Source organism: Sceloporus occidentalis, unplaced genomic scaffold, assembly GCF_023333645.1.
Source record: "Sceloporus occidentalis isolate IW3139 unplaced genomic scaffold, rSceOcc1.0.p SCAF_6, whole genome shotgun sequence".
In the NCBI taxonomy this organism is placed as follows: Eukaryota; Metazoa; Chordata; class Lepidosauria; order Squamata; family Phrynosomatidae; genus Sceloporus; species Sceloporus occidentalis.
In genome coordinates this window covers 67,995,922-68,140,100 of record NW_028316986.1, presented here as the reverse complement: position 1 = coordinate 68,140,100, position 144,179 = coordinate 67,995,922, and the positions used below count along the sequence as shown (strand labels likewise).

General features: G+C 40.9%; 3 protein-coding genes across 8 annotated transcripts; 2 read left to right on the top strand and 1 right to left on the bottom strand.

The window, feature by feature from the left end:
• Window positions 1–59,279: 59,279 nt before the first annotated feature.
• Window positions 59,280–90,785, bottom strand: URB2 (URB2 ribosome biogenesis homolog). Of its 5 annotated transcripts, none has more exons than XR_016281733.1 (11): window positions 90,669–90,785; window positions 90,298–90,434; window positions 88,961–89,137; window positions 83,793–87,177; window positions 82,451–82,605; window positions 79,474–79,584; window positions 77,816–78,049; window positions 76,144–76,234; window positions 74,675–74,814; window positions 61,972–63,124; window positions 59,280–59,615 (listed from the first exon to the last, which is right to left on the bottom strand). XR_016281733.1 is itself a non-coding variant. In XM_089529944.1 (10 exons), the coding sequence occupies exons 2-10, from the start codon at window positions 90,421–90,423 to the stop codon at window positions 62,927–62,929; spliced, it is 4,617 nt and encodes a 1,538-aa protein (XP_089386070.1). In that variant the 5' UTR covers window positions 90,424–90,434; window positions 90,669–90,785; the 3' UTR covers window positions 60,779–62,926. The 5 variants fall into 5 exon arrangements, 2 of the variants coding, with proteins under 2 accessions (XP_089386070.1, XP_089386071.1); XR_016281734.1 differs by lacking the exon at window positions 59,280–59,615 and having other exon boundaries at window positions 60,779–62,048; window positions 62,345–63,124; XM_089529944.1 differs by lacking the exon at window positions 59,280–59,615 and having other exon boundaries at window positions 60,779–63,124.
• Window positions 90,786–93,566: 2,781 nt separating this feature from the next.
• TAF5L (TATA-box binding protein associated factor 5 like) lies at window positions 93,567–110,457 on the top strand. The gene is made up of 5 exons (XM_089529942.1): window positions 93,567–93,725; window positions 99,877–100,021; window positions 102,691–102,795; window positions 104,537–105,261; window positions 109,487–110,457. The coding sequence occupies exons 2-5, from the start codon at window positions 99,880–99,882 to the stop codon at window positions 110,282–110,284; spliced, it is 1,770 nt and encodes a 589-aa protein (XP_089386068.1). The 5' UTR covers window positions 93,567–93,725; window positions 99,877–99,879; the 3' UTR covers window positions 110,285–110,457.
• Window positions 110,458–120,863: 10,406 nt separating this feature from the next.
• LOC149310879 (ATP-binding cassette sub-family B member 10, mitochondrial-like) lies at window positions 120,864–143,164 on the top strand. 2 transcript variants are annotated; one of them, XM_089529940.1, is made up of 13 exons: window positions 120,866–121,308; window positions 125,006–125,206; window positions 125,575–125,777; window positions 127,242–127,376; window positions 128,719–128,865; window positions 130,146–130,281; window positions 132,930–133,025; window positions 136,939–137,148; window positions 137,966–138,045; window positions 138,353–138,533; window positions 138,705–138,748; window positions 139,836–139,870; window positions 141,721–143,164. In XM_089529940.1, the coding sequence occupies exons 1-13, from the start codon at window positions 121,020–121,022 to the stop codon at window positions 141,980–141,982; spliced, it is 2,019 nt and encodes a 672-aa protein (XP_089386066.1). In that variant the 5' UTR covers window positions 120,866–121,019; the 3' UTR covers window positions 141,983–143,164. The 2 variants fall into 2 exon arrangements, with proteins under 2 accessions (XP_089386067.1, XP_089386066.1); XM_089529941.1 differs by lacking the exon at window positions 127,242–127,376 and having other exon boundaries at window positions 120,864–121,308.
• The last annotated feature ends 1,015 nt before the right edge of the window (window positions 143,165–144,179 follow it).

The window sequence follows — 144,179 nt, the reverse complement described above, 5'->3', positions numbered from 1 at the left end:
CTCTCAGCCTCAGGAGAAGGCAATGGCATTGGCAAACCTCACATAAAAACCCCACAACAGTTTCACTTTAAGGTCACCATAAGTCAGAAACTACTGCAATCTGAGACTTGCTGAAAATGAATTCAGCAAATCAACATGTTGTCCCTGTAAAACATGTGCATTCAATTTTTAACATATAATATGAGACTGTGGTGTAATGTTAATGAAAAGCAGCTTTATGGTGCATTGCCTCAGCTACGCTTTTGGGTAAATACACATGCTATAGTTCTCAGATGCACACACACAACACACCACACACATACCTGGGAAGGGTAGGTTGGAAAGAGTTATCCAATTACAAATTCTCTTCTCCCTCCTAAATGGATTTCTTCAATCGAACCATTAAAAGCTAGGTTTGACAACAGTGGTCTGGTTCTTTATCCTGACCCTGCAGTCGGGTACATGAACATGAATGCCTGCCAATACAATTACATGTTTGGAGAGAGATGAATTTGGCATTACATCACAGGGTCCACCATGAAGCACAGACTTCTGAGTGTTCAGAACACCTCGAAGGTGACCATTGCCTAGCACAGTGAGAATGATGCCAGAGCTCAGACGTTCAGAACATGGTTTGTATTGAAATGTTTCTAGTAGCACCTCCAGAGTGGAGGCTTTTCATGTAGCTAACTCACTATTTTTCTGTTATAAACAAAATTGAGAATTCATCACCTGGCACATTTACATGGCAGAAAAGCTTAGAACAGGAGTGGGCATCATTGAGTCCTCAAAGGGTTTTTGTGCCTTCCATAGCCGCCGCCGCCACTGCCACCCCCACCCCCACATCCTGCCAAAATTCAGTTGAAAGCTGCTAAAAAATCTTTAAAATAATTATTTGCTCTACATGTTAATGGTTTTCCCCATTTTACCACTGAAGTTTGGTGACATGAATTTCTAGCCTCCAAATTTAGGAAGGATGGCAGCCCATAATTGGTTCAGAAGGAGCAAAATTGTGCCCCACACCTGCTGCTGAAAACACCCACCTATGGCTTAAATGACCTTTTCCCTTTCAATTGAGACAAAAAGCTGACCCTATTTAAAAACTCTCCCTTGGTTGTGGCACATCGGAAAGCCTGTAGAGAAAGGCATATTTGAACAGTCCACCTTGAGAAAACAAAAGAAAACAAATCATCTGCAAATAGAAATCTTTCATACTAGGGAGAGGGCTAACATCCAGTTTTCTGTATGTATAGTTTTCTTTCATGTGAAGAAACATTTATTTGTTCACACAGTTGTCCGATTTGCAATCTCAGCTGGAGAAATAGACAATGTGGATAGGGGTGGATTTGGTTTTTCCTGGATTTGGTTTCTTTAAAATCTTACGTTCTTTCTCATGTTCAGTTTTCTCAAATTTTAAATTATTTCATCAAATTTATGAACAGCTTCATAAATCTGGGAAGTTCTTTTTTAAACAACAACAACACTAGTTTAACCATGTGTTAAGTTCTGCTGACTGCTGTCCCCTCTAACAAGCTGCCTAACTGTAAAGCAGGAATGAGGAATCTACATCCCTTGAGATGTTGTTGATCTGCTACTTCCATCACCCTTTACCATGGGCCTGACAGAGAGGAGCTGATTAGAACTGGAGCCCAACAACATAAGCAGGGCCACACATTATTCAGCCATCCCCTAGAAAGAGGCTCTGATCTGGTTCCTCTCATCCTCTCATGGTGGTCTTGGCTCTTTCCCTGGAGGTGAAGCAGAAGCATATTTCCTGCTCACTTGTGTGAGGAACACGGCCTGTTGGGACTTTGGTGTATTTCTAGGCATGCCAGGTATCCCTTATTGTAATGAATGTCCCTTATATGAGAATTGGAAAGCTTGTCCCTTATAGGACCAACAGATATTTATTATTATAAGGAACTGATCTATTTGAGGGTTGGGGATCTTTTCCAGGATACCAGAAATAAAATAAAATAAAATAAACCCTATATTTTGGAATAAGACCCTTCATAAGACAGAAATGTGGTCATCATTAAATGTAAACAATATGTTAATTTTAAAGAGAAATACATCACTAAACTGAAATCAACACTTCCATTTGGTATTTAGGCAGAACACAGACTGGTTACTAGCTACTTCCTGACCTTGCGTTTCATGAATTTTGGCTGTCCCATGTGGCTATTTTCAAAACCTGGTAACTCTATGCATTTTTTGTTAGGGATGATGGGAGTTGCAGCTCTTCTCCTGGCTTTCACTCTCACCCCCTGGTCAGCGGAAGAACAATCAGCTTGACCAGTAGCTCTGAGAATTGGCTGAAGATGTCTTCTAATCTTTTCTGGAATCTGCTGGTTCTTGTTCTGCTCTCAAGACACCAGTCAACACAGTAGTCTTCTTTAAAGATCTACTTTTATTCTAATATATACACTATGCACAAAACAATTCACTACTCACAAAACCCACACTACTATACTCCTCAATACCCACAAAAAGTATTGCCATACATTGTTGCTTATATAGACATTTGTCTCTCTATTCATTATACAGTTGCCACCTCCTGGGCGTGTACATACATTATGATTGACATACAATACTTGGCTCAATCTTTACCTCACATTGCATCATACATTACTGTTCACTCAATGACTTTCAGGTGATATCAATTTGCACCTTTTCACTTTGTCCTTGCCACATATGTCCTTGGCTTTTAGGACCTTCTAATTACATTATATGCAACACCTATGTGACATTTCAATTGCTTTTGCTGTGTCATGTTACTTTCAAATACATCCATATACATATTATATTTCTTGTGACTATATATCCCATGTGGCTTTTTCCTGACATTTTTCACCTTGCTCTGTGCTTCTGTGCCAGCCCTAGTTTGCCCTCTTATCTTAACTGCACTTTGATCCCAGAGTGTGAAACATCACTTTTAGAAAATAATTAGTTACAGAATACCTCCAAGTCCAAAAATGGCTAGTTATTGCTATGTAACATTTTAAAATTACTTTTCCATTTCTCAAAATTGCCTTTACTTTTTAAAAAGCATCTGAAGCTGCTTTGCCTATGGCAAAATATGCACTTTCCTTCTCATTACTATCTCAACATCCCCAAGAGAACATGAGGCAGCAGCACAATCCAGCACTCAAAGCATGTCACCCCTCATAGCTATAAAAGTAACTAAAAGTTACAGTTATACTGCAAAAAGGAGCAAATTTATCCCTTTTTAAATTAAAACAGTAATATTAGGTAATTATATTAAGAAACTGGAAGAGAAAGGCCTACAAATAAAATGCCTGTCTTTTTGAAACCAATGTACCTGGCATTTTAGTTTGGGTTTCCTCTTGCATGGCTACCGACCAGTCCTATTTAAGACATCCCCCTTTGCATGCAAGAAGCGGCTGGCCCCTGGAGGTTCCCGTCTATCAATACAAAGGTGACTGAGGAAGAGAGTTTGGCAAAAGGATGACAGCTTCCAGAACCCCCTGGCAGGCATAGCTGCTGGCCACACACATTGGAGGATTTTAGGAAATGTACTCCAAAATGTAACTTTTCCCAGTCCTGCTGTGGGGGTTCATTGACAGACACACACACACACTACCACAATAGTAGATGAAACCATATTTCTAAGGAGTCAGGGTAGAAGGATAAGGGGTGTCAGGAATATGTGGGTGCCACATCAACAAAACAGGAACAAAATAGGAGTGAGAGGGCCTTTCAGATGCTGTGTTGTTTATATTTATTTTTCTTTTAATGTTCATGCTCTTAACTGCTTTTAAAATTATTGATAGTTTAAGAATCCTTTTAAATTGTGTATGATATGGATTTTAAAGTTGTATGTTTTAAATTTTGTAAGCCACGTTGAGTCTCAGACTGGAAAAAGGCGTGCAATATAAATATACCTCATCATCATCATTGTCTATCTACAGTACAGAAGGTAGCAACAAGTGTGCCTGCTCAGTTTGGTGTTCAGATGCTATCGATGAGCAGCTTCACACCTTAATCTCTTGATCTGGATATCCTTTCAATGGAGGACCCTTTCAAAGAGAAGACTGTCCTCTATAAATTAGAACATGGAGCCACCCTATGAGGGAGACAGTAGGCTGCTCTTAGCTTCAAGGCACTGGGGACCTTTTGCATGTCTTGATACACTGTTTTCTCAGCACACTGTGAAAGATATTCTCCCACTTCCCCATGTTATAATGAGGCAGAAATTATAACAGCCTGTAGTGGTCTGAGCACACTTACAGAGCGGATTGGTGGGTTGCAGTTCTTGGTTTCTAAACCCAGATTAAAACTTAAATTGTGAGAACCAATAATTACTTTCCACCAGCTGTGCATGTCTGTGGAAGAAAGAGACATCAAGTTACTTGGCACAATGAGGCAGCAGGTATTTCCCACATACAGGTCCAAATAATGAGATTTGTGAGAAGCAGGGACTCCTCTAAAAGCAATGGCAATGCAATTAGGTTGTGGCCTGTCAGAGCAAAGCTCCTGGCACCTCTGATGATGGCAGCCCAAATGCAATTAAGGTTGGAACAAGATTTAGCTCTTGCAGCAGCTGAGTTCTAACATTGGCAAAAAGCCACTGAGGAAAACAGAAACAGTGCAATCATGGAAGGAGCTAAAAAAACCTCTCTTTGAATCATTTAACACCCTTAGCTAAATTAACAAGCCAAGGAGATAGCAGTCATCAGCTAAATCATTCAGAGGTGATGATGTACAGTGTGGTAGATTTTCTGCAAACGCTGTCTCCGACAAATACTTCAACACCATGAGCTTTCACCTCTCTGCTTAGTTTACAAGCAGGTTATCCTTTGCTTTCAGTATAACTGAGCAGTCCAGAGAGAGAGAGAGAGAGAGAGAGAGAGAGAGATCCACCTACCAGTCAGGCTGAGACACTTGTATCTAGAATACTGCCTGAGATGCCTTTCAGCACATGACTTGTGCTATTGCTTCTGGGATGCCAGGAGGTCTATGTTTTGTCCCATTATAGTGCATCTATTCTCTCATTCTAGGTCTAGCGGTTATAAATGCTACCCTACAATAGTGCTTCTGTTCTGCAAACCATTTTTTCACAACTAAAATGACAACAGCCTGACATGGCAGGAAAATGCAACACAGCCTTTTCAAATTATATGACAAAGTCATGGAAAATAGGCCTATCGATTCCTAATTAGCCCTGGTGTCATGATGGAGTCTACAGATTCAGAAGAAGCAGTTCCTCAGCACAAAAAACATGTGTGTGTGTGACAATGCAGAAAGCCAGGGAGAAAAAAGGCGACTGGATACTCACTTCTATCCATTCCTCAGCCCACAGTATCTTGGCCCATTTGGTAGTGTATATGTGCCTTATGAAGGAGGATATAGAGAGAAAACCTACCAATTTCATAAGCCCTTGTCACACTTGAGAATTGAAATTGACCCCCTCTCACTTTCAGGTCCAGGGAGAACTCCTGGTATGTTGTTTGTTTGTTGACCTCTGAGGATGGGATAAAGGGCTATGGAAAGATTGACTGAAGGGGAAAGGATGGTACAGGCTGGCAAAGCTAATATGTAACAAACATATGAAAGGCTTGCAGTTGAATTTATGTGTTTGAAAGGCAGATTTTTCCAGAGTTTGAACATATGCAGAAAGCTAGATCCCATGAAGAAATGCTTACCTATCATACTTACCTCCAGTAATGCTATGGAGAGAAAGGCTTCCTCTGAATCAGTCTTGGCAAGAAAACTCTAGGAAAGGGTCACTGTAAGTCAGAGTGAACTTGAACTTGAAGCAGTGAATTTGTTCTGGGCTTTATTGCAAACTTTAAATAGCTGTCCATGTTGCTGAACCCTCTCTCCCAAGTAAGGAGCATTTTGTTTTGCTCTTTTAAGGTTTGGGCTAAGACCAGGAGAGAATTCACTATCACACTGACATGGCAGCCACAGCTGCTTTTAAAAATGCACTGTCCATTTGCGATCTTTATCAGAAATGCAAAGTGCTAGTGACAGAGAGAGAGCTTTTCTGATGATGGCATCCCATCTTTGGAATTCCTAATAAGCATCTGCTGCCTATGTTAATAAGCATCTGCTGCCTGTGACATATCACCAAGACCCAGTACAAACTGCCGGTTTGCGGCGGCCTTGGACCAAAATTAGGGTTCGGGAGCACGCAGAGTCTGCACGCTCCCGAACCCTAATCTGTAATGGCGGAGCCATCATGGTGGCCTCCCATCCACACGGGGGGCACCATAATGACACAAGTGTGACACAGCAGCCACACGTTGCGGCGCTGTGCTTGCATCATTGATGCATGCCAGTTCGCCAGTGGTGCACTCATGGTGGCAGCCACACACCACAAAAAGAACCTGCTTTCAGTGGGTTCTTTTTGCTGCAGAAGGAGGCCATACAGTTGGGTTGCTGCAGCCTCCATCAGCAGCAAAAATGGGCAGCTCCAGTCTGCCGTTTTGGGGCGGTCTGTTGAGCCCCCAAGTTAAAAAAAAAGTTATTTTCTCTACTATTTAAATGTTTAAGTTGCTGGTTCATTTTATTCTTAATGACAGAATTTTGTAATATAGTTTAGGATTTCACAATATAGATATAATATAATTTAGCATAACAGATAGTTTTACTTGCTTTTTACCACCCTGGAAGCTACTGGGTGAAGGGTTCTCCACAGTGTTTGTTTGTGACAAAAATATGTATTTATTTATTTTATTAGATTTATACCCCACCTTTCTCCCAGGATGGGATCCAACATACAATACAATGTTATAAAAATCTTGATAGATAGTAATCAAGACCATGTATTTGAACCCTGCTGTGAATCTGTGCAACTCTCATATATCCCACTGAAATTTCTGATCCTCCTTTCCAGAGCCATAAATGGTGCCCCTGTAGGCCACTGAATTAAAATAAAAGATGAATCTGGTATCTAGCCTGAGGCTACAACACAGCTCAGACTTCTGCATGATTTAAGCTAATGGAAATTAGTGAGTTTAAACGGGCCTAACTCTATGTACCATGTTGTGGAATAACTCATTATCTGAAGCCTGTCTTCTCAGTTCCAAATACATATCTTGATGTTTAGATTAATTTTAGATGGAAAAGGAAAGTTATGAGACAATTGCCAGATTTCTCTCTCTATATATAAACAAAGTCATTACAGTTGCATGCTGGATAGCACCACTGTCATGAAGGAATCTGTGGCAAGCTGTTTTTATGTGCTCTGCTTAACCAGCCATAAAAGTATGCCATTTGATAGCAGGCCACTATTAGAATGCACAGCGCATCAGGGAGCCAGCCGAAGGTCTGCCTTTTGGAAAAGTGAATGGCACATTGTTGAATTGGTCTGGCAGGCAGGCGTTGGTATGTCCTAGTGACAGAGCAGTCAGTGTCTCCAAGGATGGGAAATTAAAATAACCAGGATAAGGCAGGGGCTAAAGGATCTCAAGTATCCTTTTTTCAGGCCCTCTTCAAGGTTACTTTGTCAACAGAGTCATACAAGAAGCCTGTTCTTTTGTTCTGAGGCCCCATTCTCACTAGCCCATTTTCCCTGCATAGAACTGGGCAGATCCAGTTGCCCCCATACTGAATCTGCCCGGAAAGAAGTTCGCATTACCCTTTACCTTGATCGATGCAATTTGCCCCTCTGAAGTTCACATTTGCAGTACCGTTTTAAAATGGAGCCTCCTTTGTTAATCAAATTCACTTCTGCTTTTGTCAAAGGTGGCATATCCTATAATCATTGGCCAACAGAATTGGTTCTTTCCACCCTCCTTTTTTTAAAAAAAAAATGGTGGCAGTATGCACATATTCTGTCAACTTGTCAAATTTTAAAACCTCCAGGTGTGTGTGTGTTGTATGTATTTGGGTCATTACAGATTATAGCAACCCTAAAACGACTCCATCCTGGGGTTTTCTTGGCAAGATTGGTTCCGAGGGGATTTGCCATTGCCTTTCCCCTGATGCTGAGAGAGTGTGACTCCCCCAAAGTCATGGGTTTCCACAGCCTTCCCTCTGAATGCCAGCCTCTAGTTTCCCCTTCACTTCTAGCCCAGCATTTCTTCCTCTGTGGAACCCCTTCCCTTCCCTTCCTTTCCAGCCCAATGCCACCTCTGAAGCCCTTGCCTCCCCCCCTCCATGCCATCCTCTTTCCTTCCCTTCCAGCCCAAAGCATGTGCATAATCCATCACAATAATAATAATAATAATAATAATAATAATACCTCATCTTAGAATGCCATCTCTGCATCCTCTTTCTTTGCTTTCCCTCCGATTGCCACCCCAGAATGGCTTACATACATATACACATATGTAGCAAAAGCATTCACACATTGTATCAATTTGCCAAATGTAAAAGGAAACACAAGCATTTCCATATTCTGTCACACACACACAAAAATATTTTTTTAAAAATGCCACTTGCAAAGTAACCTGCCGTGCCGGCAGCAAGCAAACAAAAGGGAAATGTAGCACAAGCAGAGACAGTCTATCAATATGTATCAACCTGTAGAACAAGCATTTGCATAATCTGTCAAAAATAAAATGGGAACTTCCGACTTTTAATCTGGGTTACAATTTGGTACAAAAGGTAGTCTGAATGGCCCCTGAGAAGGTAGATGTCAACAAACATCTTCTTGATTCACCATCTTCTCCTCTGGTGGATTAACCTACTTAAGCGCTCCTAGCAGGAATTAAAGGCAAAGAGACAGACAGTGGAGTGAATAGACTGAGAGTAGCCAAGGGAATTCAGATCTGGAAAATTCATGGCCTCACGACACAACTCAGGCTGTAAATCTATGTGTGCTTACCTGGCATTAGAGACTTGTGAATAAAAATAGGAAGAATCATTCTTCAAGGAAATAATAACAGTAGCAACAGTAGTTAGTTCTGTAATGATGATGGAATTCCCTTCAGTCATGTCTACCAAAATAGAATCTTTCTTGATGCAGTCATGGGAATGTTGGACTGGAGTTTGGAAAAGCTGGGTTCTGATCCCTCAACTTATTGGGTGACATTTTAATCTGAACTATCTCACATGGTTGTTCTGAAGATTAAATTAATATTTTATATTAATTTTCAGAGCTAGTATGGTAAAGTGGTTTGAGTGTTAGACTAGCTTCTGAAGACAAGGGTCTGAATCCTCACTGAGCCATGAGACCCATAGGATGACCCTGGGCAAGCCACACTCTCTCAGAGGATGGCGATGGCAAACCTCTACAGAAGAAACATGCCAAGAAAACCCCATGGTAGGGTTGCCATAGGCAACAACTTGAAGTCACACAACAACAAAGTGGTTTACAGCATCAGCCTACCTAAATCCCAGTGTATCTTCTGTTTTAAAATAAAATATCCCTTTTTATGGCTGGGATACACTACAGAGGAATGTGTATATGGCTTAAAAGTGAAAAATCAGCTACCAAATCAAACCAAATTTGCTGTTGTTGTATGCCTTCAAATTCCAATTTATGGTGACTATAAGACAAACCTACCATGGGGCTTTTTGGGGCAAGATTTGTTTAGAGGGGTTTGCCTTTGCCTTCTTCTGAGTCTGAGAGAGTATGGCTTGCCCAAGGTCATCTGGTGGATTTCCATGGCTGAGCAGGGATTCGAATCCTGATTTCCAAATTACAGTTAAATTCAGGAAGTGGGGAAACTAATTTATCTCTCCAGGACAGAGATAAAAGTGTGGGAGACCTTTGGAAAGACACCGGGTGTGTTTCCCTGAGTTTTAGGGTTGTGGTCTGCTAGAGCTGGTCACAGTGATCATTACAAGAGAGAAATCAAACCCAGAACCAAGGAGGGGGGCTAGAGGTGGGTTTGCAGGACATAATCAACTGCAGTTGCTGTTCAGAATGGCAAAACACTTGCCAAGGGCTATAAAGTTCAATGCCAGCCCTTTCAGTTAGGATTGAAAATGTATTGGCAAATAGAACAGCTAATAAAATAGATACCACACGATCTGATAATCTAGCACATACCAATTCTTGAATGGCCACATTTTGTATCAGTTGAAGTTTGCAAACTATGTTTAAAGGCAACCTCACATAATATGCATTACAGTAATCCAGACTGGGCATCCCCAGGACAGGGATAACAAAGTCTATCCTCTCTAGAATGGACTAAAATCTTGTGGTCAAAAGCACTTGTGGCTTCTGAGGCTCCATGAGCCTCCCAGTTAGCAGTGAATTCACAACTCCCAAATGGCATACTTTACTTGGTCCATCAAAGTGAATGCAATTCCATCTAGGAAAGGTTGCAGGCCACCACCCAGAGTATTCCCTATCTGTAGTACTCTCATGTTGTCTAAATTAATTTTCATCTTAATGACACCTTCACAAATGTGAAATGCTGGCATTAAGGTAACATATAAACCAAAACATTCACCTGCAATTTAAGAAATTCTAAATCTTCATTCCACAGTAGACATGAAATGTAATCACCATTAGTCCACTAAAACTAACACCTCCTGATGAAGTAAGAAAATCTGTACCATCCCCTTGAAAAGGACAACAGTTTTCCAAGTATTAATCACTAATACTTGTTCAGATTAAATCTTTTAAATAATTCCTATTAATCAATCCAAAATCAATAAATCTGTCCATATACAAAAATTAACAATTCCATATGTTTAGTTTTGTGGAGTGTTTTTCCCCATTCTATTTTAAGTCCATATGTTATCTATCTATCTATCTATCTATCTATCTATCTATGAAACAAACGAGGAACTAAAATGATTTAATAGGCTAATTCATTACATAGATAATGGGCTAAGGTTTGGAATCCCTTTACAGAAGCAAGTATTAGCAAGGAAAAGGCATAGTGCAAGAATCTGAGCAATGCAGAAAGAGAGAGAGAGAGAGAGACAGAGAGAGAGAGAATCAAGCACTGGGAAAAATCCAATGTTAAAATATGTATTTCATTGGGAGAATCAAGCATGTGTAGGACTTTCTCTTGAAATTAATGGAGCTTTAAAACATGCTTAACTTTGGGCTAAGTTTTTTTAACGTTAGTTTTAACTGCATTGCAAATAAGCTTTAAGTGATGCAGGTCCCCAGTACAAAGCATATTTAAAAAGAGATAAATGGTTGATATCAATGTGCCTCTATGTATTAAAAAAATCTAATTAAATACAAAATTAGACATACAGATTTGTGAGTGTCCTGGAAAGATTTATGTGCTGTGACTGTACATCGCCAAATTCTACTCAAAATACTTTAATTATTTTAATTGTGTACTACATCATACAACTTGCAGTTAAACTATAGAATTGGTTTCTTTTGGAAAGAATGATGGCTGATCCCAACATGGGCTTAAAATCTAGTTGTTAGTTCCAGTTAATTGACCCACTGAATCAATGGGAACTTGGTAAATCAACTTTCATCACTAGTGGTAGTAAATTCTACTGATTCAGTTGGTCTACTCCAGTTAGGACAAATAATTTGATGTCTTGTGTGGATGTCTTTAAAATAAATAGATTCATGGCAAATAACGTTATAAAATACCTGCATCAGACACATTATGCCTCTGAATAACTGTTGTTAGGCATACTGAGCAAGATGGTGCTCTAATGTTCATGTCCTACTTAGTGGTTCCCAATGGTAATCTGATTGGCCACTGATGCTGGATTAGATAAGGTTTTTCTTATGTTCTTTAGCAATGACGGTTATTATCATTAAAAGAAATTGTCAGTGATGAGGTTATGCCTCTGGGATGTTATCATATGGACAATGTTCACACTTCAAAGATCATTTCCAAAGCAGATGCCAGATTCATCATTGGTCCATTCCATGGTGATGCTGCCACATAAATCTGCTCTAAGAGCAACAAGCTGTATCAGGCAGCAATGCTTAATGGAACATTTTCTCTTCTCCTGATGTAGCTTTATTGTCTCAATGTCCATTGAAGACCAAGATTCAAGTTAAGGAAAACTCCTCAAAATGAGCAGCACACAAATACAGTCCATACATGACTGCCTTGATTCAGTGTTCAAGTGCTAGGATAATGTTATATATTTATCTGAGAACCAAGGTCTGCAAGAGGGGTTCTGTGTCCTACCAGTTGGGGGGCAATGTAAAGTATGAGGACATGGGAGAGGGTCTCCTTGGCTATGACACCTCTATTGTGGAATGTTCTCTTCTTGGAGGTACAGCTGGCACCAATATTAGTTTCTTTCCACACCAAGCTGAAGGCTTGTTAAAGCGTCTGGGGACTGATCTCTTCCAAAGTGTACATGTAGATCATTTTAAACTATTGTAGCTTTTAAAGTGGTTTTATTTGTTGCATTGTTTAATATGGTTTTACCTTGTTGAAATTATTTATGCTCTAGAAGTGTGATATATTGTTTATACTATAGTATGCTCCAAGATCCCACAATAAAAGGTGGGATGGAAATGTTTAAATAAATAAATAAATTTTATTAGCAATACTTAGTAACAACAACTTTATTTGTTGCTTATTTTCATTGACAAAAATAGGGAAGAGCTATTTAAGAAGTATTCATAAATCAAACCATCACCCAAATCCTTGTTTCAATCCCATTGATTTCAGTGGGTCTACTCTAGATATGATTACGGTAAGTCTAGAATCAACCCAGGATTTGCTATAGGGTGGTTTTATAGTCTCCGTTCCTGCTTGCTTTCAGTTAATCTCATTCTCCTTCTGCCCTCTGCAAGCCAGCAGCCAAATGATAATGTATTCCATTCATCACTGTCTTCATTTCAAGTTATTCAATGGCAGACAAGTGTCACTGATCAAAGATGTGGCAGCTGAAGTACCTGGCAATACTCTCCTTTTGAAATGGTTTTTCTTAACTCATTGATGTGATTACTTAGGGATACAGCAGCATCAGCACCAATGATGGGCAGAAAATCTTGTCTCTGTCATCTCCAGGTGCTTCTTTTGCATTTGAATCAGAATGGTATCACAAAGGAGCACCTGATCATAGAAACACATTCATAGACTTGACTAATAGCTGCTGTATGTTTTAATTCTTCTGTCTCATGTTCCTTCAATGTTCAGAAATGAAGGACAATTTTGACAAGTAGGCTCAAAGCTGTTTTCAGTATCCATAGCTCAGTCTCTTGGTTACAGATGATTTATCAATGGCATGCTAAATCAGGAGGAGTCCAAAGGAGTGCTTTGCATCAAGATGAAGCTCAAGGGTGGCTTGAGGCACATCTGATGTACAGATAGGGAGAATAAATTCCTTATTTATAGATGAAATATCATTGAGATTCCTAGGGGCAGTTAGTGCTACCCAAAGATAGCTCTCATCAGGACATGTGGCTCAAGAGGGCATCATTTGCCAGCAGCATGGATGTATGAATGGTTGATCAAAGCCTTCTTTTAGGGTACATTCCCTAAACTTTATTTGTAGTGATTTATCAGTATCATTCTCAAGGCTTGCCTGGTAAATGTGCTTTGCTCCAGGAGAATGATCTGGGCAGGACCCGCTCACAGGGCATCTTATACAGCACAATCTGCTGGTGGCATAAACAGCTCCAGGCTGATTTTGGCATGTGAAGGACAGGTCTTATTTGGACTCATATTAAAGTTACAGAAAAAGCACAACTTGTTTGGTGTTGTGAGCTCAAAATTCTCCCCTCCTGAACTGAGAGCCAGCAAAACGAGATACTGCATGTCTTACATGTTGTATGGTCCTTATTTCAGGAAAAAATGATTTAACCTGTCTGGTGCACGGTCTGTCTTTCTGCTCCAGACACATAGCACCATTTGATAGCTGGTTTTAAAAATACCCAGTATTCAATATCTGCTGCTTATATGGTATTCTCTATATCCCACTTTTACAGGCTCCCAGAAAACAGCACATGTCCAGCTCCCAAACTAAGAAGACAGCCTGCCTCTCTTTTCCAAACATCTGGACTATAAAGTCTGACCACGAGACTCTGAGCAGTACAGCATACTACATTTGAACTGCACAATGCAAGGGTCAAGGTCACAAGGGATTCCCATGACACAAGATGTTTGCTTTTCCAAAAGGAAAAAAAAAGGTTCTCCTTAAGATTAGAAGCAAAGTTTTATATTTGTGTTAGACCTCTGGCCCACAGATTAGTGCATGGCTGTGGAACTGGGGGCCCTCCAGATGTTGTTGCACTCCAATACTAATCATCTCCAACTAGCTTGACCCTTGATGAGGAGTCATGGGATTAGTGGTTCATTAACATCTGGAGAGCCACAGGTGGTCCAACACTACCCTTATATATTATCTGTTCTGAATAGCAGTGTGTTGATAATGTCAGAATTGGAGTTTCACACTGTCATTAGCAGTCTGTTAAATGTAACTATGGGCTGGTACACACCGCCAGGAAGAGACGTCCTGGCAGCGATAGTAGGGCTTGGGAATGTGCACCTACCGCATGCTCCCAAGCCCTATGACGGCACCACCATGAATATGTAGCCCTGCCCACATGGGGTGCAGATCCATGACATGCAGGAACTCGAGCACCCACACACTGTGGTCAGAAGGGCCATCATAGGCGGCTCCTTTTTTGCTGTGCAACATAGCTGCCCCACTGGGTTGCTGTAGCAATGCTGCGCAGCATAGAGGGGCGGCATTTCGCCGCTCATCTGTCCAGGGTCTATATGTGGTAACACTCCATTTTTCCAATTTAGTAGTTTTAAAACAGGAGAGGCAGCATGGCATAGTAGTTTAAATGTTGGACTATGATTCTGGAGACCAGGGTTCAATTCCCAGCTCGGCCATGAATCCCACTGGGTGACCTTGAGTAAGTCACATACTCTCAGGGGAACGCAATGGCAAACCTCCTCTGAACAAATCTTGCCAAGAAACCCCCATAATAGGGTCACCTTAGGGTCACCATAAGCAGGAAACAACTTGAAGGCAAACAACAACAATAACACTGTGTTAGAATCTTGCACCCTAAAAAGAAAAAAAAGTGAGTATGAGTTTAGCATGAGTTTTTTGTGGCAGATGAGCTTTTGTGGATATTAATCCACCTCCTCAGATGCAGTGACAAAATAGTATCCCCAATGAGGCTTAACAAGTTAATTTCATGGTTAGTGGAGCTCAGTCTCAGACCTTGGAAACAATTAGTTAAATTTAACTACTTATATGCAATGTTATTTCTGTATTCCCACATCAAGGGCTTTAACAGCTCTCACTATTCTGGTGATGCAGTAAATAAGAGGCTTCGCCTTGTTATTTATTGCAGGTGGAGCTTCAAGAAGATGAGGGTGGTTGGACAGCACAGGAGTGGTTGGAAATGAGAGGGCAGTCATTGAACTTGAGACCTGCTGGATGCTGCCTGGCAAATAGTTCTTCTTGCATCTTGGTTTCAAGTAAATTGGGAGGCAGAAGATGCAGCAATTCAGTATGTTCTGCATATGCTCAAAGGCACTTTAGAATGTTCTTTCTTTTGGTTCATTGTTTGAATATCATGACCACTTCTTCCTGCATTTCAGTATTCAATAAAAGAATCAGTGTCCTCTTACTGGATTTATCTATCATCCCTTGTTCACTTTTTTCGTTCCAAGCAAATAGTTCACATTGTTTGAAAGATGAGCGAACAGTATATGTTGGTGGGGTGCAGGTGGAAAGAATGATGGAGGCAAAACTAATGGAACTGGTTGCTAGATGCCATATTTCAGAACAGGCTTTGTCAACCTGGCATTTTCCAGATGCATGGCAGTACAGATCACACCATTCCTTGCCAGAAATCTGGAAAGCTTAAGGACAGCAGCATAACAACTACAGGAAAAACATTTGAAGGGAGCAGCAACACAATGTGCAGCTAGGAGGCAATGATAGCAACCCATCATGCCATTCTCTGTAAATCCCATGGGCTCTTTCCCAATCTAATGATTATAGACATTATCACATGAGCCTCAGTATTTCGGCAATCGCATTAATAAATGAAAATGTAAACATACCAGTCTAGGAGCATTCATTATAGCAGGTCTCTGCAGCAACACAAATGTGGTGTTTTTAACAATGATAGTCCCTTGTGCTCTCTGTCACACTCTTCCTTAATGCTAACTCCCTGCCATTTGCTCTATCCAGCACGCCTTTTCTGGGGGGGGGGGGCATATTTCTATTTTTAATGCAATTCCAAAGTTATGCTAATGCAATTTAAAAAAAAAAAAAGAAAGAAAGAAAGAAAAGGAATGGAGGGGACAGCCTGCTTGGAAACAGTGAGAGAGAGGGGGACAGGGGAGAGGGGGAGACACTGACATAATATGACTGCCAATATTGGAGCTGCCACAGCAATGACATTTCGCACGTGCAGAGTAATAGAAAAGCAGTGCAATTGGGAGCTTATTGATGGGTTTTCCCTGTCAGTGAAAAGGGATGCTCGAACAATGCTTCAGAGGCACAGAAGTGACAAGACAGAAACAACATCGTGCAATAACTATTTTCAAAAATGCTATTCTTCAACTTTAAATGTGATTTAAAACCCTTGTATGATAATATCCTAAATAAAGAAGTTAATTAATGATAGCACAACAAATTAATTCCCACACATCCGAACACTGCCACAACCAATTTAGTTCCCCCTTTCTGTGTCTTAATAAATTAATGTTTAAATCTAAAATTCCCAGCATGGGTCCGTACATCACTGGTCAGCACTAGATATGGGCCCTTATCAGATGAGTGTGGAACTGGGGGGTCTTGCGCACTGGGTGGTTCGAATTCGCAAGACCCCCAGTTCCACACTCATCTGATAAGGGCCATAGTTATCTCTGGTTGGAGATCAGAATTGCCTGTTGTTCTCTGAGAAAAGTAGCAATGTTCTTATCTAGCCTCCTGACTGTTGCCTCATGTAAGCCTATATCTATTGCCATTTTTATGTGCCTTCAAGTGAACTCTGACCTATCCTGGGGTTTTCTTTGTAAGATCTGTTCAGAGGCTGTTTGCCATAGACTTGCCTTTAGGCTGACAGAGTGTGACTTGCACAAAGTAACCTAATGAGTTTTCATGGCTGATCAAAAATTCAAACCCTAGTCTCCCAGCTTTCTAGTCCAACACTTGAACCATGCTTGCCCTCAGAAAAAAACCAGAAATTCTGATATCACAATCACATCTTCCACTCCATAGAGGTGGCTAGGATTGAAGCTGGTTATCAAACACCTGCTTCTAATAGTTCCTCCATGGGAAATGAAGTCCTCGTGAAGTTTGCCTTAAATTGTTCATGGAGTTTGGAAAGTATTTGACTCAAAAAGCTCCAATGGCCAAATATCAAAACAGCATCTGAGGTGAATATAGTGTAAGTACAGGAATGCCTGTGTTTCCTTAATTTATTGTGTATCAGTGTTTCCTACAGATCCATGGCTGGAAACAAAAATGTAGTACATTTTATATCTAATCAGTGCTTCCCAATATGGGTCCCCAGAAGAGAAGGAATAAGGATGTTGTCCCACAAAAAAAGAATTCTGCCCACAATGAAATTTTCCTTAATGTCCCACATTTTTAGCATTGCAGTAACTTTATACATCAGTTGAGCATTTAGTATTAAAGTTTAGGCATCAAAAGAAAAGGGAAGACAACATTACCAAGGGAATGAGAACACAGCTGACATAAGAGTTGTAAGCATGAACCACTTGGATTGTGTCAGTCTCTGGTATGCTAGAAACTGGAGACTAAATGTCAGGGGTGTGGAGAATTCGTATTTAGCAATACCATCATTTTGCCCCCCTGTAAATACTACCCTGGTTCACTCCAGATATTTTGGGCTCAGATTTCTAACTTCCCTGACCATCATCTCACTGGATGGAAGTTGTAGTCCAGAACATCTGGAGGGACACCAGTTGTGAATGGCTGTTTTAAATCAGGGACAGTTTGATCCTGGACAATCTGGTATCAATATAGGCCTTAATGAGTGTAAGCCTTCAGCCTCAATTGGGATGAAGTTCTTGAAAGCTGGCTGTGCCCAAGCACCTGATGTAAAAGTAATCAGTGGCACAGTGCAGCAGACCAGATAGGTCAATGGCACATCAGTGGGAACCTGACCAGTGCAGTAGTAATAAAGGAGAAACTGCTTTAGGATGATATACAAAAAACGCTGACTTGTAGCCTGGGAAAGGAAGTATAAACATTTTAAAGATAAATGACTTAGTGTCACAGTGCCCTGGAAAATTCTGAAGAAAAGATAAACCTTATTGAAGCAAATTTTGCAGTATAAGACTTGGCATCTATTCTCTGTGTGTGCGTGTGTGTGTGTGTGTGTGTGTGTGTGTGTGCGTGTGTGTTTCACACACACGCACGCACACACACATGTGAATGCATGAAATTAGATAATACTTAGCACAAAATTCTCCTCTCGCTATGATGCAGTGCCTAGGGCAGGGGTAGGCAACCTGCGGCCCGCGGGCCGAATGCGGCCCAGCAAGGCCTTGGGACCGGCCCCCGCCCAGTCCTGCTGCCGATTGCCGCCGGAGCCTTTGGCCTCTCGCGTGAGGGTGTGGGGCCTTTGGCGTATCAGGAGGAGGCGGGCAAGGGGGGGGCAAGCAGCAGGCAAGGGGGGCAAGCGGCGGGCAAGGGGGGCAATTGTCTATAGAAGCCTCAGAAACATGCATTTATATTAACATTATTTAAAAAAGCAGCCAATTTTTAGCGTGTCCTCCATTTTTTAAAAAATGTCCTCCATTTGAAAATTTTGTCCTACATTTGTCCCGGTTTATTTATTTATTTATTTATTTATTTATTTATTTATTTATTTAAAAAATATTTAATTATTTATTTTTTGGCTTCGGCCCCCCAGTTGTCTGAGGGACAGTGACCCGGCCCCCGGCTCAAAAAGGTTGCCTACCCCTGGCCTAGGGAATCATTATGCTGCAGTCAATGGAATTACACAGGCATAGGCAATAAAGAACTGCAACCTTCTCTATCACATTTTGTTCAAATATTGATCAAGCTATAAGCGGCAGGTATGAACTCCAGATTAGTGCTCAGAGCAATTCACTGGACTTCAGGTTTCTGTAACCACATTTATTTAATACAATTTGCTATGATAAGGAAGATTTTTACATCTCCCTTTTATTACTGGATGACCCAAAGTGATGCAAACTTTTTTGATATTTTTCATTACATTTTTATAACCTGATGTAAGCAAAATATTTGATCAGAAAAAACATTTGTCTTCCAGTTCCCAGGCTAGCACAGCTCCACAACTATATTGTACATTACTATTGAAGGAGGGGTGGAGGAGAGAGGAGAATGTTATTCAGAGTTATTGGGGGTTTTGTTTTGTTTTGTTTTGTTTTTTTGCAGAGCTGTAGAAAGTTATATTTTGTGACTGCAACTCCCAGAATTTCCCAGTCAGCACAGAGGATTATGGAAGATGTAGTCCAAAAAAATATTTTCCCACTGCTCCTTCTCCTCAGCTTTTATGAAATGACTGCAATGGACCTTTGGGTTGTTTTGTTGATTTTTATTTCCTGTCTTTTAATAAATTTTGAATGGTTTTAAGTCTACATATTGTTTAATTGGTTTTTAAAATGTCAGGAGTTTATCAAACGGGAGGAATTTCTCTTAAATTCGCTGGTTTAGCGCAATTATGTGAATATGCATTGCGTTCAAACTGGCTTCCCATTGCCTGAAAATAGCATGCCATTGCTCGAATTTGCGTGTGGCAGTCTATCACGCAATAACGTGAAACCACATGATTGCATTCAGACTGACTTCCCACTGCCCGAATTTCCATGTAGTGGGTTATCACGCAATAACGTTAAACCCCATGATTGCGTTCAGACTGCCATTGGATTATACTTCCAGTTTCCCTTGTCTGATAAACTCCACAGTCAGAATTAACCTGGGTTGTTCCGATCATAACTCACTCTCTGGAGTTGGAACATTCAGACACAGAGGAGCCAGGTTTTCAGGAATATACAGCTCCTAATGATGGTGGCCCCTCCAAGTCCTAGGAGACGGTGGCTGAGGCAGTGGGGAGCTGCCAACCTTTGAATATCGCAAAGAGAATAAGGAGAAACTATGCCGGTCCCAGTGACTGTTAAATAGTAGACACTGGAGTTTATCACATGTGGGGAAAATCAGGGGTTTAAACAGTCATTTTATAGAATCATAGAATCGTAGAGTTGGGAGAGACCACAAGGGCCATCCAGTCCAACCCCTCTGCCATGCAGGAACTCTCAATCCACTTATCCCCGACAAATGGCCATCCAGCCTCTGCTTAAAGACCTCCAAAGAAGGAGATTCCACCACACTCCGAGGAAGGAGTGTGTTCCACTGTCGAACAGCCCTTACTGTCAGGAAGTTCCTCCTAATGTTGAGGTGGAATCTCTTTTCCTGTAGCTTGCATCCATTGTTCCAGGTCCTGTTCTCTGGAACAGCAGAAAACAAGCTTGCTCCCTCCTCAATATGACATCCCTTCAAATATTTAAACAGGGCTATCATATCACCTCTTAACCTTATCTTCTCCGGGCTAAACATCCCCAGCTCCCTAAGTCTTTCTTCATAGGACATGGTTTCCAGACCCTTCACCATTTTAGTCGCCCTCCTTTGAACACACTTCAGTTTCTCAATGTCCTTTTTTAATTGTGGTGAATTTTTGAATTTCCTAGGTATTTTCCTAGGAAAGTTGCATGAGCACGGTGAAGATTTTCAAACACATTGCTTCCCAAGATACAGGGGGAATGACCCCAAATCCAAGATCAAGAAAACATTATCTTATCCCAGGAATAACCAGGGAATAACCAGTAACAAATCATTCACAGGGAAATCCCATGAATGATTTGTTGCTGATTATTCCCTGGTTATTCCCTGTCCTCTTTAATTGCAATGTCGTGTGAAAATCTTCACCTCAATTGCATGACTTTCCTGGGGAAATGACTGTTTTAACCCCCAATTTCCCCCAAGTTTCCCTTTGTGATAAAGTCCATAGACTCAAAGCACCTGGTGTCTTGAGACAGCTGCCTATAAATCTCCCAGCAAATCTGTAGTGTCTTTATTGCTTGTAATCATTCTTGTTTGGTGACTGGCAGCACTTTTGGGGTATTAATGTTTTCTTGACCTTGGATTGGTTACAATTGACTACTCTGTTTTACTTCTTGCTGAATTCATTTATCTGGTCTATTGATTTGTTGTAATGACTTCTGGACTGGTTAACGGCCAGCCTATTGTTTCTCCCTTCATCTTGCTGGATAACCTGTGACTGGCCTGGATTAACTACATGACATCTCTTGCACTCCAACCACCTGATTCCTGGGTCACTTGCTGACTGAAACATTAGACAGTTACGAATGTATAACCATTGAAGGTATATAGCTTCTGGCCCAACCATCCAGTCCCCAATTACTGGGCAGTAGCCACTGCAATCATTTGGGGTCTTTCCCCCTGTCTCTTGGGAAGCAACTGACTGCTGCTGCCAGCCCTTGCTGTGAATGGTCTCCATTGTGACAGGAAGAAGCAGGAGCCCTATCACAATTCTCCCACACACAGGAGATCACTCAAACAAGGAAGATGAAAACATCAGTCTTCTGCTTCCCGATTAATTGTAGTGCCTGCTGCCCAGTAAGTGGGGACTGGGAGACTGTTATAGTCCCTACATAGCCCCTAAATAAGGGAATATGTAAGCATCATGAATATGAAACAGTAATTAATGTCTAACTATAGGTTACACATACTGGCCAAGTAACGCTGACCAATTTTTATTTACATTTTTCTGATATTTTTGTGTGTATTTAATCTGTTCTGCTTTTAATGTTCTGCAAAGCATTTTTGAAACCTAATACTGAGAAAACAATGGGATATAAGTGAATAACTCCTCCTCCTTTTCCTACTACAGAATAATGTAGCCCTTTCACGGTTCTCCCATGCTGCTCTGTGGACAGGTGAGGACCCTAAGCAGGCATTGTGTGGCGGGGGATGCTGCAGGTATCAGCAGAAGGGAGATGCTAGAGGTCTATGGTAGAGCAAAGCTATTACACAGAGAACCTCTCAAGTTCAATGCCTGGTATCTCCAGTTTGCAAAGGCAGTGGGTAGGGGTAGGAGATATGGGGACCATTAGTGAAATGGAATCTGCCTGAGATATTAAAAAGCCACCATTGCCAGGTAGAGGAGATAATACTGAATGTACTAAAAGAATTTGACTCAGCACAAGACAGCTTCCTGCCAACTGGACAGATGGATCCAACTAGTGTGCTTCTGCCAATGGATATTTAGCATATGTTTCTGCACTGCACTCAGGCTGATAGACTGTCCTTCCACCAATGGCAGGCATCTGTCAGCTGAACAAAGAGGGAGGTGATATCTGGCAATCTGTCCTTCCTACAAACCCCACCCCCCCCATTCAGCCCCACCACCTTCTCAGAAACAGGTGGTGGAGATACAAGACAGAGATGTTTCAGTGGCTGCCCCAAGTTCTGGAAACCACATCCCAGGGAGGCAAGAATGGGTCCCTCCTTGCAATCTTTTTGTTAGCAGTGAAGACTTTTGTAGTACAAAACACTTTTGAAAATCTAGGTTTTTTAGAGAGGCTTTTAAGAAGTGCAGCAGCTTTTATTGTTTTAAATGTATGTTTTGAAACTGCATTTTATCATTTTAATTGAGACACCTGGCTGAATGAGACTACATGTGAAAGGGATCTAGGAGTCCTAGTAGACCACAAGTTGAACATGAGCCAACAGTGTGATGCAGCAGCTAAAAGGGCCAATGCGATTCTAGGCTGCATCGATAGAAGTATAGTGTCTAGATCAAGGGAAGTAATAGTGCCACTCTATTCTGCCTTTGTCAGGCCTCACCTAAAATACTGTGTCTAGTTCTGGGCACCACAAATCAAAAAGGATGTTGTCAAATTAGAGCGTGTCCAGAGAAGGGCAACTAAAATGGTGAAGGGTCTGGAAACCATGCCTTATGCGGAAAGACTTAGGGAACTGGGTATGTTTAGCCTGGAGAGGAGACAGTTAAGAGGTGATATGATAGCCCTCTGTAAGTATTTGAAGGGGTGTCACATTGAAGATGGAACAAGCTTGTTTTCTGCTGCTTTAGAGACTAGAACATGGAACAATGGATGCAAGCTCCAGGAACAGAGATTCAGCCTCAACATTTGGAGGAACTTTCTGACAGTAAGAATTGTTTGACAGTGGAACACACTCCCTTGGAATGTGGTAGAGTCTCCTTCCTTGGAGGTCTTTAAACAGAGGCTGGATGGCCATCTGTCAGAGATGCTATGATTGTGATTTCCTGTATGGCAGGAGGTTGGACTGGATGGCCCTTGAAGTCTCTTCCAACTCTACAATTCTATGATTCTATATTTTAAACTGTTTTTAGATGTTGTTGCTAGTTTAATTCCATTTTGATGTTTGTATGTTTTAAATGTATTTTCTTTAAATTTTTAAATGGCCTTAAGTCCCAGTCTTGGAGGAAAAGGTGAGGTATAAATATAATTTTTCATATCTTTGGCTCAATCATTAATCAGACTGGATACTGTGATCAAGGAATCAGAAGAAGACTAGGAATTGGAATGGCAGTTATGAAAGAACTAAACAATATTCTCAAGTGACAAGATACATAATTGAATACTAAAGTTACGATTGTCAATGCCATCATAGTTCTCAATTCTATGTATGGTTTTGAAAGCTGAACAATAAACAAAGGTAGTAGGAGAGGAATTATCTGAGATGCAATGATGGAAAAGAGCTCTATGGATACCACAGACTTCTGAAAAAAGATAAATCAATAAGTTCTAGATAAAATGCTGCCTGAACTGAAACATGATGACTACATTGAGGCTGTTGGACTTTGGCCATATAATGGGAAGACATGACTCACTAGTGGTCCATTCCCACTGGTGGCATGACCCGCATTGGATCCCCGGTCTGCCAAGGGGAAAACCCTGATTCCAAAAGGCCTCCCCATTCAGACTATGAAAAGGGGGCCTGTTTGGAATCGGGGTTTTCCCTTGGCACGCTTGTCGTTCCCATTGGGGAAGACAAGCAGCCATCCCTTTCCTTCTCCCTTCCAACAATCCAGGGTGGCAGAGGCCCCAGAGGGACCCCATGGGTCCCTCTCCACTGCCACCCTTGGATCGCTGCATCCTCCTCCTCCTCCTTCCCTCCCTTTCTTCCCCAGCCTCCCTGCCTACCTGGCTGTTGGTGGCTGGAGCTTGGCAGCGGCGGTGGCAGCAACAGCAGCCCTCTCCTTTGGTCCTCTTCCTTTTCCTCCTCTGCCTCCTCCATGCTGCTGTCTGGCCTCCTTCTGGTTCTCTGCCGCAGCAGGCCTACATAAGAAGGAGGCTGAGGTAGAAGGAGAGAAGCAGCCAGCCTGGAGGATGCAGGATGGATGACGCGAGTACAGAGTCATGCACACACGCGCGTGAGTGCATCCTGTCCTTATCCCGCCTACGTGTGATAATCTCCTAAGAAATAAGAAAAATAAGTGTATCTCTACATTTCAAGACAATGCTCTTGCCCTGAAATTCCTCCTCCTTGCTTTGAGAACTGAAGAAGAGGGGTCAGGACCTGGAAACCCTAATACTGTGTGTTATGCAGAGAAGTATGATAAACACTGTTGTAAATTAATATCTAAACAAGCAGTAGCTTTTTAGTTATGTTTGTTCATTAGATTCCCTCCCTCCACCAACAAACCCAAAATACAGCAGATTAATTTTGCAGGTTGTTGTGCCGTGAAGCCAATTGCATATACAATATGCAATGGATGACTCAGATTTGCATACATTTATAAAACACCCAAAACTTTTGAAGGAAGAGCATGATGCAAAATTAATGCAAGATGCACATACAATATACAAGTTCATCCTTTTGCACAAGGAACAGCAGGCACACTTACTGGCATCTACTTCGCAAAACACATCATGTTTAGTCAGAGTTTGGAGAATTACCTTTTAAACGTTTATTATAGGTTTAGTGATCAAAAGATACTTACATATAGTTGTATTTTTAAAAAGGAATTCTTGGTATGATCTAATGTATTGTATTCATTTGTAAACGGCCTTGTGTGCCAGCCTTGTGATGAGAGGAAGATGGAGTATAAATCTGTTCCCAATCTTGCTCCATCCTCTGGATTTATCTTCCCATGTCTTGAAAGTACCTAAAATGTTTTTTCTTTGGTGGTGATGGGTTTTGAAATCAGAATATAATGAGCTGCTGGCTTGGTAAAAATCCTTCTCTCATCCAACTCATCATTATCTCAATACCCACATTAAAGCATGAGGCCCACAGATGAAGCAGACACATTCTGAGATGTTATAAGGTGCTCAAAAATCCAACACCTTTTCATCTTTTAGAGTGTCCTGATAAAATCCTCAAAATATTTATAAGCCAAAACAACTTGGGCATTTTAACAATTAAACATCACCTTATCACATCTTGGGATGTGTCTTCATTTGTGTGTTCCAATGATACAATCTAAATTTATTTTCTTTCTGTAGCAGCATGAAATGATAGCATAAGCCAGCTGTTGAGCCATGTGATGTTCCTTCTTCATCTTTTAGTGAGTTCACAACACTGTGTTCATAAGAGTAATGGAAAGGAATGAGGTTATCCTTCCTTAAATTATGGTTGTAATCTGATGTATTGATGTAATTGTTATTGAGAAAATTAATCTGTTACAATTTGTAACATCTTACTTCTCCACTCTGCTTTTTCTAACAAGGGTTTCTCCAAATTATGAAATGGCAGTGAACAAGCAAATGGAAACTGTAGTGGAAACAGTATTTCCCTATATGAACCCACCTGCATTTTAAGATTTTTGGGAAAGGGCTTTCTCTTGACCTTACCACCATCACAGGCAGTCTTAGGGGGAGGAAGACATTGATGAAAGTGTTCTCAATAGCAGCTCCCTTTCAGGGAAGGTTCGATTATCTCCTTCTCTGGCCCCATTCCCAGTGGGTTATAAAATGAATAAAGAATGGATTATAGGGACATCGTTCCTATTTGAATTCACATTCGATCCTAGTTAAAGGGAAATTGTTTCCATTTGAATTCGCATCCAATCCTACTTTGATCGATTTCTCTAACAAAAACCCAAATCAGTGGTGGTCGACCCTGGGTTATCCTGACACTACTTTCCAGGCGATTCTTTTTGTAGCTGCCATGTTGGATCTGGGGCAAACTAATGGGAATGACAGGATGTCCGAATAGATATTTTAGGAGGGGAGGAGCAATGTTCAAGGGGCTGTCCCAGGGGTGTCACTCACTTTGTTCTCTTTTCCTGGCATTCCTGGCGCCATTTCCCCCCGTTCATGTAGCTTTTCACCCAGTGGTGTGGGAAACAGGGTAAGGTGATCGCGTGTGTAGATAATTTTTTTTAAAAAAATTAAGCTTTCAATCGCCTAGGCGCTTTGTCGAGTGTCTGAACATAGCAAACTTCTACATTGACCTCCAAACACAGTAAACACATTACGCCCCCCTGAACCCTCCCCTGCTCCACATAGATCAACATGTGAGGAGACCCATTGAACACCATTTTTATTTCCTTTTTTCTTTTTGCTTTTTGCCTGAGCGCCTAAGCACCTGATTGACTGCTTAAAAAAAATACCAGAAAAACAGGGTTGAAAGATGCAAATGGGAACGGGGAACAAAAATAGCCCATGTCAAAATGCATCGAAGAAATTGGTGTCATTGTGACATCTAATCGCCTAAAAAACCGGTTCCAGAAAGACAATGGGAATGGGGAACAAAAAAGTCTCCGTCAAAATCCAGCAGAGAAATATCAATGGGAATGAGAACATGGGTCAAGAAAAAACGAGTCTGTTTGCTCCCTTTTGTAATGGGAATGATGGACGTGATGCAAATACAACTCGGTACCCCTTTTTTTTCTTTACAATGTACGGAAGAAGTCCAGCCCAGATACAGGATGCCCGCTGCCTGGGCACAGAAGTGTAAAATAAGATCCAAATATTTAAGTTTACATCCTGCGTTTAGCATGGGAGTAAAGGCAGTGCAATAAAGTCTCCCCTCTCTCCCTCTCCCTCTCTCCCTCTCTCCCACCTGCCACTCAAGTAGTCAGCCCTTGTTTAACAGCTCTGATCAGCCAAGATGTACCTGTGTCAACTGACAGACAGTGGTTGGCTGTATTTTTGCAAGGAACTTATTCCTGTTATCAGGTTGAACAAAAGAAACTAATCCATGAAAACTGGACAACTGCATGCCAGTTACCTCCTCAGGACCTACCCCCAAGATGAAGTCCATGTAAAACCATCTCCAAGCAATTTTCTCCACAAAATATTCATTGCAGTCAGGTTCTGAGGGCTCCTCCTCATTAATCTGAGGTCCAGATTGTAATTATCCCTTAGTTCTGTAAAGTGGTTGCACTGGGAAAGATTATCCTGATGAAAGAGAGGCAGCAAATAATAATTTCCTCTCTGCTCTCACTGCCTTTGCCCGTTTTCCACTGGATTTGTCATAAGTCTTTGTTCATCATTGCTGCAATCATCCATCTGAGTGCTTCAGAGACCTAAGCTCTTCAGAAAACCAAGGAGCCCATGCTGTGTATCCAGATAAAGAATACTTAAATGTGGTTGTGTCAGTTGTCTGAATTATTTTTCCCATTCCATAGATTAGCCAATCAACAGGATCATTAGTTTGAGCAGCTGGAAAATTCGGCAGACCATTCAGGAATCCTTTTGGATTCATTAGTCCAAGAGAAGATCATTTTAGAAGATTCTCCTTCCTCTGCAAAGACTGGGAGAAATAGACCTCATTCCCACTATGATTTAAAACAAATTGCTAATCGAGTTATAGGTCCATCATTCCCACTTGAAACCAGTTCCGACTCTACTGTGTTCGGTTTCAATCACGATGAAGTGAGACAAATACAAAAGAACAGCTCTTTCTTCATACTAGTTTTTGGGCTGTTCTTTTGAAAAGAGTCTGATCATGTTCAATGAGTGGGAATGACGGGTCTGATTCTCATTGGGGGCTGAGCCGGCTCTTGCTGGCTTCTCTCAGCCAGCCCCGGTGTTCTGGTGCAGTTCTTGGGGGCCACAGGGCACTATCTTAGGTGGCTCCTCTCCCACAGTGCTCCTCCTCAGGCTCAGAGTCACCTCTGGAGGGGATGAGGAGGAGGTGGAGGAGGGTCCGGGAGAGCTCTGGCCAGGCTCCCCAGATGAGGCAACCAAGGGTAGGTTGGGGCCAAGGGCCTAGAGATGCCTGGATCAGTATCTGGGAGTGCTTTCACCTTCATGGAGGGATGGCCAGGCTCCCTGGTTGAAGTAGCCAAGGGTGGGTCAGGGCAAGGAGGAGGAGACAGAGACAAAGTGCTGCCACCACCACTTCCATGGACAGAGAGGTGGGCCCCAGAGGGTTCCGGTGAGCAGGGGTGAGGTGAGAGTTGCACCAGAGGGCAGTCTATCTGGAAGAGCTGGAGGAGGAGTCGCCGAGGTCCAAGCATTCATGCCATGCCACCACTCCTCTTCTATTGTTGTTATTGTGTGCTTTCAAGTCTGTCGTGGGGTTTTCTTGGCAAGGTTTGTTCAGAAGGAGTTTGCCTTTTCTTTCCTCCTCCTCTTCCTCTCTCCATGATAGCCATTCCCCCGGCCCTCAAGTGTGAATGGCATAGGGGTGTAAAAGCAGAGTAAATGACCCCAGAGAGATCCGATCACCAAATAACCCAGTTTCCACACTAGGTTATTTTGTAGTGGGAAGATTCCCCAGCCCTACTCTGATACAGGGGTCCTTTGTATCTGCTGGTGTTTGGATACCACCATGGTTACCAAAATTCATGGATGATCTCATACAATGGTACAGTAAATTGTTGACTCTTATATAAAGTGACAATATCAAGGTTTGCTTTTTGGGATATATATCCCAAAAAGCAAACCCTGATTTTGCCATTTCTTTGCAAAATCTTTGGATAGATATATGTATTAAAGCCATGGGTGGTTGACCCTGTGGATGAAGAATCCATAGATGCAGAGGACCCGCTACTCTCTCTCTCTCTCTCTCTCTTCAAAGACTTTGCAAAGAAACTTTTCATCAGTTTCATCTGTACTTTCATTTTTTTAAAAATAACCCTTCTGGCATCTAAAGGGTAGATGTATAGAGCTTGTCATCATTTACTAAATCAGACAAAACTTGTATTCATACATGGTAGAAACTGGCTCAGAAAAGATAAAACTGTCATATGGGGTTAGTGTTCCAGTTGATCTTAATAGCTGTATACTCTAAACAGATTATGGTGCCTGGATGCTCCTTCAGGGAGAAAAGCAAAGATAGCCCAACTGAGCTGTACAAGAAGAGCAAGCAGCCAGAAAGGACCCAAAACATATTTCTAATGGTGGACAGGTTTTTAACACTGAATGAGCCCAGATAAGACCTTCTTGCCTATTACAATGCCTCCAAGATCAATGAAAGAAGCAAAATGGATTTATGGTATTTATTGTTTCTTTCTGTCATGTGTAAAAGTCCCTGCAGGCTTTTGCTCCTGTTTTGTCCATTGGTTCTGTTTTCACCAGTAGAAAGCTGCTTTCCCCATTTAGGTCCATCAGACTCATGGCACTTGCACTATATCTAAGACTCCGAAATTACACAGAGTGTCTTGTACAACACTGTAGTGAAAGTACACTAAATGAAAAGGATTCTGAACACTTGGAAATTTATTTCTGAGTTCAAAATACAAGAAAACTGGATAACATAGAGTATAATGGTTACTTTTATTAGCAAAATATTTGGGAAAGCGGATATCTGATGAGTGTGTTGCTTTTGTACCTTTTGTTTCCAAAAAGCCAGCTCATATCTATGCAATATTCCCAAATAATGCTGTCTGTGTATATTTGGCTGCAGATTATATCTTTTTAAAGAGTAACTTATTGTCAGTTTCAGGTGAGGGGTGTGCCCATAAACAAGCATATAGATACATTTAGTTGGGTGTTATTTTTCTTATTGAAGAAAACAGTAGCATGCCAATTTTCATTATGTTCAATTTTTGAAATGAAAGTTACTGTTTTGAGCAGGGAAGGACATAATAATGAACTGATCACCTATGTTCTGTGGCATATATGTTTTTATGCTTGTTTGCAGTCATTACTGCTCTGATCTGCTGTTCTGTTGTTGTTGTTGTTGTTGCGTGCCTTCAAAATTTCCAACTTATGGCGACAGCTAAGGTGAATCTATCATGGGGTTTTCTTAGCACGATTTCTTCAGAGGAGGTTTCCCATTTTTTAATACTGTCAATCAAATGACGTACATCTACATCACACTGTTTGGTCAAGCCCTCCCCCTCAGTCGGCCTCAGAGGATGGCAATGGCCTTAGCAATAATCCCTGGGATGGGTTAACTTTGGGGGGAGTCACACTCTCTCAGCCAAGAAACCACAGCAGGTTTAAATGTGGGGTATAAATGCAAGAGCTTTAGTTTGCACCAGCTTGGGAGCAGTGTCTGTTGTGGTTTTATTTCTTTGGGAAAACGACCCCTAACTCACAGTGCCACGGTTAGGGTTTTTTAAAAAAAAAAAAATCAAGCAAATCATGGGCAACTTTGTCATACTGATGGCATGAGTATTTAAAGGTGCTGTGGCCATGTAATAGCAAATATGTACATAAGCTGTCAAATTTTATTTTTAAAAAAACACTACCTAATGATGTTCCCAGGAGAACCCCTTCCCTGGATTTGGTGAGCTGTGGGTTGGGAATCAGACATCGGTGCAGATAAGCGAACTGATGGGCAGAAAAGGGGAAAAAAAGCTGGGTTGTGCTTAAAAGAGACCACTTTCCAAATGCAGTTTGAATCCACTGCATTTCTGCTTTTTTCACTCCCACAACCAAGTGCCAGGAGGGAAAAACAATGGCACTTGGCTGGCAGAGAAAGAGCAAAGGGGTGGGCATGATCTGCCCCCTGCACATTAACCCTTCCCTCCAGGATGTCCTGAATGGAATCAGGACAGGAGCAAGTTTCCATAGGCAGCACCCCCCAAAACCCTGGTGTTTTGGAAAAGAAACAGGGACATTTTCATTCCCGAAAGAACTGGGTTAAGAGGGATTTGCCACCGCCCCCCTTGAATTTAGGGCAGAAAAACCGGTGAAAGTATGAATGACCACCTTTTAAACCAGTTTGCAAACTGGTTTATAACGTAGCGTGAACGGCCACCATTGTCTGCTATTTGTGGTTAGATTGGAGTTTCCCTCATTCCTTGTGATACTTTCTCCATTTCACAAAGAAGTGCCAAAAAGTTACTAAAAAGGAGGTCCCATTTCACAATGCATGTCCCATCCCTCCCCCCTGCCCAATATTTCTCTTTTAATTCAACACTAGAAAAAACATCACCAGAGGATTTTGACAGTTAGAAAGATAAAAGTTGTAAGTGGAACAGGATTACAGGAAAAAATGTTTTGCTGCTGTAGTGGCATAAGAAAATGGCTGGGGAATTGGAACAGCATAATGAGACACAAGGTAGGTAGTAAATGAATAGATGAAGAGGATAAGCAAAACAGAAGGACTTGCTAAGGAGAGGAGCAAAGAGAGGAGGAAGATTGTTTCTATGGCAATGCAAATCTGAGGCTAAGATTACTGCAGAACCACCGGCTGCAAGCTAATGTATCAAAATTGCAAATGAGGTAACTGAAGTGACTGGGCAGGTCACTTGGGAAAACACAATGCCAATGTTGCACCTCTGGTACATACTGCACAACCTCCCCCAGCTCTTGTTATTTGTCAGGCTCAGCTTTACAAGCAACCATGACCTAATTAGGAGAGCAGAGGAGATGGGGCAGAATTTGGAAGAAATTATACCTTGGACTACAAATCCCATAATCCATCAACCGGAGGATTTGTGAGGTTGTAGTCAAAAGGTGTCATCATCATTGTCACCATCATTGCTATAGGCTAGTGCAATCTGGAGCCAAATACTCATTTATGAACTCTCTATCTCTTTTTCAGGAAAAACTCCTTTAGGTCAGCCTCAGTTTCCCCTTTGTAAAATGGCAGCATTCAAGACCTGTCTCATTGGGCTATTGTAAGGATATATGAGATAATTACATTTGTATTTATCTCATTTGTTTACTCTGTATAGCCTAATGAAACCTGGTGCGCACAACCGAACAGATTTTAGATTCTAATTCCCAAACATCCTGATCCCAGTTCCTTTTGGTTGGAGCTGATGGGAAAGGCTGCATAGATGGCTAAGAAAGGTTTCATGAGGAGCTGTGTGTGTGTCTGTGTCCAGGGGGCAGAGAGATGGGCTACACTCTTTCTCTGTAGTACAAAAAATGAGCAGGTCTGAGACATCCATGGAGGAAGAAGGACTTACAGAGCAATTATGCATTCAAGGCAAGCTTTTGTCACCCATTTTCTATCCTCAGCAGAGAGAAAGAGTTGCCAGCTTTAGGCCAGAGGGACTCTGTTGGACTGTGGCAGAAAAGTGTGCAGAGTGGGCACAGCAACAGAGGAAGGGACATTACTCAGATCTTCCAATTTCACAAGTTTTGAGTTTGTTGTGACAGCATAACTCACCAGCTTTAAAGGAAAGGGTTAAAAGAAGTATATAGATAACTCACAGGCACTTATGAGTTGTTATTTCCTGTCTGCAAGGCTAGAAGATTTTTTATCCTACTTTATTCATAAACACTTAATTCATAAAGTTCTGGAATCAGAGCTTCTGTTTCCACCTAATTAAACTATAATTGAATTAACTTTATCTTGTTGGAGGATTTCCTTGATCTCTAAGCAGCCATGCAAGAAAAAAAGCAAATGAGAATATGAAACTTTACATCATACATGTTGACATTTTAAAATATGCTGAATTCCTGTCTCTTAGATGTGTTCAAACACTGGAAAAGTTACATACTCTTTAGACTAAAACTTCCCCAGTCTCCCCACAAACATGGCCAGTGGCAGTATTGGCTGAAGTATTTCTGGAAGATACAGTCTGAAAAAGTAATTTTTCCAGACCTTGTTGTAGTGGAAGGAAGAGAAATGTAGCTCAAACATCACAACTGCAATCCAAAACTTCTAAATTCTGCTGATACAATTGAGTTTTTAATGCTGAGTTTATCTAAAAGCTATTCTGTGACATACACCTGGGGTGGATTTTCACTTAGGAGCAAAAAGTGCCAGGAACACATTCTTAAGTAACTGCATTAGCATCTCTGTGAACACACTGGGTTGGTAAAACTAAATTAGCCCTACCCTTTCATCTGCTTGATGGCAACACACAAGCCACCTCCTCGTGCTGATATTAAAGTAGGAGGAGCAGAATCTGCTCCATCATTTGAATCATTTCTTCACAACACACCTATCTTCTTAAAGAGAGTAAATTTATTTTTGTTTTTGTTAACTAAGACCAAGCACATACATGCAGATATGTAGCAATGCAGATCCATCAATATTACCAGGAAGAAATATAGTGTGGCATAGTAGTTTGAGTGTTGGATTCTGGAGACAAGGGTTTGATTCCCAGCTTGGTCATGAAACCCACTGGGTGACTTTGAGCAAGTCACATGCTCTTGGCCTCAGGAGAAGGTAATGACAAACCTCCTCTGAACAAATCTCATGAAGAAAAATAAATTCGCCTTAGGGGCTGCCATAAGTTGGAAATGACTTGACAGCACACAACACACACACAAATCTGATGAGCCAGCATGATATAGTGGTTTGAGTATTGGACTAGGGCACTGAGAGGCCATAGTTTAAATCCCTGTTCAGTTACCTTGGGCAAGTCACACTCTCTCAGCCTCAGAGAGAAAGGCACACACACACACACTCCAAACAAATCTTGCCAAGAAAACCTCATGATAGGTCTGCTTTAGGTTGTCATAAGCCAAAAACAACTTGAAGGCATGAAACAGTAAAAATAAATCCAATATCTTTGGAACATCTATTGCAGTAGCAACTTCATCCTTGGCCTGACAGAGAGTCAAAGGATGATGGCTGTTTGTTGTTGTGGTGGTGGTGTGCCTTGAAATCATTTTTGACTTATGGCAACCTTAAGGCAAACCTTTCATGGCAAATTTCTTCAGAAGGGGTTTGCCATTGCCATCCTCTGAGGCTGAAAGTGTGTGATTTGCCCAAGGTCACCTAGTGGGTTTCATGGCTGAGCGTGGGGTTCAAACCCTGTTCTGCAGAGTCATAGTCCAACACTCAAACCACTACACCACATAAGCATGTGATTATCTTAACATGTACACTGGGAATGGCAACTGTACATTTTCCCCATTCCAACATGGACATCAGGCACCATTTGAGCTGTTTGACTCAGTCATGTCTCTTCTTATTGTCAGGCTGGCAGCAAGTCTCCATAATTTCAGATAATTTCTCTCCTGCCTTTCCCCTGGCAACTGGTGGCTTCCATGGCAGGGGTGTAAGACAATCCACTCTGGGTGGTGGCCTGAACTTTAAGTAATCTATCCAAAGTGCTGACTCTTGCCTTCCAATATATTCAAGCACCATGGACAGCTCTTTTAAAGCTTGGGCTAAAACAAGAGTGGATTCACTGCCCTTCTAACATGGAAGCCATCAGCTGTCACAGAGTGGCCCAACTCCTATTAGCAGCAGAGTAAATGAAGAGATTTGGACCTCCATCTCTGTGGGTGCACTGCTAATAAAATCATTACTCACCCTGCTGAGTCAGAGGATTCAAACAGAAAGGAGGACGCAGATTGCCAGGAATTTGCAGCTCCTGATAACAAAGGTCATTCTGAATCCATAGAGCCAGAGGTTGAGGCAGAGGGGAACACTGTTCCCCAACATGAGTTTGCAGATGTTGGGGACCCATTGCCATCATTCATGGAGTGACAAAAAGACAAAAAGAGATTACATCATTCCCACAGTTTATTAAGAGGAGACCTAATTAAAGGTAAAGGTAAGGTATTCGCCATTGACAAGGTTGTCAAGCCGTGTTGGACTGTAGGGGGTGGTGCTCATCTCCATTACTAAGCCAAAGAGCCAGCACTGTCAGAGACTACTCTGTGATCATGTGGCCAGCATGATTGCAAAGAACGCTGTTTACCTTCCCACCAGAGTGGTACCTATTTATCTACTTGCATTTGCATGCTTTCGAACTGCTAGGTTGGCAGAAGCTTGGACTAGTGATGGGAGCTCACCCAATCATGCAGCACGCAGGTGTCAAACTACCAACCTGCTGATCTTGCAATCAGCAGAGTCAGCGTCTTAACCACTTGAGCCCCCACATCCTCTTGGAGACCTAATTAAGCACCTGGCTTTTTGAAGACAGCAAGCAGCAAGGAAGCAAGGCCAGTACTGATAAATCTATACCTCTAGTCACTTATAGCTGTCACAGCTGGAAAAGGAGTAGAAGGTTACTTTGTTTATCCTGCAGTTGTGTGCACATTTACCTAACAGTGAATCCCATTATATTCAGAGGAAATTACTTTGCCTCTGAGGTCCTGGTGAGGTCAAAAGGTGATAAACAAATGCCTCATATAAATACTAAATAAATACATTATTTTTCAGCAAGTGTGCATTATTAGAATACTGTCCCTGCCCCCAGTAATTATGTGTGTGTCCCAGTTACTTAATAATTTGTCTGTTTTCCAAACTGTATATTGTTATTATTTCAGTTATAATTGTTTTTCTTTTTGATTATCTCATTGTTATATAGGTTGAGTCTCCCTTATCCTAAATTCTTGGGACCAAAGGTGTTTTAAATTTTGGATTTTTTTTTTAATTTGGATTACCTGTATTTGCATATATGTACATATGTACATCTTGGAAATGGGATCCAAGTCTAAACATAAAATTCACTTATGCTTCATATAGTTTGTGTACATTGAACCATCAAAGGTTCACTATCTCAGCTATTCATAAAAAAAGTTTTGGTTTTTGGAATATTTCAGAAATCCAAATGAGGGAGACTCAACCTGTAGTCGCTCAACTGCAGCTTCCAGCATTCTTCACTATTTGGTATGGTGGCTAGAGTGGCTGGGATTTGCTCTTCATCCACATTTGGAAGCTGCACAGTTTCTACCCCTGTTATAATTCATGAAAAAAATCATAATAAATTATGGGCTTTCCTTCATTTTAAGAACACCGCTCTGCTTTCAAAGCAAATTGTATTCTTCTGACAGTTTTCCAGCCATCTGAACCCCTCCCAGCCTGCCTTTAAAACAGAATTCAAGCATCTCCCCACAGAGTACTTTTTGGCAGCTAAATCTTAAGACCAAACTCTAATCAAAACTGCACATGTGCAGCCATCACCTTCAAAAAACCAGTTAATTTGCACATGTGCTTGTGTTCAATGGGCAATCCAAAATGTTGAGATGGCAACAGTTCTTGTGTGGCTGCTCTGGCCAATCTTTTCCAAACATTTAATAAAATAGTTTATCACAAAGTTGGGGAAGCAATACCCAACTCCAGATTGTTCAGACTACAGTTCTCATCAGCCTCACCCAGCATGTATTCATTCATGCATTCATTTTATTCATTCATTCATTTCTATTTCTCCTTTTCCCTCAAAACAGGATTCAAGGTGGCTTACAAAATATTAGCAACATTGCAGATTAAAGCCTACAATAAGATATATCGTAAGATATAACATCTGTAAGAGATATAAATATTTAATCAAACATATTACATATATATAATTAAATGTTTATTGTATTTTCTGCTTCATTCTCAGCTTGGTTTCATCCTTCGCAACTGAAAAAGGCAGAAACTGATGAGGTTTGCTCATTATTGGTTGATTGATTGATTAATTGATTAATATATTAAAATGTTTAAACTCTGCCCAGTATCACGAAATCTCAGGGTGGTTTACAATAGCATTAAAATACACCAGACAGGCTAAAAACTGTAGGATAGTTTAGATAAGCTTAAAACATATTTATAAGTATGAGTTGAAAACAGGTTTTTCCCCCCTAAATTTAAATTTTAAGCACTATAAATAAGAAGGCCGAAAGACTTTGAATCTGAGCCTGGATGCCCAGATTTCAGCTGTGGCCATGACTGCATCTGCACAGTTAAAACTAGTGCACCAGCTGTACCCATTCCTTGAGAAGTCAGATCTGGCTACAGTGACACATGCCTTAATTACGTCCCATTTGGACTACTTTTATAAACTTTATGTGGGGCTGCCCTTGGAAACTGTTTGGAAACTACAGCAGGTCCAAAATGCTATGACCAGGCAGCTGACTGGGGCTGGCTACAAGGATCTTGTCATTCCCCTGCTGAACCAGCTGCCCTGACTACTGGTCCATTTCCGGGCAGAATTCAAGGTGCTGGTTTTGACCTTTAAAGCCCTAAATGGCTTGAGTCTGGACTATCTGAAGGACCATATCTTCCTATACAAGCCAACCCAAGCACTAAGATTGTCGGGAGGGCTTTCTCTTGGTCCCACCATCTTTGCAGGTGCAGTTGGTAAGGACTCAAGAGAGAGCCTTCTCCATGGCTGCTCCCAGACTGTGGAACTCCCTTCCACGGGAGATCAGGTTTGCCCCCTCCCAGCTCGCTTTCTGTCAGCAGCTGGACATTTTTATTTGAGCAGGCATTTGGTGGATAAATTTTATTTGTGCTGTGTGCTGTAAACATTTTTTTACAGTTTTTACTGCTTTTAACTATGTGTTTTACGTTTTAATATAAATAATGTTTAATTATTTTTAACTTATAATTAACATTTTTACTTCTGCATTTTAAAATTATTGTAACTGGATATAAATCCTTGAAAATAACAACAACAACTTTGCACATGAATGGTAACAGTGTTGGCCCCAGTTGGTCCTCCTGAGGAAGAGCATTCCACACTTGAGATGCCATGGCTTAGAAGGTTCTCTGCACAGGGTATTGACCTCACTGGTGGGATTTGTAGGAGCCAACTCCCCTCCCCCCTCGATCTTAAACCTCAAGTACATATGGGGAGAGGTGCTCCCTCAATTATTGACGTTTCTAGTTGTTTAAGGCTTTAAATGTCATCACAAGCACCTTGAATTATGAATGGAAACATATTGGCAGTCAGTGCAATTTTTCCCTTTAGGACTGGTATAAGATGTTCTCCATATGGTTTTCTGATTAGCAGTTATAGAGCACATTGCAGTAGTCTAATTGGGAGGTTACCAGTGCATAGACTATGTGGCTAGGTTCTCTATCTCTCTAGGAAAGTCAGTAGATGGTGCACCAGTGGAAGCGGGTACCAAGCAGACCCATGCCACAGGGCCTCTAGTGACAGATATGGATCTTGGAGCACTATCAAGCTATTTACCTGCTCCTTCAAGAAGAGTGCAATCCCATCCAAAACAGGCTGTTTACCCACTTCCTGGAACCAAGAACCACCAATTCACAGAGCCTATTTAGTTCAATTGGTAAATTGCTCCAGTAAAAGAAAGAGAGATAGAGATAGAGACAGAGACATAGATATAGTGATTTACTGTATCCATCAGGGTCGGGTCAAAGATAAACTTGGGAGAAGTGCTGTTGGTTGGCTTTTTTATCGTGTGTGTGTGTGTGTGTGTGTGTGTGTGTGTGTGTGTTGTGTATAATAAAATACATACTTTTAAAAAAACAAATATCAAATTAAAACCATTAAAAATTCATTAAAAGGCAGAATATAAAAATGATAAGAGCTTATGGGAATTGTAACCCAAATCATTTGGAAGGCAAAAGATTCCTCACCTTGGTTTATCATGTGTTTAGGAGAGGAGGACACTGTTATATATAATAGGAAGTTAAAAAGAACCACCATTGAATTGCCATCATAAATAAAATGCTCTGCTTGGATATATTGTGATGGAATGATATGCTATGGAAATTCCTGTTTTATTGCCTGTGTCTTCATCTGCTTTATTATTTAGCACATTTTTATTCAAAGGAACATACCTCCCTATTTCATTGTCACATTTTTCTCCCTTTTTTTAACCTTTGGACAAAGAAGAGAAGGAAAATTGCTGATACAATGCTTTTATTCTTTCTGTATTTTAAAAAGATATGAAAACACAAAGAAGATTAAAATATATTCTGGTAGGTTTTCTGTGCCTCAACGAATTTTTATTTTGTTAGCTATGCCTATTACAGATCTCTTTTTCTAAACCTTTGTGACTTGCATGGATTTTACCAGGAAATACAGCCCAAAGACAATTTCATATAAATCTCAAACAAACTGGTATGGGAAGAAGAAACAATTCTGTAGAAAATGTCATGTGATCAAAGTGCTGTTGATACATTATCTTGGTAATCTTACAACAGTGCTGAAAAGTTGGCTAATGTTATGGCCAAATGACATGATGCATTAAACATGTGCCCAAAATGACAGCCACATGTTTGGCTGCCTGCCATAACTCCTGGAAAAATCTGGAGGCAGGTAGCCTTGTTAATCTGTTGCAGTAAAAACAACACCAATGACATCACATCACATGACAATAGGTTCCAGGAGTGAAGAGAACAAGGTACAAATCTCTACTAAGCTGTGAATTGCTTTGTAGGACCTTGGACCTATCAAGACAATCAGACCAATCTAATCTTGCATTGTGTTCACACAGTGGCCATTGCTGCTTGTGGAAAGTTGACCCTTGCAGGACAAGAGAGCAACTTTATCTTTTTTCACAGACAGAGAGTTGGACTGGAAGGCCCTTGTGGTATCTTCCAACTCTTTGATTCTATTCTATGATTCTACTCCTATATATTTCCTTTAGTTAAGTGCACTTTACTAAGTATCTGATACATAATACTGGTCAACATCTAAAAGAGAGTGTCATTCACCTAATGAGTCAAAAATCAACCAGTCAGAAAATATAGTAAGAGAAATTTCAAATACTGTTTATTTTCAATGAGCAAAGTCAAGAGAGGATCATACGTTGTCTTTCTGCTGTTTGTTTTCATAAACTGGAGAGATGGGGAGGAGGGATAACTGAAACTAAGCTTATCCAGTTTTAAGAGGTGGAACTGCAGGAAGAACAGGTCTCATTTGGGGTCATTATGGGAGACTGATCGGTGGCCATGTGACCCACCCATCAGCCACTGTGGAAATGTCAAGCTGAAAAAAAGAAAGAGGTAAAAAGGTTGGCATAGCAGCATGGCCCCAGGCAGAGAGCAAGGAAAAGGAGGAGTGCATTCAGACTGACAAGTTGCAGGGCTTCTGATTTTCATTGCTGGAGACAAAAAAAGCCTGCCAAGTGAGTTGGAGAGTTGAAAACACTAAGGAAAAAACTAATGGGAAAAACAATGTCTAACTCAACATTATTGTTATTATTACTAAGGAGCATACTGAACAATACCCGACACCAGAACCAGCTTCCTATTTAATGTGTAACATTTAGCAGGGTGGCCAGATGTCCTAATGGCAAAGGAAGATAAGGCACCGCAAAATGCAGGACATTCAAGAAAAATGTAAGATAGTAAAAATAAAGGCTAAAAACACTCATATAAATATAAATTTATACTTCTTAGTCATGCTCACAATGGAGGGCATTTTGAAATTCCTCCTGGAAAGAAGGTTGAAATGTAGGGCATGTCTGGGAAACAGGGACCATCTGGTCATCCTGACATTTACTCTTAATTAAGCACATACCTGTAGAACCTGTGGCCCACCCCTAATGATTGTAGGACCACAGGTCCCATTATCGCCGACCATTGGCCATAGTGTGTGAGGTGTGTGAGCTGTTCTGAAACCTCTGGAGAGCCACAGGTTGTCTGCTTCTGAGATGAAACTCAGCCACAGTACCAATATCATTTTACTTTTTGGAAAGGAAATGAGGAGGAAGAGGAGGAAGACAGGAAGAAAGATAGAGAGATAATGGCAAATTTAGTGGAAACTGAACATAATTGTTTGACATACATATTTATACTTGCCTTTAAATTTTAGCAGTACTAGCTTCAGTTTAATTTATGAGCCACTTTCTCCCCTTTTTCTGGTATACCTTTTCTCACCCCCGCCCTTTGCTCTTCCTCTTCTCAATCTCCCCCCCCCCCATGCTGGCTAGGGGATTTTGGGAACTGAAGTCAAAGAATTAACCTCCAAGCTCTGACAGGAAGTGAGAAATAAATGTATGGCCAGCAGAGCTCCCAGATCAACCCTTGACAACCTCTGAGAAAAAAAGTAACTCAGTACAACAGCAGGTTATTATATCAGGAAAAGCTAAGCAGTAAATATTGATTTTTTTTCCAGATTTGACATGTAATTAAGAAGCTTGATAATAAAACCTTGCATTTAATAGCATCTTCCAGCCCACAAGAGCCTAGATGTTACACGGTGTAAACAGCAATCACTTCACCCACCATTAAATGCACAAATGCATTTTACCTTTGTGATCACAGACACCTGACTAACAATAACACTCAAAGCAAAGAACAAATACTACTTCAGGGACTCCTTTCATTCTATGCCAGCAAAAAAACCCTCAAATTCTGCAGACAATACAAACAGCATACACATAGCAGATGATCTGGTTTACATGTTGAATTCTTTGGCAGGTAATTGAAATATTAAAAACAACCTAGTTAAGGGAAAGCAAGAGAAAAGCCACTGGGAAATACAGGAAATGGTGAGATGTGAAGACAACCTAAACTAGAGGACAAGGAGAGAAGAAGATAAAGGTGACATTTTAAATGTAGATATGAAACCTGCACAAGCATGCTAAGGTCTGTCTGTACACAGATGGCAGCTTCCACCCCTGCTGCTTGAATGATTTAACTGATAAATCAGGGATGTAAGAAGAACTTAGAGCACAAAATAATATGAGGTTACATAGGGTTTTGTGCAGAGCTTGGAACAGTTATTTTTGGATTACAGCTCCCAGAATCCCCCAGGCAGCATGGCCAAATGGTCATGTCCAAAAAACATCCTTCCTTAGCTCCTGCTTTGTGCAAATGTACCTTCTTCAAATCTGTGCTGGCCATATGATAAAACAGTTCAATAATCATGGTAAATTAAGTTCCAAGGGAACCTTGGCTTACTTTTACAAGTGGCTGGATCACTTCTACTGTAAATAGAAGTGGCTAAAACAAAACACAGATCTTCTATCCATAGTATATTTTGTGTGATTTCCAAAACCCAATAGATTCCAGAGAAAGAACCCAGGCTCTGTTCTAGGGTTTTTTCTCTGGCTGATTGGAGAAGAAACATAATCATATCGTGTCTGGATGCCGTGCTAGACATATAATGATAAACATGATCCATAGTTTGTTTAGACAATTGGCCAGCATGCAGCCATATACCACCTTGTTCTTAGCATGCCACAATTATGTGGGATTAGAAATTATTGAAATCTTTTTGAAATCAAGCACCATTTAAACTCAAGCACCATCAGAAAAGTGCTACAAGTGCTCTTCCCATTTGTTCACCTGGAAACCTCCACTTTTAATTGTCACAGTGTCTTTTGATTTTTCATGACTGGCCTAAGACCTGGGCAGGATCTGCACTTTAGAAATAATGCAGTTTGACACCACTTTAACTGCCATGGCTCAATACTATGGAATTTTGTGTTTTGTAGTTTTGTAAGATGTTTGGCCTTCTCTGTTAGAGAGGTCTGGTGCCACAGCAAATGATTTATCCCAGGATTCCATATAATTGATGCAACCCTGGACTCGGCTTTCTTTTTGTTGAGGAACCCTTTTTCTGAAATCATGCTGGCTCTCACCTCACCTTGACTTTTTCAGGTCCTCATGATCCCAGACAAAGTGCCTGGTGCCTTTTTCAATAACATGATAGTTTGAGGAAGAGTATCACTATGTGAAAAGAGCCTAGAGGTGACTGCCTCTCTAAGGAGTTAGAGCTGTTATACTGTAAGATTTCGTGAGACTGAGAGGTTCATGAAATTTAGCAATCTTTGGAATTTCTTCCTTGAATACTGCCAGAAGGTGGACTTTTGGATCTGGATTGAATGAGCACCTATAAAATAATAATTACATGGTCGAAAATTATTGTTACTCCCAAGCTAAGCACCACTGAACTTTATTGTGAAATGGCCTTAGATTTTTCAAAGAGAAAGAGATGTCTTTAAAAAAACTTCTACAAAAATCCAAGGTAGAGAATAAACAGAATACACATAATATTAAATTCAGTGTCATCATTCCTGCTGCTATTATTGCAAGAATCATTAATCCATTTCTGTCTAATTGTGTAGGCTGTCACCATAAAAGTGTTAGTTTTTGCAGTTATTTATTTATTAGGTCTAGCAACTTCTATTCGCATTTCAACACAACAGTCTGGAAAAGATTAATTTCATACAAACTACACAAGTAAACATTGTTTTGCTGTGGATTATACATTCAATAAAAAAATGCAGTGACTATACACAATGTTGTTGTTGTTCTTTTTGTGTGCCATTAAGTCATTTCTTATGGCGAACGTCAGGAAAACCTAACATGGGGTTTTCTTGGCAAGATCTATTCAAAAGAGGTTTGCCATTGCCTTCCCCTGAGGCTGAGAGCACGTGATTTGCACAGCATGTCCTCATCTATACGAATTCATGCTTCCCATTGGTGTATGCATATGGGGGTAAACATTTAAAACATCATAAACATGACATATGTAGTTTGTGAAGTGCTCTACATTAATCCATACCCTTAAACTGTACCAATTTGACAAGGACAGTGCCAATTGATCCTCTGTTGTCCATTTTTTTCAGCAGCTTTCAAAATGTCTCTTCCTCCCACTTTCTCCCTTTGTCCTCAGCTTACTTCCATTGCTGCAAACTGATGTCAAAGTGCAAAAGAAGTTCTCACTCAATTCACCTGGGAGGAAAGTAGAGGAGGGGCAGAATCCTGCCCCTCCAAAAGAAACTGCTGCAGCCTCTTCTATCTTGTGTATTCCTCCTCATTTATAACTTTTGCCATTTTGACCACACCACACTCTGATGCTGCCTAGCCTTATGTGTTTTGATTTCGTCTGTGAAATGTTGGAGGAGATGTTAATCAAGTAAATTTCTTTTAAGGAAGGAAGGGAAAAGCCAAGGGAAAAAAAAGGAGAAGTAATGCATATAACACATGTCTGGCCCAAAACACTGTAGTATTTGAAGTGCTCAGCAAATGGCCCACTCAAGTCAAGGGTAGAGCTTATAAAATTTAATTTTTTGGGACTACAGCTAACAGAAGCCTCCACCCACTATCACCACTAATCATGCTGCTTGGAGGATTCTGGAAGTTGTAGTCAACAAAGGTAACTTTTACAACTTCTGCTTCAAATATTACAACACTCCTGTAGAGAAAACCCCACCATGGCACTGTCTTTCAGTGGAAGTGGAGGTGGGAATATGTGTTCCTGAGATGAAAGAGGCTATACTGATGGTATCACTACTGCTGTTAGTGTTTTCCATGCCTGACAGGTTTTTGCTAAGAAGCTAGACTTAGGCCCGAAACAGAAGGGCCAGATAAAGTGTGTGAGTCCCACTCCATCTTCAATAAACCTATCTTCAGGACTGGTAATTATTATCCTCAATGTCTCACCAGCCAACCTTTCACACCTTTCTTTCTGCTAGCCTTGTATGGTTCTAAATTTTCATTAGAGTTGTGTGTTTGCGTGCACCTTTGCACAGGTCCAAATAAAACCATTTTATTCATTGAAATTGTAGTCTCTCTGCAGTTACTACTGCTATACATAGGTGGAAAGTCCCCATAAGTCACCTCCTGTTGAACTATTTCCCCCCAGTTACCAAGGAAATGATGTCACTGTTGGTGAGGACCCTAAGTCCCCACCATCTTTTTGGGTAACAGTACCACACTTGCCAAATGTGGATGCCAAGGTAAACCCTTTAGGATCCTTCCAATCATGAACTTTGCCCATATCTCATCTGCCAGGCTCAAGTTGTGAACCATCAAGGATCAATCTCTAATCCCACTTGAAGGATTTCCAAGCACCCTGACAACATTTCTGTCATATGGTTCATTAACAGTGCGGTCGTATATGTTCCTACACAGAAGTAAGTCCAACTAGGTTCAGTGGGACTTACTCTCAGATAAGAAGGCAGAGAATTTATTCTCCTTATTGGAGAATAAATTCCTTTGCACCCAGCAGGAAATAGATTCAAAGAAACATAGGGAGCAGTTTGGGGGAGTAATTTTTGCTGGAGTGGTTTATATGGATAGGCAAATATACGGATATTGGCATGCATGCTGAGAAGAAGAGAGCGAGAAAACTTGCAGCTACTGTGACCTAAAAGACAGTGAACATGATAAAAACACCCAAGGTGATTTCAAGGTGGGGGAACTGTGGCTTTCAAAACCAATCTGAGTTTGAATTAATATAGGTGTGATGTTATCTGGGTCAAACCAGTTCAGGATATTGTGCACTGGAAGTGGGATATGTGGATTCAGCCTCGGAAGTCTCCCATTTATACAGTTGCCATAAGTTGTAGCTGAATAGAGAGCAAATAACAACAAAAAGGAAAGCACTTCTTTATGAGGAAATACTAGCAGATCATGCCCAGTAAGTGGCAAAACATTGGTGGCCACAGGATAATTTCTATTTTCTACATGAGACTTCAGAGATAACAATAGGCATGTCAGATAATCATTTATCATGCTCTGCATGGGGTCTATACTTCCATATGATTTCCATAAAGAAGTACATCCCCTATAGACATGTAATGTCTGAAGGTGAGCTTGGAAAAATTACCTTTGGACTGCAACTCCCAGAATCCCCCAGCCATCAATGCTGGCGTTGTAGTTTTAAAATAGCTTTCCCAAGTTTTGGTCAAAGGATATAGTATTCAGAGCCACCAAATTATTTTGCCATTGACAGCAGAACATCCTACAAGTGGCAGTCCTTTCCAGTAAAAATGGAATAACAAATGTAAAAGATTTCAGCTTGATGTAAGTGATCTGCCCACCTGATTAACAGAATTGCTTGGGAATGTCATTTTTTGGACTAGCCATGCTGGCTGGAGAAATGTTTCTGGCCATGCAGTTTTCATCCAAAGCTGTAACTTTCCCAAGCTCTGTCTAATATTAAGACTGATTCTGTCAGGGAAAACCCTTTCTGCTTTCTTTTCACTGCTGGGCAAAGACCTATTTTTATTTCATCAGGCCTTTGACATTAAATTGGTTATGCAGATGGATCTATTTAATGGAGTTTGCTGGACTTTGATCTTTATGTTTTTAATGCTTTTAAATTAATTTTAAAATTGCTTTTGAATAGTATTGTCTGTTTTGACAGTTTTTAAACTTTTGTATAAAAAGTTGTTTTAGGATGTGTATATACTGCAGAAATAAAGCACTTTGACACCTCTCTAACTGTGATGGCTTAATGCTATGGATTTCTGGGATTTGTAGTTTTGTGACATGTTTAGCCTTTCCTGTCAGAGAGCCTGGTGCCCCACCAAACTACAAATCCCAAATTCCACTGTATTGAGCCATGGACGGTGTGGTGTCAGACTGCTTTATTTCTGCAATGTGGCAGCAGCCTTAGTTGTCTTTTGCTTTCAACATTTGCAATAAGCTGCCTTGGCTCTCATGGTGGCAGAACGGTGAGACATTACTTAATAAATTAATGGCAGAAGAGTTATGCCTGACTCTAAGCTTGTTTGTTGTTGTTCTTGTGTGCTTTCAAGTTGTTTCCAACATATGGCTGCCCTAAAGCAAACCTTTCATGGGGTTTTCTTAGCAAGTTTCTTTGCCGGGAGGGGGGGAGGGTGCCATTGCTATCCTCCGAGTCTGAGAGAGTGTGACTTGCCCAAGGTCACCCAGTGAGGTTCCATGGCTGAGCGGGGATTTGAACCCTGGCCTCCAGAGTCATACTCCAATGCTCAAACACCACACTGACTCTATCCTTGTTCGCTCAGCAACAAATTGTACTGTATTCAGAGGAGCTGCTGTGTGTGTGTTCAAGGTGGCACACACATAATTCACACACTTATTTAGATGCAACACCCCACTGAGTACAGCTGGACTTGCTCGTCCTTGTAAATGTGCACAGAGTTGGATTATAAGCAGCTTCAACAAAATCAGAAGATGTCAGGCTGAAAAGGGCATCCCAAGTGCCCTCTCTGTCAACTGCTGATCATTCCTAGTCTCTTCTTTTTTCTGTTAGTTCATGCTCCTCATCATATCTCACCTATTAAATTTAGTAAGAAATTTATTCATTTGATTGCCAATCAGATATGCCCACAGGAAGAAAGATGCATTCAGCTTAAAAGGCCTTCTTAGCAGGAAGGAAGGCGAGAACACTTAATTAATGTCATTAGTGTTTGTAAGCACTTTGATGATTAAAAGGGATGCAAGAGCCAAGGGTGAAAAGTTGGCCTTAGAAGCTGATAGAAGTGAGGAGTAGAATTTTCTTTTAATGATGTTCCTGAAGACTCACTTCAGGGTAAGGTGAAGGAATATCTCTTTTTGACTGGTTGCAGCTCCTGCTATAAAGTACGCTATCACTTGGGGCTACTGTTTCTTTCCAGGAAAGCTAATAAACAAGTTTGCTCTGATGCTGGCATCCATGCTAGCTGGGAGATTCTGAGAGTTGTAGTCCAAAGAGGTAGTTTTTTCAAGCTCTATGAATAACCCAAGCACTTCAACAGACCATATTAGGGGGTTGCCAATAAAGCAGCATGGGCTGTGTGATGTGGCTGAATTGACAGCTACTTAGTTTGGTAAACTCATTTGTTCAGCTCATTATGTTCTGTGGCATAGTGAACCAAGCTCTGTTTCCAAGATGTTCTTCTCCAGTTTAGAATGTGAAATGAGATTCTCCAGATGTGCGGTCAGCATTTGGCGGACCAGATACCACAGGCCACCTTAAACTCCATGAAAATGATGTCAATTACAAAGTCAGATGTTTGGCAGACACACATGCAAAAGTTCTTTGATATTAACCTCTTTCTATATGGCGTTCATATTGATTTCTGTTATTTATATGCCCACACCAAGCAGCCTTTTATTTAAAGATATTCTCTATGGGGTCAGTTTCATTGACTGTTTGTTTTATGGTGGGGATGGAGAACAAGTGAGTTTCTGGATGTTGGTGAACTCCAACTCCCATGATCCCTCACCATTAGCTATGCTGGCTAGGATTCATAGGACTTGCAGTTCCTGGGGGTTTAGGTATGTTTCATGTGTTTGCTTACTCACATAATTGAATTTACAGCCAGCCCTTCATATCCACAGGTTCTTTATCCTCAGATTCACACATACATGATTTGAAAATATTTCCAAAAAGTATAAATTCCAAATAGCAAATCTTGATTTTGCCATTATATAGGGGACACCATTTTATTATTCAATTGTTTATAATGAGGCTTGAACATCAACGGATTTTGGTATCCACAGGGAGTTCTTGAACAAACCCCAGTGCATGACAAGGGTCCACTGTATCTTTATGCCATGCCTGGTGGGGTGAGGTGGATGTAGGAAAGCAAAAGGATAATGAATTGTCATTCTGGGGAGGCTGGAATACAACAATGTACCATCATGCCAATGTTATGATCAGGGAAAGAGTTCACAGAAGAGAGATTTAATGTGATTGGAATTCTTTTACTGAGTCATGCAAGTGGAAGTCCTATTATGGACTATTGCACCACTCTGCAAGAGTCATATTCAGTTCAAGGCTGCAAAATCAGAGTTACACATGGTCACATGCTACTGGGCAATGATGTATTTTGTGCATTGCTCATTGCACAAAATACATTTAGTTGCCCAGGGTCATAAGTCTCTAATGAGGTTGTGGAGCACAATCAAGGCATAACTCCATTAACTTAAAACTACATCTCCATGCTGTAGGAGCTCAGCCTGTGTTTCTGAATGCTTTCTAATGCAGCTTGCAGATAAAAATCTGATTCTTAATCCAACTGATATTCACCCATTTTTATACTTGATCCAAGAAATATGTACCAGCATTTTCTGCCTGCATCCCAAAAGATCTTGACGAAACAGACACACCTCTCAGTTCATGCACCACCAATGAAAAAATGTTGATGGTCACAGGACAGTTTTGGTTATCTTTTGGGGATTTCAGAGATAACACCATGCACATAAGATTGTCCTACATAATGATCCACATGGGTTTGCCATCTTGATTTTCATTTTTAAAAAAGTGCTTACCCATAGAAATGTTTTAATGCCTGAGGCAGGGATTGAAAAGTTGTTGCTATTGCTGCTGCTGTTTTAGGATCATCCACACTGTAGAAATAATCCAGGTTGACACCACTTTAAGTGACAAGAATCCATCCTATGGAATCCTGGGATTTGTAGTTTGTTGTGGCACTAGAGTTATCTGACACAGGATAAATGTCTCACATAACAATAATTCCCAGAATTCCATAGTATTGAGCCATAGCTCAAGTTAAAGTAGTGTCAAACTGAATTATTTCTGCAGTGCAGATGCAGCCTTACTGTTGCTCTTATAATCTGCTATTCAGCATGGATAATAATCAACATGGCTGGTAGATGCTGGGATGTAAAGGTTTTTGTTTTGTTTTTTTTAAACATGGTAAACTCTGGTCTAATGATAGTGCTGCTGAGAAACAGAAGGCCATGGGAGATGGAGACTCTCATTCAATAGAGACACTTAAGCTGAGGCCACCTGACAGCAGTATTTATAACTGTGCTGTCATTGTACATAGCATATTGAATAGAATTAGTTCCAAGATCCCTTCCAATTGTATACTGCTACAGTCCTAAGTGGTATTCATTTCTATGATTCTAAGATCAAGGACAAAATCATTTGTATACAATAGGATGAATGAAAAGAAGTATATCCAAGGGAGGAGTAAAAGTATTGTTACATCTTCCTTACTTTCCAGGCTAGTGTTGGCCAAAGTAGGGGCTCATTCCCACTATGTTTTAAAGCAAATCACCAATCAGTTTATATGACCATCATTCCCATTTGAAACCGGTTCTGATCCTAGTGTGATCCATTTCAATCGTAATGAAGCAAGGGAAACGCAAAAAAACCCGCTCTTTCCTGACACTAGTTCTTGGGTGGTTCTTTTGGAAAGGATCGATTCTGAAGTGTGTTCAACAAGTGGGAAGGATAGATCTCAATCACATCATTCTAGAGGGGAGAGACTAATGGCAGAGAGGTGCTTACCATCCCTCCTCAGTTTTTGGTAGATCCACCATCCCCCCCCCCCCCTCAGTGATGCCTTTTGGCTTGTGGTGTGACCTATGGGTGCATGTTTAATAGAAAATTCAATTCATTGATTTTGCAACTACTTGCAAAGGCAAGTAGTTGCAAAACCAATGAATTAAATTTTCTATGAATTTATTTATTTTTTAATCTATAAATGCCAAGGAGCCCTTTGAAGGTTTTAGCACTGTGCTCCTGAGCACCTGTTTGGGGGAAGCACCTGAGTGATGACCAGCCAAGAAGCCCAGGATGCCAGCACCCTCACCCCACCCAGAGCCCAGGCTGTCGCTTATGCACAGATGATTGACATACATTTTGAAGTGGCGCAAACTAGTGAGGATGACCGTCGTGCCAAAAAAGAAGTGATTACAAGGACATAATGAAAAGATTTGCTTTCATGGTGGGAATGACAGACCTTTTGGAATCGATTTACCAACACAGAGTGAAGGGGAATCCCAAACTAGTTTAAATGTAAGTGGGAATGAGACCTAGATGTGGCTTTATCTGCACCTTTGCATTACATGTTCAAATTTGGATACAGTGGACCCTCCATATTTGTGGGGTTCCCCCCCCCCCCCGATGCCAAAAAGTACAGATAATTACACCTTATATTATTCAATGGCAACAAATGACCATGCATGCTTTGGCATGTGTGCATTCCCATTGCCACCACTGAATAATACAAAGTGTGGTGATCCACAGGTGGTTGAAATATCAGATCAGAAGCCTACCAATATGGTTTCCCCACTGTACAAACAAATAGAATCAGCTGAGGAAGGAGGCAATTAGAGCTTGGGAGTTACTTTTAAAAGTATTTATAGCAAAAAAGCAATAGCAGGTACATTTATGTACAGCTTATCAGTGAACTAACATTCCCTAAGCCAATTGCCCCTAACAAGATGGGTATTCATTTTACTGACCTACGAAAGGATGGAAGGCTGACTGAATCTTGGAGCCCTCCTCTAGGATCAAACTTACAACGTTGTGGCTGCAGTATCAGCATTTAACCACTGTGCCACCAGGGCTCTTTATAGGAGTTACAATCACAGTTGAAATTGTATAGTTACAATTAGAATTATAAAATTTCCCCTAAATAATTATCATTTTGTTGTTAACTGTCATCAAGTCTACTTCAATTTATGGTGATGTCGTGAATTAGAGACCTCCAAGACCCCCTGTCATCAACAACCCTGCTCAGGTCTTGCAGACTCAGAGCTGTTTTCCACTTTTCCTACTGTCTTCTATTTTACCAAACAATATTTTCTTATAATCTATAAATCACAGGCTGACTTTTTTCTGGAATTCTTTGGTGTGCTGCATTATCCAATGTATGTTTGCATTATAATCCCTAGTGCCTCTTCTCTTCCTGAATCCAGCTTGGACATCTGGCATTTTCCACTCCGTACATAGTAAAAATCTTTGTTGTTGAATTTTAAGCCGCACTTTGCATGCTTGGGAAATTAATGCAATGCTCCTGTGATTATTGCAATCCCTGGTGGCCCCATTCTTGGGGATCAGACTGTATATTGAACATTTCCTGTCTGTGGGCAATTCTTTTGTTTTCCATATTTGTTGACATACTTTAGTTAGAACTAGAGTAGATTCTGTTTCTGTAACTTGAAGCAGCTCTTTTGGTGTCCCATCTGTTCCTGGTTATTTATTTCTCACATTTGCTCTCAGTGCAGTTTCCATGTAATTTTTTAAAACTGGAGGTTCATCTTCATATGGTTCTCCCTCAAATGAATCTGTCACCCTTTCAGCTCTATTATACAGTTCTTCTGTTTATTGTTTCCATCATATTTTTGTGTCTACTTGGTCATGCAATGTGTTCTCCTCCTGGATGCAGAGAATCTCTGTTTTTGATTTAAATTTCCCTTTTGAGTTTTTGGATCTTATGGAAAGCATCACTTGTTCCACCTTTTTGTTGTCATCTCCTATTTCTCTGCATAGATTATTATTTTTCTTGTTTTTTTACTGAAGTCACTGAACAAATGCATTCAAGCTTCTGACTTTATTTCTGTCACTTTCTACTTTTGCTTCTCATCTGTTCTTAACTGCTAAACACCTCTAAATTTTCCCCACACTATAGGAATAGTAAAATTATTACAAAAATCCATCTGTAGAAATGATAGGATTATCTACTTGGAATTTAAAAATATTAGATTACTTAGCTGAAAGCACAAACAGCAAATTCTTGTTCAAAATATGCCTTTTTGAATGGAGTAACAATGAGAATGAGAATGGTACAATCTCCTGTTCCAGCTCCATCTTCACAGGATGCAATTGAATCAAGCTGCTATTAGTGATATGTTTCTTGTTGCACATTTTTCGGTTTCAGCAGCAATCCACAATGCACACAGGGGAAAAGCAAGTTTGCAAACTGAACCCAAATCCATACAATTCCCTAGTTATTTGTAACTTAATTCCAAATTGTGGAGTAATTATTGAGATCTCCTCAGACACCAAGCACTAATTTAACCTTCACTTTTCCTAGTGTAGCTCTGCAGAAAATTTATCTTCTAAAGCTCATATTTCCTTTGAGAGTAAACCACCCTATTGGCACCCAGAGCAAATATTAGCTTCAGAGGATGGTTTTCCCTCAGTACCACAGCAAGACAGGAAAGGGTTAAACTCCATCTCTCATGTGCTGCAGTCTCAATAGATCAGCTCCCCCGGCTATGCTCCTTGCACTATGAGAACCCCTGCAGATGAAATACAAAAAAGATGAAATGCAAAAAATTCAGCATTAAGTCTAGTTTGGCCTCGAGAAGTTCCAAGGGCAGCCTTGAAGGAATTAGTTTCCTTTTGAATGAGAGATCTAAACAGACAAGACAGTGCTGCTGCCTGTCCTAAAGCACTGTCAGTCTGACCCCCTTCCACTTCCACACAAAGCAAAGAGCTTCTGCTGGGAGTCCCCAAGGCTCCTTCTTCCAGTTATTTTTTCATCTTGTTTCCTCATCCTGGTGGATAGGAGCTAGCAACCATTGTAGGCCAGTGAACAAACAATTTCCAGACAATAGCGCCCACGCACATCATATTATCAGCCGATAAGCAAGCAAAGAGGCATACAAAAGATGATCACTCAGCATCTGTGCCAGCATAAAATTATAGGGAGCTTCTTTGTGGGTCCACTCTCTTCTTTCCTTTGAGAAGACTGCAAAAACACCATGGATAGATATTCTTTGTGATAAATGGGATGAAGTATAAGGATCTGGTTTGCCCCAGGCAGTGGTAAAATAACCTTTCTTTTAAAAAGAAATAACTGCAAGAGAAAATAAAGAGGCTTTTAAAATCTCTTAGACATCACTACATAGCTCTCCAGAGTACAAAGGGCCAATAAACTCTTTGTGAGTCTGTGAAGGGTATAGGTGTACGCACATATTTCTTTTCTCAGATTCATTCTCATGAGGCAGGTATTGCCAAATCAGGCTATTAAATAATTAGCTACCAAAGTTGCAAATGTCAGAATATGGAAATAAGTTAATAGCTATTCTCATCTACATACCTGTCCTCCCTTGAAAACACTCTTCCACATTCTTGAAAAGCCTCAACCAGAGGCTTAGGCAGCTGAAATAAGTGGAAGATTAATGTGTGCGTGATCGAGGGCAAGGAGTCAGTAGTGAATGAATGCATTTTAATGAGAAAAACCAAGCTAGGAAGTTGGAGAAAGGATGGGTGCCTGTACTAGCACTGTTTTGCTACTTCAAACACTCTAGGATAGAATGCTCTGTGGGTATTCTGCTGTAAGCTGGCCACATGTCCTATTTTATAGAAGGAAGTCCTCTGTCAAGAGAACAATCTTCTGCTTCACAGTGTTTCTCTGTCTGAAGGGCTACTCAGTCCACGTCCCTTTAAATCACCAAAAACTCAAGCAAGGTATGGATGGATCTTTATGGTGAGCCATTGGCATCTGATCAGAGTAATGTGGCACAAAAAGAGGGGGCATTTTGGAAGATTATTCTTCATGTGATATGGGGATGGAAATTTTCCATCACTCCTTTCTCTTTTCTGAGAGTAGGCCTTAAGCTTGGGGTAGGTTGCCACCACACTATTCTTTGCTAATCATTCTCATTGGGTTTTAATAATTTGTGGCCCTAGTTCAGCCAAGCCTTCATGTCCCTCTCTCTGCAATGATCTCTGCTTACGAAACTCAGATAGCAATACTACAGAAGAAAAGACTACATGGTTGTGCCATGTGTCATATATCACCACACTGATTGTGTAAAATTGCCTCTTTGAAAATGGTTGGATCATTGCCAGTATCAGTTAGAATCTGGGTCCCTTTCACACTACACAGTTGAAGCACTGTGGCTGCTGCTACACTGCAGAAATAAAGCTGTTTGATACCACTTTAACTTCCATGGCTCAGTGCTATGGATTTATGGGATTTGTAGTTTGGTGGGGGCCACCAGAGGTCTCTGGCATGGAAAGCTAAGTATCTCACAAAACTACAAATCTCAGAATTACATAGCATTGAGTCATGGCAATTAAAGTGGTGTCAAACTACTTTACTTCTGCATTGTGGATGAGACTTATGATTCCACTTAAAGTGCCATGATTCTATCCTGTGGAATCCTGGAATATGAAGTTTAGGGAGGAATATTTAGGATTCTCAGACAGAAAGCTCCAGTGTCTCACCAGACTACAAATCCTAGGATTCCATAGGCTCTGGCTATAGCTGTTAGTGCTGTGTAGTGTGAAAGAAACCCTAGGCAGTATCGGACTGACGGCTGGTCACTTGTTCCAATCTCCCCCACTTTAATGAGATATTCTATAGTTCCATTTCAATTGTTACAATTATTTCCACACATCCATAAAGACATATAAATTAACGTGCAGATTTTTAAGCAAATATTTGTCCTCTTTTGTTGTCTTTTTTTCTGAAGGACCAACTTGTTTTGCTGCCTGAGGAAGGACAGAAAAAAACATACCCCACCCAAAAATCAAAAGACCAATTATTTTGGTACCTGATCTAGAAAACCCCATAAGGTAGGTACCTCTCTGCTGTACCTTCTGACGGCTTCCATGTCAGGGGTTTTTAGTGCTCCATGTTTTCATCTGGACTAAAAGAGCTATCTAATGTGTTGAATCCTATCCCAAGAAGTTGGTCAGAAAAATCTTGGCTAGTTCCTTGGCTAGTTCATACTAGTCGCTAAAAGGCAAAAAGGTTACTGAGGACTTTTTCACACAGAGACCTATGTGCTTCCATCCCAAAAATGGTTAGTGTTGGCATCCCGGAAAAGCAAGCAAATTCGCTAATGCTTATCACACACAGAGCTCAACAAGGGGTTAAAAGCCCATTACTTAGGCAAGAAAGTGGGTCGAAAGCAAATTTGCGTTTCAGACAGATAAGGGCAAATCCTGTTGCTAGCTTGGAAATAACATTTTTGTGCATGCTTCAAACTGTCATTCCCACAAGTGCATACACACACATCCTCCAGAGAGGGAAGGGAAATGGGGAGGGAAATTCTCTTTGCCCCAGAAGCTGTTTCAGAGGAAGGCAGGCTGAGGTTTTCCTTTGCAAACTCCCTTAAAACCACACACAAACACACACACACACACTAGAGAGAAAGAGGGCGGGGCTGGTCCATAAACCTGCCTGATTTCATTGAGGGAGGAAACTCCCAGATGCCCTCCTCTTTCAGGACATATGTTCCATTCCTCCCTCCTGTCCAGCAGGAATTCCAAAACATCCTCTCTCTCGTTCTCCTACCAGCTCTTCCCCGCTGCAGGAGGAGACCAGCCACACGAGGGAAAGAGGTGAGTGTGTGCATATATCCCTTTAAGCACAAGGCTTTCTCTCTCTTCTTGGCACAGCAAGGAACCCTGGGAAATCTGGGAACAAGGGGAATCAGGGACATGGTTTTCAGACTGCTGCTATTACGTGAAGAGAACAAATTCGTGAATGACTGGAAATGAAAACATGGTATTTTTGTGAAAATGCTTATTCCCCTATTCACCTCACTTTCTGTCTGGATTCTGACCAGTTTGTGCACAGCGTTGTCTGAAAAACAATTGTGAAATTGTCCCTAATGCCCTGGATGACCCTGCATTGTGACCGCTTTACCCTTCTAATTTTACCCGTGTGCAAAAGTCCAGAGAAAAAAGTTGGCTTTTCAAAGGCTGCAGACCCAGTCCACAGCTGCTGAATGGACTAAGCCTCAACGTTACCTTTCTACTCACATTTAGCTGCCTGAGGAGGACAAGATGGCATCTTCCTACTTCCATATACAAAAGCCTGGCAGTTGAATCTTCCACAACGGGGGCAGTAAAACATCATTTGTTGCATCCAGGGGCAGGAGGCCAATTTAAGGAGGACTGCTTCCTCTTGACATCTCTTGCTTGAGATAGTTGTCTCTACTGTCTGCCAAACAGTAGAACCAGCCCTCTTTTGCATTCACATTCACAACCAGACATCAGCAAAGTGCAGCCTGCAGGCCACATGCAGCACCTGGACCCCAGTTTTGTGGCCTCAAAAAAACCCACCCCACCCCTATATACATATTGTAATTATAGCTCAATTTTCAGATCATTTTTGTCCCAAAACTATATAGAAAGCCCCTCAAACATGGACAATGATTTTGGCAAAGGCAGACTTCATCTGTCAGAGACACACGTACAAGGCAAACAAGTAGCGTGCTCTAATTCCTCTTTTTTTTCCCAGTCAGCTGTTAGACAGGCAATATGATTTTATTCAATATTAAGCACTGGCCATTCTCGATAAATTATATTGGCAAACCCATGAAAACATCAGCTGTTGCAGCCAAATCTTTGCATTTTCCTCACTGTGCTGTGTTAGCATTGATTTTTGCTATTTATATTTTCCCTCAGTCAAACAGCTTTGTTTTTCTCCAATTCTTTGCTTGCAGGACACCCACTGTTCATAAAGTGCAAAGACCAAAAATGGAAGACCAATTGCACACACCACCTGAAAACGTCCTTGCCAAACTCATCTCACAGTCATATTTGGTCTTAGTCCAAGGATAGTTGTACAAGGGTTAACACACACAGAAAGCAATTTAAAAGTGTTACACTCCACCTATTCATTCTTCTCTCCATGTCTTCTTTCTCTCACACACATGTACAAAAGCGTTTTGAAGTCCATTTCAATTCCCCCCAGTAATGCTGGAGGAGGAGGAGGAGAGCAATCTCTGGAGAAAGATAAAAGAAAGGAACACCATTATGTTCTGCAGGGCTAATCAAACTCAATAGGTCACTCTTCCTCCAGTTGTTGCCCCCTCCCAGATATTTTGAATACAGTTCCTAGAATTTCAGATCATTGGCTGGGGCTGATGAAAAATGCACACTTAAACATCCTAAAAGACATCAGCTCTGGGAAGCCTGCAACAGGCAGCAGAGCAGGGATGAGGAAACTTTGGCACTCTAAATGTTTTAGACTATGAACATGACCCAACAAGGGCTTATGGCAGTCAAAATCCAACACTGTCCTTCTGGTTTAGAGGGAGCAAAAGTGTTTTTGGAGCCAGTTGTGGGAACTGTAGATGAAACATCTGGAGAGCCAAAGGTTTCCCACATTTGCAGTACAGGAAGATGGTGTTTGGGTTGGGACAGATGCCCTGGAATGGCTTTCCTTTATGGTCTCATTCCACAATACTTCTAGTGCTTGAAGGTGACATGGCTCTGTAAAGAGGTCATTGGGGAAAATAAGATGAACTAATAGTCTGCTCTAACCCACTGATAGCTGGAGGCTTCCATGCTGATGGGATGGTCAAACTGCCCTGGATTTTAATCCAACCTTTAAAAGAGGCATCTGCGGTACTGAACACAATCTCCAAAATAAGTTCAGCATCTTGAACAGTACCTTTTAAGTTTGAACTAAATCTCAGAGGAGATCAGCTGTCTCCACTATCCTCACCTGTTCTAACCACGAATACAATTATTGTCATAGGCACAGGAGTGGCCCAAGTTATTTTTTGCTGCCAGAGGCAAAGCAATCAATAGTTTCCTTCCTCCCAAGTTAGGTACAGAGTATGTAAGACTGATCGAGTTATTTTGGCACCTGAAGCAGAAAAGTCCCAAACACTTGTCTCCTCATCCCTTCCAAAAGGAAAAAATACAATATATTAAATAACAAACAGTTTCCAGTTGTTTCTTGACCCTTCAAATGAGCTGTGTGAATCAATTTCTTCTTAGTAGGGCTGGCCTCAGGTACTCCAAGAAAGGAAGGAAGGAAGGAAGGAAGGAAGGAAGGAAGGAAGGAAGGAAGAAAGAAAGAAAGAAAGAACTCTTTTAATTTTTTTTCTTAGTTGCTTTGACTGCCCTGGGAAGAAAAAGGAAGACAAAAATGATTCAAATAAATAACATTTTCCAATATTATCTCTTTATCTGTTATGCCAAATTGGGGCTGAGATGATTTATGAAAGCTTGAGATAAAGGCCAGACTTCAACCAGCCTCATAGCCACTAGTTGTCAGTCACCACTTCTTCACCAAGATTTGATAAACCATCATCCTTTATAGTCTAATTTAGCCATAGGCACAAACAAGTCTAACTAAAGACATGCTGGGAAATTTGGGTCCACATGACTGTCACCACCACAATTTGGAAACTGGCCAAGACCAAACAAAAGCCAAACACCAGCCTTAAGCTATTTTGCATCAGAGTTTCTCTTAATGTACAAGAGTTCCCTTTCAGGGTTCATTCATCCATCCATTCTGCCTGCCCCCGCATCTCCTGCCCTCTAATATTACCATTCTCTGTTTACTAAAGTGCTAATAGGGGGGGAAAAGATTTTCACAAGACTGGATAATTTCTGTCTCATGCTGTTTCACAATGGGCTTGTGTTCTTTATGGAATTTAATTTTGCACTGCATCCTTGCTGCCAGTCAGTGGACTTTTGACAATGGCTCCCTCTTGTGAGAAAATTGTTATATTGCAATAGGTTTAATAGGATGTCCAACAGAACTTAGATGGAAGACTGGCAAGGAATATCAGGTGCTAAAATTCAGAGGAAGGCAATGGCTAACGACCTCTGAATACTCCTTGACTAAGAAATCTCTATGAAATTCATGCAGCTGCCATATTTATGTCCTGTAGCCTACCAATTCCCACACCCAACTAAGAAGTTAACACTTTTATTTTCTCTGTGTGTGTTGTTTGGTGTTAACATTCACTCGGTGGTAGAAATAAAATTATATGTTAGAAACAGTATTATTATTACAGTTTTAAGTATATTTTCAAGTGAACCACCTGCATATACATTTATTTTAAGAGACATTAAATTGTGAAAGACACTCCCTCCTCCCACTTACGAAATCAACAGGGAATGTCTATGTGCTTTCAGCTTAAAATTTGCTGTGTAATTCTATTGGGGCAATGGGAATGCTTCATGCAGAAAACACGTATAACTGGAAAATATAAAGATTAAAAATGATTTATTTTAGAACAGACATAAATGTGAGGGAAGGATCTGCATCAAGAGAAAACATGTATTTTCACTTCGGTACCCATCATTTAAAGATACCTTTGGCCAAAAAGAAAGCAAAACAACAATGGATGGCAGATGAAATACTTCTTCATGGGAGTTGTAGCATAAGAATCCCTCTGTATGATTATGACATCTGGACACGCATGTGATTAAATAAACTTCATTTCACTATAGCCGTCATACTTGAATCCGAGAAGGGACACATTTCCTCAGAGGGGCATCTTCAATTCCTCCTGTCGTCTGTGCCACTCCTCTTCCTCCTTTGCCCCTCACCCATTGGTGTTTCCTTTCCATCACTCTTTCCAAAATGCTTCTGAACATGAGTGGAAAGGAATGTTTGTTTTGCTATCACATTTAAGGGTGATAAGAATTCATCTATTCATAATTAAACTATTTTATGAAACAGACACAAGAGGGCAGTAGTTAGCAAAGGTGTTCAAACCAAGCTATGTAGTGGTGATGGAAATAATAATAATAATAATAATACTTTATTCTTATATACCGCTATTCCTTTTTCAAGATCATAGCGGTGTACACGTTGACAGTATAAAAACAGCAAAAAACAGCGTTAAAACATCAAATAGCAATCTAAAAACAGATAATAAAACATCAACTCATAGGGGGGAAAGCTTGACGGAAAAGGAAAGTTTTTAGCATCCTCTTAAATTTATCAAGGGATGAGGCTGTGCGGAGCTCGTCGGGCAGGGTATTCCATAATCTGGGGGCTGAGATTGAAAATGCCCTCTGTGTTGCACTATAATGAGCACTTGGAATAGACAAAAGATGTTTCCCACCTGACCTGAGAGTGCGGGGCGGATTGTATGGGGAGAGGCGGTCCTCCAAGTACCCTGGGCCCAAGCCATTTAGGGCTTTATAGGTAATAACCAACACGTTGTATTGCACTCGGAAGCGAATGGGCAGCCAATGGAGGTCTTTCAATACAGGTGTTATATGACTGGCCCTGGAGCATCCAGTGACCAGTCTAGCAGCCATGTTCTGCACCAATTGTAGCTTCTGAGTTTGGTACAAGGGTTGCCCCATGTAGAGCGCGTTACAGAAGTCCAAACGAGAGGTTACCAGAGCATGTACCACGGTTTCAAGGTTAGCCCGGCCCAGGTAGGGACGCAGCTGGCGTATCAGCCGAAGCTGAAAACAGGTGCTCCTGACCATTGTGAGGTGGAGCGACGAGTCCAGGAGCACCCCCAGACTGCGAACAGAGTCCTTCACAGGGAGCGTGACCCCATTCAGGACAGGTGGCACAATTTCCTTCCCCGGACCAGGAGAACCTATCACCAGTACTTCCGTTTTCTCTGGATTCAAACTGAGTCTGTTTTCCCTCATCCAGCCCATTACTGACTCCAAGCAGGCATTTAGAGGAGAGATGCCATCCTTAGTCACTGCATCAGTCGGAGACACAGAGAAGACTATTTGGGTGTCATCAGCGTACTGATAACACCGCGCCCCATATCTCTGGATGATCTCTCCCAGCGGCTTCATGTAAATGTTGAATAGCATGGGGGACAAAATCGCTCCTTGAGGGACCCCAGATGTAAGGGCCCTCTTGTCGGAGTGACAGTCCCCCAGCTCCACCATCTGGAATCTACCCGAGAGGTAAGAATGGAACCACTGCAAAGCAGTGCCCCCGATACCCAACTCCCTCAGGCGATCCAGAAAGAATATTTGAAATTTTTTTCCAGCACTGAGAAAACCCGATGAAAAGAATCCCTGACTGATAATAATCCTGGACAGACAATAATCTTCAAAGTTTTAGGATTTATTCTGTGCAAAATTCACATGTTGTTGTTTAAAAGAGGAAACAGCATTTTCTGTGTAGAAAATATTTCTACATGGAAATTTATATCTTTATGCACAGTAGTCCTGAATTGCAGTTAGACTTAGATTTTCTTGCAGTGTGGAAAAATTGCTAAAATTACTTTTGCTTCCTCTGAGAAGTCAGTGAAGAATTACACTCCTATTATATAGAAAGCTGGGTGACAGACTTGAATGTAGGATCCATGGATTCAAAAGGAACGTCACTAGGTGTATCCTGGGCCACTCACTCAGTTTTCCCTCCCCTACAGGCCTCTGCCAAGGAAAAATAGGGAAATCTAATGGGCACTGCTGTCAGAATTGTTAAACCATGTCATACATTGGTTGTTGTTGCTATTTTATGGTGGTAATGCACAGTTTATATATTTAAATACGCTTAAAATATGACATATAAGGCTGGTATATAATAAAAGCTTGATAGTTCAGTTGATGGGAGTTGTAGTGCTTCTTATGGGGAGAAATAATTGCTTGGCTGAAGAATGCACAGCTCTATATAGGAGGAACCTGGTAGGCCAGTCTTATGGAAAACTTGAAAAGACTTAAAGTAAAAGTATGCCAGAGGGGTAGTCCAACTACAAGAGGGCAATAGTATTTTGGTTTATGAGCAAATCAAGAAAAGTTACAGGACAGATCACTGCTTGTTTTATGCTTTAAAAAATTGTTAGTTCTGTCTGCAGAAGTCTTAATGTTAACTTCTCCAGTTTTTTAAATAAAGTTATTTTGTTTAATAAAGAGAATTGATTTACTTAACTGTGGGGAGTGGCGAGTGGCGAGTTCTCACAACTGCTCTAGAGCAGCATATAAATGTGACAAACAAAGATTCAGGTAAAGTTACTCACCCTGCTCCACTTTGCTTTAATCTCTCGTTGGCCTTTGCTAGGTAGTCTATATACTTCTAGAAGCCTATATACTTCCTCTTTGTGTGTGGAAAAAAGAGACACCAGTCCATTTTTCACATAAAAATCAGTTTTAGTAATTAACAATTTTGCACAGTTGCAGTACAAAAGTTTTTTCCCCCAGTATAAATATAGAAACAAAAATGTCTGACAGACTTTTAGGCCTGAAACACGTGGCCAAAAGCGTCGGTTTCGGGCCAATCTGGGGACGTGACATACAGATGGCACACATCCAGATTAGGTCAAAATCCTACCATGGCTGCCTAAGATGGCACATGGCCACTGGCCAAAGGAGTGCAAAAAAAGCGCTACTTACCGGTAGCCCATTCAGTTGCTGCAGCCCTGCACCAAACGGGGAGCAATTGGGGCTGGAGTGGCCAGGTGGATTTACAGAGATAGATATTCTGCCTGCAGAATTTTTGCTATGTCTTCATAATGCAGCATCTTGGACAATACCTTTTTCTTCTACTGTATAATATTAATGAATACTGTCTGCCACAGGAGAAGGGTTGTTATGAAGATCCTGACTCACTCTTACTCTACATGCATAAAGGAGGATTTCCATGACTCCCGAAGGCTGTCACGAGCAGGATGCAGCCAAATCCAGCCTAATAATATCAAGTGGGCTTTGTCTCTGCAGAACCTGTTCCTGCTCTTCAAGTATGAAAACATTTTACCAACATTTCCATTTCAAAAACAAATCAGGACTCTGCTTGCAATCCTGAGGAGAGCACAGGATCGTCACAGTTATCCATGCAAACACCAAGTTCCCCATGGACTTGTCTCTGAATTCAGAACCAATTCAAATACCCAAAGTAAGTACAACAGCCTTATAAACTGCAAGTGTTTATCACTCTGACAGAGAATCCACCATGATGCCCCAAAGCAACAGGGATATTCATGCCGTGTACTTTTCATCCCCTTGCTTTAGAATTTTGTGATAATGGTTGTAATCACGATACAACTCCTTGAAAACTTCTCTAACTCCCACAGGTAGAGATGCATTTAAAAACTTGATGTCACGTTCAAGGCAAAGATCAAGGATGTGGTAAATTCCCTCGGTGAGATGTTTCTTTACAGCTGGATGCAGAGTCACCTGGAAAGAATACAAATACATATTAAATCTTATTTCCAAGTTATTAAAAAGTGCTGAGCATAGATATTGGCTTATTATCCCACATGCAATAAGATGAGAGACTGTCACTCACACTATAAAACCAACACCCCTAATTTTGTTAAGATTAAAGGAAAAAAGGTCAGCTATCTCAATACTAAAGTGAAATACAATTTTATTGGAGTGTGTTTTATTGCCATTTAGTTTTAGCTATCTTCACTGTAAAATGATATGAGAACTCTAAGGCAGCCTAGAAATAAATTTTTAAAACCCCCAGTAAATATTATTTTAAGTGTGCAATGCCCATTTAGAAGTTTGTCAGACTCAGGTCTGCATATACAACCATGCATGAGTGGTTTTTAAATTCTTCATTGAATAATCCAAATTCAAAACCCACTGAAAGAAACTTTGGCGTGTTACAGACGCAGCAACCGGCGGCGGTGGCAGACTGCCCGTTTTGGGCGGTCTGTAACTTGTCTTTGTTAAATCAAAAAACCTTAGCTCTGTCAGCACAGAGACAACGCAAGTATGCACACCTGAGATAGCAGCCCAGTTCAAATGGAACCCATACACAAGTCACTATCCTAGAGGCTCTTTCCCTCTCCACTCTGTCATCTGCAATATAGACCCCTCTCAAAGAGATGTTGTGTGGATTAATGAGAGCACTGAATATTCAAAATAAACATACCCTTTATAAATGCTTGGTATTATTATTACTGGTCAATGGCTAAATACTCTAAAGACACCAGATTCCTTCTGATCTTAGAAGCTAAGCACAGTCAGCACTGGGAAGTACTTGGATGAGAGCCTGTCAATGAATACTGGGTGTTGTAGGTTAAATTTCAGAGGAAGGAACTGGCAAAACCGCTCTGAGTACTCCTTGCCTAAGAAAATCTCATTAAATTCAAGAGGTTGACATAAGTCAACAAGTAACTTAAAAGTACATGCATGCACACACTTATTATTACTATTACCATTACATTTGGGGTAAGCAACATAAGATCTGTTAATGTTTAGAGTGTATGAAAATGTTCAGATGTAACATTTTGGTTATTCACTTTGCAGAAGCCTGGAATTGGCTGCAGCTGGGATTCAAACCAGCAGGTGATGTCCAAGGTCACAGTGTGTGCCAGAGAGCACGGAGCAAGATGTAAATATACTGTGTTATCTTTCCAAGGGGGAAGATGTTCCTAGATGCACAGGAAATTGTACAGGAAGGGGTTGAGCTGGATTGCCACATGGCAAATGTATATATAAGCTCAGATGCCCATTTGTACAGTGTTGGGTTTTGTAGTTGGTGGATAGTGTTGATTGTTCTCGCGTGTGTCTTTGGCAACAAGAATAAACGAAGTGCCTCTACGGAGATAAACCAGGTATCGGTTTGCCTTTCTTCTAGCAGCTGTTTTCCTAGCATGCTCTGGCAGCTAACAGTTGTTTATCTTCAACACAAGGCTTCCAAGTTTACTCTGTGCACTCACGTTTGCATCAATAAGATCTATGTTGACATTAAGATCAATGTCATCAAAATTAAGAAGAGGATCCTCTTTAATGAACAAGACAGAAGATGCACATGAAACAAAAAGTCCTACACTTCCTCCTGACAGCAGGCACACTCCCATAGAGGGATTCTCCTCAGGGACTCTCCTACCAGGAGGAGGAGGCAAGAAATCAACTAAGAAAGGTTGTGAGTGGCAGAGACTACCAATGCAGATCTGGCTGAAGACAATTACAGTGATCCACAAATACATTACTGTGGGTGAAAGGGCTCAGATGGAGTGTGACATCTCAGTTGCGTCACTAGGGGGGTGGAATGGAGGGGGTTGACACCATTGTTCCTCAAACACCTACCTTTTGGCAGAAACAGGCTGTGGCATTCATCTGCTTCCCTTTAAAATGCTTTAAGAGATTGTGGGAGTAAGGCGAAACTCAGTGGGAGGAGAAAGGGGAGGCTCCAGAAGTTTCAGATTTCAAATTTCAAAATTGAATTGTTTTTAAAAATATTCTTTTTAAAAAATTTCTTTAAAAACATCACATTTTAACCAAATCTTCACTATGTATATGTTAATACATTTAGGTTGTGTATATGATATTGTAATTTGAAGGTATCATTTTAATTTTGCTTGTTCTTTATGTCACAACTATTAGCATTCCACTTAGTGGTATATGGGAATTACAATTTACAAGTAATATTAGTGCAAAAAAGCATTACTAAGGATTCTGTATAGTGTGAAATGGGGGGGGGGGGGGTGACACCATGAGTTACCGCACTGGTTAACACCAATCCTAGTGACACCACTGTGGTCGCTTAACCTCCAGAGAATCAGTTGCTTGGCAGAAAGAACAAGAATGAGAAATGCCAGTTGTGATGACTGACAATGACTTCAGCAAATTTTGCTTCAGCATTAAGAGATACATTTACTAAGCTGGTTTTGGTCACAATGAAAGACTTGCTCTCCATGATATGTTTGTCACCCCTAGATCAGAGTAGGGGCCTGAAGAGCTTCTAAATGGGCTTTGATCAGGGCATACCCAGTAAGGGCATTTCTCATACCAACATTCACTGATCCTTCCTTCTCACCAGACTCTTGTGCTCCCAAAGGCCTAATCAATCGGATGAAGAGGCAATTGTCTCTCCACACCCCCTGCTGGTGGGAACCTCTGCTCCACCTTGACCCTGTCTCTAAACAGCACTGGTGCTAGATATCTGAGTCAATATTTTGACATGTTTGAGATTATTTTTTATACATTAACACCACTACATTTATATTCTATAGAAAGCCTGCACACATTTTGATGTATCTTAATCTACAATTTGTATTTTTATGTTTGTTTCTCTGCTTTTTGTGGAATGTAATAAACCTGACATGACACAGACACCTAGTTAGAATACAAGCGGTTGCATTTTGCTGAACTCACTTTGCTTTAAGAACATTAATTCCAACACCAAGGCTCCAATCTTATACTCATTTAAACGGAATTAAATCCCAATTAACTCAATTATGTTTACTTTTGAAAGACTATGCAAAGCATCACATTGTGAAAGTGCTACTCATATGCATCCTCTCCTTTTATCTCCACAGCCAAGATATAAATTGATTCTATATTATCCTCTTAAATCAAGAGACATAAATCCACCAATCAACAAAGCTGAAGGCAGAGCTGAGAACAACCCTTCCTCAATCAAGAACTAGTTGGTTCTTCCAGTCTTTCCTGTAACTGACACAAATTCTGCAGTAAAAGGTCAGTCCTGGCAGTATCTTTCTGCTGAGACTGGAATCTAAAGGACATCATGTTATTTTTGCCACAGAAATATTCTCCTTCCTTCTCTTTCCAAATTAGTCTCATACTGCCAAATTGAGTTCCTAGAGTCACTGACAGAAATTAAACTAGAAGCTGTCATTAAAATCCAGGCTTTCCTCTTGCTACCTCAGGCAAGTATTAAATTCATTTCTAATGAGGCAAACTTGTAATCATTATGACAGTGTTGGTGGAGAAAGAACTGCTTTCGAAGAATATTTTTAGCATGTACCATTCTGGGTCATCATAAAATGGCTATTATTGAATGGTCCATCTTTATAGGAGTCCTATGTTAATGAGTTTCCAGCAACTATGTTTATGAATTATTTCCTCTTGCAAAAACTTTCCTTCATCAGAACTTGGAGTCAGCTGCCATTCTGATACTAAATATTTGAAGACAGAGCCAAAGGGAAACAGAGAAGAGGAACCAGCAACTTCACTAAAAACAGTGATAACACTAGGACAGGCTTTAAAATGAATGTGACACACAGCCTTCCTCTCAGATAACTCTTGACTCCTTAACCCAGGGCTCTCCAGAAGTTTTGGACTAAAATTTCTCCAATCTCTTACCATTGTTCATGCTGGATATGACTAATCAGAGTTGTATACCAAATCCCATGGAGGCCCCAAAGTTTCCCCATCTCACCCAGGTTCATGTAGAACAGGGATGGAGGGTGCAGTCCTCCAGATGTTGCTGGACTACAATTTGCATCAGGTTGAGCTAGCATCGTCAGTAGTGAGGAATGATGAGTTATTATCCAATAACATCTGGAGGGCCACATTTTGCCCACCATGGTAGAGAGAGAATCATAAAGTTACAAGGGGTCCCAAGGGCCACCTAGTCCAACTGTCTTCTCACTACAGAACCTCAAAACAGAGCATCCCCAGCAGGTAGCTGTCCAGCCTCTTTTTGAAGATGTCCAGAGAAGGAGACTCCACCATCTCTAGGCAGTTGGTTCCACTGCAAAACAGCTCTTACTGTCAAGGTGTTCCTTCTAATGTTCAACTGAAATCTGCCCTCTGGGAACTTAAAACCATTACACCTGGTCCTACCAGGTAAGAAAAAACAAACCTGCATCCTCCTCTTTGGGACAATTCTAGAGGTATTTAAAGAGTGCAATCATGTCACCCTTCAGACTTCTCTTCACCAGGCTGATGAAAGAGTTCTATATGTTAGGTTCTTCTGCATTTCTCTTTTTCTCCTAAGTGACAGAAACATGGTTTTATCACTTCACAAGAGCTTCTAGGCATTGAATCAGAAATAATATGACACAATCACAGCCTGAAAATTCCTAGACCATTTGCATATTCATCTGAAATGTTTACCATGTTAGCTGACTCCTGTTACCAAACTTAGAAAGCTCCTTCCACCTTTTCATCCACAATTCTGAGGTAAAATGGGGACAAAGCAGAGCTTGGAATAACATGTTACAAATAATGAGCTACTTTTAATTAATTCCTGCTACAGAGAGGAGGAGGAGAGAGGCAGCTGGGCAGCCATTGAAATCTACAGCAGAGGCAGAGTTGATTGAGCTCACTGCCACAAATTGTTGAAACATCAGGAGCTTTAACGTTGGTGTTTTCTGGAGGAGTCTTTTTTTCAGGAGGAAGCCCAGAGTCCTGTTCCAGTAATTTCCTAAGACTTTTCAGTATGGACACTGACGGAACCACGGCAGTCACCTGCAACACTTGTGGGATGTTTGTCTTCTAGCCTACAGAAGTGGAGAACTTCACATGCCCCAACTGCAAGTTGGTAGCCCTCTTGGAGAAAGTGCAGCAGTTGGAGTCCAGAGTAGCTACACTTCAACATATTAGGGAGCAGGAGGATTTCCTGGACACAACAGAACTAAAAATCCTGGACGAATACCACGCAGAGGAAGATGCTGGAGCCGAGGAGGTCACTTCACATACACAGGAGGCAGACAGCTGGAGGAATGTCACACAGAGAAGTAGGCCAAGAAGGGATTGTTCGGGGAGCTTGCAGCTAGAGAATCGATTCGAAGCTCTTTCCCTTATCAAGGAGGATGAAGAAGAGCAGCATGGACAGATTTCAGGGACAGAGCAGGGGAACCTGAGAGTCCTACCCGAGGGAACAGTCGCTGCTAAGCCTCGGAGGAGGCGTGTGGTCGTAGTGGGGGACTCCTTGCTGAGGGGTACAGAAGCAGTGATTTGTAGGCCTGACAAGATGTCTCAAGAGGTGTGTCGTCTTTCAGGGGCAAAGATCCGTGATGTGACAGAGAGGCTGACAAGACTGGTCAAGCCTACTGACCAATACCCCTTCCTTTTGGTCCACGTGGGACCCAATGATACTGCAAGACATAGCCTGCAGAACATCAAAAGGGATTACGAGGCGCTTGGTAGGAAGCTGAAAGGAATGGATGTACAGGTTGTCATCTCGTCTCTTCTGCCAGTTGAAGGGCACGGTCCAGGAAGGGAGAGGAGAATAGCAGATGTGAACAACTGGCTTCGCAGATGGTGCCGCCGAGAATGATTTGGATTCTTTGATCATGGGCTGCGGTTCTATGAGGAGGGACTTCTGGCAAGGGATGGGTTGCATCTCACGCCAGTTGGAAGAAATGTTTTTGCCAACAGTCTCAAGAACTTGATCAGGAAGGCTTTAAACTGAGTTCCGTGGGGAAGGGAGACAATATTAAGGAAGGCAAAAGGGCTGGAGAAAATAGTCAAGCAGACAGAGAGGAAACAAGAAAAAAAGTGCAAGGACCCAACAGTGGGAGGCAAAAAAACTTGCACAAGCGGCAAGTAAATGGGACCCATGGTCTGCGATATCTCTACACTAATGCACAGAGCATGGGAAATAAGCAAGATGATAATAATAATAATAATAATAATAAATCATTTATTTGTAGCCCACTTTTCCTGGGTAGATCAAAGATGAACTTGAACTCCTAGTACAACAAAGCAAATATGATATAATAGGCCTCACTGAAACCTAGTGGGATGAGTCTCATGATTGGAATGTGGAAATAGAGGGGTATAACCTTTTTAAGAGAAACAGGCCAAACAGGAAAGGAGGAGGAATAGCACTATATGTCAGAGATATTTATACCAGTGAAGAGATCCAGGACATCAATCATGGAAGCCAGGTGGAGAGCATCTGGATAAAAATTAAAGGGGAGGGAAACAACAAAGATGTTACAGTGGGAGTCTACTACAGACCCCCAAGTCAGACTGAAGAACTGGATGATATCTTTCTAGAACAGATGACCACACAGTCAGAAAAGAGAGATGTAGTAGTGATGGGCGACTTCAACTATCCTGATATTTGCTGGAAGTCAAACTCAGCAAAATCCTCAAGGTCTAGCAAATTCCTCGCTTGCCTGGAAGACAATTTCATGGTCCAAAAGGTGGAAGAGGCAACAAGGGGGTCGGCTATTTTGGATCTGATCCTAACCAACAAGGATGACTTGGTTAATGGGGTACAAGTGGTGGGATCATTAAGTGGAAGTGACCATGTTCTTGTCCGGGAATGCTGCCAGCAAACACTGACAAGTGCTGATAACAGTGCCTTCAGCCCAGCAAGTGAAAGTAAAGCAGACCTTGCAAGGATTCAGTCTGAGAGCAGTCCGAGAAAACAAGCCGAGGTCAGGATTCCAGAAGTCCAAACGTTCCGAGAGTCAAGCCGAAGTCAGGGTACCGGAAACCAGCGTGGTCAAACAGTCCGAGGTCAAAACAGCCAGGAGATAACGAAGGTCCAGTCCGAGGTCAAGGTAACAAGGAATCAAGATGCTAGAAGCTAGTGCCGGCAGCAATCACTCCAAGGGATCATGCAATAAACTCTAGCAACCAGCAACAGTCTCTCTCCCACTTAAGTAAGGGAAACTCTCCCTCGTGCCACCTGAGGCTGGTTGGCTAATTGCCTCTCTGCAATCCTCTTTGATCTGCGCCTGCAAGCACTCTCGGCCCTTCTCTCTTTGTAAGAAGGCACCTGCAGGCAAGCTTTGTCTCCAGAGTCACCACTAGGCTGTGGTACCATAGGAAGTCTCTCTTCAGCACTAGGACCTGGTTGGACCTCCTCCTCTGGGGCTGGAAGAGCACAGCTGGGACCTGGCAGTGCAGGATTAGCACCTGGCATTGCCTCAATCAGCCCTTGCTCTGGAGGAGGCTCATCCTCCTCCTCATCCTCCGAGAGCTGATCTTGGCTGGCCATAACAGTTCTCCTGGAGTTTGTTATACAATGGAAAGGAGAAGCCAGGCATAGTCAAACACGCATTCTAGACTTTAGGAGAGCAGATTTCAGTAAAGTTAGAGAAGTATTGAGGGTGATCCCATGGTCAGAAATACTAAAAGGGAAGGGAGTTCAGGACGGATGGGAGTTTCTCAAAAGAGAGATACTGAAGGCACAATTTCAAACAGTTCCAGTGAGAAAGAAAAATCGGAGGTGTCTCAAGAAACCAGGATGGATGACTAAGGAACTTTCAACTGAGCTAAGTTTGAAATGGAACATGTATAAGAAATGGAAAAAGGGGGAAATCACAAAAAAGGAATTCAAAGAAATAGCAGGCATTTGCAGGGGTAAAGTCAGAAAAGCTAAAGCGAAGAATGAACTCAGGCTTGCTAGAGAGGTTAAAAAGAATAAAAAGGGATTTTTTTGATATGTCCGCAGCAAAAGGAAGAAGAAGGAAATGGTAGGGCCACTGCATGGAGAAGATGGCAAAATGTTAACAGGGGACAAAGAAAAGGCAGAATTACTCAACACCTTCTTTGCCTCAGTCTTCTCAGAAAAGGCAAAGGGTGCTCAACCTGAGGATAATGGAGCAGAGGACAGAATAGGGGAATTTCAGCACAGAATAAGTAAAGAGATAGTAGAGGAATACCTTGTTAATCTAAATGAATTTAAGTCTCCAGGACCAGATGAACTACATCCAAGGGTACTAAAAGAACTGACAAATGTAATATCGGAGCCATTGGCAATCATATTTGAAAACTCCTGGAAAACAGGAGAGATCCCAGCTGACTGGAGGAGGGCAAACGTTGTCCCCATCTTCAAAAAGGGGAAAAAAGAGGATCCCAATAATTATCGTCCAGTTAGTCTGACATCAATACTAGGAAAGATTCTGGAGCAGATCATTAAACAGAGAGTCTGTGAACATCTAGAAGGCAATGCCATTATCACAAAAAGTCAACATGGGTTTCAGAGAAACAAGTCATGCCAGACAAATCTGATCTCTTTCTTCGATAAAATTACCAGCTTGGTAGATGAAGGGAATGCTGTGGATATAGTATATCTTGATTTCAGTAAGGCCTTTGACAAAGTTTCCCATGACATTCTTGCAAACAAGCTTGTAAAATGTGGGCTAGACAAAGTAACTGTTAAATGGATTTGTAATTGGTTGACCGGCTGAACCCAAAGGGTGCTCAACAATGGCTCTTTTTCAGCCTGGAGAGAAGTGACCAGTGGGGTCCCACAGCGCTCTGTCCTGGGCCCAGTGTTATTCAACATCTTTATCAATGACCTGGATGACAGAATTGGGAGCATACTTATCAAATGTGCAGATGACACCAAATTAGGAGGAATAGCTAATACTCCAGAGGACAGGATCAACATTCAAAATGATCTGAATAGACTAGAAAGCTGGGCCAAAGCTAACAAAATGAAATTCAACACAGAGAAATGTAAGGTACTGCACTTAGGGCAGAAAAAATGAAATACACAGATATAGGATGAGGGACACCTGGCTGAATGAAACTACATGTGAAAGGGATCTTGGAGTCCAAGTAGACCACAAGTTGAACATGAGTGAACAGTGCGATGCGGTAGCTAAAAAGGCCAATGCAATTTTAGGCTGCATCAATAAAAGTATAGTATCTAGATCAAGAGAAGTAATAGTCCCACTGTATTCTGCTTTGGTCAGGCCCCACCTGGAATATTGTGTCCAGTTCTGGGCACAACAATTCAAAAAGGACATTGAGAAACTGGAGCGTGTCCAAAGGAGGGCGACTAAAATGGTGAAGGGTCTGGAAGCCATGTCCTATGAGGAACGACTCAGGGAGCTGGGGATGTTTAGCCTGGAGAAGAGAAGGTTAAGAGGTGATATGATAGCCCTGTTTAAATATTTGAATGGATGTCAAATTGAGGAGAGAGCAAGCTTGTTTTCTGCTGCTCCAGAGAACAGGACCCGGAACAATGGATGCAAGCTACAGGAAAAGAGATTCCACCTCAACATTAGGAAGAACCTCCTGACAGTAAGGGCTGTTCGACAGTGGAACACACTCCCTCGGAGTGTAGTGGAGTCTCCTTCCTTGGAGATCTTTAAGCAGAGGCTAGATGGCCATTTGCTGGGGATGCTTTGATTTGGATTTCCTGCATGGCAGGGGGTTGGACTGGATGGCCCTTGTGGTCTCTTCCAACTCTATGATTCTAATTCCTTTTTGGAAAAATGAACATATAAAATTACAATTTTAGCTTAATGAGGGACAGCTACATCCCTTTCATGGCACAGCTGTTATTTTTAGTCAATTTTATATTTATAGAGGTTGGTCTTGATAAATGAAGGATAAGAAATATCACATAGTGATGGCTTATGCTATTGCCCCCTGCTCAGTTGTGTGTGTTGAAGTAAAATAACCTGGAGGGAAGAAATTTTAGACTCAAGGGTAGTGGTTTAAAGAATTTGCAAAGATGGGTTTAAAAAACCTAGTAAGTAATTTTTTTTGGTCATTTGTGAAAAACAAAAAAGGGTTACTTGTGTGAGTAACTAGCATTTGTTACCTGTGTGAGTAACTAACAATTTTGGGGGGCCTTGGAACTGTAAATGTAAACAACTGCTTTTTTAAAAGCAGCTTTCCAAATCCTGGGAAACAGTGAACTTAGACTAGAAAATGACCCAGTGTGTTAAAAATCTGGGAAGAGAGATAGACCACCACAAGATGTATGCCAAGAGAAACTGGTAAATACAGTAGCTAGCTTGCTGAGAAACAGACATTTCTTATCATCCAAGGTCCAAAGGCAGCTTGCTTATTAGTAGCAGAGTTACAAGTTCAGGTATTAGGATTACGTTCCATGCCTGTATGCTGCTTCTTCCCTTTACACTTTCTGATTATCTCCAACACTTCCTTATTTGCTCATAACCACACCATCAGACACTTGAAGTAACAAGTTACTTTAAAATAGTTACTTGCAACAAATAACACCTTTTTGGCAACAAAGTTACATTTGCTAAGTAATATAACAAGTGGGAATAAAGTCATTTTACTGAGTAAGGAATGTTTTCTTGTTACTCTTTATCTGAGGCATTTTGAAAGGCTTTATTTAAATGTTAGCCTTCACTTATAAATCTAAAGGTTTCTGCATCAAGATAGTCATTCTACATCGAAGACAGCATAAAGGAGCCCCATCAGTCCCAGCAAAGTGAACCTCTTAAACCTGGATCTTTTGCTGGGATTCACATGTGATCCAGTAATTTTAAGAAGTGGATGGGGGTGAAGAGATGAGAAGTAAAGAAAGAGAAGGATTTTTAAAAAATTCAAATTGCTATTTTTAATTTAAATATCACAACAAACTGTGGCTATTGCAAACATAGAGTACCAGAGGGAATCTGAGTATAGGAACAAAGGAGGGAAAATGCAAATCTGAAGCAATTTTCCTAGTGTCAACAGTTTGACCAAGATGTCTGAAGAAAGACCCTTCCTAAAATGCAAGTATAAAAATAAACCAGGATGGTGTGAAAAACGCTGTATAAGGCAGGTTATAAATCAAAGCCATTTTGGAGGTAGCCCCCCACAAAAAGGATCCAGGTAACTGATTAATTCCTGTACACACTTACTTGAAAGTAATAATCACTGGGACTAACTTCTTATGGACACCTTTGAAGAGTGTTCTAGTTGTGTATTTCTGCATGGCAAGGTGTTAGACAAGATGGCCCTTATGGACTCTTCCAGCTCTGATTCTATTATGGGACTTAGACTGAACAAACATACAACTGCATTTGGCAGTTGTGGATCTTGCATACTTGTATCCAGTTTTAAAAATGTTTTATGTAGAAACATGTGGCAACATTTCATCTGGTTCTCTTACCCTAAGTGAGGGCAACTGAACATGTGGGGAAAAGGCAGGAATACTTATCCAAATCCTGTCAAAATCAATCTAAATTGTGAAGCATTTTTTTATGCTTCAGATTTTTTTCTGTTTTTTCTTTGTGGTCTTGGATATATGATGAACACACAAATAACCTTCTCTCATTCATCATGCCTTGCAGATGAATAATTGGTCATTACCTTCTGCAGTTCAATGACGTACTGGCCAACAATGAAGGGAGACAACACAGTGAATTCTTCTGTTTTTGCAGCAATATAAGTATACATCCTCTCCACCAGCTGGGCACACTTTAGTATAACCTCAAATTCATCTGTAATCCCTTTGAAAAGAATTTAAAATGTGAGATTATAAAGTAGCATAGGCCTGTTACAGACTGCCAAAATAAAGCTGCTTCGGGTCTCTTTGGAGGTATGCTGTTTAAATGATACATGGGTCCTACGAGTCCGGAGGTCACACCAAAGCCACACTCCATTCCTAAGCACTGGAGTGCAGCTTTGGTGCAGCTTCCAGATTCTTAGGATGCATGCATCATTTAAACAGCATACCTCCAAAGAGACCCAAAGCAGCTTTATTTTGGCAGTCTGTAACAGGCCATAATTTCCTTTTGAGCGAGCCAAATGTGATGTAATGGCCTGAGCACTGGACTATGACTCTGTAGATCAAGCTTTGAATCTTGGATCACCTATGGAAACTTACTGGGTGACCTTGGGCAGGTCACACTCTCTCAGATACAGAGGATAGCAATGGCAAACTCCCTCTGAAGAAACTTGACAAGAAAACCTTGTGATAGAGTCACCATAAATCAGAAACAACTTCAAGGAACACAACAATAACATAATTTCTTTTGCATTTTTTCTTCCAAAATATGGGAATAAACAGTTAACATGTCAGCCCATCCAACAGTATGTGGAATCTACATAATGCATGAAACCAGAGAAATGCAGCATATTAAGAGAAATTATACATATGAGACAAGAGGAATAAGATTGTCCAACAGTGACTCCCTCCTCTTCTGTAGAAACAAGAGATTTATGTACATACACAAGTGAGGATTGATGTGAGGTGAAATCCAACAATACCAGGAGGACCATACATTTACCCCTTCCCCAGATATAGTCAATTCCTGTCAAAATTGATTGAGATTGGTAACTGCCAGGTGTTAAGGGACTGCCATGGCCCCCAGGGAGGTTTGGAGGATCACACCCCCTGGAAAAAAAAGAAAAAAACCTGGTTTTGGCCCCAAATGTTAACATCTTAATGTCAACTTTTAGGTAATTTCCTGTTGGGGGGGAAGGACTCTCCTGAGCTGAAAATGGCCTTGAGGGGTGGAATAACAAATGTTGGGAGGCCCACAGGCTATACTACCTGCCACTGAAATAAACAGAGAAGTTCTGAAGCGCTCAATCATTCTCATGTGTGCCCAACTTTCCCATACATTTGAAGGTTGGGAAAAGAATATCTATGAGTAGGCTCCAATGAAGCAATGTTTGTTGGCTTCTCATGAATATTGGTGGCCTACTATGGAAAACAGGAAGCATGACTAGATTAGCCTTCATCTGATTCAGCAGGACTTGTCTTAAATTCTACACATACACCAAGACCATAATAGAAAATCAGAATAGGATACAAACATAACAAAATATCTCACCTCTGTCTCCTTTCTGCCTCCCCTCATGCATAACTGAAACAACCAGTCTATGAAAACTGTCCAAGAATGATGGAGCTGCTTTCAGCATCACCTGAAAAGAAATTAAGTTAGACACTACAGCTAAGGGGCAAATGACATTCTGTAGGTTAAAGCTAAGACATATTGGTTATCATACTATAAACTAGCACTTCTAATTTAGAGGTGCAAAAATAATGCCAGACACTCAATATATAAGAAAGTAGAGGCCAGCATCTAAGTTATGCTATCCTAAAAACTTGGATTTCGGGAAATTCATAACACAACATAGTCTTGTACCATTACACATAGGTCCAGTTATCATATACTGCCAAAACAGCAGCATTCTTACGTAACAGGTAAGTTATCACCAAAGTGAGAAGAATCCTGAGATATATTTACCAACACACACCCCTACGTTTCTTTAGGGATATAAACTCTAAGGGTAGGAATCCCTGAAACAGCCCCAAAAGAACTCAGAGAACACAAAATGTTCTTAAAAAACTAAAAGTAGTTAGGCTAGACAAATTATATATTACTAAGTTCTTAAAATGAATTTCTACTGTCTAGGGGTACTGTATTAAGAATTGGGAGTTAGTGAATGAATTAGAAGGTGTATAGCTTCCTAAGACTATACTGTTCTAGATATAAATATGGTTGTAATTGTTTTGTCCTCTCTAGTTTACCTTTCTTTTGTTTTATATTTTATGGATGAAAGAAAACAGGTAAAGCTAAGGTTAAATAGTATCAAGTTGTGAAAATGAATTAATATCATTTAAATGGGTCAAAACACACTGCAGCAATAATCCAGTTTGAGATGACGTTAATTGCCCTGGCTCTGTGCTAGGAAATTCTGAGAATTGTAATTTATTGTGGCACAGAGCTCTCTGAAAGAAGTCTAAATGTCTCACAAAATGACAGTTCCCAGAATTCCCTAGCACTGAACCAGGGCAGTTAAAGCAGTCTCAAACTGGATTATTGCTGCAGTGTGTTTTGGAACAATGTTTTAAGAATCGGGATTTAGGGAAGAATATGAGATATGGGAGCAACCACCTGTTTAGCTGACATACAGATATTTAAGTAATACAGAATGAATGTATAAGTAGGAATTGTAATATTCTGAAACAAATTATTAGAAATAAAGTTAAATAAAAGAGGAAGTAGAAGATATGGATATTTATAACCAATGACTGGCAAGTGAGAAGTGAAATATATAATTCTCTTTTTGTGTTTGTGTGTCTGTTTGTGGTGTTTTATGCAGTGAAGTTTTTTTTTCTTTATATGTAATTTTACTTTATAAAATTTATGTATTTAGTAAATACAATGTTTAAAAAATTACACAAAAGTGTGAAAACAGTACCAGTCTTTTTGCTCTTGCACATTTTCCATCTCTTCACTTATGGACAATTTTCTTTTTCTTTCTTCCTTTCCTTTCCTTCCCCCCCCCCCCCTTTTTTTTTTTTTTTGGCAGAGTCTTTCAATGTTTGGATACATCTCTGTTTAAACACAATGAACTATGAACCTTCCAAATAAAAATAGATACAAGACTCTGCTGACCAATATATTAGATTTGCTCAGACCCACAAAAATCACTTGTAGACCACTACATCTTATGTGGAAACATCAAACCAAAACAAAATAATGGCCTGATAATTACCTTGGGGTGGCACTGAAGTATGGAAAACAGTACTTCGTGAATTCCCAGGAAGATGCTACCATAGTTCCTTTGGTCAAGAGGAACAATGAGAAGGATGTTGAAAACTAGGGTAACATGATGAGGGTTGGAGAGCACCCTTTCTCCTTGCCTCAGGAGGACTGCTACTGTCTCCAATATAGGCACTATGAGGGTGGAAAGCAGTGTTGCATCCTGAGCAGCCTCTTTGGCTTGCAACTGTGACAGAAGGAAGAAAAGAAGTAGAGAAAAAGATGTGAACACAGCCTTTCCAAAAACACACAGGGTTACCATAAGGGCCACATATGTATGCACAGTCAGTACTGAAACCCACTAGTAACATATGTGATGTACAAATAGCTATGCAAAAGCGTTTATGTAAAAATTACGTCTTTGGATCAGAACACCCAGAATCCTCCCATCAGTATGGATGCTGGCCATAATGGCAGGGGAGAAGAGGGGGGCATTCTGGAAAATACAGTCCAAAAAAAAATAACCTCCTATTCTGGGTGTTTTTTGTTGAGAACCACTGCTGCATGCCAGTGTGGGCAGCTGACCCACAGTCAAATGTAGGCAATTCCATCTGTTTTTCTCACTGCCATCAATTCTTCTCTCCTCCATTCCCATTTCTTCCTCTCATCTAACTGGGCCACTAGAGAACATACAGATTCTTTTTGCAAGAGGGTATTCTGATAAGAGATCAAGGGGCACATGAGAAAAGGCTGAGGGCTACAGAGTCTTAGGACCATAGATAGCCGACCCCTACTCTTGACCATACTGAAAGAGGAAAACACGAACAGAAAAATTTGAACCCCTTCTGCACAATCAGTTTTTAGGTGAACAAACAGTACTCTTTTGTCTTGCACACAGCTGGTATTGTCATGGTGAGCTGGATTGTAGGGATGCTGGATGTATTCTATTTTCTACCTGGGAAAGCGCATTTGCCGCTACTGCAATTGCAATTTTCAACCATTTTTCAACAAGAATCTACTGAATACAGCAATTTATTTTGCCCACACAAGCTTGTGTCCTTTAGTAAATATTACATTTTACTTATGACTGAAGTTATAGGTGGCTCCACATTCTCCAGTTTTATGAAACTCAAGCACTGGAATACACACCTATTCTAAGTTTTTAGAAAATGAAGACAAAATGCTAGGTTTCTGTCTTCTTCTACAGTTCCCCAAGATGTTTAAAACAAAAAGGCCTCCTCATTTTCTACAAGGCTTTATTCGCTCCTACTGTGTAACTTTTGTGCTAGCACATGCATCCAATCCCATTTAAACTGAACAGCTACAGAGTAGCAAACAAATTAACTTCTCCCCCACCCCTAGAATGCCTATGTTTTGTGTCTAATTTTTTTTTATTCTTTTTGGAAAATGAATGTTATCTTTCACTTATTGCAAAGTAGAAATCTATCCACATTACAACAACAAGAAGTAAGAGTAGGAATAACAACAGTCAGCGTAGCTTTCCCCTTTCTATCCACTACATGTTCTCAGGATTAAATAGTTATGTCAGAAGTGCCAGAATGGGGTTTTGAAGAGAATAATCCTGAAGCTAAAACTAACAGATGAGAAGAGTGTATCCTTTCAGTATTTCTTTTCAGTGGCTCCTCAGTTCTGATTTGCTGACATACTTACAACTAAAGCAGTGATTATCTGGGGACTGGAAAGCCAGAAAGCTCTCTCTTTCTCCCCACTTAAAGGGCAGCTGAGCAGCACTTTGATAAGAAGAACAGCTGACAACACTGCCTGCAAAAAATATGAAGAGAACAAGATGGTAATAAACATGCTCATGAAGCAAGGGAAGTGAAGAGCAGTTCAAAGTGTTAGGAACATTAGCCACACTGTGATTTTAGAAAATCTCTGAATCATAAAAAAACATTCAAGGACTGATGCTTCTTCTAGACAGCTAGAATCCTGTTGTTATACAAAACATATTTCTGTTTACTTTGCCGCATGTATACAACTAAATTTCAGCTTATTGGTTCCACTTGTTGTGTACTTTGTTATTCTACTTATTTTATTTATTAAAATATTTATACTCTGCCCTATATCAAAGATCTCAGGGTGATTTCATATATTATAACAACAACAACTATAACATTTGCCTCCAAGTAAGAATTCTGAATCTGGCCAACTTTAGCACCAACTTAAGGTTAGTATTCTATATTTCACACTATACGTTAGCATATGTTGATATTCAGGGAAAAAAGAAAATAAGGTGGTTTTGTGTGTTGAATATTCAGGGTTAGAAGCTGGTCAGCTCACTTGATCTAAAAATAGCTGCTTCTCCCAACTAGAGTAAACCTGTTGAATCAATGGGATTTACATCGAGCAACTGAGCCACTCTAGTTAGGACAAGCAATTGGATTTAGACTGCTATCTGTATCAACAGCATTATGCTGTTTAATGAACTGGAAAGAGACAGTATTACAAGTTACAATAATGTGTTACAATTTTCTATTCATGAATAACACAGCAAAAGAAGCTATACATTTTTGAAATAGGCAATCCCTAGCAACAGTTATCAGGAATAATTAAACAGCAAGTGCTTTTTTTATATGAAACTCTTAATTGTTACAAAAAGTCGTTAAGTAATCCCTACTGTAAGACAGGAGATGAGAGTTATGGCATATGTTTTCATTAGAAAGTCTTCTATCAAGTATAGTGAAAATGCCAAGCAGCCTATTTGGAAAGACAACTATTTTAATTTTTGTTAGATTGTGCATGAGGTACACTCTGCTCCTAAGAATTTAAGAGGAATGTGTAAAAGCCTGAAAACTGCTTTCTACATATCAAACCCACTATGTGAAGATATTTCATTTCATTGAATCATAGAATCGTAGAGTTGGAAGAGACCACAGGGGCCATCCGGTCCAACCCCCTGCCATGCAGGAAATCACAAAGCATCCCCGACAGATGGCCATCCATCCTCTTCTTAAAGACCTCCAAGGAAGGAGACTCCACCACACTCCGATGGGAGTTTGTTCCACTGTCAAACAGCCCTTACTGTCAGAAAGTTCCTCCTAATATTGAGGTGGAATCTCTTTTCCTGTAGCTTGCATCCATTGTTCCGGGTCCTGTTCTCTGGAGCAGCAGAAAACAAGCTTGCTCCCTCCTCAATATGACATCCCTTCAAATATTTAAACAGGGCTATCATATCACCTCTTAATCTTCTTTTCTCCAGGCTAAACATCCCCAGCTCCCTAAGTCGTTCCTCATAGGACATGGTTTCCAGACCCTTCACCATTTTAGTCGCCCTCCTTTGGACACGCTCCGGTTTTTCAACATCTTTTTTAAACTGTGGGGCCCAGAACTGGACACAATATTCTAGGTGGGGCCTGACCAAAGCAGAATACAGTGGGACTATTACTTCTCTTGATCTAGACACTATACTTTTATTGATGCAGCCTAAAGTTGCATTGGCCTTTTTAGCTGCCGCATCGCACTGTTCACTCATGTTCAACTTGTGGTCTACTTGGACTCCAAGATCCCTTTCACATGTAGTCTCATTCAGCCAGGTGTCCCCCATCCTATATCTGTGCATTTTATTTTTCTGCCCTAAGTACAGCACCTTACATTTCTCTGTGTTGAATTTCATTTTGTTAGCTTTGGCCCAGCTTTCAAGTCTATTCAGGTCATTTTGAATTTTGATCCTGTCTTCTGGAGTATTAGCTATTCCTCCTAATTTGGTGTCATCTGCAAATCTGATAAGTATGCTCCCAATTCTGTCATCCAGGTCATTGATAAAGATGTTAAATAACACTGGCCCCAGGACAGAGCCCTGTGGGACCCCACTGGTCACTTCTCTCCAGGCTGAAAAGGAACCATTGTTGAGCACCCTTTGGGTTCGGCCGGTCAACCAGTTACAAATCCATGTAACAGTTACCTTGTCTATCCCACATTTTACAAGCTTGTTTGCAAGAATGTCATGGGAAACTTTCTCAAAGGCCTTACTGAAATCAAGATATACTATATCCACAGCATTCCCTTCATCTACCAAGCTGGTAATTTTATCAACGAAAGAGATTTCCAAGTATCAGAAAAGGTTGTTTGTTTGTTTGTTTTTTCAAGAATTTAGATCCCACCTTTTTCCCACAATGGGATTCAAGATGTTTAAAACAAAACAACACTGCAAAAGCAGCAGTATGTTTTTGTGATAGGCAATTCCTAACAACAGTTATCAGGAATAATTGAACAGCAAGCGGCCTTGGCTACTGTGGGTGGTGGGAATAGTTATCAATGCATCTATAAGGCAATGGCAATGGGTTGGCTATATCATTCTTTTCCAGTCTTAAACTTTTCAGATGTATTGGATGAATCTCATCATCTACAACTCTTATCATCCACAACCAGCAAAGCCAATGCATTGCCTACTGTGGATGGTGGGAATTGTTATGAGTGCATCTATAAGGCACTGGGTTGAAGAAAGCTGAGTTTGATTCAACAGAAGTCAATCTCATATATTCACACATGTAAATTTCAAAGCTGCACATTGTGACTTTAAGCATGAGGAAAGATATATGGGAGCAATCTATGGCAGCACATAGTAGAGGGCTATCAGCAACTCACAGAAGAACATTATAAGGCTGGTAAATAATATTAATCCCCTTACTTCAGCATTTTCTTTCCAAATGTTCCCAACATCTACACCCTCAAGCAAGAGCCTCAATATGATGCAAAAGTTGTCGGTGGTACACTTCTCCACCAGCTGAGTCATCAGTTCTGTCAGCTGAACTTCTAGATCTTGAATAAACTGAACTCCAGAACCTGAAATTGTTCAAGTGAAACTATCATTAGAATTGTTAAAATTATATGGGAATCATGTAGGTCTTCGGATGTTGTTACAACTGCAAATCCCAGGAATTTAGACATCATATGCAACGGTGAAGCATTCTGAGAGTGGCAGGCCAACAACATCTTTAAAGCCCCACAATTTCCACCTTTCATTTGGATAATAATTCCTTTTAAGAGTAAGTTATAAAACATTTTGTACATTAACTTTAAAGCTTTTCAGACACACAGCATAAGCATTCACTTTAGAGAAAAGAGGTCCAATTCAATTCAGAGGTCTAATATTTAGGAAAAGAAAGTAGGGTTCAGCTTCTCCTGCTACATGAACTTCATTTTGAAATCTCCAGTAGTCTCTGCCCAGACAATTCTCCTTAATTAATTTGATAAAGATTAATTTCCCTTAATAAGTACAATCTTACACACTGAGGTGGGTGCAGTGAGACTGGAAAACTTGAAGCTTGCAAGGTCTATTTTGTTTTTACTAGAATCTAAGGATGCTTTCAGTTAGCATGACCCTGCTCTGGGAAACTGGAAGGTAGAGATGGGAACTGGAAGAAATATTCTACATGCCCAGTAGTAAGAGGCAAGTGACCAATATTTTCAGAATTCAGAAAGCTAAGCGAGGAACCATCCAAGTACGGTTGTAACCAGTACATTACTAGCTACTGGTTACTTAAAGAAAAACAAATCTCTGAGAACGTATGATTTTGAAAGCTTACAATCATAACAGAAAAAAAATCTGTACTTGGCTTTATTTTAGCAAAATGGGCCAAGATTTATTTAGTTACTTAAAGTGGATTAACTTCTTTGTGAAAAGCAAAAACAGGCCTTAACAGTCTAGGTGGCACATAGAAAAGAGACTGAGAATTTATAGAGAGAGGGATTTAGAGGTATGTGATTTAGGAATGTTAACCTGTGATGGAACCTGTTGGTTTTTGAAACAGATGGGCTACAGGAAAACATACCTAGAAGTCTTTTACAAAAGAAAAATCACTGAGATATGCCAATGAAAACCATCTACATGCTTCAGCCATCTATTTGTAATAATCATCTATGCTGATATCAATCACTACTAGCCAAACTTGCCTAAATTGGTTAGATGTTCTACCACTCTTCCATATTAACCCAGGAGGGAGAGACTACAAAGTATTAAAATCACTTACCCATTAGCATCTTTCTGACAGAGTGAAATACAGCAACAGAAGTAACTTGTGCAGAATACATCTCTGGTATGGAGCAGAAAACAGTTAAAAACTGCAGCGCAGATTGAAGAAATTGGACATTGACACTTGCCAAGTCAAGCTCCTTTAATATTTGAAAATAAAATTGTTTGTACAGTTCACTGTGAGAAAGCTGCTGGGTCCTGCCTTGCTTTGCTGGACTTTCAGGCTCACTCGCCCCACTCACAAGGTCTGCCAAATGAACATAAGAGGAATCTGCTTTCAGAAGGGTTGTAATGCATGATATGAATGCAAAAGGCAATGGTTGGCCTTTGGGACTATTTTGAAGGCAGAGATCTATAGTGGCCCCTGCCTGCAGTACTGCTTGTTCAAGCAAATTCAGCAATGTTCCCAAAGCTTGGTGTTTCCCATGCTGCTGCTGGAGCTGTAAACTTAGAACGTGACACTGTACAGTCAGTGCCACTAGAAGAAGCTGGTCAGCTGCAGGACTCCAGTGTCTGGAGTGTTGTGTATTGGCTGCACAGGGCTGGCAAGTTGCTAGGAATGACATGAACTTTTCCAGGTTTAGTTTCACACTCTGTCTTCTCTCAAACATGATCTGAAGATAGTATTCCAAAAAGGTTTGGATCCCATGAAGAAATTCATTCCACGAAGCAGTAATCAAAATGCTGGAAAAAGTCTCACATGCCACAAACATAGAGGTCAGTACAGCTTCAAGAACATCACTGGCATAGAAAACCTTAAAGGATGAGTTTGCATTTCTGCCAGTCTGCAGGACTGCTAGGAGGTGGAAGCAAGTTGTCAAGAACTTCAAAGAGGCTTCACTGCAAGCTGCACTGGCTTTGGTATTGACAGCCATAGACATCAGCAAAAGAAAGCACCTTGTGTGGTCCACAGGAAAGAGGCTGTCTAATTGCAATGTTGAAATTATCTCAAGTAAATTCAAAAGTCTTTCAATGTGCTCGTCTTCCAAAGTAATATAAGACCTTTCCTTCACTAATGATAGTATATTCTGAGCAACTTTCTCCATTGCTGTCCAGCACACAGAAGGTTCATTGCTAGGCCCTGTGCTAGCAATCTGACTGGCAGGAACATTATTCCACCACAGAATATCTTCTGCAGATAGCTGTTGAAGAGGTTGGTTGGCAACATTTTTCACTGTGGAGCAGAGCATTCTAGCAGAATGCTGAATTATATGGCTTAGAAAGGATGAGTGCAACATACACATTTCTGGAAGAAGAGAACTGCATAACAAGTCTTTAGACACTTTCTCAATTGTGATTAAGGAACTCTCATCACATGGTGACATTTGCACTTTGTTCATTAACAAGGTCTTCAGAAGTAGCCCTGCAATATACAGTGTGTCGTTCAGAGAAAGATAAGGAAACAGAACTGGAAGATTTGAAACTACAAGGTGCCAATGTGCAGTAGGGTAAGAGAGACTATTTATGGAGCCTATATTGCCATCCCAGAGTTCAGCCTCCTCTCCATTCAAGTAAGACTTTCCAGACTGGAGGATGAAAGCTCCAGCATGCTGCAAAATCTGATCTGATGTCTCAGTGAAACAGCTGGTGTGCAGCAACATATTCTTCATTTTTTGGAGCACTAGCCATTCCATGCAATATCTACTTGTGGAGCAGGAATACCTTAGATGTCTGGTTATCTTCTCCCAGCACTTTGCATCCAACCCAGGGAGAATAGATGAAAAATCCCAGGTGCCTATAGTAGAATCGGCAAGAGCAAAAGTTGTTTTGGCTAGTGGAGAAACATAATGTCTGCAATTTAAACCAAAGAGTGTATCAGTTGAGACCCAAGTACATGCAAGGAGAAGTACTGAGTCGCTAACTTTCTCTACCCAAATTTCCAGTTCTTTTTCTTCTGTCTGGACATTCTTCAACAGATTAAACAAAATTTGGATGATTTCCGTCTGCATTGTCTCCAACAAACTCTGAGTCCGATGCACAATGCGCAGTGGGGTGGAATCATCTAAGCTCGTCATGTGGAAGAGAACAAAATGCAGCAGTGTGCTCATAGACTGAAGCTTCAAAGCCATATCAGAATTACCTTTGACATCAGGAATAATGACAGTCTGACACTTCTCCAATATGAGAGATGCAACATCCAGGATCTGACTAGAAGGCAGATCCTGCAGGCACTCACAGAGTTTGGTCTTAATGCTGGCAGGCAGAACTGGGAGCCTTAACTCTTCTGCAGCTGGACGACAGAGAACACACAGGACCTGTTCAAAGAGCTTTTGGAACTGCCGCAATTTGGCGTAAGTGTGGAAAAGAGCACCAATGAGAGACTCCTGGGCCTTTTTTGTACGTGGCTCAGAGACTTCTGCATCAATCCAAGCTGAAGCCAGTAAGTCATCCAGATCGGGTTCCACAATCAAATGATTTAATGAGATCAAGGCACTGAGGCACCTAAACCAGGCAGGTATAGCAGCCTGTGGATGATTTACCAGCATCTGTGCCAACTGCTGGTAGAAATGAAACTGGACCTCCTTGTGCCGAATCCTGTCAGAGGCAATATTATAGATGTTGCTGCTTAGCACCGAGTTTAGAAGTTGCTCCATGGCAAGGAGATCTGAGATCCATTCTGATGAAGAAAGGGGGCTGTTCCAAAAATCCCCTTGCAGGTGGGAAATCTTCAGGCACTGAAAAAGTTGGATAAGCATATGAAAACTGAGAAGGTGGTTTTCAGTTTTGTTGTAAGACTCTAAAAAGAGTTTAAAAAGCAAAGGCATTGAATTTGCAACCACCTTCCCATGAATTGCTGGTTCACAAAAATTAGGATCCCCTAATGCAGACTGGATTGTGTTGACTGGGAGCAGCACATGCTTCAAGCCCTCTTTCTTGATCTTATGGGGCTCTTTCTCTGGCAACAACTCTTCTGTGTAGGATGGCAGGAGCTCTGGTGGAAAAACAGCAACTCGCATCAAAGCCTCTATGTGGTTTCGGATCTCTTTACACAGGTGTTGCTGTGCACGGGCATCATTATTTGTCCGCATTTGCATCCCAGTAGTGAGTAAATGTCTCAGGAGCAAGCATGGTTGAAGCAGGTGTTTGGTCACTTGACCAAATACACGATTTGCATTGGCCTGTTGCCTCTGAACCAGAAGGTACTTCCCAAATGCTAAATGGAGGACTTCAAACAGCTGGGAGGACACGGTAACTTCTGACATTAGCTGACAACATGCTATTTGGCACAACTTATTCAGAAGATCCACCAGTAGCTCAAATTTTGTAGTATAAACTATAGCGAGAGGAGGGGAGGAAAGGATGCCACTACAACAACTTAGCACTATGCTAAGGTTCTTCAGCATTTTTTGAGTGTAAAAAGTAGAAAGTCTTTCATTAATGATCTGAAGATTAAAAAAAGAAAACCAAAGGAAAGTTCAGCTCCACATTCTAGATAGAAATTAAACTCTAAAACAAGGCTATTTAAAGCAGTGACCCATGGATTGGTACTGTTTCACAGCAAGTTTGCAGGCAAGGGATTATGTCACACATATACACACAGTGAAACAGCTACACTGGCTACTGGTCTGTTTCCAGGCAGAATTTAAGTTGCTGGTTTTGACCTTTAAAGTGCTAAATGGCTTGTGTCCAAACTATCTGAAGGACCGTTATCTCCCTATACAAGCCAGCCTGAGCACTAAGATCGGCAGGAGATGGCTTTCTCTCAGTCCCACCATCTTCACAAGTGAGGACTTGGGAGAGAGCTTTCTCCATGGCTGCTCCCAGACTGTGGAACTCCCTGCATGGGAGGTCAGATCAGTTCCCTCCCCTGATCTCTTTCCACCGGCAGCTGAAGACATTTTTTATTTAGGCAGGCTTTTGGTGGGCAGATTTTATTTGAGTAATATGGTGTGCTGTTTTAATGTTTAATTATTTTTACTGTTTTTAACGATACTGTTTTTAAATCTATGTTTTAATGTTGTATTACTGTATTTATTTTTTAACTTTTATAATCAATATTTTAGCTCTGGAACACTGGGAAAAAATGAATTGTCTGTCCTGTGCATCAGATAGCCTGAGAAGCACTTCTGTAGAAGAATCTTCTTATGCAGCTACAGTTGTTTAGTCCAGATTATTTATTATGCACTGAGGATGCATGTACACTGTAAAAATAATGCTGCTTGACACCACTTTAAATGCTGTAGCTCCATCCTATGGAATTCTGGGATCTGTAGTTTTATAAGGTTTGCCAAAGATTGTTGATGTCTCATAAGCCTACAATCCCAGGATTCTGTACAATGGAGCCATGGCACTTAGTGGTATTTCTACAGTGTAGATGTACCCTAAGTCAGTCAGAGTACATCTAGGTTGTAAAAGTAATGCAGTTTGACACTACTGGCAGGGGTGCTTTGATTGTGAGTTTCAGCATGGAAGGGGGTTGGACTAGATGGCCCTTGTGGTCTCTTCCAACTTTATGATTCTACTTTATGTGTGGTAGCTCCATCCTGTAGAATCTGTAGTTTTACAAGATCTTTAGCCTTCTCTGCCAAAGAATACTGGTGTGTCACAAAACTACAAATTCCAGGATTCTTTAGGATGGAGCCATAGCAATTAAAGTGGTGTCGAACTGCATTATTTTTGCAAAAATAAGGCACTCAGACTCTTACTAGAGTGAAGAGAGCTACTGGGGTCTAAAGGTCACATGTTTTGCATACTTGATTTCAAAAGCCTGAAATATATATTAAACAATTTGGCAAGTATAAAAAAATAGAGAGCTTAAACCCAGTAAAAAGATTTAAAGTACTTTAAAACCATGCCCATGTGCAGATTTGGATGAAACCAGTAAGGCCCCAAAGGTGTGTTGGTGCCAATCAGGTCTCTTAGGGGAGGGTACAACTAGGGAACCACAGGAAAGATTAAGAGAGCCCATACAAGTCTGTGCAAGACTCACAAAACACAGTCATGTAGACATCTGCAGGACCATAACAGAACATGGCATACAGGGACAATATCATCTAAGAGGTTATGTCTCTGTCCGTGCAGAAAAAAAGTTTGGGAATAATGACAGTGCAAGGTGTAATAAGTGAGGCCCAGCAAGAAAGTTAGAAAAATCTGGTAGGCCCAAGCAGTTCAGCTGACCAAATTGTCCTATAAATACCCACCCCACACATCTATACACTGAGTTACCTGTGCAATTGAAAAACGGAGTGTTATGGTTTTTCCATCCTTAAAAAGATCCTGCAGTTTTCTGCTATGAAGGATGTTGTCCAGGTACGTCCAAAGCTTCTCAGTAATTTCATCTGGCAATTCAAGTTTTTTGTTGTAAAATGAAACCAGGGTGCGACTCGCCCAATCTAGTAAGACCTATATTCCCAAAATAAAAATGCACAAATTAATAGCAACAATTTGAGATCTTCTGTGGACAGGTGTGAAGGATGAAGAGAGTGGGGGATCCTGTACATTTTGCAGATACAGAATGCATTTCTATTGCTAAATTCAAACAGATCTTTTTCTATGGGCTGCTTAAATCAGAGGCACTTAGAAACTACATGCTAGTCTGAGGAGGAACCGTTCTTGGAAGTGCATAATGACATATTGACTGTATCTTCAGTGAGGCTTTTAAAAAGGGTGAACAAAAATGCAGACTGTAGGCTGCATAAAGAACTCAAAAGTATTTTTGCAGGTTCCCACATTCATGCTCCCAAGAAAAAAAATCAAGAAATTTTGAGCCACAAAATTGTTTCCCAAACTTCAGTTTTTAGAGAGTGGTGGGGTCTGTTTTAAGCCGGGGGGGGGGGGGGGGCCTTACGTCAAAAGGAAGTTACTGGCCATTTCCTACTTTGGATAAATGGCCCCCAACAGGTCTAAAACAGGCTATGCGGATGGCCAACTGTGGCCCATGGAATTTGGGAGTGGGGGGTACATTGAGTATTTTTAGGGCAGAAAAAATGGTAGAAGGTTATGATGGGGATTGAAAAGCAAGAAATGGTTCTCTAGTGTCTAGGGAGCCGACCTCTGCTTTAAAATAATAAAATAATGATTAGTGAATTTAGACACTGATCAGAGAAACCAAGTGTGAAGTGTACAGAATATTTCATAAGCAGCACAACATTCTGATCCCAAGAGTGTGTCCCTCTCTTCACATGTAAAAAACATTTTTGAACTCTTTTAAAAACTAGTATACAAATGGCATTTGAAGTAAACAGAAACTCAAGTTTCCTTACGGAAACAGCAGGATTAACATCATTGTACTGTTTTATCTTGTGATAAAACAAACTTATATGAAAAACAGAACAAAAGAAAATGTATTTAACTCAAATAATTGTTCAGATACCAAAGTAATTCTTAACCATTTCCAGTCCCAGGTTCCAGTTCCAACTCCAGTTGGATAACAAAAAAGGAAAAAATGGCTTGAAAAACATTGTATCTAGTAGCTCTAGTCGACTTCTGTACAACTCCCCCTCCCCCAACAAAACTCCAATTTGGAAAACCATGTATAGGAAATACATAGGAAAATGTATTACTTGTTCTTTGTTAGGAAGAAAACATTGATGAGAAACCCATGCAAACTGGGCCAATTTAAGTTTGTCCTCCCAAGGTGTCTTTGCACTTTTCAGCTTCAGGTGAATACCAGAGTAAATTGCCGCCATGGGGATGGTATCTTAAAAAAGAAAAGAAAAGACTATATAAAATACATGTCAATTGTGCCACAACGTATGCTTACAACAGAAGTAATTCCTTAAAGCAGATCAGTAGTATGTACACTCAACGTAGGATTCAGAGAGAGCATTGCATACTGGAAGGTTCCCAATTCAGATGGCTTTAAGTAAGCTATACTTCAATAGAGAGACACACTGCAGTATTAGACCAAACGTAATTAAAGCTGCTGATTTACCTTAAGGAGATGTTGTGCTCAATCTCCAAAGACAATGCACATCAACTACTCTCTCCACTCAAAAACTGCAACGTAAGTGGTGGTGGTGATGATGAAGGAGCAAAATAAGGCATAAGGGGACCTGCAAAATTTTAAGAAATAGAAAACTACAGTCACCCTTCTACTTCTGTAGATTTAATTATTCATGGATTTAATATGTACTCCCTAGGAATTTCTAGATCCCCCCCCCCCCCGTGTGACTCTATGGTCAATGCCTGCCAGAAGTTATGCTGGAGAACACTTCTCTAGGCATTTTTAAGGTCCTTCAGTGCAATTCTATGGTTAACTTCTGGCTGATGTTGAACATAGGGCTGGACTGGAGGACCTGGAGATTCCTGGAGAGGTGCTGTCTCAGATTGAAACATAATATTAGTTTTTTATTTGTGGTTTTTCCACTTTCTCAGAGGTCCTGCACCCCTAACATCAGCAAATGCGGAGGGCCTACTGTATAGCAACCTATTGGTGTAGGTCACAACTTCACAAATGCTCTGCAGAATAAAGGAATACTGGATTTTGAAGGTGCTCCTCTTTCTTGATCAGGATTTAGGCCTGAGCTGACGTTATGTCAGAGATCATTCAGCCTTAAGGATACACATGTCAATTTTTACCATCTTCAGAGCATCTGATCCCACAAAGCCATATGGCACCCACTGTTCATTGGGAGCTAGCTCATGAACTGGGGGGGGGGGCTGACTCTGAGATATCCCCCAAATGACTATCAATAGGGCTAAAACTGCTACAATATGTTGCGTATATCAATTATGATGCAACAGCTTATTCAGCCAAAGCAGTTGCAGAAGTAGTGGTAGGGTGGCAATTGTTATGGCTGAAACACTGGGAGAATGATTTATTTTGCTAACATGCCATTTGTAGGTAAACTGCTGTTTGATAAAAAGGGCCTGAGTCAAATGTTAAAAAAAGGCAAAGATAAAAAGATCTCACTGGATCTTGCTGAACAATTCCAGCAAAGCTGAGAAACAGAATTCACTTCACATCAGTGTCAATCAGGGGCACAGATCTGGTGCTCTGGACATGTGCAGAGTGCATTCCTGTCATCATGGGGAGGAAGCCAGCTCTTCCATTTCCCACTAAAAATTAAGAAGTGGGGATGTCAAGAGGCTGTATTGCCTTTAGGAAACCCTGGTGCATCCCCTCCCTCTATTGCCAGAAAGCCAGTGTTTGATAGTAGTTAGAGGACCAGACTACCACTCTGGACACCAGGATTCAATTCCCGGCTTCATCATGAAACCAGGCATGACCAGATGTTCTCCTTTTCCAGGACATGTCCTACAAGTCAATCTTCTGTCCAGGAGGAATCCCAAAATGCCTTCCACCCTGAGCAGGGCTAAGAAGCATGGACTGACACTTCTAGAAGTGTTTTTAACTTTTATTTGGTAAGGTAATGTCCTCCATTTTGCAGTGCCTTGTCCTCCTTTGCGGTTGTGACATTTGGCCACCCTGTTTGATTGACACCAATGGGGAAATGGCCTCAGATGACTTCCACTCTTCTTAGCAGACACAACACAACCCCTGCTGCACCTGAAGCCCACTGGGAGGCCTTGGCAGGCCACATGCTCTCAGCCTCCTCTGAACAAAGCCTGCCCCAAGAAACTTAGGATAGGTTCTCCTTAGGGTTGCCATACACTGGAAATGAGTTGAAGGCTCACACCAACAACAACACACCACTAACCCTAGAAGGGGCGCTCCACACAACCCAAGAGTCCATGTGTCCTTGGCCTCATGTGCCACTCAAGAGCGAATGACACATACAGTGGTTTCCCAACTCCGGTCCTCCAGGTGTTTCGGACTTCAGCTCCCAGAAGCCCCAGGCAGCTTGGCCAACCGCCAGGACTTCTGGAAGCTGGAGTTCAAAACCTCTGGAGAACCAAAGCTTGGGAACCACTGAATTCTAAGTGCTCGGGGGCAGAGTTCGGGAAAGGCCAGGCTTGCTGGCTGGAGGGGGATTCTGGGAGCTGCAGTCCAAAAGGAGGACAAGGGCTCCATGGGGAGGTATTAAAACAAATGAGAGTATTTGCCCATAGGGAACCAACGGGCGAGCATGGCTTCCCTATGGGTAAGCACTGTCATTTGTTTGAGTGAAGGAAAAGTGGGGTCAGGAGGAGGGGGATTCTGGGAACCACAGTCAAAAGGATCAGAGGTTAAAGCTGAGCCTTGCTGGCTGGAGGGGGATTCTGGGAGGCGTCCTTCCCTTGCACTCACCTCCTCTTCCTCCTCCTCAAACGTTGCTCCGTGGGCGCTTGGCCCCGCCCCTTTCCCGACGTCCCATCCGCGCACGTGCGCCTCCTTCCCTTCCCTTCCCTTCCTCGCTTTGCCCCTCCCCCTTTCCCCGAACCGCGGCGTCGAAGGACCCAGGGGCGGAGCCCAAATGTACGCCAGCCAGGCTTTACTAGCCGAGCGTCGAAGGAAGGCAGGAAGGGAGGGAGAAGAAGCTTTCCCATTGGCTGAAGGTGCCGCGCATGCGCGCTAGAGGGGGGAGTCCCTCTCTCGCTCTCTCCAGCGTGGCTTCCCTCCCTCCCTCTCTCTGTATGTCAGTCTCCGCCGTCAGTCATGGAGCGGCGGCTCCGAGATGAGGCAGTAGTGGCAGCCGCCGTCGCCGCGCGCCTCCTAAGGCAGCCTCGTGATGGACCCAAGAACCAGCCTCAAGCAGCGGCGGCGGCGGCGGTAGTACTGCGGAGTCTGAGTGCAAGCGCGCGCGCGCCGGGCTCCACACGAGAGGCGACAGCTGAGGCTGAGGCGGCGGCGGCGGCGGCGTCGTCGTGGTGGTTGTCGTGGGGCGTCTGGCGCCACTGGCTGCTGCACTGACGGGAGGGAGGGCGCGCGCCTGCCAGCCATCCAGCCCCTGGAATTCCTTCCCGCCGCGCCGCTCTTCCCTGGGCTGCACGAGCCCCGTGCGCGCGCCTGCAGTTGGCGGCACCAGCAGCAAGAAGCGGAGGCGGCGGTGGCGGTGGCGTCTCTCCCTCTCTCTCTCGTTTCCTATCCCTGCTCTGCGATGCTCCAGTGAGTCCTCCTCCTTCTTCTCCTTCTCCTTCTCCCTCCTCCCTCCTCCTCCTCCTCCTTGGGATTTGCAGCAGCTCCTCTCCCTTCCCAGGCATGGCGCACAAGGAACCGCCCTCCTCGGCCTTCCCTGGGTCACATGAGGAGGCTGGTGGGCTCTCCTTCTTTGGAGGTCTTTAAGCAGAGGCTGGATGGCCATCTGTCAATGGCGGTGCTTCGACTGAGAGTTCCTGCATGGCAGAAGGGGGCTGCACTGGGTGGCCCTTCTTGGGGTCTCTTCCAAATCTGTGATTCTAGGATGAGCCACCACCAGGCAGCCCTCTCCTCCTCCTCCTCCTCCTCCTCTTTCCCCCAACTCCTTCATTTATTTTCATTTCTTATCACACATTCAAAATACACTTGCACAGGAAACAGAAGTGATTATTATTATTATTATTATTATTTATACCCCGCTCTTCAGCCAAGGCCATCAGAGCGGCTTACAATTTGTTAATTAGGCATAGATAATTATGATAGACATAGCCGTGTCGTTCTGCACAATCAGAGTTCTTGTAGCACCTTTGAGACCAACACAAAGGAAGAAGCCCACATGCACCTGAGGAAGTGGACCTAAGCCTACGAAAGCTCATGCTGCCAACTCATTCCTTTCACTTAGTCACAAAGGTGCTACAAGACTTCTCTACACAAGAGGCAGAAGCGATATAGACATTTTTAAAGGCTCATGTGAAAACAGAAGCTGTGCCAAAGCTGCTCTTCAATCCTTAGGACTGGAGCGTGGGTTTGGCGTGGCTTCCGGACTCTTACTACGCATACATCATTTAAACAGCATACCTCCAAAGTGACCCAAAGCAGCTTTATTTTGGCCTGTCTGTTTGGGCCCTCAGTCTGCAAAAGTTCATGCTGCCAACTTCTTTCAGTAAGGGCCTGAACACACAGACCAAAATAAAGCTGCTTCAGGTCACTTTGGAGTATGTTTAAATGATGCATGTGTCCTAAGAGGCTGGAGGCCACACCAAAGCCATGCTCCTGTCCTAAGGACTGGAGCGCAGCTTTTGCGCAGTTTCTGGCCTCTTTAAGATGCGTGTGTCATTTAAACAGCATACCTCCAAAGTGAACCAAAGCAGCTTTATTTTGGCCTGTCTGTTTGGGCCCTCAGTCTCAAAGGTGCTACACGATCCCTCTACACAAGTTGGAGAAGCAATATAGACACTTTTTAAAGCAGTGATTCCCAAACTGTGCCCTTTAAGAGATTTTGGACTTCAGCTCCCAGAAGCCTCAGCCATGTTGGCCAATAATATGGGATTCTGGAAGCTGAAGTCCAAAATCCCTTAAAGAGTACCGTTTGGGGACCATTGTTTTAAAGGCTCATGTAAAAACCATCTTAAGCACAGATGAATTTTAAGAGGTCAATAACATGAACTTTGCAGGGTTTTTTAAGCCATTGACTTACTTAAAAACACTGCAAGAGAGAGAATTTAGAGACATAGCCGTGTTAGTCTGTGGAGTCAGAGATCTAGAGAGATCTTGCAGCACCTGCTTCTGGTCACTTTGGAGGTGCATGCATCCTAAAAGGCCAGAAGCTGTGCCAAAGCCATGCTCCAGTCCTAAGACAGTCCTAAGAAAGAAGCCCATATGCACTTTAGGGAGTAGACTTAAACCTACCAAAGTTCATTCTGCCAACTTCTTTCTTTCACTTAGTCTCAAAGGTGCTACAAGATCTTTCTGCACAACAAGAAGAAGCCATATAGACACTTTTTAAAAGCTCGTGTGAAAACCATCTTAAGCACAGATGAGGTCAGTAAGAAGAACTTTGCAGTTTTTAAGCTGTTGAGTTAAAGCATTGGTTCCCAAACTCTGGTCCTCCAAATGCATTGGACTTACAGAATTCCTGAACTGTTGGCTAAGCTTCATTGGGCTTCTGGGAGTTGAAGTCCAAAAGTACTTTGGAGAACCAAAGTTTGGGAACCACTGATTTAAAGCATTGATTCCCAAACTTAAGTTCACCAGATATTTTAGACATCAGTTTCTACTATTCCTGATTATTGGTGGCCAAGCTGGCCAGGGCTTCTGAAAGGTGAAGTCCAAAACACCTGGAGGACCAGAATTTGGAAACCACTGATGTAAAGTACTGTATTGTTTTTCCAGTGTAGGCTGGCATTCAAGCTTGACAGCTCCTCTCCTTAATTCCACATGTGAGGATTGTTGGAATTTAATGAAGTTGGGAGTTTATATATTAACAACAGCAGCAGAGTGAGTGGGTGAACCTCCATTTTCTGTCTTCTCCCCCCTCACAACTTATTTATCTGTTTATTTCATCTGTAGGCCACCTTCTCCCAGAAAGGGTTCCAAGGCGATTCACAAGAGAAAAAGCATTTTTAAAAAGTTTACAATAGAACTTAAAAACAAGTAAAATCATCTTGTCCAGTGAGGAGCGACTTAGGGAGCTGGGTAAGTTTAGCCTGGAGAAGGGACAGTTAAGAGGTGATATGATAGCCCTGTTTAAGTATTTGAAGGGATGTCATATCAAGGACGGAGCAAGCTTGTTTTCTGCTGCTCCAAAGATTAGGACCCGGCACAATGGATGCAAGCTACAGGAAAAGAGATTCCTTCTCTACATTAGGAGGAACTTCCTGACAGTAAAAGCTGTTCAGCAATGGAATGCATTTCCTCAGAGAATGGAGGAGTCTTTGCAGGTCTTTAAACAGGCTGGATGGCTATCTGTCAGGGGTGCTTTTGATTGTGAGTTCCTGCATGGCAGACGGTTGGACTGGATGGCCCTTGGGGTCTATTCCAACTCTGATTCTAAACCATATAAAATCAGCATAACACAAAAAGTTAAAAACATGAATAAAACATACACCCCACCTAAAAGTAACAGCTGTTCTTGTTATGCAAAGGGATTTATTGTTTATTATTACTTATTTCATTTGTATGCCACCTTTCTCCCAGAAAGGGACTCAAGACAGCTCACAAGTTACAAACATTTTTTAAAACTTTACAATTTAAAAAAAACCAGTTAAAATCATCTTGTTAATATAGTATAAAATGAACATACAAACATAGAAAAAACATGACTAAAATGCACACAGCCCATATAAAATCCACCCTGTAATGATTTTTAAAAGCCTGCCCGAATAAAAACATGTTTGCTTGCCAGCGAAATGGAAGCAGGGAGGAAAACCTCTACCCTGCTGCAGCTCCCAGCAGCTTCTGTTCTTCCATGCTACCATGTAGATAGAGCTCAGGAAGAGTTGAGTTTCCACTTCTGGACATCCTCCCTCTGGAGTCTCCTTTCCAAGCTTCTCTGCTCTTTTTGGGAGGCTGGCATCGAAAATGAGGAACAACTTCTTGAGAGCACCGATAGATGGCTGATATGTTAACTTTGGAGCAAGGGGGCAGTTTAGGATTGTTGCAACCTGTGGGTGAACTCCAGAGTTTTCATAGGCCTGTTACAGACTGCCAAAATAAAGCTGCTTCGGGTCTCTTTGGAGGTATGCTATTTAAATGATGCATGGGTCCTAAGAGTCCGGAGGTCACGCCAAAGCCACACTCCATTCCTAAGCACTGGAGGGCAGCTTTGGTGCAGCTTCCGGATTCTTAGGATGCATGCATCATTTAAACAGCACACCTCCAAAGAGACCTGAAGCAGCTTTATTTTGGCAGTCTGTAACAGGCCATAGTATTAAAGCCATCCTCCTTGTATTGGGTTGTTGTTGGTTATGGCTGCATCCGCACTGCAGAAATAATCCAGTTTGACCCCACTTTAACTACCATGGCTCAGTGCTATGGAATTTTGGGAATTGTAGCTTTGCTCTGATCCCCCCAAAGTACAGTTCCCAGAATTCCATAGCATTGAGCCATGGCAGTTAAAGTGGGGTCAGACTGGATTATTTCTGCAGTGCAGATACAGTCTATGTTAGATTAATGTGTTGTCCTCTATGGTGTTGTAAGAAGATGCTTATACATAACGCAAGATTTTTAGGAATGGATATCTCTGCCAAGAGCTTACAGTCAAAATACTCACGTGCCTCGGCAGTTAGTTGTTTGCAGCAGTTGGAACCAGTACGGTGGATGAGTAAATGCCGTATCACATATGGAAACTGTATAAACAAGAAGCAATACATTGCATGGCAAGTGAACTGCTAAATACTACTGTTGTTACCCCCATCTCTTAATAAGGGAGGCAATCCTGAATCAGCTCCTCAGATTTGTGATACATGGCCTGACCTTGGTAGCAACCACGGGGAGCATTATTCCTTCAGTTGTAAATCAGTGAGAGAGAATTTATGTTTTTCTAAGCAAAAACATACTGATTGACACTTGGTTCTTTTGCATCCAATTTGCATTTATGTTTTCATATCCTCTTCTTACTACTACTTACTACTAGTTTGCTAGTAATAGGTTACCTTTTTATAATTTTTGCAAATTCAGACTAAAATCTGGAGGGGCTTGTGGACAGTTTCTCCGTTGTTTTAGCTACCTTAGAGTTAAATATTTAGGGTATTTACTCAAAACATAATTTAATTAAGAGACAGGACTTCCCAACAGAATAAAGACTATGGCCTGTTACAGACAGCCAAAATAAAGCTGCTTCGAGTCACAGTGGAGGTATGGTGTTTCAATGATGCAAGAGTCCAGAAGCCACACCAAAGCCATGCTCCAGTCCTTAGGGCTGGAGCGTGGCTTTGGTGCGATTTCTGGACTCTTAGGACGCATGCATCATTGAAACACCATACCTCCACTGTGACTCGAAGCAGCTTTATTTTGGCTGTCTGTAACAGGCCTATATTTGCAGACTATTGAAAGATTTGTGTATCTGCAGGTTGAACAGAAGTAAAGATTGGAATTGTGCAGAGGCTAATGTATCTGGCATGGCCTAAAATGCACCAAATATCCTCCTGATGGTCATGCTTCTAAAATACTTTAGCAAAGTCAGTAAAAATGGCTGAATTTAGTAGTAAGTTATTCTGATGAGACTTTAACGTGTTTTATAGCGTGTGCTTTGAAATCGGATTTGTTCCTCAACAGGCATAGCCATGGAGTGATCTATCACTAAACTCTGGCATTTGTGTGTTCTCATAAAAGCTACCTTGGATTATGACCCTGAGGCACATAATATAGTCACCTTGTTAAAATGGACAGATGGGTCTGTTGTGATTGGATGGATGGTGGCATAGAAATACTAGGGTATTGTTGTATTGCATCCTCAAGTTTCCCTGAGAAAACAGGAGGATAGAAAAGTAATAAGTAATAGCTCACTTTGGGTGAGTTGAAACTTCTTAAAAGTTGGCAGCCAGATATGTTTTGTTTTTTTGTTGTTGTTTTGTTCTACACACCTTATACTCATACACACTCTGACACTCATGAGGCAGAAGTTTAAAATGTCTTAAGTTTGTTAATGTTCAGGTTGTCAGGAATGACACTTGCTATGTACTCTTAGCTAGAAAAGCTGCTAGTAGGTATATATACAGTGAAATGAAATGTAATGTTTTTTAAAAGATCTGAAAATACAAAAGAAGTTTAAGGAAGTTGACACTTTAACTGCTATCTGTGGAACTTAAAAAGTACACTAAAAGAGAAACTGAACAATGCTGAAACTGAAACTAACTTTTGATTTATTTGTTTTTCACTTTTTAGGCTAAAGAAATACTATTAATAGTACAAAGTAGAACATAATTTGCATCTGTTCAGTGTCTAAAGTATGTTAAGCACTTATGCACAGAACATAGAGATGTTGTAGGTCCCTTTTAAGGTTGAAATGGTACATTAAATATATTCCTACCAAGATAGCTGAATAATGTAGAATATGTAAAGGAACACATTGTGTCAGTCACAATCTTGAGGTTGTAACCAGTGAAACTAACATTAGACAAAGGTTTCTCCCAAACACATAATCCTAAAAACTTTTAATTATCTCTTCAGTTGTTTAATACTTTTGAGATCTGAGATATCTGCTTCCAGGGATAAGTGGATATTTTATTCAGTAGGTAGGGGATACATTTTGTATTAGTGATGTTTTTGTAGGCAGTAATGGGAGTGCCACTGACTGACAGTGTACTGACACACCAAACTTACTGTAAGAAAGTGCAGTATAATTTTTCCATCATCTTAACATTTCATTGTAACCAGAAGCATGTTTTCTTTCCTTTTGGAGGTCATGAAACGTGTACGCACGGAACAGATTCAGATGGCAGTTTCCTGCTACCTCAAACGCAGGCAGTATGTAGACTCAGAAGGTCCTTTGAAGCAAGGGCTGCGCTTATGCCAGACTGCAGAAGAAATGGCAGCTAATCTAACAGGTAACTAGTAAAATTGTTTATAGGAACTCTGCAACACTCTTGTTAGCAACATGAGACATCTAAGCAATTAATTGAGGAGAGACTGGAAAATGATCACATGATTCTCTAATACTCAGGTGAGACACAAGGTGTGTCCAAATATTAGAAAGCTATAAAATATTTTTTGAGTGGGATGTATTTCTAGCTTGTGGCTTTTCTTCAAACAAGACAATCAAAATGAAGTATGCAGTAGGCATGCTGCTATTCCCAGATATCTGAAATGACTCATCTGAGAGCTATGTGGTTGGACTTTACATGTGGGAATTTTAAGAAGGATTCTACTTTGATGGCAGAGAAACTAAATGATCTTGGTGTTCTCTATGCTATGCTTGTCAACAGATCAGCAATATATATTACTACTAAATAGCAGATTCACCTTTTGTGGAACCTGTAGTAAATAGTTTAACCTCGTACTTTTTGTTGTGAGAATTTCAGCATCAGTGCAATATGTTATTTTTAACTGGGTACTTTCTATTTGAAAAATTAGTTTTGTTGGGAGATCAAAAAGTTACTGAATTGTTTAAAAGTAGTGTTAAACAAAATTATAAACAGGTGTATTCTGAGATAGCTGGTACCTTAAAGCAATAGAACTTTAAAAGGTACACTTCAACCTAAAAAAAATAAAGCACTTTAAAGTTTCCATAAATTGGGGAGGAGAGATCCATGCAGCAAACCTAAAGAACAGCAGGTGGGCATTTTTTGACCTATGGGCTAAACCAGTTTAGAAGAGGTTGAGAGTGGGGGGAGTGGCTATATTTCAGCATTGAAAATAGTGTTCAGCAGGGCAAAGCAACCCATGCTTGGAGGATTTAATTCTTACTAAATTGGATGTGTTCCCACCAACTGTATAAAGCACAGCTCAATTTTGTGTGTGTCTACTTAGGAGTAAGTCCCAGTGCGCTGCATAGGGCTGCCATAATTGTCCACTTTTACCAGGGACAAAATGTAGGACAAATTCAAGACCAAACTGTAGGGCAACTGCAGGACAAAACTCAGCTCAAAATGTAGGACATTTAAGGTCCACCATTTTTCTTCAATGTCCTACATTTTGGGCTGAGTTTTGTCCTGCAGTTGTCCTACAGTTTGGTCTTGAATTTGTTCCACATTTTGTCCCTGGTAAAAGTGGACAATTATGGCAACCCTAAGTGCGCAGCCTACATACCAGTGTAATTCTTGGGAAGCTATTTAAGTTAAGTTACATAATTCCAGTTACTGATTGGATTTACCAGCAGGAGAACATGAAAACAATGTTCGAGTAACCAGCTGTATATTTCAAATGGCTTACATATATTCAGAGTCATCTTTAGCATGTAGTATTGTCTAGAAAGGCATTTACTGCACTTTTTTACAGTGCACCTGCATCATACGCTGGCACGTTATACACGGCTTTCAGTTTACGCTGAAAGCCATGCAGCAAAGAGGAAATGACACGTGTGCCCATGGTGTGTGCACCGTACTGCGTGCATGACCCCATTAGTTTCAACTTGCCTTACGCGGTGGGGTCCAGAATGGATCCCCCGCATAAAGCAAGGGCGCACTGTACTATGTATTTAAGTATGAAGATACTGAAAACCTGGTCCCTGATTTTCTTTAAAGCATTAGAGAGTTTAACACTTATCAGTGGGTGAAAGGGGGGCAATCATACAAAATGTTGGAAGTACTGGTACAAATTCTAAAATCTTTATTGTACTATTAGAATTTAAATGATTATAAGAATTGCATAGTGCAGGTTTCTTACAGCAGACTCATTCCTAATAAGGCTTAAGGTTGTTCTGTTGTTGTCAACTGTCAAGTAACGTACAGAAGGTACTTCTGACAGATTTGGGAGATCCCTCCTTTTGCTTCAGGTCATTCAGCATGTCCCAATTGCTCGGATGAGGTGTCTTGGGCGATAGAGGAGAAGTCAGTGCAGGTATTTCCATCACCATGTGTTTCTATGGATTCAGCCCAATTCAAAGTAGTATTCGTTGCTGCATTTATTTAAAATTGCGTAAGCCTGGATTCACACCAACTAGTGTCTATCTGTTTGATTATTTCCTAATAAGGAACTTGTTTCCACCATATTTATGAATGGGCCTCAACTGAGAAAATTCTGAAATGTTAGGTCATCCAAATTCTCCATAGTATTTGAAGAACTAGGTGTTCAGATACCAGTGTCTTTCTCTCATGTTACATGTTCAGTATGGCTGCATGTGTGAATTCATTCCATTTATCACATAAGAAAACTGAAGCTACATGGGCACGATTTTCTATAAGCATATCCCAGTTCCCAGGGATTTCAAAACACAAGATTTTGTTTTAAAAGAAGCAACTTGCAATTGGTATGATAAAATAAATGAAGAGGATAACAAGAGGTCCATTGTCACAGAAGGAGAAATAATACAGCTCACTCACCATAAAAATTTCATCTTTTATGTAAAAATTACTATGTGGATAGCAAGTGTCCAAAATTATCAACTTTTTGAGTAACCCTTTTGTTTGTTCAGTGATAATGTTGGGGTCTCTGGGTTTTTTTCTTTACTAGCTTGTCAAAGCATTTAGTATATGGATATTTTGGTGTAAGTATAGTAGTATGTACAGTTTCAAAGACTTCTGGAAACTAATTTTCTTCATCTTTGTTTATTACCTAGTCCAATCTGAATCAGGTTGTGCAAACATTATCTCTGCTGCACCCTGCCTAGCAGAGCCGCAACAATATGAAGTACAGTTTGGGCGATTATGCAGTTTTCTTACAGGTGGGTAGCAACTCAAAAGGAAGTATATGCTTGTCAATTGAGAAGGCAGTAAAGCTTTGTGCCAGCTTTGTCCACAGGATATGGAAAGAGATTTCCTTCATTTAATAATCTTTGCAGGGATGTCTTCCACCTGCTCCTTTCATTTAGCTTCTGTGTATTAGATTCTGCACCTAACAAATGCAAAAGTGCTTCCTAATATTTTGGTGGATTTTATTCCCCACTGCAAGAATAGACAAAACAATGCACCACAACCAAATGCAAAGTTTTGGTAGAGAGAAGGGGGAATAAGTTTAAAGAAAGGCAAAAGAGCAACCAAATGCAGGTCTGCTTGCCTGCCCCTCATTTGCCCCTATCATTAGTCCTGTAGTGCATTTATTCAAGGCCTGGGGAAAATGTAGTGCTGCCTATTTTGGTATATCCCCTATCCTAGCATTTCAGATCTGGAAATATGATTGTAACAAGAATGTTGTTGTAGCACCTTTCTCATAAGATATAAAGAACATTCCAATTATTCTGGCTAATTCTTGGAATTTTAAAGAAATGTCATTTCACTTCCCCATACACTTTCCCAGTTGCAAAATAACACCATAGTAGGATAGAAAAAAGATGAACAAACAAGTGAAGTGCTAAAAACATTGGGCAAGTTTTGTAAAGCAGTTGGCTGCACTGAAGGAAGAAAGTGTCTCTTCTTAGTTTGCATTAGATTTGGACCTATTACAGACTGCCAAAATAAAGCTGCTTCGGGTCTCTTTGGAGGTATGCTGTTTAAATGATGCATGCATCCTAAGAATCCGGAATCTGCACCAAAGCTGCACTCCAGTGCTTAGGAATGGAGTGTGGCTTTGGCGCGACCTCATCATTTAAACAGCATACCTCCAAAGAGACCCGAAGCAGCTTTATTTTGGCAGTCTATAACAGGCCTATAAAACTTTTCTGTACTTCCAAGAGATTAAAATGCTTAAAGAGACCATCTGAAGAAATACAGGCAGAAGAGAAATAAGGAGAAAGGAAGCCAAGCTGTTTTCAGCTGTAATACAGTCTGTCTTCTAAGCTGAATCTGCACTGCAGTAATAACGCAGTTTGACACCTTTTGAACTACCATGGCTCCACGCTATGGAATCCTGGGATTTGCAGTCTCTGACAGAGAAGGCTAAATACCTCACAAAACTACAAATAACAATTTCATAACAAAAGTATGTGTCAGAAAATGTTTGAAATAGTTACAGAACAGGTCCAAAGCCTTACCATAGTATTTGCTTTGACCCCATTAGAGTCTGGTGACTCTGATCAAGCATGTGGATTTTTATAGCAAAGGAAACAAATGCTTTAAATGGTAATGAAAATGCAGTTTTGTGTATCTTTGTAAGGTGAGCTGCAATCCAAGAAAGTCTCTGCCAAATAAAAATTGTTAATTTATCAGAAGACAATTTCTTGTTTTGGTTGAAACAAAGAAAGCATGGGTAAACCAAGAGTGGACGCTTGTGTTGAAGAAATTTGTGCTCTGTTCAGTTTTGGTATTCAGGACAAGTTCTTGGGCTCAGAATTCTTTAACTTTAAGTGTCTTGTCTCTTGTGCTATCATATTGGTGGATATGGGAGGTCTTATAGAAAGATGAAATAGCTCTCACAAGCCTGATGTCATACCACCCCTTCCCCAGAAGATGATTTGTCATTTTTCCATCGCAATCCCTTCTGAGAACCGAGTGAGATAAAAGTAATATCTCCTTGCCTTTGGTGTTTAGATTCGGACTCCCAGCACAGCCATGAAGTGATGCCTCTTCTGTATCCCCTCTTTGTCTACCTCCATCTTAATATGGTCCAAAATGGCCTAAAGAGCACAGTGGACAGTTTCTATAGTCGCTTCCATGGGATGTTCTTGCAGAATGGCTCCCAGAAAGACATCATTGAGCAGTTACAAACTACACTAACAATTCAGGACATCCTGTCTAACTTCAAGCTCCGGGCATTTCTGGACAGCAAATATGTCGTCCGCCTTCAAGAAGACAGCTACAACTTCCTCCTTCGCTACCTCCAGAGTGATAACAACACTGCTCTCTGCAAGGTCCTTTCTTTGCACATCCATTTAGATGTGCAGCCAGCCAAGAGGATGGATTACCAGTTATATGCTAGTGGTGGCTCTTCACGCAGTGAGAGCAATGGCCTAGAACCCACTGACATGCCTACTTCCATCCTACAAAATGAGGCAGCCTTGGACATCCTGCAGGATAGCATTAAAAGAGTCAAAGATGGGCCACCTTCACTCACAACCATTTGCTTCTATGCGTTCTATAACACTGAGCAGTTGCTAAACACAGCAGAGATCTCACCAGATAGCAAGCTGCTTGCTGCTGGATTTGAAAATTCCTGTGTAAAACTATGGAGCTTGCGGTCCAAGAAGCTGAAATCTGAGCCTCATCTGGTAGATGTGTCCCAAATGCACCTGGCTTGCGACATCTTGGACGAAGAGGTGAGAGACTCTTTTCACCATTATATGTGGGTGGAGTGTCTTATTTTTATAATGAATGGTTTATGTGAGGTGTTGTCTCTGAGCAAATTTCTCTTATGGTGCTTTCCTCTTGCTCATCATTCATAACTGTTAGAAAGTCGGGAAGTGGTTTGAAGAGTAACCATAATGTCCAGTTGAAACTTTAGGTAGTCTCTGTTGATTGAAGTACAGCAGGTCTGCTTTATTTTGCTTTTCCCCAATAAATGCATAAACATTTACATCTTCATTAGCAATTGACCAATTATTCCTTCAGAAGATTGCTTCACCCTTCACATATACTTATATTTATGCATCCTAATGTCTTAAAGGCAGCAGTTAGGTGCTTCAAACTCTGTGGGTCAGAGGGAGTGTGGGAAGAGAGAGACTGACAAGATAGTTTGACTGTTAATCTTAAAAAGCTTACATCTCATCATCTTGCCCCATGCCTCAGAATGACTGAAGGAGGCTTTTCGGGTGGGGCTTAAAACAATGGAAATGTAAACATTAATGGGAGATACCACATAATAAAACCAAGATAAAACTAGTAGCAAAAATAATAATACCAGATCATTTAAAATCAACATAAAGCCAGAAGTAGAGTAGTGCTTTAATCTAAAAGCACTATAATCAGGGCTGTGGAGTCAGTACTCTTGACTCCTCTGATTTTCTAGTGTCTACCTTTTTCCCAAATTGCTAGTGTATATTAATTAGTGATAACATATTTACTGCAGTAAAATGTTAGTGCAGGGTATTTCATCACCATTACGTGAATCATTTGAGCTATTAGATTGGTAGAACATAAAATATATTTGATACAAATTTTGGAAAAAGAAAACTTTCCAAAATTCTTGTGAAGGTAAATATGCAACAAACTAGATAGTTACTAAATCTTTCAAAACATAAGATATAAGTATAAAATTATATATTTGCCATATATTTTTTATAATACCATATTATAAGGTTTTATTTTGAAGTTGGTGTTGGAGTCAGTATATTTATACTGACTCTTCCTCCCAAAATTGCTTCCGACTCAAGGACTCTGATTCCACAGTCCTGCTAATAATGTCTAGGAGAGCAAAAAAAAGATGTTTGTTCAATGGACCAAAGACTGTAATGTAGTCAACAGGTGAGCCTCTCTGAGGAGGGTATTCGACAGATATTCAGATTTGAGGGTATAGTCGCCCCTCCTTTTTTGTGGACTTGAGGTGACCTCCGTTATTTTCAATGGGGTGCTCCCTCTGCACACTTGTGGTCATGTGCCCCATTCAAGCCTATGGGGCTTAAATATAGGCGAGTTTCCGTTTTTGCAGGGAGAGAGGGGTTTCCGCAATGGATCCGTGTGAAAACGGAAGGCCAACTGTATTTTCATAAACATAATGGGATATCTTGGAGATAGGACCCAAATCTAAACATGAAATTAATTTATGTTTTTTTAATTATGCTTTATACATAATATTTTATTACATGAAGGTAATATTTTTAATAATATTGTGCATGAAAAAAGGTTTTGTACATTGAACCATCAGAAAGCAAAGGTGTCATTTTCTTGGCCACCCATTTGGAGAATTTTGGATTTTGGAGTATTTTGCATTTTAGAATTCTAGATAAGGAATATCCAAACAGTAGTTGAAACAAATTACATGAGCTAATGATAGGAGTTTTCATCTTGAAAGATTTTTGCTTTTGTTTTTTAAAACTAAAACAAAATTATTGTGTATTTTTTCCTTCCCTCTCATTTCACATTAAATTTCTTTTCTTAATTTCTAAAATGCTAAATGCAATGTCTGATTGTCAGTTAACAATTCAGAATTTTTAATAGGTGAGAAATTACATTGCCTTACACTTTTCAATACGTTATTGAAAGCTAGTATTTAAGCTTCAGTTTACCATGATAACCAGACTCAAGCCTGTTGCTAATGTAAATGTAATTGTATGGCCATTTATCCAGCAGTTGAATTAAGCCAGGGGTACATTGTGGTAGAGATGAGGCACAAGAAAGAGCACATTGCTTTTACAAAGCATTAAAATAATGTGAAATTTGAACTCAGCGATTCTGGAGCCAAGAACATAATCTGAGCCATGGAACTATGACAGACAGGTTTGTTCTTTTAATATACATAAATCTGGAGCAGTGAGATGTCTCCTGGCTGTGCTCTAATTACAGTGGGCCCTTGGTATCTGCTGGAGTGTGGTTTCAGGATCCCCCATGCTCAAGTCCTATCAAATACAGTAATGTTGTCCCTTATATAAAATGGCAAAATCAAGGTTTGCTTTTTGGAATGTATATATTTTTAAAAAATACTTTCAAGCTGTGGATGGTTGAATCCGTAGATAAGGATTCTATGGATGGAGGGCTGACTGTATATTCTAGTTGAAATTTTTTTAGTAAAAATTATTGAATATAAAAGGAGGTTTTCCTTTCATCCTCTAACTTCTCTACTTGATTTGGTTAGTTGGTGCTTTCACTACTACACATCAGAAAAGATAATAACACAGAACTGGAAGTCAATAACAGTTTTGTACCATAATATTTCATCTATAGTTGCTAATATAAATGGAATTTTCTGGCCATTTTTCTGGCTGCTGAATTAGCCCAAGAAGAAGATTATAATATGGCAATTGGGACACAAGAAAGACATAAACAGTCTTAATTGCTTATTGTCATTGTCTTTTGTATTCATTTTTCAGAGAATGGTAGAGGGAGATGCGCAGTTACAATTTATGTCGTTGTAAGAAAAGCCTAGAATGATAACTGAAATCTAAAGCAGTTGGAGGTGTTTTGAAAACACATTTGTAGAGCTAGGATACTGAAAGAAAAGCTAGCTACTATTGCTGGTTTTAGAGAGTTCTAAAATTGTTGACATTTTTGGGTAACCCATGGCCTAATGATTGGTAATAAATGAGTGAGTAAAACAACACTTTCACCAGAACTACAGCCCTTTCTTGTTAATGTGGGATTATTTTGTTGTTGCAAATGTAGCTTCTGCGTATTAATTTATCTTTTAAACACATTTTATTATTTATAACTTTTTCCTATATAAATATTTCTCATTGCACTATGATATGTTGGGTGGCTAACAAAGAAATATAAAATAAAACCATAAGAAAAGCAGCAAAAAAAAAAACAAAAAACCCTCAACTATGGTCCAAAACACACAGCAGAAATAATCCAGTTTGAGACCATTTAACTGCCCTGGCTCAATGCTAGGGAATTCTGGGAACTGTAGTTTTGTGAGACTTTTAGCTTTCTCTTTCAGAGAGCTCTGATGCCACAATAAACAACGGCTCCAGAGGATTCCTTAGCACTGAGCCAGTGCAGTTAAAGCGGTCTCAAACTGAATATTTCTGCAATGTGTTTTGGACCCTTGTTTACTAAAATCAGTTATAATCACAGGCTTTGGACGGAAGATCTCTAGCAAAAGACTGCTGTGGAAGTGGTAATATAGGGAACTGAAGCAAGGAAACACTAAGTCTGATTGTTTCTGCTCTATAAGTTCTATTTGTGCTGTTGCTGGGAGGGAAAAATTTGGTTCTGCCCTTTAAAATTGATGCTGGCACTTCTAGAATGGGTACTAGCAAGGCATTGCTGTTACAGGAAGAAAAATGGTGCCTGTTACACACTGGGAAAAATGGAGAACCAAGGTCTGTGGCTGTCAAGTGAAGTTGTCTGCAGTGGGGGATGTTAATTACATAAATACTGTAGTTGATACGTTTAATGAAAAATGTTATTTTTCTCCATGAGCTACAAAGGAATTGCAAAAGGAAAATGGGATAAAACACAGAACCATTTGAATCAAATATCACATAAAAATGTTCAAATACCCAATTCCTGTTTATCGTATGTGTTTTTAAACTTGCATAAGTTTTTCAATACATTTGTATAGTATATATTTGTAGATTTAGATGTGGTATTTTGATCTTGATCTTCATTCAGATAGTTATTATGCATTGTTTCTTGTTGTTGTTTGTGAAAAAGACATGCCAGCTACTTGTAGAAATAACAAAGCTATGCTTGACAACATCAGACCTTGTTCTTCATTTTTCTCTATGCCAGCAAGGTATCCCATAAATTAGTGGCAGTCTAGTAGTATACATAAGACTACACTCTGTTGTTACGCATCTTGGACATCATTGAGTTAATCTGCATTTTACCAGTACTATATGTTCTCTGAACAGAATAAAATTTTGTCCTCTGTATTCCTTGCAGGATGAAGATGATGATACTGTGGGTACAGAAATGAAGCTACTTCGAGGGCACTGTGGACCAGTGTATAGCACAAGGTTTCTTTCAGACAGTTCAGGACTGTTGTCATGTTCAGAAGATACATCCATCAGATATTGGGACCTTGGAAGTTTTACAAACACAGTGATGTACCAAGGGCATGCTTACCCTGTGTGGGATCTGGACATCAGTCCTTGCAGCTTGTATTTTGCAAGCGGTTCCCACGACCGCACAGCAAGACTTTGGGCATTTGATCGGACGTATCCCCTGCGAATATACGCGGGCCATTTGGCAGATGTGGACTGCATTAAGTTTCATCCTAATTCTAATTACTTAGCAACAGGATCTACAGATAAAACAGTGAGGCTCTGGAGTACCCAGCAAGGAAACACAGTGCGTTTGTTTACAGGTCACCGGGGCCCAGTGCTATCACTTGCATTTTCTCCAAATGGTAAGTATTTGGCTTCAGCAGGTGAAGACCAGCGGTTAAAGTTGTGGGACTTGGCATCTGGCACGCTTTACAAAGAACTGAGAGGGCACACAGATAATATCACCAGCCTTACTTTTAGTCCGGACAGTAGCTTAATTGCTTCTGCATCAATGGACAACTCTGTTCGAGTGTGGGACATTCGAAACACTTACTGTAATGCTCCCGTGGATGGCTCTTCCAGTGAACTAGTTGGTGTATATACTGGACAGATAAATAATGTACTCAGTGTACAGTTCATGGCCTGTAACCTTCTTTTAGTGACTGGAATTGCACAAGAAAATCAGGAACATTAATTTTTTTTAAAATGGGGGGTTTGAAAGCCAGAGTTTATTATAAATTGAGATTATATATAATTGACTGTGAATTTTTTTCTCACATGTGGCAGACGTGTCCAGAATGATGGAAATACTGTACTTGAAGATGTCTTGTATTGTTGCAAAAGGATAAAGAGCAGCAGAGAACATCATTGTAGTTGTATAATAGTAGTGCAAGGGCAGGAAGCAATGGGTGAAATCCAGCAGCACAGAATATTTTCTTATAGGGATAACCCAAAACCTGGTCAAAACAAATAAAACCCACAACCGGGCATTTGCACTTAATTATCTTGAATAGACCCATCCTATATACACTTACCAGAGGTTTTTCAGTCTGGCTATATCAACTGTTTGGTTTAATTGACTTTCTCTGCGAAAATTTCTGTGGGACTAGAATTATTGCCTTGGAAAGAAAAACAAGTATTATGTTCTACAGATGCTCCCAAGTATAAGCAACATTACAATAATGTTTAAAATAACTGAGACAGACTTCCAGCTTGTTAATATAAAAGTAATGGAGTTGGTTCTAGATTTCATCTTTCGATAATGGAAGGGCTATTTCATCCACAGAAGGCTTTTGATCTAGAAAGCAATTCTGTTGGTGAAAGTGGTGGGGAATACATTAGCCAATTCCAATCACCTCCTACCATGTTCCAGAAAATCCAAAATTCTCCAGCGAAGATTTTCAAAGGGTGCAACAGACTGCAGCAAAAGGGAGATTAGTAAAAGCTGCTCTCCACCCCTTCCACAGACAGGAGAAGACTGAATCAAAGCCATGATATTTTTTTAAAAAAATAATTGGACATATATAACAATGGCTGTCTTTATAAGAAGATAAAATTGGGTTGGCTGTCTCTAAAAGAAGATACAATTGGGATGTAATTCCTTATTTCACTTATAATATATGTAACTGTCAGTAGATCAAAAGTTCAGATTTCCCTTACCCCCAAATCTCGTTGCACTGTGATGGTGACACAAAATACTAATGATTGATGGGGGTACCTTGCCTCTTGAAAAGAGCCAGCAAAAACATGTCTAGGTTTGTAATCGCATGTTTCAATTTATAGTAGGAAAGGACCCATTTCATCTCACCAAAAATATTTTCTACAGATAAATGTGGACAAAGGTATATGGAGAACTGTATTAGTAAATTATTAACTGTAAGAGGATGCAGCATTGCCAGTTTCTGATGTTTTCCACTGAATCTGGAAATATGGATTTCATGAAGTTTTCATACAAAAGTGTGAGCATGAAAAATTTGGGAAGTGGAGGTGGGGAAAGCAACTTTAATTACTTAATTCTAAGAAAAGATTGAATATTTCTGCTTTCAGGAAAGAGGTTTTGTAATTTTTTTCTATTAAAGCATTTAGTTTAAACAGGTTTGGCATCTCTTTGTGGAAAAGCGTCTTTTAGGCTTCATAAAGCAGAGGGATCTGTTTTTGTCTCATTGGTTGCTCCTTACTGCTTTGAACAAGGGAAAAAGGTCTTCTGCAAGTGTACGCAGGGAGAGGTACTGATATTCCTAGTCACCTGGCTTTGCACATATCCTTTGATCCTCCTGAGGTTGCTGGTTTACACTTCCTATGATCCCTGGCTATCTGCCTTGCTGAGCAGGATTGATGGTAATAGTAGTCTACCAGCTTCTGGAGAGCTACAGTTTTCCCCTGGACTACAGGTAAGTATATTGAAGATGATAGGTGGTGTGATTTGTTGCCTTGCATTAAAATAAAAAGATAACTATTCTTAATTCTTACGTTAAAGATAGCTGTTTTAGTCCCTTCCTTTAGCTCATAAATAACAGATCAGATTATACCTGGAAAACATCAACTGTCTTGTCTAAAGCTCCCAAGAAAGGCAGAGTAAAAATTTGAGCTCAGGTATGTCTGTTTTCAAATCAAACACTTCAAATTGTTGAACTGAAATACAGTGCAACTAAGCTTAATGTAAGAAATCTTAGTAGACTTCTAAGTATTGGTGGGAATAAAGAATCTCATAACATCTTAAAGACTAACAAGTTATATTTGGTATAATCTTCCATTCTATTTCATCAGATGAACTGAGCATTGTCTCACTTGGCAGATATTTATACATATGGTTGAGTGTGGGGATTGTGAGAGCAGAAAAATTTAAAAATAAAATGGTAAAACAAAATGTTTTAATAGTGGTCCTGTTAAATAGAGTGGCAAGGACATGAGGATATACATAAAAAGATTAGCATATACTGTATGTGGTGATGAAAAGCCTTTTCCAATCCAAGAATGACATAAAGTTTAACTTCTGGATGAATTGCAGTGACTGCACAACTTAAATCACTTCAGCCAGAGGAAAAAGGAACTGCAATAAGTACAAGCCATGAAAATTGCCTGTAATAGAGACATCCCTGCATAGATTAACAGATATAGAGTCAGAAGGTCCTTGTCCCTATTTGATCCACTGTAGACAGTTAAATCGCTTGCCTTGGTGAATTCTTATTTAGCTTATATGGGCCCGTTACAGACGCGCCTTAAAGTGTGCGCTCTGCGCGTGCTAGGGTTAAAAAGGGGCGTCCTTTCCGGGAGCCCCCAACCCGAGCACGTGCAGAATGCGCACAAAATAGCGGCGGCCGTTCCACACAGCCGCCGCTATTACGACGTCACAACCGCACCGCCTCCAAATGAGGCGGCGCGGACGTGACGTCCTTGCGCCACACGAGGGTGCTTAGAGCACCCTTTATGCAGTGGAAGAAGGAGCTCTGTTTCAGAGCTCCTTCTTGGCTTTGCGTCGCTGGGCGCAGCCTTCAGACGCTGCGCCAGCGACGCGGACGAGAAAGGGGCCAAGCGGCCCCTTTCTCCTCCTCCCCGCTGCCGCGGGGTGTCCTTGGGGCTTGAAGTCCCAAGGACACCCCTTTCCAGGCTGCGGGGAAGGGGCCTTTTGCCGCTTCCCTGCGGCCCGGAAAGTGGCGGATCGGGGCCTCAGCGGCTGCCGTTCTGACCGCTGAGGCCCCGATACAGCAGGGAAAGGGGCGGGTGCACGCCGCCCCAAACGGGCGGTATGTAACCCGCCATGGATTCCAGATTTGTATCCCTCTACTCTTTGGCATAAACACTAGTCTCCTAAGTAAAATGCTGCTGGGCATTGTGAATGAGAAATTCTTGTCTTCAAAGAACACAGATGGGGGTGTTCCCACCCTGACACCTGAATGTTCTACTTCTCATTTGGAATATATTTGGTTATATGGATAAAAAGTTAAGTGGTGACATACATGGTTAACAAAGAAGGGTTGTTTCAATTGTGGCATTTTTCTTTTCCTGCTACATTTACTGGGCAAATTCTTTTATATTTATTTCCAGTCAAGTGTATTTTGGATTTAATTATGTACTTTATAAACATGGAATACAGTCAGGCACATTGTAGACTGCATCAATAGGGATGTAATGTCTAGATCAAGGGAAGTAAGTAATAGTACCACTCTATTCTGCTTTGGTCAGACCTCACCTGGAATATTGTGTCCAGTTCTGAGCACCACAATTCAAGAAGGATGTGGACAACCTGGAGTGTGTCCAGAGGAGGAGAACAGAATGGTGAAGGATCTGGAAACTATGCCCTGTAAGGAGCAACGTAGGGAGCTGGGTATGTTTAGCCTGGAAAAGAAAAGGTTAGGAGGTGACATGATAGCCATATTTAATTATTTGAAGGGATGTCATATATAGTACGGAGCAAGCTTGTTTTCTGCTGTTCCAGAGACTAGGACCTGGAGTAATAGATTCAAGCTACAGGAAAATAAATTCCACCTAAACATTAAGGCGCTTTACAGACCGCCCAAAACGGGTGGTCTTGCGCCGCTGCCAGTTGCTGCATCCGGAAACCGCAGCAGCCAAACCGTACGGTTCCCGGGCGCAGCAACAAAGAAGCGCCAAAATGGTGTTTCTTCCTGCGCCTCAGAAGAGGCGCCACAAGGTACGAGGCATGCAACATCCGGTGCGCGACGTCAAAATGGCAGCGCCCATCTGTATGCGGCGCTGCCATTTTGATGTAGTCGTTATGCGCAAGGGGCAAGGCGTGTCAGGAAGCGCCGCCCCTCACGCGTAACAATGACTACGCCCATCCGGAACACGCCTATGAAGTTTGGTGGTAAGAGGCTTTAGGCCAGGGCATAGTTCTGCCCCATTAACAGCTGTGTTACTAATGTTGGTTTTCTTTAAGCAAAATGAAATGGCTATTGTTGTTGTTTTTTGAATGCCACATTGTTTGTGCTGAGCCAGGATCTAAAACTATGCTATTACAGAACTCCCATGTGACCTTGTCACTAAATGCATAAATAAGCTTTGTCAATGTCCCTACCATCAGAATGTAATTTTTAAACAATATATTTTGGATAGAAGCCATGCATGATTAAAGTAGCTGTCAACTTCCTGGTAATTAATAGCCTTCCAGGTGTAAAACGTTTCTTAATAGTTCAGTTAATAAAGGTGAATAATAATAATAATTTAACCATATTAATATTGCCATGTAACTTTTTAAACGGCAGAAATCTGGTCTTTGTAACAAAATGATTCTTCACTGTTTTGATTGCCAGTCTGACAAGGCAGAGCTAGCTAATAGTTGAGGATTTGTAAATCAAGATGATATTTTGCAATAGTTTTTGCAGCAGGAAGGTTTCCTTTTCCTTTTACATATCAAAGTTACAATGCTATCATTACATAGTGCTTAATGTATTTGAGGAAAACATACCCAAGGGCTTCATATTTTTACACTGCTGAACAGTTTTGTTGGAAAACAGCAACTTTAAAGGTCCTCATAGCTCTCAGAACTATATATATTTAGAAGTTTCTTCCATATCTGTCTCAGTCATTATTTGCAATAGCACAATCCTATATGCTTATTTATCAATAAGTTCAATTGAACATTTGTAAACAGTACACTTACTATAATGTTGCAGGCTTGTATGCTCTATGAACTGAAGAGTTCCTTTCAACTACTGAAGGATTTTAATCTAGTTGTGGTTTCCCCTGGAGGAAGAGGTGACAGAAGTAATATTCAATCATTTCCTCTCTTTTCTTCAGTCCTCTGAGCCCCCTCCTTATTCTTTCATAGGATAGCATAAACCTGTGGAGTGATGGGGGGGAGGGAATGGGCAAACATTGATTCCTCCCCTTCACCTTTGTCTTATAGGAACAGATTGCACTTTCCAGCAGATCATTAGTGAGCACACAGCCAACATGGGTTGGAAATTCACATTGAGTAACATTATAAGCCTCTGAAGTATTTTTGCATAATATTTCTAATGATGATGATAGTACCCTACACATATGTTGCATGACGAATGCACCAAACTTTCATTGTGGTGCACATGTTGAGGCCACGTTAAATTTTGCCATTTGGAGCTGGCCAGCATACCAGTGCTCTCACATAACTATTAGCTTCATACATTTTCCAGCTACCAGGCCTCAGGCCCAGGCTTATATTTGGTACTGTGCAGGTCATATACTGTATCTTAGCATAGCTTGTTTTAACTTACATACAATCTTCTAAGCACCAGAATGTTTGTCACCATTTCAGAATGTAAGTCTTAATAAGTGGAGGATTTATTAAAGAGAAAGTTCATTAATGTAGATATATGGGGTCAAAAGCAGTATTGCTAACAAGTCAGTATGTTACAAAACTTTGCCTGTTTGGATGATTTTCAGAATCAGAAAACAGTGTTACCACCCAAAATCAAAAGCAAGTTATTTGTGTCTATGTGCTGTTATAGCACATGGATGTTCATAGAAAAGCCAGCCCTGTTTCTCCTTTTCAGGTGATTGTTTCCTGGCTATGCTGTTTATACCTTCTAGTTAGCCAAGTTACACAAGTTAACTGTGTAATATTGCCTTGTTTCCTTACCCACAGGCCTCAATATATCTCCTAAATGCCCATAAATAAAGCCTTATCATTCTCAGAATACATTGACAAAGCATAAGGCAACCTACATTAAAAAAAAAAGCCAGAGTAGTTATTAAAAATTAAATAATTGGTACATGAAAAACCCTTAATAAATAGGCAGACAAAGTGATTTTCATAACAAAGGAGATTGTCTGTTTCCTATGGTTTAGAAAAACTGTTTTCCCCACCTGGAATAGAACACCAGATTATCTCAGGCTCCAAGTAGTTTGGAAGGTCTGCAAATGAAGATTTGTATCCTATCAATAAGAAACCTCTCAACTCTTTTAAAAAATTGTGGCCAGTAGCTGTAAATATAAACAGTTAACTCTATGGGAGTGTTCAATAATTTTCAAATGACTTTTAATTGGAGGAAAGGCAACTATAAATGAATAAAATCATCATCATCCTCCTCTGAATGAAATCCCCATAGACAGGAGCACAGCACTGCCTGGAATGTGCCTAACTATCTAAGGCTACCTCCCTGATTCCTAGATTCTTGGTTGGAATCCATAATACCTGGTAGACTGTGAAACTGTAATAACAGCGCATTGAAATGAGCACCTGTTAGTTTGAAGAATGCACAAAAAATATCCAATTTCATGCTGTAGAAGGGATACTGTATTCCATCAGATGAGGAAATATTTCTTTCAGGAGAATCTTGTCTAGTGCCTTCTTCCACAATGTTTTGCTATTTATTATACTTGAAATGTATGAAAATATATAAAGTTAAGGCGAGTGGTACAGTGATTTGAGCATAGGACTAGGACTCTGGACACTGGGGTTTAATTCTCCACTCAACCATGGAAATATGCTGGGTGACCTTGGGCAAGTCACACCCTCTCAGCCCTAGAAAACCCCATGATAGGTTTGTGTTAGGTCGTGGTAAGTAAGAAATGACTTGAAGGCATACAACAACAACAAATATGAACTTGGGACAAGAAGAGTTATAATATGGAGCAGTGTATGAATTTAGACACGGAGAAGTCGATCCAGGGCTGCACAGGACTGGGCTAAAATTGTTAGAAATCTATTCCACAGCTCCAGATCCCTTTTTAACAAAGTATAGGTCTGAACAAGAGGTCTCCAAAAGTTCAGGTCTTGCAAACTCCGGAGCACAGCTTCCTTGATTGATTTTATCCACCTATAATGTAGGTCCTTCTCTTTTCCTGCTGCCTTCCACTTTACTCAGTGTTATTATTTGTCCTGTTAGTCATGTCACCTCATTATGAGTCTGAAGTAGAAAGCTTTAGTTAATCATTTTGGCTTCTAATACAAGTTAAGGCTTAATTTGGTCTTTGATATATTCATTTGTCTTTTTGTCTGCCAATAGTATCTGTACAACTTTCTTCTAGCACCACATTTCAAATGAGCTGATTTTCTTCCTGTCAGCTTTCTTCACTGTCTTGCATTCACAACCATGCATACAAACTGTTTCTTGTAGTTACTCAATTACAGCCCCTATTTCCTTTTTCTTTCAAGCAAAAATATAAACTGAACACAGGGCCTGAGCACTGTTTCAGATCCAGCTACTTGCCTAGCATTCCTGGCATTGAGTAGGGATGTCATTCAAAAGGTTAGTTCTTCATAACGCTTTCCTATTAACAAAGTAAGTCAAAGCCTCAGAACCATACACTAAATAAACAGCTCTTGATATCTGCAGCCAGCCAGCTAGCCAGCTTCATTCCTCTTCCATTTCTGTGCAAATAAGGGGAACAAGTTCACCCCATTCTTAAAGGAATTTCAGGAGTGAAAGGCATGATTACGTCAAATAATAAAGATAATAATAAAGCACTACAACAAAAGAGCATCTAACTCTTTTGTTGCAGCACTTTGATATATTTTTGCATTAATTTCATGTAAGATTTGCATTATTGTTCTTCCAAAGATGAACAATATTACCTTCAGAGATCAGGATTCAGCTCCCCATCAGTGATGGAAGCACACTGGATGACCTTGGTCAAGCCACTCACCCTCTCTCAACCTCAGCTCCATCTGAACAAATCACACAAAGAAAAACCCATGGTAGGGTTGTCTTAGCATTGCCATAGGTCAAAAATGACTTGAAGGCACAGAATAACAATTGTGTTCTGACAATAAAGGAAAATAGCAAAAGGTTTGAATTTTGATTTCAGGAAATGTCTACTAGCATTTTGTCAACATCTTGAATGTAGGCCTGTGACTCCAACATGGTCATTTTTTTTCTTTATCCTGTTTGATTTTTAACACCTTTGCCTGATGAATAAGCCAGTGGAGCTTTGAAAGCTTGCATCATGTATTTTGTGCACTTTGGTTAGTCCAATAAAGTTATTGCTGTTTTGTGGATTTTCTATGTTATTTGCTGTATGATCAACATAGCTGTTTCCCTGGATATGTTTTCTGAATTTGAGGATATCACATTTTAACCACAACAGGGGAATCCTAAAGTAGAAGCCAAGAGACTGGGGCTTAACTCTTGAGTTTTTTACCTCCACCAAGTTGACCACAGAGTTGCGCTGGACAACTTAGATATTCCTAGAGAGAACATGTTAATAAAATCCATGAATAATCCATGAATAAATAACAGGCTCTACATGACGTCGCCTTTGAAGAATGTTTGGAAATTTCAGCTGGTTCAAAGAGATTCAGCTGTTAACTGGGGCAGGTTACAGAGACCACACAATGCCCCTGTTGAAACAGCTCTATTGGCTGCCAGTTTGTTTCCGGGCACAATTCAAAGTGCTGGTTATGACCTATAAAGCCCTATATGGCTCAAGTCCATGCTATTTGGCTGATCATACACCCTCACATGAACCAGCCCAGGCTCTGAGGTCCTCTGGAGAGGCCCTTCTCTCCATCCCACCACCATCACAAGCACGGTTGGTGGAGACGTGAGAGGGCCTTCTCAATGGCTGCCCCTAGACTCTGGGACTCCCTGCCCAGGGAGATCAGAATGGTTCCCTCCTTGATGGCCTTCCGCCGGCAGGCAAACACCTACCTGTTCAAACAGGCTTTTAAAACAGAATGTTTGTAAAGGGCTAGCTTGGGATGTTGCTCCATTTTAAAATGTGTTATAAGATTTTATCTTATTAAAATGTATTTTATTCTTTTAATAGCTATGTATTTTAAAATTGTAATGATTTGATTCCTTTTTAATGCACCTCTTTTCTGTTTTTAATTGTGTTGTTGTTGTTTTAATATTGGGAAGCCGCTACAAATAAATATAATAATAATAATAATAATAATAATAATATCTGCAAAAGTCAAAGCCACAAATGTGGAGACGAGAATACACTTGTACCCTCCGCATTTGCAGCTTTGATTACTCAAGGATTTTATTTATAGGTTCTCTCTAGGAATATCTAGGTCCTCCAGCATAACTCTGTGGTCAACCTTAACCAAAAGTCACACTGAAGGACCTACAGATTCCTAGAGAACACTCCACTAGGCCTTTGTAGCTCCTCCAGCGCAATTCTATGGTCAGTGTCTGGCAGAGGTTGACCACAGAGTTGCACTTGAAGACCTAGAGATTCCTAGAGAGGTGTTGTCTCAGGTAAAAACATAGTACATAGAGGGATCTTGTAGCACCTTTAAGACTAACAGAGAGAAATTGGCAGCATGAGGTTTTGTAGACTTGAGTCTCCTTCTTCAGATGCATTTGAGGAAGTAGACTGAAGTCTAAAAATGCTCATGCTGCCAATTTATTTCTTTCAGTTAGTTCAAAGGTGCTGCAAGAGCTCTCTATATACTGATTCTACAGACTAACACGGCTATATCCTAGGATTCTACCACTGTGTAAAAACCTAGGACCTTATTATCACCGGAGTCGCTTACTGTGCTGGAATCGTGGCCCAAATGCTCCAGAAGCACGGAGGTGGGATTGCTGGTCGTGCTTCTGAAACATCACTGAGGCATTTTGCTGTTCTTCTGTTGATGAATCGTTTGCGGAGAAGCCATTTTTTAAAGTAACAGAAGATCCTGTTATTACAGAAATGGCTTCTCTGCGAACGATTCGTCAAAGGGAGAAGAGCGGGATGTGCTTCACTCAGCGGCCATCCCACCTCCACACTTCTGAAGCCATGATTCCCAGAGGGAAAGTGGCTCGTGTGAGAAGATCCAGAGTGCTTTTGCTGTTTGTGGTTCTTCCACATTCATTGGGGGGGGGGGGGGGTCCCTGTGCCCCATCCGACCTCAGAGGTAGAGATGCAGCCAGCCCAGCTCCATTGGGCCTGGGCTAAGAAGCAGAAGTCCCCTCCAGAGTCCAGTCCCTCTGCCTTGGTCCAGGCCTCAGAGGGAGAGAGGAACCCCTGGCCTTGATCCCCTTCCCACCGCCATTCCCTTCTCCTTCTGGGCCTGAGGGAGGGCAAGGGGGGGCGGCTAATTAGGCCAGATGTGAAAGCGTTGAGGCTGGAGCAGACACACTCCAGATGAAGAGATACCTTTCTCTCATCATGGAGGAGGAGGAGGAGGAAGAGGAAGGGGGTCCCGCCTCTCTCCTCTCTCTCTCTCTCCCGGGAGCGCCCTCTAAGGCCAGGCCAGGCTGAGGGAGGGAGGGAGGGAGGGCGGCCTAGAGGCCTGGCCTCCCGCCTGCCTTCCCGTTCCCTCTGCAGAGGGCGCTGCCAGGGAGGGAGGGAGGGAGGGACTGCGGGCCGAGGCCGGCCTCCCGCCTGCCTTCCCGTTCCCTCCCTCCTCCGGCGGGGTTTTCTCCCCGGAGCCGCCTCCCTCATCCCGGAGGAGCCTTATCAGGCGGCTGCAGGAGGGGCTGGGGCCGAGGCGGGCTGCGCTTCATGGGGCAGCCCGCCCAAAGGAGGACTGGAGGCCGCTCAGTTGTTGCCTCATGGCGGGCCTAGCCTCCCGCCTGCCTCTGCTGCCGCGGCTCCTCAGGCGGAGACCGAGCCCCGCGGGAGCTCCCTTCGGCTTCTACCCAGGATGGGCCCCGAAGCCCTGCTGCCTCTTCCCGGCGGCTCCCCGCTCCCCCTGTTCCCCAGCGGCCTCTTCATGGGCGGCTGCGGCGGAGGAGAAGGCGGGCCAGCCCCCCGGAGCCTCGCTGCCCCTTCCCGGCCGGCCCTTATCCGACGCCCGCAGGCTCCTGGCCCTGGCCCACCCCGAGCGAGGCAGGCTGGCAGGTAAAGGGGCCTGTGCTCCGGGATAAGAGCCACTGCCACGGTCCAGCGCTATGGGATTCCGGGGATGGAGTTCATGGTTGTGATTCAGAGACAAGCAGCCTGCTGTTTATTAGCTTGTTGTTGTCGCTGTTGTTGTTGTCCTTAGCCCTCGAAGAGGCGCCACATCGAGGAGGGAGCGAGCTTGATTTCTGCTGCTCCAGAGAACAGGACCCGGAGCAATGGATGCAAGCTCCAGGGAAAGAGATTCCGCCTCAACGTTAGGAACTTCCTGAGAGTAAGAGCTGTCTGACAGTGGAACAAACTCCTTCCTCGGAGTGTAATGGAGGCTCCTTCCCTGGAGGTTTTTAAACAGAGGCTGGATGGCCGTCTGTCAATGGGGATGCTTTGATTGAGAGTTCCTGCATGGCTGAATGGGGTTGGACTGGGTGGCCTGTGTGGTCTCTTCCAACTACAATTCTATGTTGTTGTGTACCTTCAAGTCCTTTCCTATTTATAGCAACCCTAAGGCGACCCTCTCATGGGTTTTCCCCCTCAGAAGCCATCCTCTGAGGCTGAGAGAGTGTGACTTGCCAAGAGATCCCCCTTTCCCCCCCTGGTTGCATCCACACTGCAGAAATAATCCAGTTTGACACCACTTTCACTGCCCTGGAATTCTGGTGGCACCAAGATGCGTGACCCTAAGGTGCTTTACGATGACCCTAAAGTGAACCTATCATGGGTTTGGTTTTTTGGGGAGGCAAATCACACTCTCTCAGCTTCAGAGAATGTTTCCTCTGAGGAAACTTGCCAAGGAAACCCCATGAGAGGATCGGCATAAATAGGAAAAGGACTTGAAGGCACACAACAGCAACAGCAACAGCAAGTCAATAAATAGCAGGCTGCTTGTCTCTGAATCAGCCCGCTAATGCCACAGCAAACTACACTTCCCAGAATTCCATAGCATGGAGCCATAGCAATTAAAAGTGGTTTGAAACTGGATTATTTCTGTAGTGCCGATGCAGCCTCTGTTACACTCCCGGTTTCTCTCTCTCTCTCTCTCTCTCTCTCTCACACACACACACACACTCATAGAGGTGCCACTAACTGGCTATCACAGGCATCAGACCTAAGGACAGTCCATGGTCTTTCCTTCTTCCTGTTGGCTTCTAGGCCCTGCCCTTCATTCGCTGCACTGCAGGGTTGCCTTCATAGACAAGCAGCCTACTATTTATTGGCTTGTTGTATGTCTTCAAGTCGTTTCTGACTGATGGCAAGCCTAAGGTGAACCTATCATGGGATTTCTTGACAAGTTTCCTCAGAAGGGGATTGCCATGGCCATCCTCTGAGGCTGAGAAGGTGTGACTTGCCCTAGGTCACTCACTGGGTTTCCATGGCTGAGTAGGGATTCAAACCCCGGTCTTCTAGTGTCCTAGTCCAAGGCTCAGACTACTACACCATGCTAACTCTCCTTCATAGACAGTCTGTCTTCAAGTTGTTTATGATTTATGTTAGCCCTAAGGCTACCCTGTTGTGGGGTTTTCTTGGCAAGATTTGTTCAGAGGGGGTTTGCCATTGTTTTCTCCTGAAGCTGAGAGAGTTTCATGGCTGAGCAGAGACTAGTCACTAGAACCTTGGTTTCCAGAGTCACACTCAAACCACTATACTACACTCAGTACTGGATTGATGTAGCTTTCTGTACATGCAATGGTGATGTGTGCAGCTTTCCATGGGTTGCCACTCTCTGGCACCATAGTTGTGTAGTTATATTCTCTCGTTCATTCTTTCTGTCTCTCAATCCTACACACACACACACACACACACACACTGTCATCTATGGTCCCTTATTTTTATGTCTGAGTGTAGCTCCAGTATACGGCAAGTCCTGTCTCCCCACCACACCCCAGTATATCCAGTATATGCCAGGTCCTGTCTCCCCACCACACCTCAATTGTGACATAGATCCCACTAGCAGGGACTTTCCCTTCCAGATGTTTGCTTCATACACCCAGAACATCAGTGTCTTGCACCCAGAGATAACTTTTCCTTTCTCAGACTGCCCCAGCAAATAAGCTCTTATCCATTTAACAATGACTCAGTGCAACGGTTTCCAGTCATTTCAGACCCAGGGCTCACCATTAGCCCTTACATAAAATCATTGAATTGTGGAGTTGGAAGACACCTCAAGGGTGTCATGCTGTCGTCCAACCCCTTCCTCCATGCAGGAAGACACAGTAAAAGCACCCCCAACAGATGGCCATCCATCCTCTGTGTAAAAACCTCCAAAGAAGGAAACTTCACCAGTTTCCAAGGCATCCTGTTTCACTGTCAAACAGCTCTTTCCACCAGGATTCTTTTCCTGATGTTGAGGTGAAATCTCTTTTCCTGTAGCTTGAATCTGTTTCTCCATTTCCTAGTCTCCCAAGCAGCAGAAAACAAATTTGCTCCATCCTCAATGTGACATCCCTTCAAATATTTAAACATGGTTACCGTACCTCCCCTTGAATTTCTCTTCTCTGGACTAAAAATACCCAGCCCCTTAACCTCCTCCTCATAAGGCATGGTTTCCAGACCTTTCACCAGTGTATGGATCTCATAGGTCCAAAACACATTGCAGATATAATCCAGTTTGGGACTATTTAACTGCCCTGGTCTAGGGAATTCTGGGAACTGTAGTTCTGTGACATTTAGCCTTCTTTGTCAAAGAGCTCTTGTGTCACAATAAACTACAGTTCCCATGATTCCCTAGTAGTGATCCAGGCAGTAAAGCGGTCTAAAACGAAATTATTTCTGCAGTATGTTTTGGACCATACTTAGCTCTTGGCTGCAAATGTGCATAGCAGTCTGCAGTTAGTACAAATTCACTCTACTAGTGAAGATTGTGTTCATGAAGAGGATGGGATTTCCCTCCACAGTCTCTGTCCTTGGTGCATACACTTTGAATGTATGCACAGAACTAGTATTGGTCTGCTACCTGATTCATTGGTGGCACTGTTTCTGTAAATTAAAGGGGTTTTTTTAAAGGAAAGAAACTGATGAAGCAGAATTATTAGTTAGTAAGCTGCCTTGAACCAATTTGGATTGTGTTATTCATCTGGTCCAGTATTTCCTGCTCTACTGGCAGGGCATTAGGCAGAGATGGACACTTAGGAGGTGGGGAACTGCTGCAAAGCATCCAAGGGTAGAGCTGTGTGTGCTCCATAGCTGCCATGTGCTCCATAAACAGGGCTTATCTAATTGCCAGTGGGGTTTCCCAGGATCTTAATTTCTTCAGTAAAGAGCCATACATACAAATTCAGCAGTTATCCTTACATCCATTACTATGGATGTCTGCCCACTCAGAATGACATTTCATTCATCTGTAAACGTGGACTATGTTCCACAGAAGCATGTGGGTTTCATTTAATCTTTAAATTTGTAATCTTGTTCATGTTTCTCTGCGAATAAATAGGGGAATATGTATAGAACTTAATATTTGAATAGATATGCATAATACTGTACTGTCCCAGAAGATACATGTTGTAGCAGATTGAGGCTACTCCTCTTTAAACCATGCTTCTTTGGCCTGGCTAGAATATTATGGGCACTCAAGGTTTGGTTACTAGCATATCACTATAAAGAGCTGAAGTCCCCCCCCCCCACCCCATTTAGTTTTTAGTGTAAATGTAAAACATACATCAAATTTTCAGTTATTAAAAAAGAGTTGTGTTTTCTTTTCTAGCTGCTGTTGGCTTTCTGACTGTTTCCAGCGTTATTACTATGTCTGCTCCCTTTTTCTTGGGAAAAGTTATTGATGTCATTTACACAAATCCCAATGGTGACCTTACAGAAAACCTATCCAACCTCTGTGCCTTGCTAAGTGGAATATTTTTGTGTGGTGCTGCTGCCAATGCGACCCGTGTCTACCTCATGCAAACGGCAGGTAATTGGGGTGAGAATGTCAAATCATCTGTCTTTCTGAGGTATATAGAATTACTGAGAGAAGTTCCAGACCAATATTTCCACATTCAAGACTGCATTGTTTTATTCTGAAATGATAAATTTTGATTAACTGTCACTTGCTAATTCTAATTCCATACTGAGAGTCGCTGTTGCAGTTCAAAATTGTTATTCATAAGCATGTGACATTTTAATCTTCTGTTTCCCCTATTGCATGCTGTTCTAAACCACATTTTGTCCAATACGTTTTCCCTTGATTTTGTCCAGCATAGAATCTGGTGTAGAAAAGAGTTATATTGTTATCTCATATTCTTTTATGTCATGAATTGTCACACTTCTTGACACTTACAGGACAAAGAATTGTGAAACGTCTGAGAGCAACAATGTTCTCCTCTCTCTTGAAACAAGAGATAGCATTTTTTGACAAAACCAGTACTGGAGAGCTAATTAATCGCTTATCTTCAGACACGGCACTCTTGGGCCGTTCAGTCACTGAAAACCTTTCTGATGGACTACGAGCTGGTGCTCAGGCCTCAGTTGCAGTTGGGATGATGGTATGTGTCTGCTTGTTCCTGTCTTTCCTTCTTCCTTTGCCTGGCAGAGTCAAAATGCTTCAGTTGATATTACAAAGGATTCAAAATTCCACTGTTGTGCAAAGATGCTGTATTAAGGAATTCTTTAATTATATCTGGTGACAGCAATGTAATACAGTGAACGGAGAACAAATTTGAATCAGGAGTTATATTCTACCAAATTCATAGAATCATAGAGTTGGAAGAGACCACAAGGGCCATCCAGTCCAACCCCCTGCCATGCAGGAAATCCCAATCAAAGCATCCCTGACAGATGGCCATCCAGCCTCTGCTTGAAGACCTCCAAGGAAGGAGACTCCACTACACTTCGAGGGAGTTTGTTCCACTGTCGAACAGCCCTTACTGTCAGGAAGTTCCTCCTAATGTTGAGGTGGAATCTCTTTTCCTGTATCTTGCATCCATTGCTTCGGGTCCTAGTCTCTGGAGCAGCAGAAAACAAGCTTGCTCCCTCCTCAATATGACATCCCTTCAAATATTTAAACAGGGCTATCATATCACCTCTTAACCTTCTCTTCTCCAGGCTAAACATCCCCAGCTCCCTGAGTCGTTCCTCATAATTGTAATGTACATCTCACCCTAAGGGATACAATGCCACCTCAGCCAAAAGATTTCTTTTTCTTAAGATATACAGTGCACTCTTTTTATCCATGGCCTTGCTATCTGAGGATTTGAGGCTCCGCGTATGGCAATTCCCCGTTGTTTGTAATGGAGGTGTGTGCACGTGGCCACAGTAGTGTGCATGCTGCGCTGCCATAGAAAACAACAGGACTTAAGGTCCCGTGTTTTTTGTTAACCACGGGGGGGGGGGGGATTCAGAACAGATCCCCTGCAGATACAAATGGATAACTGTGCAAAGGACTGTAATACATACTGATATCTAAAGCCATGTGCTCTTAAATGCTTGTACATGTGGTACTGGAAGCATCCAAAGCACCTTTCCTCTTATGACAGGAGGTTCAGAGATCAGTGTGTGTGGAGGAGTTAATCCAACAAATGTGTAGCCACAATTGCGTAAGGTTTTGGCCGTTCTTTCTGCTGTGACTCATGATGCAACTGTATCATGTAACTTGGGTGGGGTTTGATCTGTGACCCTGAGCAGCACCTGTGCATAGAGCTGCAACCTTCCCACTTTTAGTACAAATTCTATCACTGGTGATAACAGTTGCAGTTTGGCTTCAAAGGAATAATCTGGCAGCAGGGATTCCCTTTAGCACTGCCTGTTTGGCTCTTTTTAGAGCTGAGGCATTTCAGTTCTTGTGGTGCTAGAGTGCTGGGAAATAAAAAGTGGATTGAAAAAAACTTGTATAGTTTTGAAAGTACTGTAAATTGCACTGGATTATATTTTCGTCACCTTCAGTTAACAGAACTAGCAGAACCTATTTAATTGTGCTTAAAGGTTGAAATCAAGTTGCTTTTTATTTCTAGTTTTTTGTGTCTGCCAAACTTGCCATGTTTGTTCTGAGTGTGGTGCCACCCCTGGCTTTTGTAGCTGTGCTGTATGGAAGATATTTACGAAAACTTACTAGAATGACACAAGATTCTCTTGCAGATGCTACACAGGTGGGTTCTCTAATTGTTTATTTTAAAGCAGCACATAACAAAACACAACTTTAGGATAACTCTTATGAAAGAATAATGAGAAGTAATTACATAATAGAACCTGAGCCAACATGGTGTAGTGGTTTGAGTGTTGAATTTGGAGTCCAAGAGACCAGGGTTCGATTCTCTTATTAGCCATGGAATACCACTGGGTGGCCTTGGGCAAGTCACACTCCCTCAGCCTTAGAGGAAGTCTATGAGGAGAAATCTTGCAAGAAAACCTCAGCATAGGTTAGAGTTGGAAATGACTTGTAACACACAACAATTAATTAAATAATAGATGAACACACAGCATATCAGAGAGAGTTCTCAAATTTCAAAATAAAATTCTTGAAAGTGAGTGTTAAAGTAAACATTTTTTAAAAATCATGCTGAACTTCCCTTGTGTTTAGATATGTCCTTCAAGTGCTCAGCTATCTCCTGATTCAAGTTGAGTTAAAGAATCAGATAACACTGGGGATTAATTGTAGAGAATGAGGCAACAGGAATGTGGAACATTTCTTGTTTGTTTTTTAATTCCTTTTCAAATGAAAGTTAAGGCTGAGTCAGAAAATTATGCTTTTTTTTGTTACTGTGGGATAAAGAAGTTTTCTCTTTGTTGTTTGTTCCTAGCATATTGAGTTGTTGGAGAGGATAGGTTGTTAAAACTACAGTAAAGTGAAAGCATGCCTGCATAAGATGCCACTGTGCTGAGCTTATGTCATTGCATAACTGTTCTGTATGACCTGTCCAGTACTGTTGCTGAAGCTAATGCTAGGCTGAGGTTACCCTGTGCTATGATCTTATACTCATCTTAGAGTAAGCTTCACTGGACTGAGTGGAAGGTCTTTTTGAGTAAACACATAGGATTTGATCTGTCTACATTACAGGGTGAACTAATTTGCATCTCTGAAACTAATGCACAAATTGAAATGAAGCTGTGCTTTCTGATTTCACATCTCTCCAGATTTTGCACATTTTGTGAGAAAATACAATAAAATATGTATAGTATTTAGATACAAACATGTGTGGTTTTAAAAAGCTCTCACCATCATTCATGAAAGAAGAAACAGGATTATTTTAAAATAAGATTCATGAAACTGGCGCAGATTTGAAATAGACTGATTCATTTCTGTTAGCAACTCCCATTTACTTTGAAGCATGAAGAACTAAAACTTCAGACATGCCTTTTATAGTATATAAACTTTTTGCTTATATAAATACTTCAACAAAAATTTATGCCATCTGTTTTTTGCATAAATGCAATAAGAACATGCCTGCTGGATTAGAATAAATTCTTTTTTAAAAAAAATATTTACTGCAGTTAGCAGAAGAGCGGATTGGAAATTTACGAACTGTTCGAGCTTTTGGACAAGAGCTAAATGAAATGGAGAAATATAAGAACAAAGTTGATTATGTGCTACAGTTGGCCAAAAAGGAAGCCATAGCACGAGCAGGATTCTTTGGAGCAGTAAGTATAAAACAAAGGTGAGGAATCCACAGTGTTTTTGGTATGTGCCTGGCTTTTTCTTTAATATTTAAAATGTTCTTAGGTTGTACACAAGGCCATGCTCGTTTTCCATTTGTAGGCTAATATATTACAGTGCCCTGACAGAAAATTATTTGCAAGCCTAATTATGAGTTACACTTCAGGACATGGAACACTCTGGGGTGTGTGTGTGTGTGTGTTACTGAGGATTTGCTTGTTAGGATTAACTATGGTCATTGCACTCAGACACTTCAGAGAGTTTCTTTGCTAGATGCTTCCCTAGAGACTCTCCAACTGTTTCTGAAACTGCACTATTTAATGAGTAAATGTGCAGGTTGGATACTGGAGCCATTTACATGGAAATTAAATATTAAATAAATATTCCTTTTAAGCAGTTCTTATGCCAATTATAATATTAGTTGTAGATGGAGACTAGTGGTATCCTTCTCAAAGAAATTAGTTGAAGATGTTTACAAGGGCTATATTTTAGTGACTGATGTAAATACAAATGATTTAGCTGTAGAGTAATAAAGCAGGCAGTTGGTTGTATCATAATTGCTCCAGCAGACATTTCCACCTCCCCTTTCTGCTTGTAGCCCCTGGCCATTCCCTGATATCCCAAAGTATCTTGTCTGATTTGGAGAATCTTTAAAGAACAATATTCAATGTGGGCCAGAGGACAGCAGCAGGTGAAATCTCTGAAAATCAGATGTGGATTGTGAGCAGAACTAGCTTCTACTTGAGCACTGCTATTCAAAATGGTGTTCACTGGATCAGTGTTGGTCCTTTAGCCATTGGCTGCCAGTCTCTGCCCAATTTCCAGGAAATAATTGTAGCAAAAAGCTCCAATTGTTGCTTCCTCACATCAGTTAACTTGTGAAGTATTGGACTAGAGCACTTTTGGGGCTAATAGTATATATTTGGCTATCCTTGGAAGCTTTCTAAAGTATTTTCCCCCAAATAAAACCAAAAATAAAGTTAGAATTCCAAAAATACCTCCCAGAAATATATTGGATATGTTCCTTCCTGATGTAGCCTCTGCCACGTAAAAGAACAGAGATGAAACTGTTTGTATTTTCATTCATTCATTTAGGATGCTCCCCCTCCTGAGTATATCTGATGTGGGGGGGGGTTGAATTGAGCATAGGTTTTTGGATCAATATTTTAAAAATATGACAGTGTTTTATAAGATGTAGCTTGAAGAATTGTATTGAAAGATGTATTACTCTTTCAGCCTTTTTTCTCCCTTTTCTTCTTCTCAGACTGGGCTATCTGGGAATTTGATTGTGCTCTCTGTTCTGTACAAAGGAGGATTACTGATGGGAAGTGCCCACATGACTATTGGTGAACTGTCTTCTTTCTTAATGTATGCCTTCTGGGTTGGCATAAGCATTGGAGGTATGCATCATAAAATGTACATTTAATAACAAAAAGTATTTAAAGGCCTTGAAAGTTCTGTAACTAATACAAACGGCTCTTGAAGCACTATACATTAAATTTATTGTAAATTATATCCATTAGTAAATATCTTGATTCAGTGTGAACATCATAGTTTCAGTGCAGAAAGTCATCAAAATTAAATAATGATCACAGAATTTAGGAGCTTAGGAGTCTCTACTTTTTCAAAACAAAACAAAAAAATCCAGTTATTGTTCCATTGGTCACAAAGTTGTGTGCACATGAAGTCCCAAAAAGCCAGGCACAGCTGAACAATGTTTGTACCAATAAGAGTGTCATATGCTTTTTGTGTCCTACATAGTTCTCTGTCCCCCTTCATCGCTAGGCAATCAGAATAAATTAGACAATTTTTAAATTGTTTAGTACATATGGAAGCATAAATTCAAAACACACTACAGAAATAATCGAGATTGAGACCATTTTAACTGCCCTGGCTCAGTGCTAGAGAATCCTGGGAATTGTAGTTTATTGTGGCACTAGAGCTCTCTGACAGAGAAGGCTAAATATCTTCACAAAACTACAGTTCCTAGAATTCCCTAGCACTGAGCTAGGGCACTTAAAGTGATCACAAACTGGATTTTTTCTGCAGTGTTTTGAACCATAGATTATATGAAAAAATATATATACAAATCTGAATAGGTTGCATAGTATATATGTGGCAGAATTCACCTTCTCTTAGTTTTCTTGATGCAGAAAGTTCATTCCTTTTAGGCATATGATATATAGCCCAGGTACGTAGTTGCAAAATAACTATATTTCTGACTGACAGAGCTGTAGGGAACTCAAATGCTCATGTTAAATTTTAACAGCAGGATTAGGCCCAATAAAAGATACAGTACAGCTGTATCTATTTCATCATTAATGCCTTAGGTCAAATACGGCAACAGTGGCACCTTTCTCACAGGAGAAGCAAACCTTGGTCTATAACAGCATTATGGAACAGAGGGAATAGCATGGTAATGCTCCCATCAGTTGCTAATATGAAATCTAACAATATTCTGGGAACTTGCTATTGTGGGAAACAGAACATCCATACCCTTCATGCAACTACTGATTTAAGACAGTGCATCTTTAAGAACTTGACTGGGGAAAATAAATAGGGCCTTTAGTTGTGTTGTTGCAACCTTACTGCAATACTGGAGATAAAGGCAATTCAAATAACTGATGTAGCGTGTATCAGAAAGCAGTCCACTCAAAATATGCTTGGCAACACAGTGTTTCCACAAACAAAGCACAACTTAGATGTGATCAGGCCACTCCCAAATGTGGTAAACACTGAATGAATTGATCTGAATTTAGTTACTGAATAATTTCTGTAGCAAATGGTAAAACAGCTTCAAAGTAGTGAGAAATAGCCTTTGTTGACTGTGTTATGTACATTCATTGATTGGAAACAAGAAGGGAAAATACATTGTGCAATACAAAATGAGAGTAAGAAAACTCTCAAAATATGACCAATCTAACTGGATCTCAGCGTGTTTTTGCAATATTTCTATCCCTCCTCTAAGACCAGATGGGTAAAAAATACTACCATTTTAAAAGCACAAAAATACTTAACCTCTTTTAATAAGGTAATGTTTTAACATGGGTGAAACTGTGCATATAGTATATAAATAGGAAATATAGGAATCAGAATAGGCTTTTTGTTTACCGTTACTTTTGTGAAATATACAGAAGCTGACTGCACAAACCATTAGAATGCACTTCCACAGCCTTGAAGTGCAGCACAGAATGGAAGTATATATGAGTAGATTATGAGTGGATATGTAAGTAAATATGCATTTCATAAGAATTGAAAAGGATGAATAACCCCCCTCAAATTTGAAACGTGGACAGAGGGCTGTTGGACACACCTAATGGAAGCCAGCAAGCTTTTTGGTTTTAATGCAGCTTAAAATATGCCTCTTTGTAGTGAGAGAAGCATGATGGTTCTGCACTGAACCTACAGGGAGTGAATAGAAGAATTAAACAGAATGGAAATTTGCAATGGGGAGCACAGGAAAAGGTCTAACACAGTGACAAAATCATGGGAATGCCAAGGTGGTAAAAGCTGTACTGACCTCTTAAAAATAACATCTCAGTGTAACCTATAGGGACTGGCCACTTCTCACAGTGCCTCCCTGGTAGATACACTCATCTAGCCTTTTAAACTGTACACAGACCAAAAGTTCTAGAGATCATGAGGAAGGCTTCCTCCTTCACAGCTGTAGCACTGCCAGCCTTTTCAAGAGTGCCTTTTAGTTAAAAGAGAGAGAGTGAAACAACTCTGTGCTATATGGTCACCTTCTGCAGTGCTAAGGTGCATTTACCCTTTTGAATTGAGGGAGGAAGGGCATTGCCCTCTATAAGAACTGTTCCTGTCAAGAATGTACTTTTTACAAGCTAGCTATTCAAATCTCCTGTTTTTAAAGGGATTGGTTGAGCTTATACTGTCAAATGTACAAGACCTGTTTTTCAAGTTGTGTATTAACATGGGCCATTGGAATGAGTATTCAGTAATGGTGATTAGGCTAATGTATTTCAATCTCCAAAGTACATATTCTATATCATTCATGCATAAACAATAAATTTTTATCTTATTTTTTTAGGTTTAAGCTCTTTCTATTCTGAACTAATGAAAGGATTAGGTGCAGGAGGACGTCTCTGGGAACTTATTGATCGAAAGCCAGAACTTCCTTTTAATGGTAGGCCCTCTGTTTTCATTGATATTTTGCAACTGATTAAGATGGTATGATATCCCAAAACATTTTAAGCCAGAATGCAATAAGTATTTTTTTCTTAAATTAAAATAATTTCTCATGAGTCATTTCAGAAGGATAGGTAGCCATATTAGTCTGATGCAGCCATACCTGACAAAATTACAGTTTTTGGTACTTAATATATTATCAGATAGATGAAGTGGTAGCCTCTATTTTTTGATATGAATACATTATTACCATACCACAGAAAGACAAGCTGAGGAAATGTTTTGGTAAAGTAAAACCAAAACACTAAGAAATATCAGAAAGAGGTATTTATCATTAGTGGATGACTGGGAAACCTTTTGCCCTCCAGATGTTTGAAATTCACCTCCCATCAGCCCTAGCCAAAAAGGTTAATGTGAAGGAATTATGGGAATTGTAGCCTCCAACATCTGGAGGACCAAAGATTCTCCATGTTAATATAGAACACATATGAGATTCATATCCAATCCAAAGACCAAGGCTGCAGTTTTGTACTTCCTATCAAGTAAGCTTGCTAAACACAGTGGGGTGTAGAAGCATTTCACATGACACTGTAATATCACAATTGTACTGTGTTAGTGTCATCTTTGTCTGGAGCTCATTGTATGACTGTATGGCTCTCTTGGTGCTGTACCACTGGTGGGTCATTTGGAAATCGATTCTTTCCAACGGTGGTTCCTATCCTGCTATGGTTTACTACTAATCACCTTGGGTTGAATGTAGTTTTCATTATTCCTTCCTTGGAGATTCCCTGGAGATCTCTAGTAGGGAAACCCCAGCCTACCTCTTGTGATTGGCTGGGAGGACAACTCATTCTTATTAAAAATAATGTAAAAAACATGCTGGAGGACAAAGATACAGCAGTTATCTTGGGAAGAATTGAGAATCCTAGTATCCTACCAATCTATTATGAGCCACGTGGCATCCTGATTTTAGCATTGGACTACAACTCTGGAAACCAGGATTCTGCTTCCTGCTTCGCCATGGAAACCCACTGGGTGACCTTGGGCAAGTCACAGTCTCAGAGGGTGGAAATGGCAAACTTCCTCTGAAGAAACATGCCAAGAAAATCCTGTGATAGATTCACCTTAAGAGTCACATAAACTGGAAACAACCTGAAGGCATACAGCACAGTGCAATAGCATAGTTTTGATGCAATCTTATTAAGGCTTGGTGCTCAGAGAAATCATGGATTTCAGGGAAAGTTTAAGAGTAAATATACAGAAAATGGCATTCTACTGAGACAGCTCTCACTAAGATTTCGAATGACCTTTTACAGGCCAAGGCTAATGGCCTTTACTCTGTTTTCATCCTTCTTGATCTGTCTGCAGCCTTTGACACCATTGATCACTCTCTTCTAGTTAATATACTTTCTGACCTTGGGTTCTCAGACTCTGTTCTCGACTGGTTTAGATCTTACTTGTCTGGCAGATCTTTTGCAGTGGTTGCTGGCGGTCAGACTTCTTCTCCTGTTCCCTTATCTGTTGGAGTTCTCCAGGGCTCTGTTCTGGGTCCCCTTCTGTTTTCTCTCTACACACTGTCCTTAGGTAAACTCATCAGCTCTTTTGGTTTTTCCTACCATCTGTATGCCGATGACACCCAGTTGTATCTTTCCACCCCCGACCTTTCTCCAAGGCTTGAACAGCAAGTTTCGTCTAGTCTCACAGCTGTCTCGCAGTGGATGCGCCATCGGCGTTTGAAGCTCAACATGTCCAAGACGGAGCTTCTTGTCTTTCCTCCTAAGCCCACCCTTCAACACTCCTTTTCTGTCTCTGTAGACAACATTTCTATTCAACCAGTCCAACAAGCCCGCAGTCTTGGAGATTCTTTGATTCTTCTCTGTCGTGTATCCCTCAGATCCAGACCACAGCCAAGGCTTGTAGATTCTTTCTATACAATATTGCCAAAATCCGACCATATCTCTCCGCCTCCACTGCCAAGATCCTGGTCCGTGTCCTAGTGGTCTCACGACTTGATTACTGTAACGTCCTCCTGGCTGGGCTTCCTCTTTCTCACCTCCGTCCTTTAATTTCTGTCCAGCATTCAGCTGCACGCATTATCACATCTGCCCACCGCTCTGACCACATCTCTCCTGTGTTGGCATCCTTTCACTGGCTCCCCCTCCCTTTCCGCATTCAGTATAAGCTCCTGCTGTCCACGTTTAAAGCCCTCCGTGGGCTGGCCCCTCCTTACTTATCAGACCTTCTTTCTCCTCACCTTCCCACTCGGGCCCTCCGCTCTGGTAGTCAAGGTCTGCTGCTGTCACAGCCCAGGATTTCCTCTGCCCCATCTCGGATTCGCCTCTTTTCACTCGCTGCCCCTCACGCCTGGAACCTTCTTCCCCCGCGAGCAAGAGCCATCACTTCTTTAACCAGCTTCAAAACGGAGTTGAAGACCCTCCTGTTCAGGGAAGCGTTCCCAGGCATTGCATAACTGTCACTTGCTATTTGACGTTCTTTTGTTGCCTGTTTTATTGAATCATTTCCTGTATTGCCATGTACTTTATATGTATTATGCTACTAGAGAGGTCCCATCCCCACCACCACTCCTTTCTCCTTTTGTGTTGTGTCTTGTTAGATTGTAAGCCTGAGGGCAGGGAACCATCCAATTAAAAAGATTGTATGTACAGCGCTGCGTAAATTTACAGCACTTTATAAATAAAGGTTAATAATAATAAATGTAAAGAGTAATATACAAAAGCAGAATCAGGCATGTGTTGGTTCATGGGAAAACACATAGCAAAAAATGGTACAAAGTTTTCACCTTCCTGAACTAGGCAGGGAATGGTTGGAGTGGGCATAATGACATCATTATGTAGTTGCTCAATTGCATTATTGCATAACTATAGCTTCCTTTAAAAAAAACCAACACCAATCGGGAACAGAGCAGACAAGGTGGTGTAAATGATATTGTCATATTTCTAATGTGAGAAAGCTAACTGGGAATGTATACCGTTGAAATGCAAATGGAGTGATGGTATGAAAGAGTGCATTGCAATTCTGTTGCCTTCCCAAGTAGTGGTTTTCAAGCAGAATATCCTGAAAAAACTGATTAGTGTGACAAGCTCCTTATTCTAACAAAACATGCATAGGATTATGCTGTAAAAATCCAGTAAGAATGGGCATAGGATATTAGCATATTATTATGCTTATTCAGATAGCTTTGTGTTTAATAGCTTTTATTTTACCATTTACCATTGGTAATGATTAAATTCAGATAACTCAATTTAGTGAATTGCATGATATCATCAAATTCAGACAATATATTGCCTGAGATATTTTGTTCTTAGATTATTTTTAATCTTTATTGTGCTATCAATGGATCTTGGACCTTACAAATTAGAAAACAAGTGTCCTGGGCAATGAGGACATAAATGTTTTGCATTATTAAATGCAAAAATAGTCATAATCAGTGTTGTTTAGCTCCCTAACCAGTAACAATGCCATATATACATATGAAGTGCTGGTTTTAATGGCTTGGTGTGCCCTTGATAGGGGTGTAGCTGGTGGCTATAACCTTGCCTTTGCTTTTGTACACATTTCCAAGTCCACCTCCATTTGTTTCACCCAGTTCTCTTATCTCCAAATTATGTTCCTTTTGTTGCTCAAGATCTGTAATTTTGCATTGTTATTGTTACTGATGATGTGGCTTAGCTGTTTTACTGTAGACTTGCAGACCCAGATCCATAAGACAATATCCAATCACACATCAAGTCCTTTGTCTTTTTAATGATGTAATTGTGAATATAGCACAGTGAAGCTACTAAAATGCAGACTACTTGAACCAGTAGGTCCTTATTTATTTTTTAAAAAGTGTTTATAGGTGGATATCTTCAACAATGAATGTTCTTATCTCTTTTTTCTCCCTCATTTAGAGGGTATCATGTTAAACCAGGATGCTTTCAAAGGTGCTCTGGAGTTCAAAAATATCCAGTTTGCGTATCCATCTCGTCCAGAAACTTTAGTTTTTCAAGACCTTACCCTTTCCATCCCAGCAGGATCTGTGATGGCACTGGTTGGCCCAAGTGGCTCTGGTAAATCGACTGTTGTGTCTCTCCTACTTAGGCTTTATGATCCAATCTCAGGTATGAATTTGTATGCCATGTGTCAGCAGTTGTTATTTACATACTGTTTGTGCAGACCTTTGCTCTTGAGAGGAAAGAAATAACTCCCTCAGCCATCTGTTCCACATTGATTTCCAAATGACAAGATGAAGAGATTTTCTGCTCAAAGGCTGCTGGCCAGTGCCTGCTGAGGGAGAATGTAGTGCTAGGTCATTGGGAAAAGAGCAGCACCTGATATGGGGAGTGAGGGGTGGGATAACTAATATTCTATTCTATTTTTGAAGAAATATATGAAGACTTGGTCTATTCTTGAAGAAGGAAAAAAGTATAACATGGCTTTAGAGAAATGTATTAGGCTCATCTTAATAATAACAATAATACTGATTTATTTATATCCTGCCCTATCACATAGAATCTGGGTGGGTTACAGCAATAAAAAGTACAATATAATTCAATACAAATCAACGAAAATCTTGTATTTTTACCCCATTCTCAGGGCTCATCTGAGAATGTGGCTTCTAGTTCTTTTTGTGAGACATACTGGCCTGCAGCCCTCTAAATTAATTGGATATGGCACATATTTATCTGACTCATCATAGTAAAGAAAGAGAGAAGTCTTTAATATCACTCCAAAGTGAAATCTTCTCTTTCCTGGAAATATAAAACCACACGAAGGACCGAGTCTTTGTGTATTATAAAGCTAATTGAACTATATTGTTATAAAGCACGATAGCACGTGTAGTGTTGTAGTTTTTTTTTTGGGGGGGGGGGATTTTGTTCTGTATTTCTTTCCTTTTTCCCAACCCCTGTTATCTAACATTCTTTTAATTTGTTAAAGGAGGTATCACTGTTGATGGTGTTGACATTCGTCAGCTAAACCCACTCTGGTTCAGGACTAAAATTGGAACAGTAAATCAGGTAAGAAGAGAAGCTGTGTTTCTTAATTGTAGTATTTACTTCTGCTCTACTTTACCATAGTAAGCATTGGACAAATCTTTGGGAATGTTGAATAACTTTTTTTTTTTTTTGGGGGGGGGGGGTTCCATTTTAATTCCACCTCTTAAAGTTGAAAATCATCAGTGTGGGCACATTACTCTGTATTTATTAATGTAGTGCTTTCTTTTTCATCATGTTTGTTGCATAATATCACTTATAGTTGTAGTCTTTTTCTATATATTATAGTGAATCTGTATTGCCATGTTCACTGTTCTTTCATTCATATTAGGAACCCATCCTTTTCTCATGCTCTATTGCTGAAAATATTGCCTATGGGGCTGAGGACCCGTCTGCAGTTACTATGGAAGAAATTGAGAAAGTTGCTGACATTGCAAACGCTTCTAGTTTCATCCAGAATTTTCCTAAAGGATTCGGCACTTTAGTTGGAGAAAAAGGTGTTCTTCTTTCAGGTAAAGTGTTGCCATATTCAAAATGTATTTATGTGGTTAATGCTTTCATATGATTACTTCTTTATAGAGATTAGTGGAGAGCATTAAATCTCTACAATGTTTAATTTAGAAGTGCAATTAAGACAAAATTTTAAAAATGTTGGCTTTAAAAATTAATTTTTTTATTGTTAGGGGGACAGAAACAACGAATTGCTATTGCCCGGGCTCTTCTCAAGGTAAACCTTTTTGCATATCTCTGTCTTAAAGAACTAATGAGAACACTGAAAAACAGGTGTCAAAAAGTCTTTTCATGGTTCAGTTTTTTCAATTGGAAATCTAATAATTATGGCAGTATCATGTTTGAGATATATATATATATATATATATAGAGAGAGAGAGAGAGAGAGAGAGAGAGAGAGCGTGTGTTACTTTGCTGTCTGCTGCATCTTTTTTGAGGAGGTAAAAATTAGGCTGTTTTGGAACTTGCTCTACAACCCTTTCTAGAAGGAGCAGCCCCTTTGGGGCCTCTTAACTATTGTATATACTCATATGAAAGTTGACCTCATGTATAAGTCAAGGGCAGATTTTGGGGCCAAAATTAAGGATTTTGCTATGACCTATAGATATGTTGTCTGGGCATGTAACAAACAAATCTTTTCCTCTCCTTTTAAAAATGCATGGAGGAATATACTTAAAAGAAGAGCTAAAGAAGAGAGGATCTGATTATCTGAGGGGTTACAATTGTGTGTGTGTATATGTGTGTGCGTAAATGGTGTTGGTGATCTTAAAATGATTGCATCTATATAGATAGGAAAAGGAATATAAATGCGGGAAAAGAACGAGAATGCAGCCTGAAAAGGGTGTGTGGGAGAAGAGCAAGGAAAGCAACCTGCCTCTATTAGGGACTCAGCATGAAGACAGTGACAAGAGCCAGAGGCAAGAAGCCCCTTTTGGCATGGAAGCATCATGCCAACCTCATTACCTCTCCCTTGCCTAAACTAGAGAAAGAAAGGCAGCCCTCCCTAATTCCCTGACTTCTTTTTGGCCTGGGCATGTTCAGTAGCAACGTGGTGGAGGCCAAAGAGAGACTGTTGTGGACATTTTTAATAGGGGCTTACTAAATAAGTTTCTCTGCAGAGAGATTGCCAAGCCTCACAAGGCTCATATAATGTAATTTTCACATGTATAAGTCAAAACACTAAGTTATACATTTATCTTCCTGCTTATGTAAATAAATTGGCATTCCAATTCTTGTTCTAAAATTTGCAGTCTTCAGCCCTCAAAAAGCTGTTCAAGTAAAGACAAATTTATTTTGTTTTCTAGAATCCAAAAATTCTTCTTCTTGATGAAGCAACAAGGTAAGTAATAAAAATGACACGATATAATAACTAGGTGGAAAAATGTTTTGGTTAGATTTTTTTTAAAGTCCTTTCTTGCAGGTAAATATGCAGTCTATGTGCTGCCGTGCCAGATATTGAATACCGTCACTCTTTTTTTTAACCGTCTCTGAATTTGTATCAAAAACATCTGCATATTCTTTGTTAACACATTGTAGCAAGGATTAGGCACAATGGTGGGTTACAAACCGCCGCTTTGCGGCGGTCTCCCGGCGCTGCTGTTTGCTCCGCGAGGGAGCCACAGCAGCCAAACCGTGCGACTCCCTTGCGGAGCAAAAAAGAAGCTCCAAAATGGAGCTTCTTCTTGCGGCCCGGTTATGACGCCGCAAGGCGCCAATGGCGCACTCGCGACGTCATAAGCGTCATGCGACGTGCGGACACACAGCGTCCGCTACGTCAATATGGCAGCCCCCATGTGGAAGGGGCGCCACCAAATTGTACGTATTGACTACGTATTAGGGTTGGGGGGTGCAGAAGCACCGCCCCTTCCTAACCCTAATACGTATTCAATACGTATTTTTTGGCGGTTTGTAACCCTCCAATATTTCCTTGGAAGCATGAACTACTCTGGAAGAGAGATAATATTAAAAGATTCAGGTCAGGGTTCCTGTCATCCCTGTGATTCTGTAATTGTAATGCAGAAAACTGCTTACAAGGGGAGAACCAATTTGGCTAAGTTTAACAACTGTGTTGGGGAGATTCAATCACTGTCACTGAGAAAGACCCCTCTGTCAAGGGGATAATAGATTGCTATGGCAAAATGTTTGTTGATAACACGACTAGGAGATGGTCAGAGACAATTTTAGAAAGGGAAAGCTTTTTTGGAGGAGACATACGATTCTTTCTTTTCGTTTAATTGGTGCTGGGGTTCTCAAGTTGTCTGTGTACAGAACTGACACTGTGGAAAGTGGTCCAGTCAGAATCAAGGTAGACTCTGGGGCTTTTCAGGGTGCAGGCAGTGCCACTGAAAAATCTGATGTGAGGATAGCAGACTTCCAACTATTTTGTAGTGTTAAGCTGTGACTTTGCGGCCAAGTTTAGTTTGTGCATGTGTAATATTTTCTTTTATTTACAAAATACCATAATCTTCCAATAAGTTTATTTTTCCTTGCAAGTTGAATTGTGTGTGGAAGGCAATATTATGCTATCTCTTTAAAACAGTTAAGGTGTTCACAAAATATAGTGCATTTTTGTACGAATCTGGCCCAGTCTGTCCTAGGTGACTAAATGTATAACTGCTGTCATGAGTTTGAAGTAGAAAACTTCAGGGATCAGTCAAGTAAAGAATGTCAAAAAAAAAAGCATGCCTGAAATGACTCCAGTCTACTCCAAGGAGAGGTTGGAAGGGACTGTGTATTTTGATGTTTCTGATACTAGTGGACCATGCCAATGGGATGCTACAGCTGAAGGCTAGGTGATACGGCTCAAGAATCCATTCATTATAGTCATAAGCTGCACAATCATCATAGATAGATATGAGGAAATGGGAGGGACTGCCTCCTTTCTTGGAACATTTTCTGATCAGCTAGACTCAAGGCTTCTGAAGCTTCCATCTGGAGGTAGTCATTCACTTAGGGTTTGAAACAGCTTTGTAACATAAATACTGTAAAAAGTGTACCAAAGGCCATGTGTTTTATAGAAAAATACAGTGTTACTGCTTTGTTTAAATAGATTACGTTGAAATAGATTCAGTACTCTTACAATATTGTCAGTTATAAGAAACTTGAAATAAAATGAAAGCAAACTAACTCCCCTAATGTGTGATATGGGATAATAATACATGTTTTCTCTTGATTCTGTTTTTGAATTAGTGCTTTGGATGCTGAAAATGAATTCCTTGTCCAAGATGCATTAGATCGGCTCATGGAAGGAAGGACTGTTCTCATTATTGCTCACCGTTTGTCTACTATTCAGAATGCTAACTCAGTTGCAGTTCTTGATCAAGGCAGAATTATTGAGTGTGGAAAACATGAAACATTGCTTGCAAACCCAAATGGACTTTTTAGCAAATTAATGAAGAAACAGTCTTTTATCCAGAACAGTGAAATTTTTGCATTAAATGTAAAATCTTGAAAAAATCTTTTTTTAAAAAAAAATGAAAGAGTATAAGGAACGGAAATGTAACACATTTCCAAGCAATTTTAAATTATGTTTCAATTTATGTATAATAAATGTGTTTATATTTTTTTCTTGTGTATTTCAGATATTTCAAAACTTGGCTGTGCTAAAAAATTTATTCAGAGCATCTAATTATAATTATATTCTTGTGAAAATATAAAACACTGAATTGTTTTTACAACGTAAATATTTTGCTGCTGCTTTGATTAATGAATATGGATGTCTACGAATTTTTAAACCTGAAGGTTTGGAAGCACTCTCTTTTTCTCCAGTCTGAGATAAGTTAAACCTATGTAAAATTCTGGAGCTCTTTTTTAAAGTCATTGTACAGAAGAGAGGGAGAGAGAGATCTGTTCACAGAAGCTTTTGCTCACAGAAGCTTTTGCTCACAGAAGTAGTAGTAGTTGATATTTTCCTCTCACGTTCTGAAAATCTGCTTCACTGTTGACCCTGTGGAACATTGTGAGAAGTGACAAGAAGATGCAGGGGGGATACTTGTAAAATGCAAAGATAAAAACTTTGTTCTACTGGACTTGCAAACCTTCTGCAACGTAATTCTTATAATTAAATCTCATCTGTGGTTTTGAAATTTATCCTTAACATGCATAGCATTGGGCTGTCTGTTCTATAGTTTAAGGAAGGAGCCAAAGCTGAATTGTAGAGTACGTGTTTTCTGTACAGAGGGGCCTGGGTTCAATCCCTGCTACTTTAGGTTAAAATTATCTTGGATATCAAAGCTGGGAAAGATGTTTGTCACATATTGGAAAGAGGTATTGCCACTCCCAGTCAGTTAGTTGGACTTATGGTTTGACTAATATAGGCCGTCATCATTTATTTAGGTAGAAGTAACCTCATTTTAAAATTATTTACTTCCAGGTAATAAATATACTTGAAATCAGGCTTTCTCCAAGATAATTGTGCCTGGGATTGCATCAAACAAATCAATCATTTTAGCATTGTTTGTGATACATTAAACTTGCAAATACAATTTTTGATATAAAATAGGGATAAATTAGCATATGTTTGTTTAGATGTGTATTAAATGAATTATTTGGCATAATAAAGAGACCAAAACTTTTCTACCATTAAGCAGTTGCATAAAAACTTTTCTTTCTAAAATAAAAGAATAGGAATTGGGCTGTTTTGGTTTTTTTAAAACCATAATAATGAAAGCAGTTGTATACTGGCCTCTAAAACTAAGTCCTTCTTATGAATTTTTTAGTAGACGTTTGTCACACTATATTACATAGAAACGTGTAATATAATTGAAAAGTAATTTATTTAACTCTTTGGCCAAAGAGTTAAAAGAATAAAGGAATGATCATCTAATATTGTATCCTTAACTGGAAATAAGACCATTTTCTGAACAAAGTTGCAAACTCAGTAGAATCTTCTAAGTACATTGGTTTGGAGCATTACTGGAGTAATCCTGAGCATTAACTGTAGTTATCTGAACTAAGCATTAAGTTTCTTTTTTTGAAAAAGATGAGATTGCATTTTATTTTATTTTAACCCTTGACAGCACATATTTGATCAAACGTGACTGAATGAGCAGGACTGGTGATCCATTTACCTTCCAATTTAGAACTACAATTCCTGTCATGGCAACCAACTTAGGCAAACCACACCAAGCCACTGAAAATGGTTTGCCATAGGGCCACCATAACAACTTGTGGGCACACAACAACAGGTCCAGTTTCTTTGCCAAAGGTCTTTTTCACATTTGATATTCTTATTACTCTCCTAAGTGGGGAAGTTGCTTAGTCGTATATCATTCTGTAGAGAAATTATTACTTAGAAACCTCAAATTGTACAGAAGGTCCACTTCTACACAAAAAAGGACTTCAGTCATTTTAGCTCCTGGCCATAGCTGGTTAGGAAATAGAATAACAGGCCCTGAGGAAGATTACCTCAGCACCTATGAATGTCTCTATGCACTGAATCCCGTTACATCACAAAATGGCTTCCACTGGCCGTGTTTTCTGGATGTATGATACTGCACTTTAGCCACATCAGGGGAAGCCTAAAGAGATGGCCAACGGACTGGGACTTGACCATTTGACGTTTCTATCTCCAATAAAGGCAAAACGTTCTAAACAAATCTGGACTATATTTGGCATGTTTTACCAAAACGGATTCTAAATAAACAAAA

What these genes read in the sequence shown, in the direction of transcription:
- URB2 (XM_089529944.1), bottom strand. Translation starts at nt 90,423, where the DNA reads ATGGCGGCAATTTACTCTGGTATTCACCTGAAGCTGAAAAGTGCAAAG. An exon ending in TTCTTCCTAACAAAGAACAA is followed by an intron (nt 89,138 to 90,297) that starts GTAATACATTTT and finishes TTGGGAATATAG; the next exon opens with GTCTTACTAGATTGGGCGAG. An exon ending in TACTTCAGTGCCACCCCAAG is followed by an intron (nt 76,235 to 77,815) that starts GTAATTATCAGG and finishes ATTTCTTTTCAG; the next exon opens with GTGATGCTGAAAGCAGCTCC.
- TAF5L (XM_089529942.1), top strand. Translation starts at nt 99,880, where the DNA reads ATGAAACGTGTACGCACGGAACAGATTCAGATGGCAGTTTCCTGCTAC. An exon ending in AATGGCAGCTAATCTAACAG is followed by an intron (nt 100,022 to 102,690) that starts GTAACTAGTAAA and finishes TTTATTACCTAG; the next exon opens with TCCAATCTGAATCAGGTTGT. An exon ending in GCGACATCTTGGACGAAGAG is followed by an intron (nt 105,262 to 109,486) that starts GTGAGAGACTCT and finishes TATTCCTTGCAG; the next exon opens with GATGAAGATGATGATACTGT.
- LOC149310879 (XM_089529940.1), top strand. Translation starts at nt 121,020, where the DNA reads ATGGCGGGCCTAGCCTCCCGCCTGCCTCTGCTGCCGCGGCTCCTCAGG. An exon ending in CGAGCGAGGCAGGCTGGCAG is followed by an intron (nt 121,309 to 125,005) that starts GTAAAGGGGCCT and finishes TTTCTTTTCTAG; the next exon opens with CTGCTGTTGGCTTTCTGACT. An exon ending in CAGTTGCAGTTGGGATGATG is followed by an intron (nt 125,778 to 127,241) that starts GTATGTGTCTGC and finishes TTTTATTTCTAG; the next exon opens with TTTTTTGTGTCTGCCAAACT.